General features: G+C 30.2%; 6 protein-coding genes, 3 long non-coding RNA genes and 9 pseudogenes across 16 annotated transcripts; 11 read left to right on the forward strand and 7 right to left on the reverse strand.

Moving 5' to 3' along the window:
* Nucleotides 1–8,468: 8,468 nt before the first annotated feature.
* LOC149880389 (uncharacterized) lies at nt 8,469–14,155 on the forward strand (annotated as a pseudogene).
* A 2,247-nt stretch (nt 14,156–16,402) lies between these two features.
* LOC145192556 (uncharacterized) lies at nt 16,403–17,740 on the forward strand (annotated as a pseudogene).
* A 10,912-nt stretch (nt 17,741–28,652) lies between these two features.
* LOC149880390 (uncharacterized) lies at nt 28,653–33,610 on the reverse strand. Its single transcript, XM_090070831.1, has 2 exons — nt 33,473–33,610; nt 28,653–31,021 (listed from the first exon to the last, which is right to left on the reverse strand). Exon 2 carries the CDS (start codon nt 31,012–31,014, stop codon nt 29,416–29,418), a length of 1,599 nt encoding a protein of 532 aa, XP_089926957.1. The 5' UTR covers nt 31,015–31,021; nt 33,473–33,610; the 3' UTR covers nt 28,653–29,415.
* A 16,705-nt stretch (nt 33,611–50,315) lies between these two features.
* On the forward strand, nt 50,316–51,389 carry LOC149880391 (uncharacterized; annotated as a pseudogene).
* A 907-nt stretch (nt 51,390–52,296) lies between these two features.
* On the reverse strand, nt 52,297–58,235 carry LOC149880392 (uncharacterized). 2 transcript variants are annotated; one of them, XM_090070555.1, is made up of 2 exons: nt 58,104–58,235; nt 52,297–54,362 (listed from the first exon to the last, which is right to left on the reverse strand). In XM_090070555.1, the coding sequence occupies exon 2, from the start codon at nt 54,323–54,325 to the stop codon at nt 52,622–52,624; it is 1,704 nt and encodes a 567-aa protein (XP_089926681.1). In that variant the 5' UTR covers nt 54,326–54,362; nt 58,104–58,235; the 3' UTR covers nt 52,297–52,621. The 2 variants fall into 2 exon arrangements, with proteins under 2 accessions (XP_089926681.1, XP_089926682.1); XM_090070556.1 differs by having other exon boundaries at nt 52,297–56,082; nt 58,104–58,216.
* LOC149880393 (uncharacterized) lies at nt 56,946–61,351 on the forward strand (annotated as a pseudogene).
* Nucleotides 61,352–64,770: 3,419 nt separating this feature from the next.
* On the forward strand, nt 64,771–65,762 carry LOC145187031 (uncharacterized; annotated as a pseudogene).
* Nucleotides 65,763–75,490: 9,728 nt separating this feature from the next.
* Nucleotides 75,491–77,627, reverse strand: LOC149880394 (uncharacterized). Of its 3 annotated transcripts, none has more exons than XR_016446480.1 (3): nt 77,483–77,627; nt 76,955–77,059; nt 75,491–75,581 (listed from the first exon to the last, which is right to left on the reverse strand). It is a non-coding gene; the product is annotated as an uncharacterized LOC149880394 (long non-coding RNA). The 3 variants fall into 3 exon arrangements; XR_016446479.1 differs by having other exon boundaries at nt 75,491–76,822; XR_016446478.1 differs by having other exon boundaries at nt 75,491–76,822; nt 76,955–77,108.
* Nucleotides 77,628–80,315: 2,688 nt separating this feature from the next.
* On the forward strand, nt 80,316–82,174 carry LOC149880395 (uncharacterized; annotated as a pseudogene).
* A 1,489-nt stretch (nt 82,175–83,663) lies between these two features.
* On the forward strand, nt 83,664–90,468 carry LOC145187131 (major facilitator superfamily domain-containing protein 8-like). Of its 3 annotated transcripts, XM_090070940.1 has the most exons (11): nt 83,664–83,735; nt 84,606–84,700; nt 86,939–86,982; nt 87,079–87,313; nt 87,406–87,519; nt 87,661–87,852; nt 88,115–88,202; nt 88,481–88,615; nt 88,831–88,934; nt 89,325–89,515; nt 89,920–90,468. In XM_090070940.1, exons 1-11 carry the CDS (start codon nt 83,689–83,691, stop codon nt 90,127–90,129), a joined length of 1,455 nt encoding a protein of 484 aa, XP_089927066.1. In that variant the 5' UTR covers nt 83,664–83,688; the 3' UTR covers nt 90,130–90,468. The 3 variants fall into 3 exon arrangements, with proteins under 3 accessions (XP_089927066.1, XP_089927067.1, XP_089927068.1); XM_090070941.1 differs by lacking the exon at nt 84,606–84,700; XM_090070942.1 differs by lacking the exons at nt 88,115–88,202; nt 88,481–88,615; nt 88,831–88,934; nt 89,325–89,515; nt 89,920–90,468 and having other exon boundaries at nt 87,614–87,754.
* A 407-nt stretch (nt 90,469–90,875) lies between these two features.
* Nucleotides 90,876–91,920, reverse strand: LOC149880396 (uncharacterized). Its single transcript, XM_090070046.1, has 2 exons — nt 91,481–91,920; nt 90,876–90,882 (listed from the first exon to the last, which is right to left on the reverse strand). Exons 1-2 carry the CDS (start codon nt 91,918–91,920, stop codon nt 90,876–90,878), a joined length of 447 nt encoding a protein of 148 aa, XP_089926172.1.
* A 3,116-nt stretch (nt 91,921–95,036) lies between these two features.
* Nucleotides 95,037–98,302, forward strand: LOC149880397 (uncharacterized). The gene is made up of 2 exons (XR_016446109.1): nt 95,037–95,807; nt 96,769–98,302. It is a non-coding gene; the product is annotated as an uncharacterized LOC149880397 (long non-coding RNA).
* Nucleotides 95,644–106,469, reverse strand: LOC145200691 (myosin light chain kinase, smooth muscle-like). 2 transcript variants are annotated; one of them, XM_090069937.1, is made up of 4 exons: nt 106,316–106,469; nt 101,004–101,143; nt 100,474–100,809; nt 95,644–100,237 (listed from the first exon to the last, which is right to left on the reverse strand). In XM_090069937.1, the coding sequence occupies exons 2-4, from the start codon at nt 101,122–101,124 to the stop codon at nt 99,912–99,914; spliced, it is 783 nt and encodes a 260-aa protein (XP_089926063.1). In that variant the 5' UTR covers nt 101,125–101,143; nt 106,316–106,469; the 3' UTR covers nt 95,644–99,911. The 2 variants fall into 2 exon arrangements, with proteins under 2 accessions (XP_089926063.1, XP_089926062.1); XM_090069936.1 differs by lacking the exon at nt 106,316–106,469 and adding an exon at nt 103,438–103,599.
* An 8,134-nt stretch (nt 106,470–114,603) lies between these two features.
* On the forward strand, nt 114,604–115,337 carry LOC149880398 (uncharacterized). Its single transcript, XR_016446110.1, has 2 exons — nt 114,604–114,839; nt 114,948–115,337. It is a non-coding gene; the product is annotated as an uncharacterized LOC149880398 (long non-coding RNA).
* A 6,259-nt stretch (nt 115,338–121,596) lies between these two features.
* LOC149880399 (uncharacterized) lies at nt 121,597–128,596 on the reverse strand. The gene is made up of 6 exons (XM_090069939.1): nt 128,195–128,596; nt 125,523–125,550; nt 122,916–122,941; nt 122,694–122,757; nt 122,491–122,597; nt 121,597–122,146 (listed from the first exon to the last, which is right to left on the reverse strand). Exons 1-6 carry the CDS (start codon nt 128,405–128,407, stop codon nt 121,913–121,915), a joined length of 672 nt encoding a protein of 223 aa, XP_089926065.1. The 5' UTR covers nt 128,408–128,596; the 3' UTR covers nt 121,597–121,912.
* A 1,372-nt stretch (nt 128,597–129,968) lies between these two features.
* LOC149880400 (uncharacterized) lies at nt 129,969–137,883 on the forward strand (annotated as a pseudogene). The gene is made up of 11 exons (XR_016446128.1): nt 129,969–130,004; nt 130,697–130,805; nt 130,901–131,029; nt 131,125–131,288; nt 131,532–131,642; nt 131,718–131,870; nt 131,977–132,197; nt 132,593–133,025; nt 133,107–133,354; nt 133,897–134,072; nt 135,909–137,883. The product of XR_016446128.1 is annotated as an uncharacterized LOC149880400 (transcript).
* On the reverse strand, nt 134,453–135,041 carry LOC149880401 (uncharacterized; annotated as a pseudogene).
* A 4,549-nt stretch (nt 137,884–142,432) lies between the features above and the next one.
* On the forward strand, nt 142,433–143,938 carry LOC149880402 (uncharacterized; annotated as a pseudogene).
* Nucleotides 143,939–144,179: the final 241 nt, after the last annotated feature.

Here is a 144,179-nt window from a genome sequence, read left to right on the forward strand (position 1 = left end):
AGTGAGTCAACGAAAGTTAGGCCAGAAATTTGAAAAAAGCCATCAAGATAATTCATAACTATTATCGAAAATAAAAACTTCTGAGCACAAATGAACAAAAACTCCAAAATACAGTGATGGTTAAACTTTGAGAGTAAAAAAATTGAGTCGAAAATTGGTAAACCATCTTTATGAGAAAAAAAGAAGATATAGTGATCGATGACACAAAATTTTCTTTACCTAATGGTATGGAACTGCCTGGAAACGCAGAATTTTACATAGATAATATTGCTATGTGTCCAGAAAACGTCAATTATGCAGGAAAAAGAAAAATTCCCTTCAAAAGTTCTCGAGTGGGTAGCAATCTCAAATGCAGGTGAATCGACTCCACTTATTCTTAAAACCAAGTGATACTCCATCAAATCTAAGCAATATATTGAGGAATGCTTAATGACAAGACTTCTCCTATTTCTTCATAAGCATTATCCCGAATTTTAGTACACATTTTGGCAGATTTAGCAAGTGCCCATAACTCAAATGCAGCTGTTGCATGGGCGGACGAAAACTTGAACAATGTTGCCAAGAAGATCAATTCGCCAAATGTTCCAAAAACAATACCAATCAAAAATTTTGGAGTTGTTTAGCACATAACGTTTACGAGAATAGCTAGGAAGCAAAACCAACTGAGTTGGTCAAAAGGATAAAAAAAAAAAAAAAAATGTCTAAGAGTATTTACAGTCCATAATGGAGTCAATCCAAAATTAAGAAATACAGCAAATCATGGTGTTTGTCATTAGTTAAAGAGTGAAAACTTACAAATAAATAAATATTTTACAAAACGCAAAAAACCGTTTGTTTTTTCTTTTCTTAGTTTTTGAGATTTTGTCTCTAAACTTTTTACCGGTCGTTTGCAAGCGTTGTTATTGTACGCATGCGCAAATTTTACGGAAAAATATCAACCCTTTCAAAATGGTTATGGCCGTTAGCAACGAAAATAGTTTTTCTCTGGAAACCAAGTAATTGCATATTCTCCAATATAAATAGGTTTCTTTTGTTGCTGTTTTAATTTAATTTAGTTTATCGATAACCCAGTTGTGTACTAAAATACTTAAAACAAGAGAAGGAACATCTAAACGTTCGTTAATATTTGTTGTTAAGAAAGATGGCTAGTTAACTACAAATGATTTGTGTACATTTTTGGACCCTACGTTTTAAGTTTTTAATCGCGGAAATCTAACCAAATTTCTTGAAAAAGACCTTCTTCTATTTATTTCTTACGGCTATTCTTAGCATTCAATTTTTTTAATGGACAAAAAAGGCGCTTTTCTGCATTATCTTATTGACCATTATAACTACATTTTATTTGCCTTTAGTAGAAACAAATTAAGGAAGAAAGGAAATATATATTATTAAGAAATGTAAAATGCTCTTGCCAAAGTGTTTTTAACTGTGACAATTTTCGTTTTTTCTCTTTTTTTTTCGTAATTCTGGAATTAACACCCTACTTTTACGATTAAATTACTGGTGGTGAAACTTTTGGACGCTTTTTAACCGCTTTTTTGGGCTAGGGATAGATTGATAAATACGCTTTAAATTGTTGAACTCAAGATAAATTGATTCTCCACCTTTTCGCCATACAATCCAAAGCCTGCGCCCCATTTTTTCAAAAATGGAAGAGCGTGATCTTCCAACATGTGTAACTTCGGAGGCACTAAAGCCTTCGGCCAAGTTGTGCGATAAAAATGCATCAGTTCAACAATATTTTTTTCTAAAGAAAAAAGGATAGCAACATGAATCATGTTGTACTTTTAATCCAGCTTTATTGGTTAAATGATCATAAATCATCAAAGTTATCTTGCCAGGCATTGTTGTAGTTTCAGTATTACTCTTCAACCTCATTAATTATAAACACAATAAAATTCCAAAGCGCTTTAAAAAACTCATTATAAACAGTAAGAAAAAGAAAAAAATCAAATAAAACTCATTAAGTTCATTTAATATTTCAGTTGTCATTGTATTTTTTGAGTAGAGTATGCTATAGCATGCAGAAAATTTATGAAAGTATAGTTTATGTTTTGTAATGATTTCGACTGCTTTCTTGTGCAGACTTGTCCCAGAGAATCCTTCATCCTAAACAAGCTTTGAAATAGAATTACATAACTTTAGCATAGAGTTTTTCTAAAAAAAAAACTCTATGCTAAAGTTATATAATTCTATTTTATTTTTAAATTAAGATTAGTTAAATTGTAGTTTCCACGAGGAAAAATTGGTCAAGAATAATCCAGATATAACATGTAAAATGGTTAAGGTGGTACTAGCCTATAAAATATCAAACTTTTCCAATTTTTTTACTTTGTAAATTTGAATAATATAATTATTGTAGATTTCAAAAATGTATGTTTATATGTTTTACAGTAAAAAAATGAGCTAAAATGTCAGTCATAAAAAAATGTTTTCGTAATGATAACTCACATGTGTCTTGAATGTTTCAGAGAGATTTTATTTTGTTTTCTTGTTTTCTGAGTTTTTCAACTTTGAACAAGGATATCTTTTTAACTACTTGGAGATTATACCTAAAATACTTGCACACTGGTTATCAGGTTACTTTCAAGGGGTTTGACCAAAATAAGGTTTTTACAGTTAGCTGTTCTTAAGATAATAATATTGACAGCACAGATTTTACCATAAAATTAAAAACCATTATTGAAAATGCCAGCATTTTGCATCTATAAATGCTATGATGGTGATTCCAATCAAATCCCTTTATCAACATGTTAACCTTTTTGCAAAAATTTAGACTCAAACTATGACTAATTAGGAAGAAATTATTGCTTAAAAATGCATTCAAAATTGCATATTGATTGCTGACTCTGGATGTTTATGGCACATTAATAGTTTTTTATCTATTTACGCTGACAGTTTTTTCATTGTACATGTATTTTGTCAAATATTACACTGAAAATCAAAGGGTTAGCAGTTTTAGTTTTTATAGCCCAGTACTACTTTAAAGCAGAACAATAATTCTGTAAAAAACAAAACTTAGCATTATCATGTTTTCAATACCACAATTTAAAAAATGTTTACCATTTCCTTTTTCCTTTTCTTTAGAGAATCAAGTTGAGGGAAGAAAATTGACTTAATATTTTCCATATTATCAGGATTATGTAATTAGCCATTTCTATAGCAACATTCATCAGCTGTACTTATTCATCAAGATTAAAAATAGAACTTTGAAGTTCTGACAGTTATTTTTGCTTTGACATAAATACATGATATTTTTCAGAACAGATGCTGCTATTACTTTTTAATACTTCTTCTAACACCATTAAAATATCCAATTTCATGGGCTTCTTCTACAAACATGTTGAAATATTTAAGATAAATCCAAATAGCAATATGCAGAGTTGGTAAAGAAACCTAGGTATAAATGTATTTGCAGGAGTTATGATTTATAAAAATTAAATTGACTTTTAGTGACATTGTATAATAACTCACCTGAAGCTCCTTATATACCATAAAGTGCACAAAGAAACTCATAATCACCAAAGATAAATATTGTAATGTTGATATCCCTAGATATATAAAAACTTCATATACGTTTTTTTTGAAATCAGTAAGGCTACTACACACACACACACACACACACACACACACACACACACACACACACACACACACACACACACACACACACACACACACACACACACACACACACACACACACACACATATATATATATTACTTGTTTCTCTTACTTATACTTCATTCTTTGCAGGTCTTCTGTTTGTTCTTGATATCATGTCATGGCTACTTTGATGCTGATAATCTGGTAGCTCAACTTAAAACTTCCTCCACCTTAATCTCCTACAATTTTAACTTCAATATCTTTTTCAGGAATGATCTTATGATGTAAGACGCCATTACAGCTGCATAAAAACAAAACTATAAATAATTTGGCAGCTTTCAAAGATGCACATATTATATAAATCTTATTTTAACGCTGTAAGCTACACTAGCAGTGTTAAAACTTGCTTTAATGTAAGAGTATAGCATATGTCATTTGCAAATTGACATATGGTACATTTGCTAAACTAATTTTTTTTCTAAACATTTTACTTTTTGCTTAGGTAACTTTAGACCTTTCTAGTGGGTCAAGATGTGTGAGAATATGTGTTGATAGATCTTTTACATAACCCTAAGGTGCTATATTTATTTCAAACTTTCCATTCTCTTCTTTGTAAAAGGTGAAAGGAGTTTTTTCAACCAGATTTTCATCTCCAGACCAAAACTTGCTTTGTTATGTTGTATATAGACTAAATTTTAGTATGAAAAAAAAAAATCTGAAAATTCTACGATCAGATTTTATTTTGACTTTAAAATTCTCAGTTTTTCCTTTATCGAGTGCTGCTTTTTCAGTTCTTAACATTCGCGCGCAATTAAATTTCAAGGTTTTTTTAAATTACATGTATAACTTGCTTATTATAGGAACTATCCCAATTTACATTTTTTTAAAGAAGATTTCTATTTGTAAAATTATTTGAGAAAACGTTAGGATTACCACTATTGATAAATCAAAATTTTTTTTCATGTTTACATCGCTTTCGATTTCTATTTCTGGAGCATGCGCATAACAACAGCGCTGTTTCGCTTTATGTAAACGTTTACAACGTTTTTGTTGTAAACGTTTTTGTAAACTTTATGTAAACGTTTAAACGACCCGTGTTCACAATAATATCATCATCAAGCTTTGTTGTGTGCTTGTAAATGCTTGTTCAGTTCTATACACAACTTTATCATTATCTCCAAAAAGTTGAAAGATGGCGTAAAGATACTTTCATACTAAATATACCCTTTGGAACAAGACCTTGGTTGATGCAAGCTTGCCTCACGGCAAAACCTGCGTTACCTGCAATATTAATGCTGATGATGTATCTTTATGCTACACCTTATTCGAAACAGGTGGCATTGAAAAGTATACTTTAGCAATTAAAACGTAATTGTACTCCAATCAGGATGGTTTATAGATTCAATCTCTTATGTCCTAGTAGATACTTGATATTGGTAAAAAGTTACATTAAACCATTATTAGTTAGCATTATCATTACTATAAACCATTATCAGTAAGCATTGTTTATTATTTTAGCTTTATCAGTACTAGCATAGTCTTAATCTAGTATGCCTAATTACTAATGTCTTAATGTCTTAATCTAGTTAGTCTAATTAATGTATGAGATAACTCTCACTTGGATGAGTATATACATATATCTTGTAACTCAGTATTTACACGTATATCATCAGGGCTATTAAATTTTGTACCATTTTTTGGGTCATTTGATCGATACTCATATAAGTCAATATTAATCATCGTAAACAAGGGGGGAAGGGGAGGTGTTGTCAATATCTTTGTCTTTTAGAGGCGTTTCAGTAAAACTTAAAATGTTCATTTTAATTTTATTATTGTGAGGAGGGAGAATTAAGTTAAAAAGAAACAACAATCAGAAAAGACGTACACAAGTTGATTCATCAACTTGTCATATAAGTAAATGATAAAGTGAAAAGAAGAAAAGTTAAAAACGACAACTAAGAAAAGTCCTACACACGGAGACTTATTCAATCTATCATATAAATAAATGATGAATAATTAACATAAACAACCGAAAACTATAAAAAGCTCAAAAAGAGACGATAGAAAAAGAGGAGAAGGAAAGAGAAGAGAGGAAGGAGGAGAAGGAGGAGAGAGAGAGAGTAGGAGATGGAGAGAATGAGAAAAGAGTTTTTAGAGATTTTAAAGAGGAATTTATGAAAAAAAGAATTTTAAGTAATTTTAAAAGAAAGAATTTTATGAGGAAAGACTTTTAGGAGATTTTAAAGAAGTTTTTATGAGAAGAATTTATAGAAATTTTAAAGAGAACCTTTTGAGGAGAGCTGGTAAGAAAAGATATTTGAGTGACTTTAAATATGCTTTATTATCTGTATTAATTTATTGTTATAAAGTTAACATTAACAGAATATATATTGATGAGAAATAATTGAAAATATTTGTTTAGAAAAATAAGTAAGAAAAGAAAAACCAGCTGTAAGTATTTTTAATTTTGTTAAGGCAATATTATTATTACTATTCCTTTATGCGTTAACAATTGTTATTGAAAAGTCTGATGCTCCTACCGCGCTTCTGCAATATCTACGTTACACACTGACAGCCTTCCTCACAGTATCACAATCTATATTTAGTATCTGCATTACTCCCATAATCACATAACAGTTGTCATTACACTATTCTGCGTCACGCTAACATTGCACTTCCATAGAACCAACGGCAGCCGAAAAAAAATTAGTTATAAACCCCGTCCATAAAATCACAGTATTCCCAACTCTAATACTTACACACTCTAAATCATTACAGTTACATCACATATATATATATCACCTAAGAGACAGAACATTAAAAATATTTATTATCAAAAAAAAAAAAAAAAATCCGTCCTCATATTATATAAAAAGTTTATTTGTATGAGATTCGAAATATTATTTTCTCCAATATTCTCAAAAAAAGTTTGAAATGCGTAATACGGATGGTACCTTTTTTGAACCTAATTAATTCAAATCTATGAAAATAATTTTTCTTCGTCATTGACGTAGGGTAAAGCGCCCAGTGTTCACCAATTTTTTCTACCTTTTCCCATGTAAAAACCATTTTCTCACTCGTTTTTCGATAAACTATCGATCTTAAAGTTTGATCGTATAGAGAAAAGGTTGCTCTTTTTACAACGCCTTTAGAACAAATGACCTCCGATAGTGATTAAGAGAGCTATAGCGGCCACTGGCGTGTTCCCTATGTTCACACCCTTATAGATTTTTATATCTTGTTTATAAATTTAAAAAAACTTTTTATTAAATTTATAAACAAGATATAAAAACCTATAAGTATATAAATATATATTTATAGATTTTTTGTTTGTAAATTCACAAAAATTTTGAAATAATTTTTTTTCCTGATCCTTTTCTTTTTAACTTACGAACTAAATTTTCAATAAAATATTCTTTTTTCATATTACTTCCATCAGCAATGAAGTTTTATAACAGCATCAGCAATGGCAGTCATACAAACAAATAAAGCCTTTTTACCAACTTTTTTAACAGTATCTTCACCAACATCCGAAGCTGCAAATGCATTTTGTTAAGTTCCAGGGCTTGTAAAAAATCTCATGAGCAACTTGGAAATTTTACAATAAAATCCAGCACCTCCATAAACATGTTTTCTTTTAAATCCGTGCTTTTTGCTAAAAAACATATTTTTATAACATTGACATAATTTTTTTGTGAGAATTTATTTAATTCTAGTTCATAAGGAATTAAGGTTTTTGGCACAAATATATTTAATATAAAACAAATATATAAAAAAGATTTCTAAGGTCTTTGACTCTTATGAACTTTAACAATATCTATTCCACTACTTTCACTCGAGTTTAAGACAAAAATACTAACCTCTACTTTTCTAGATATTTTAGGTAATGCACCTCGCAGATACCTACCTCTAATGTTTTTTTTATTCTTAAATCTTTTGCTGCTTTAAAAGATCAATGATAAGTAATAGTTTGTAATCCAACACAATTTCACGAACTTATATTCTCAGATAATGTAAATATTATAGCTTTTTGTATCTACATACAAAATGAATATTAAATAATATTCATGAACTGAGTTTCTAAACAACTTCAAAATAATCCAAAATACCCTAGAAACTGTAGAGGTCTTATTGTTGGTAAATCTGGATGTGGTAAGTAAACCCTACTTAATCTGCTCAGCGATAAAAGCATGGTAAGATTTTAAAAGACTCATAGATTTTAGGAAAGCTCTTCAGCCAGAGTATTGATTTATAAAAAAAGGATTTGAAAAAAAAATTACTAAAGGAAAAAAGCATCAAGATTTTTTAATGACAATAATGCATTATTATAAACAGGTGTATTCGTTTCTTTACTCATTGAGGTAACAGTAAAAGATTATAACCAATCATAAGATATTGAACGTAGTTTCGTCGAAACAGGATCAGATATTCCAGATCTTAGAAAATTATCATTAGAAAGAATGTTGTTATTTTTGATAATATGTTGTTAAAGAAACAGAATAAATGTGAGACTTACTACACTCGTTGAAGGCATCGTCGTGAGGATTGGATCTTCCTTGAACAAAATTAATTCAAACTTCCAAGATAACGATACGTGAGAATGCAAATTTTATTTGACTATTTCCACCGGATGTCAAAGAGTGTAAACCATATATATTATGAACATGTCAGTCAAAACATGCTAATCATTAAACTTGAAAGATTATGTAAAATGGCTTCAAAGAAACCACATGGTAGATTTCACAACCACAACATCCATTTTGTTAGTTTTAGGCTTTAACAGTATCAAATACACACAAGCTCACAAAGAATCTTAAAATCCTGTTAATATACACTTCCTATACAATCCTGTTAATTGAGCATGAATAATCATGAAATAACAAATATTACTAGTGCACAGGAATCAGCTACTAAAAATTTTGTCGATAGTATTACAATACTTTTGAAAAAGGCTGATGGTACAACGAATGGTCCTTTATTTATGGGAATTTACAGAACAGCATGTTTAACAACTCCTGTTGCTAATCAAGACGCTGCTAATAAGAATCATATTGATATGTTAGTTTTGAAAAAGATTAATGGCACATTTATGGAAATTAGCAGAATAAAAAAATTTAGCATACCCTGATTATGGTCAAAGTAGAGTTTGTGGGTGATTGTAAAAACTGGCGTTCAAATTTATCAATTTCATATAACTAAAAGATTAATAACACACTTATATTTCATTATATTGTTATTACATTTTGATTTTTCAACTATATTTAACCGTTAAAATTTAATCAACAGAAAAAACTCTGAGTGTAAAAACTAATTGCTCCTAAATTTTATCGAACCACTTTTATAATAAAAAAAGTTTTCTGCCCGCAACAGTTTTTGAGCAATTCTTCGAGTATTGGCACCCAGTCCTTCATAAGTTTTAGAATAGCTGTAAGCTTACTTATTGACGTTTATGATTTAGATAAACTTTTTGTCTTCATGCTAATTCCCCATCCCTCCGATGCATTTAATGGGATTTAGATCAGGGGAGGATGGCTACGGTAAAGTTCCTATACATTTTTTAGTTAAACCAGCCAATAGCAATTACATATATTAACTAGATGTCTAACTTCACAAAAAATCCGTAAGAAAAAGTGAAGCAAGTTTTTAAAGCTTTTAATACCGGTAGCCATTTTATTTAAACTGACAATACTTCATTTTTGTTTTAGCTTTTAATTATAATTGCGTCATTTCAGGCTGGCAAAAATTTCGTAAGGCATCCTTGTACCTAATAAATGAGAGTCTGGACCATACAAATTAAACTTATTTTTATACTAAGAAAAGATCTTCAAAGATATTTTTTGAAATTCAACTATGTTACCCGAAGAAAATTAATCCACATTTTGCTGAAATATTGGAAGATATATAAGCAGCATCTAGGGGAAAACCTTAATGAATGGGACGATTATTGAATGGGACAAACTCAGATTCTTATAGAAGCATCGATGTAAGGATATTCAAATTCCTGTAACAAAGAGTGATAGAAACAAGAATTCAACTGACCGACTCATCCATCCTATTGCGCTATGGCTGTAATGACATTGGATGTTATTGTGTTTTTGAATGTAAAAAGTAATTTTTAAAAATGTTTTTGTTTTTCTAATTTTGCAGCGATTTTTGAAGTTATGGAAAATAAAATTCCATGTTTAAATAGATAGCAGTCTCTAGTACTACAGTGTGTAAAACATTCAAGCTTAAATAATGGTGTTTTTGGTGTGACTTATCATTTTTGGATAAAGTGATGCGCATATTGAATGGGACAAAATACTACTTATTGAATGAATTTAATAAAGTATTATTTACAGCTCAGCAGAGGGATGCTGCAGTCCCTTACTTTTACCCCCATGGGTAATGGGCATTAATTACACACTTTTATACTGCAATATTTTACTTAAATAAAAATAACTAAATATAATATTCTAAAATGAGAAAGTTCTATTTTGATTGAAATTTAATTAGAGTTAAAATGTTTAAAGTTAAAAATATTTTTTGTGTGGCCTTTATGTATGTATCTATATATTCAACTACATTTATAATTAATAAACTAATTTGAAAAATGATTGAATTAAATACGTTTATTTTTAAATTTTTTATGTTTGTCCCATTCAATAAGACATACTTAATAAATGGGACAAATGTCATGCTCCAATAAAACTCTCTTTTTCCCAATAGCCAAATGCAAATCCAATTTTTTTGTTTTACTATATCATTGAGCAAGAGTCGGTGGTTATCAAACATATTTAAATATATCTATTAAACAATTTTATCTACGTTTAAAAAGCATTTTGCAAAAACTGTCCCATTCATTGAGGTTTTCCCCTATGTTTAAAAACAGATAACCTTTCATGATATGGTTGATGTATTTATACTTTTACCAACCCTAAGGAAAAGTTTTTATTTAGAATGTCTTTCACCCAGACCAAAGATTTAATACATATGAATAATAGACTTTTGTTCAATTTCACTTTTTAGGTAGCAAGCAGAGTAATTTTCCTTGATATTAAGGCCTACATTTAATGATCGTAGTATGTCACATGGTTTAATGACATTTATTGGAATAAATGGTTAAACATATCTCAATTGTTATCAGATTAACCTACTTTAAGAATACTTTTGTTAGTAGCACTTAAAGACAATTTAAAATTTAGCCTCTTTTTGCTCGGTGATTTTGGGTGTATCAAGCAGTAAATTTTTCTAGAAAACAGCAGCATACCTTTGTAATTTTTAAAACAAATATACTTTTGTTTTTAAGTATGCATATAATTTTGCATTTAACTTTAAAATAGAGCTCATTTTCTATATTAGGTAGAGAATCTAGATCCAAAATGCCTAATCAAGGTAGATATCATGGTAGTTAGAGGAAAGTTCTGTTTTGGAAGTGCATAAGAAAATGCTGAAAGCCACTGACAGAATTATCAATATCTTTAATGCTCGTGTACAACACAGGTATTGTTAAGTTTGTCGAATAATTACGAGGAAAAAAGATGATGGAAAATGGTGTTTGACAAGTAATCTATTACTGAATATTTAGAAATATCTCATGCTCAAAAACAATTTTTTACTATACGAGTAGCAAAAAAAACACAGGTGTCAAGCGTCAAAGAATAGTTGATAGTTTCAAGAGTATACCTGAGACTTTAGTAAATGTATGGTAAACCTTGTCCCTCGTAGAGACAAATTTTGTTTAAGCCAACCATTTCTCATCACTTGAAAACTGAAAACATTCTGTCTCTAGACACTCTGAAGCAACCATCCGTGCACATGATGCAAAATTGATTCTACTAAAATCTAAAAAGTTGTGAGGCCTTAAAAACATTAAGCTCTAGCCAGCTATAAGCATTCCTGAATTCATGAAGTAGGAATGCATATGATAATCATTACTGGATCTTGTTCCATAAAAATCCTTGTAATCCTTTTTCCAAAGGAATTACGCATTTTGTTTTGTATAACTTCTATTTATTAAACCATCCAGCATTTTATCATTTGTGTTATGACTTTCCGAAATGATAATGACTAATAGACTTTTAAAAATATTACGAGAACCACTTAATAGATTTTGATAATCTTTTTATTATTTTAACGCAAATTTATCTCCCTTTCAAATGATATAAAGGCAGTTTTAAAAAGAAGGTAGTAACTAGTGAGTAAGAAAGCTCATTTCGGACGAGTGACTTAAATATAGTAATTATCCGATAAATTTGCTCAGAAAAAAGTTTAAAGCAAAGCTCTGTAAGACGAATCATTAAATTAGGGAACAAATGACGAGGATATTGACAAACAAAGAAAAAGGTCGGTCTAGTAAAGGAGTTATTGAAAAAATTATCAGGGAGATTAATAATAAACTAGAGTAGTCCGCTCGGGATGCCGAAAATAAATAGCTGGTGTTTTTCAGGTTGATAATCCAAAAAGTCAAATGAGATAATGGCTAGGAGACATACAGAAAGCAGAAAGTCCTTAAAAGATCACAACAGCAACTCAGCGAAGACAAAAAACGTTGAGGAAAACTGATTCAATATAACTCAATAAATCATAAACGGATTATTGCTGGTGAAAAAACCGACTGCAAACTTCGACTATTCGACGATCTCAAGCTATCATTTTATACAACTCCGAAAGGATAGAAGTCTGAAATTTTCCTAAAAGCTTCTCAAACCGAAAAGTTTGGCATGAAAGTTATGGTTTGGAACTATCTGCTTAAGTAATTTCCATACTCAGTCATTTTTCACAAACGGAAATGTTAACTTCGAAGTGCTTATCAAAAAAAGTTTAAAAAAGCGACTTATTCCTATGATCTGATAGCATGATTATCAATGGATCCATTCGGAACTCCGTCTCGTCGGATTTTTCTCGGTTTTTCGGAGTTTCGGAGTTCGAGAGAAATCGAGAAACCTCGACGGAACTTCGACGAGGTTTTTAGAAAATATCAATTTTTACTCGTAAAATAGTTAAATTCTTATTTTATTTCTACGCTGCTTTTACAATAGTTCATGTTGTTTTCAAAATATAAGTGTTCTCTTTGTTCAATATCAACACAAATTTACATCGCAAAGCAATTAGTAATGCACAGTGGGACAGGTGGTGGAGGTGGAAAAAAGACCAGTTTTGACTAAGATATCATTAAACTATCTTCTTGCCAAGTTGACAGCTCTTGATGGATACTCGATTAGGTCCATAACTCAATCTGAAACACTAAGAATGCTTTTTGAAAATTATGGGCATAGTTTGCTCAAGTCAGCGTCCACAATTTCAGAAAAAATTAAGATGTTTCATGCTGAAGCCAAATGTTTAATGATCGTTGAATTGGCTGCATTGAAAGCAAAAGGAGAAAAATTTGGACTAACAGGTAACGAATGGTGTAGCAATAGAGGCAGAAGATACTACAATTTAAATGTTCATCACGACCGAACATATTGTTTAGGAATGGTGAAATTGCCGTCTCCTAGTTCTGCCGAAACATCAAACATTTTAATAATGCAAAAATTAAAAGAATTCCGTATAGATGATGAAGATGTTGCCGGTAAAACTACGGATGGCTTTAGCTGGATGGTGGAATAGGGTACCATGTTTAAGTTTCCACATCAAATCTGCCAGAATCATTCAATTCATTTGAGTGTTTGTGATTTGCTATACGCTAAAAAAGGTTGTCGCGAAATTGTGAACAAAGAAACTGAATCGGATGTTGAAACAGAAACAGAAGCTGATGGAGAGACTGAAGGAGAGTTTCTTATTGACTATTCGGAGAATGAGATTGAATATGAAGAAAATATCGAAAAAAGTCTACAGAAACTTCGAATAATAATTAAGTTTTTAAAATATTCATCGTTTCGATATGAAGTTCTTAAAAGAATAATACACAAAGTTTACGGATCTTCGCATGACAAAGGACTATTGCTCGACAACCGCACTAGATGGAACAGTGTTTTTCAGATGATCAAAAGATTCTTGGACTGCTTAGAAGCTGTAAAAAAAACACTCGAAGAACTAAACTGCTTAAACATGTTAGATGATATTGACTTGGATTTCTTAAAATCGCTGTCTGACTTATTGGAAGTCATTGCTGACGCTGCAGTTCGATTGGAAAAACCAAATACAACAGTTTTGGAGTGTGACATCATTATGGAAACATTAGTAAGGAAATTGAAGGTTGTAGAAACTTACATCAGTTCTAATTTTGCAGAGGCTTTAATCTCCAGATACAAAAATCGTAAAAACATTATGTTGGTATCATTAAGTCGTTATTTGCACAATCCCGATTTTTTTAAAAATAAAAACCACATATTTTTTTACGCTTCCAAAAAAGATGTTCAAGTTTATTCTGCAAAATTATTTGATCAACTATTTGCAACAAAAGAAAATAGTCTCCAAACAAAATCAGATGATCGCGCTAAAAGCAAACAAGCAGAACCATCACAATCGACATCTTTTTTTGTCGAAATTCAAGAAGTTTTATATCAAAATCAATCAACAGCTAAAAAGCCAAAGAAAAAGTCAAGACCTTCACCGATCAGTTAAAAGAATACAAAGTAACTGGTGTGAAATCAGAAGCAGTTTTTAAATTTGAACTAACCATCCACAGAATTCAAGCAACTTCCTCGGAAGCAGAAAGAGTTTTCTCCTCGTCTTCCAGATTTGTCACAAAGTTTCGTAGTTCGCTTTCTGATGAAACGATAAATGTTTTCATCTTTTTAAAATATTATTTTAAAAGATCTTCAGAAGAAATACTTTTTTAATATTCTTTTTTAGTTTTTACAATAGGTACCCCAAGAAGTCTTTATTGCTGAGCACCGCGGAAGGGCATTTAACTGAAAAATCACGCCTTCTTCCTAACCGATGCCGGTTAGAAAGCCATTTATTAGATAATACTTGTTCGTTAAAAGATTGCGATAAGAAAAATATTTAAGTACTAAGGAATATAAAAATATAATTTTTTTAAAAACTGATTATAAATTACAAATCGAAATATATATAGAAATGAAAAAATTAAATATAAGAACAATTTTTAATTATCAACTAGATAGTTTAATTTTTTAATCTACAACAAAGTTTTATCAAAGCTCCGATTTTTTCTCGACTCCGACGGAGTTTTTTTTTTGATTTTTCTCGACTCCGTTTTTTCTCGATTTTAGGATCCTCTGATGATTATCCGCCCGTCTTATGGCCTACAGCAAATTGAGCAAAAAAGAGCAAATTTGCTGCAGATATCAATCAATTTACTAGAACCTAAGGTGTTTAATCTCAAAACTTTGCAAAAACCGTCATTTTTGCAAAGACAGTTTTTAAATAAAATAAGAGTGTCTCTACATGAGATTTATCATTAAAATGTGGTCTGGCGAACTTGAAGATATGTTTTACCATTCATTTCAAATTAGTTAATCAGTTAACCGCTCATTTATTATATAACATACTACAGTTATTAAATATAGGCCCAATTACCGCGGAAAAGTTCTCTGATTGCTACTAATAGAGAGGGACTGAATAAAAACCAATTTCTCATACACATTAGTTTTTTTCGAGCCAATCTCAGCAGATTGATCTGACAATAAGGAATTGTAAATAATTTTCTTTTTAAGGGTTGATAAAACCCTTAGAAGGAAACCCTTAAAAAAAAAAAATTTTTCAGAAAAAAAACTACGATATTAGTGGAAAACGCTTTGGATAAACAATATTAAAATGAAATAAAAAACGGACGTCAAAGTAACAGCCATGGAAAATATTTGCAAGAAACTTTATCAACTTTCAAACATAAGTGCTTTTTACAATTCCACCAAAATTCACGTTGATGCTGCTTGAAGGTAAAATTTAATGAGCATTTTTCTAACTCACAATTTAATGCTCGAAGACAGTTAAACAACTTCAACAAGTTTAAAGTTCCTTTATTTCCCCGAGCGACATAGATCTTAAAATTTGAATTTCTGGACAGCAAAATGTGTTCACTTTCAAGTCATGTAGGTGATACTTTCTAATATAACCAAAAGTCATATCTTTTTGATAATATCAGAAGCCAGAACTGTTTTATGTTATTTTAATAATTTATTATTTATTACTTTAAAATATTGCTTTAGTCTAATTGATTTGCAAAGGATTTTTATTTCAGATACTTTGAAATTTCTTTTTTTTTTTTTGTTTCTAAAATGCAGATAATATTCTTACACCCTAGTGTGAATAATTGAAAAGAAAAAATGTCCCCCTAAAAAAAGCTATTGCTTTTCGAAACCACCATTCCATGTAAAACTATAAGCTAGATTTTGAAAGTATTCTGTCGACGTCCAAAGAAATAAAACTGATTTCAAAAACGGGCAGTAGTTTTGGTGTACAAAATGTCAACGCTCGGAGAACAACTTTCAGTTAAAAAAAAATACAATATTCCGACCCTCGGAACAATATTTATCTGAAAAGTTGGGTTCCTTATCCCAAATGCAGATAAAACAAAAAAAGTTTTTGAAGGATACCAAACTAGGTCATAGCTCATGAAAAATTGAAATCCAATCAAAAGCTTCTTCTCAATATATAAAATTTGTTTAAGAACTTCCTTACTAATATGAATCAAGCTAAAAGTGTAAATTTTACATCATCTTAATAAAAGTATGCAAAAAGTCCCGGGTTAAAATTGGACTTATACAATTTATAAAATAAGTTTTATAATATATATATATATGCATATACATATATATATATATATATATATATATATATATATATATATATATATATATATATATATATATATATATATATATATATAAACTGTTTTACACCTATATGAAAGAAAAAGACTGCAAAAAGGATTTGCTCACAAAAATAGCTGAATACGTGGAAAATATTGCACCTAACAAGTTTTGTAATATAAAAGCAGCATTGTCAACATTTATTCATCAGTATAAATGCAAAATGACAACTGCTCAAAGAGAGTATTCCAAATTTGAAGTTAAATATGCTACTTGGCTAAATGGCACTATTTCTTTTATACTATTTGAAAATGCCGTCCTCAAAAAAATGTTGCTGAAAAGCCAGAAGTTCCCTTTAATGAATTTCTGTTCAGTGCGATCACTGAACAGAAAAGTTTACAAAATTATGGATTTGTACTCTACTAATCAAGTAAAATATGCAGTTTAAAAATCATTAAAAATAGATAGCAGAAATATTCAAGCTAGAAGTGTCAAAAACATTTTATTTAGAGATACTAAAGCAAGCCTTTTATCTGACAAAGCAGTAGCTCTCTTTTTAGATGCAACTCTGTCAAAGTACCAACTTTTCCGTAACAATGCTTTAAAACTAAATTCACCTATTTGCCCAAAATATCATGTACTGAAGAGTAATAAAGACAGATGTTACCCAGATGATATTCTAGTCTCTGGTAACTCTGCAGAAGTACCATTGCAGTCTCTACTTCAGCACACAGCACAGGAGTTTTGTGAAGGTCAGTTAGAGGTTCCGACTGCTGATTTAGAGGTACTTAGGAATATGAAAAAACTCACTCTTAGATCAAAAATGGGATTTGATGGTACAACTGGTCGGTCTTTATATAAAAAAGGAAGTATAGATGAGGCATAGATGAGGAATTTAGTAACTGAAAAATCTATATTTCTAACAATCTTTGTGCCATTAGATTTAACGCTTTTAAAGATACAAAGCAGCAACTTGTGTGAAGAAATCACAAAACCTTATCACCTGTTTATTGCAGACTATATATGAAAGAAACAAAAGAAAAAGTCTTGGGAGAATTTGAGTTGATTGAAAATAACATAAAGTCACTCTTAGTTTCTAAAGTGACAAATACTGGGCAGAAGGTCGATGTATATCATAGATGTTACAATGATTGATGGCAAGGTGCAAACCATTATCTCTTCAGCTACAACTTCCACTCACTGCTGCAGTGCATGTGGTATCTCACCAAAATTCATAAATGATCTACCAGTAATTTTGAAACAAGCAGTATGAAATGAGAATCTGCGAAATAGCACCTCAACACTTTATACCTGGTGCAGACTAATTGAGTGTGTACTACATATTTCATACAAAATTCCAATTCAGAAATGGCAATCAAGAACTGAAGATAATAAGGCTATGGTTGCCACCACAAGTTGCATTCCAAAGTGAAATGGGTCTCATTGTAGACCAGCCACTTAGTGGAGGTGCTATAATCTCAAAAGATGGGAATATTAGACGCCGCGCATTTCAGCAAGCTAACGAATCTGCTAAAACAATGGGTGTGAGACCAGACCTCGTCAGAAGTCTGGACACAATTTTTGCAGTAATGTCATTTGGATTTGATATTGACACTAAAAAATTTAAAAAATATTTAAATGTCTGCAGATTCCTATTGAAAGAGCTTAGCATCATGGACTCTTTGTGTCTTTCTTTTTGTAACTAATTATATTGAAAAATAATATATTTGTCTAGCAATAAGTTTTTAATTAACTGTGTGCTTATTACATTATAGTTTTTTCTCAAACCGTTTTAAAAACTATTTATTTAAACTGTAAAATTTGTTTTGAATATATTATTATAGGTATTGACCATATTTTTTTTTCGATTAATTTAAAGGTTTTGGCTAAAATTTCTTTTTTAGATGCATTCATTAATATTTCAACGCTATTTTAAAGAAATATACCAACATTAAATGCTAAGAAAAATCTAAGAGAAATTTCTCCTAATTACAGAAAAGGACAGCCTGTACGAAGTGCAAAACAAGTGAAGAGCTAAGTGTAGGAAGCTTCTTGAGAAGTATAGAGGTATCAATTTTGTTCTTGATGAAAAATCCGACTTTATGTTATCTCATTCCGGTCAGTCTGGAAACAATCTGGATCTACTTCATGTTTTCTAATTCTAGTCAGTCTGGAAACAATCTGAATCTGCTTTGTGTTATCTTATTCTGGTCAGTCTGGAAACAATCGCTTTTACTCTGATGACAAAAACAGTACACTAAATGATGTTAATTCTCAACTCTGATAATAAGATGTTTGTGTTTTTAATGATCTTTTAATTATTTTTAAGCAAAATTCAAATAATAAATAGGTAATTTAGAAAAAGTTGATTGTAAATAAATAAAATGTATTTTCAAGTACAAGCAAGAAAGTTCATTTTGGAAGAGTGGCTTAAAAATCTTAATGTTTCAATAAATTCGCTTATAAAATAGCATAAAGTTCAAAGGAAATTTGTCAGTTTTATTATCAATCAGACATGAAAATTTAGCTCAAAGGTTGGTTTGCTGTATTGTAGAGTACAATAACAAGCATCTTTAGAAAAAAATTGAACACAAGACCACCAACTTTTTTATTGCGAAGAAATAAAATTGATTTAAATAAAAGAACAGTAGTTCTGGTATACAAGATAGGTAACTTCCAGAGAAAAACGTTAATTACGCAAACTCTAAGTTTTTTCAATGCTCATACTGGTGTCAATAAGGTTGTGCATATGCAAATCGCCCATGGATGTCTTGCGTTTCGTTTTTTGTTCCGAGTAGGTTAGCTGTAAATCAAAAGGTCACTTAGAATGTTGCATACAAATTATTTTGGAGCCTTTTGTTAAGAAGCACTATTCCAACGTTGACTGCATGTTTTAGCCAGACTTATCGCGTTCTCACTACGGATTTTTTTATGACTTGAAAATGCAGATAATTTCATTCTTATAGATTTTAATTACAAATTTCAGAATAAACTTGACTTTTTTATGTAACTTAATATAATGACAAATTTTATTTACCGTCAGTTTACTTACCGAGGTGAAACGAATGAATATGGGTTCTCACGACAGATGTTGCCTTCTTATTGTTAACAATTTCAGAGAGAACGTCAGCGAGGAGACAGCCGCGTAAGGATGCATTTTTTTTCTGTTAAAGATAGAAGAGGGATTTATTCGAGCATTACTTCTTTTTAGAAAAAAGAAGTAATGCTCGAAGTTTTTCTTATCAAAAAACTGAAATAGACGCTCTCGTAAAATACAAAAAAACAAACTCAGGCAGCACAGAAATTAGGATTTCAAAATATGAGAGCATGATTATTGTTGAAGCTTTTAACTTTAAATATGAATTTAAATTCAAAAAAGAATAATACTGACAATACTTAGGAACAACAAACATATAGGAGTGAAGCTAAACAAGCAACTGAAACTAATTTAACTAAAAAACTATTTTTTCCCTCAAACACGGTGTGATTTTTGTAAAAAAACAGATTTCACCATTGCCCTTTTGCTGCCAAAATTTTTTTAACAGAAATAAAAGTTGCTTAATATCGGATTTTGACTTGCTGCAAATAATATTTGGAACAATATTTCAGCCTGCACCAACAATTGAAAACAAGTCACTGCAAATAGCACAATTTATCGTAATTGCATTTACAAAAAATATGATCTCATGTCAACAGAAACATATACCATGCGGATTCGTTATAATTAGGTCCAACAAAAAAAAGGTTTATTCACACATAACTATTAACAGCACAAGCACTAACATGCAATCGTTATTCAATCCAAAGCAAGTGCTTGTGCAAAAGTATTCCGTTTTACATACTCCAATTCTTTAACAAGAGCATTATTAATCAATTTCTTCTAACAGTTTTCTGGGTGCCTGTTGTCTTCTATGTCAGCTTAATTTTTTTTCCATTCTCTGTAAATAAACTGCTGTTAGAACTTAAAAATATGCAAACTCTTTTTCATTTCATTTTTTTTTTTTTAAAGAAGCAGCTATTAAAATGTCATAAAAATTGTGAAAAACAAAACATTTTCTGAAAACCCGAGAAGCCAGTGACTTATGGGGTTTTCTGAAAAAAAGTGGTTGTAAAGCAAATAATAGCAACACAGTCTCTTAACAGGCTGACTCTTATAATGAGTCAATACAATACATTTATAACATTATATCAAGGGACAATATAAAGTGTATTACATTAAACCTACTCAGGCATAAGGTTGTTAAAAAATACCCCTGATGAGTGTTTATATCAGAAGCTCATTTTAAGTCGGACGAAATTTATAACATAAATAACCCAACTCTTTGTTTTGTGATTGTGAGGGGCTGGTTGTTTGTTCCTTATTGAGAGTAAATGGGGACTGGAAGCCAACGACAGTAATTGTTATTATCCCGAAAAACAGCGATTTGTGATATCCTGGAGACTATATACATGACGCAATTTCTTCCCACAAGATGAGATTGTAATCAAGTTTTAGTAAAAAGGTCTATGTAATGGAAAGCACCCAACTACATCGGAATGTTGAGCCCTTTAAAACGCTTTAATCCGTTATAAATAGAACAGCGTCAGTTAAAGGACAGTTTGTAAAAAACGAATAAAAGACTTGTGAAAGTAGACTTTTTCGCGGTTAAAGCATACTTTTATAAAATGCTTCACAGAATATTTTTTTGTTATTTTGTAAAACGTCTTGCTGTGTTTCTTTTCTTATTAAAATGGTGATGTTTTTTACTATAAAGTCTTGTGTTGTATTAATTTACTCCTTTACGACATTTATTAAGTAATGCTTAAATATCATTTATGTTTATTTAAAAAGATATGAGATTTCCATTCATCTTTTTTTATTCGTTATAAATTAAAACGATTTTAATGAAATCGCTTTTACAATACTGCCAACTGTCGTACTACTGAATTAATAGCTATTTATTTTCGGTTTAGAGCAGTGAATTGAAATTTGTATACATTTAAGAAAATTTAATGATTCCGTGAAAATTACGGAAAGGAGAGAAGAAAAAAAAAAATCTACTAATTGCGCTCTATGATTGTCTACAAAATCAGCATTTAACTGGTTACGTTCTTTGATAGCTTCATTTTATGCGCAGTTGTCCTCATTTGTAATACACCATAAGATTACTTTACAACAGGTTTATGTTCGTAACACGCATTATCTCAATTGGAATCCCGTTTTTGAGCTCAATTTTTCTTATTTTCCGTTGCGATACCTTTTCATTTACTTATATGGCAGGTTGATGAGTCTTCGTATTTACGTCTTTTCCCAGTTAATTTAACTTTTCTTCTTTCCATCTTATCGTTTACTTACGTGATAGATTGATTAATGATTGCGTCTTCTCGCGATCATTGTTTTTAACTTTTCTTCTTGTCGCATTATCGTTTACGAGTCTTCGCGCTTACCTCTTTTCCCAATTGTTTTTAAACCTTTCTTCTATCCGTTTTATCATTAAATGATATGACAGGTTGAATAAGTCTTCGTGTGTACGTCTTTTCTCAGTTGTTGTTTTTAAAATAATTCTTTTTGCTTTATCGCTTATTTATATGAAGAGTGGACGAGTCATCTTGTAAGCGTCTTTTCTGATCGTTGTATTTAATTTAATTCTCAGTGATGTTAACATTATGATATAGGAATTTGATTTTACACAAGCTCTTGCTGTTTTTGAATTGGCTTTTTTGAATAAGTAAACCAGCCAATAGCGCCAACACTGAAGTGAACAAATTTTTATTGGTCTTCTTTTTTGTACCTTACCTAAATAAATCTTCTTTTTAAAGCGTTTACGCTTTTACAGTAAAGACTGCTCACGTAAAAATCTCTTGGTACTAACCTTTGATGGAATACAGATATTCCATAAAAGAATATAAAAAGAAGTTACAGCTACGCAAATGTTTCATAGTTACGCAAATATTTTTGGTTGATTTTTTTAACAATTGATGCCCCTGAGCATCTTTTTTCTCCTTTTAAACTTTTGCAGCTTATAAAAGTTCCCCTATTTTGTACTTGCCTATAATACTATCTTTAAACGAAAGAAAAGGACTTCATCCTTAAAACTGTGTCTGTTGGTAAGTCTTGCTCAATCTCAAAGGACAGATAATTGTATTACGTTTTGCAATGCAGTTGCATATCTTATTGTTTCAACAACAGCTTGTAGTTTTAGCTCATTAATGATAAGTTCAGCCATTTAAACAACAATCAAATCGTTGGGCGCTGTTTCAAATATACTTAAATGCCGAGTTGTTTAAATTGACGACTTTGATAAACTATTTTAGATTTTTTTAAATACTAATGCTTCTGTGCATGCTTTTTTTCCTTTTAAGACTTCGCAGCATATAAAAGTTGTTCTAAAATGCACATACCCTTGATACCATCTTTAAATAATACTAAAGGGCTTCATCCGAAACGCAAACCATTTTAAAAAATTATAATCCCCGATAATACATTTTACACTATCGCAGTGCAATCCCTATAATTCGAATTTTATGGGGGAAAAATAAAAGTTCGAATTAGAGAGATTTCCGAATTATAGAAAGTTGACTTTTCTTAAACTTAAACTTTTTTTTAAACTTCTTTTTCTTAAGCTTTTCTTGAGGTCTTCGCAATGTCTTCGCAAATGGCGGACGTAATTTTTTAACAGCGAAGAAAAATAAAAAAGCTACATAGAAACTTATTAAGTTTTAATTGAAAAGTAAAAGATTGTTTGGAAAAAAAAGATTGTAAAAGAAGATCGTATAAAGAAAAAAAAAAACAACAAAAGTTAAAGAAAGTAAATAAGGTTTTTCAGAAAGAGTTTTTGGTTAAAAAAGCTTCCGTGAAAATCTTAGAGACCGGAAAAAATATTTGTATTGAAAATCAAAAGATAAAGTTGAATGTAAGTTTAAAAAATTAGAAGAGGAAAGAAAAGTTATTATCGATACCATTTTCATATTTTTAATCAGATAAAACAAGAAGCCAAGACAAGAAAACACACAAAAAACTGTTAATATATAGAAAAAATACAACTGCTGTAAATGAAAAAGAAGTATGAAATATATTTATCTAAAGATTATAAAGTAGTTAACATAAGATTTTCTTATATAAACCTAGATAATAATAAAGCAATAATTAGTAAAGTTAATATATTATTTTCCTTGTTAGATAATATACTTATAAATACATATTGTGAGGGCGGGGATTTTGTTAAATTTATTTTTATGATTATGTGATTAGGAAGAGTATTATAGAGTGATACAAAAGTGCGGAACGCGATAACGACAACAGCGATCTGAGTATGGGAGTGGGGATTTTATAACTATTTATTTTTATGCAAGTAGCCAATTATGATGACTGTGGCGGTTGGTTTTTATGTAAGTGTAATGGTAACGTAACGCAGATTAGTGTGAAGGCATCTGTGATGTGAGTGTAATGGTAGCGCAAATATAGAATGTGATAGAACGCGGTAGAATGCGAGGTGGGACTACCAGTGTATAACTCAGATATGGTAGAAACGCGATAGGAGCATCGGACTTTTAAATAACAATTATTAACGCATAAAGCAATAATAAAAATATTGATAATAATAATATTGCCTTACTCAAAATGCAAACAAAAATAAAAATACTTACGACTGGTTTTTCTTCTCTTATCTATTTTTCTTAATCAATATTCTCAATTATTTCTCATCAATATATTCTCTTCATATGAACTCATACAAACAACAATACATTAACATATTATATCGCATATGGAAAGTTATTCAAATGGTTTCTTACCAACTCTACTCATATGGTTCTCTTTAAAAACTCCATAAATTCTTTTTATTAAATTCTCTTTAAATCTTTAAAAACTCTTTCCTCATAAAATCCTCTTTTAAAATCTCTTAAAACTCTTTTCTCATAAAATCCTCTTTTAAAATCTCTTAAAACTCTTTTCACGTAAAATCCTCTTTAAGATCTTCAAAATTACTTTCTCATCAGATTCTTTCTTAAGGAGAATCTCTCAAAATCTCTTCTCTTTTAAAATCTTCTTTTACTCCCTCTCTTCTCCTCTTCGTCCTCTTCCAATGCTCAACGTCGTTTTTTGAGCTTTTTATGGTTTTTGGTTCTTTTTTGGTTTTTTTTGGTGTTTTGGTTGACTCCCTCTTCTCTTCGTTCGAATGTTGTATACTTGAGTGGGGTAAAACTTAAAGATAATGTTTACAATTTTCTCATCTTCTCTCCTCACAATATTATACATATACTTCTTTTCTTGATTTTCTTTTTTATGCAACTCACTTAGATTTTTACACTTCTGTGATTTTTTTTTTTTCCATCTTTTTTCTGTAACTTTTTAATGATGGTAGTGAAACAAACTTATGGTATATGGATTAAAGCGGTAGCTAAAAGTCACTCAGCTAACCAATTTGATCTATATGACAAGTGGATACGCGTAAAATGTAATCGAGTTGACAAACTGACATATGAAAAACTTTAAATAGCTAGTACTGCCTAATCTGTACAAAAACATTTCTTCCTTTCTCTAATATTTCTGATCTTGAGTTATCTGCCACACTTGCTGGAAAGTCACTGAAATTTAACCTCGTTAAAAATCTATCTGATAATCTAAATTTGAAAAACTTTTTTTGGGACCTAATTGATTTGTCTTACACCTCTATCAACTGAAAATATGCAGACGTTCCTAGCTACAATGAATTATCTCGAAATTCTGTAAGTTATCTCCATATAAATATATCTTCACTACCATATCATATTGACAATTTTATAACACTATTAGCATCTTTTAATAATATGCCTGATTTTATTGGGATATTTGAATCTAATCTGCATGATAAAGATGTGTCTATAACTAATGTTAATTTAGACGGATATGTATCTATTCACAAGCCCACTAGAGCTAAAAAGGGTACTGCTTTGATATATACTATGTCTCGTTTAAACTTTAAAATTAGAACTGACTTGATCCTAGTTAAAAGTAACTAATTCGAATCGATATTTATTGAAGCAATAAATGCTAAAAAAAGCAACTTAATAGCTGGTTGTTAATATCTTCATCCAACAATGTGTCCATCTGAAATTGTTGATCATTACCTAAACTCTCTTCTTGAGAAAATCAGCAGACAAAAAAATCATAGACAAAAAAAATTTAAGTCAATGGGAGATTTTAAATTTGGCTTGCTCAAATAGAATACATCCAATAAGGTTTCATATTTTTTAGAATCAATAGTTTCGAATTCTCCTTTTCCTTTTATTATACAGCCTACACGCACTGAACCACTCATTCTGAAACAGTAATTGATAACGTCTTTTAAAATTTTTATTCTTCTGATATAATCTCAGGCAATCTTACCGCTTCAATTTCTGATTATCTTGCTCAGTTTATAATAATCGCGCATTCCAAAACGCAAACTTCACCTTAAAAAAGCTGAACTTATCCAAAATATTTCAAATGATGAATTTATAAAAGAAGAAAATGATGCTTATTATTCTGTTGAAAAGTTAATCGAAGTTTTTGATTGTCTTTTGAACAAACATGCTTTTTACAGAAAAATCACAAAAGATCAAGTAACTAGTGTTAATAAATCTTAGTTAACGAAAGGAATTCTCAAGTCAATAACAATTAAAAATAAACTTCATAAAAAATATTTAAAATCAAAAGACTGTAGAAAGAAAAAGTTACATTTTATAAAGTTTAAACAATATCATAATAATATAAGCAATCTTATAAAGTTTAGCAAAAAGGGAACATTGCACAAATTTTTTAGTCACTATCTCAATGATATAAAAAAACACTTGGAAAGATATAAAAGAGTTGATAAATGTAAAGCCAAATTAAAGTTACTCCCCAACAAGCATACTGATCAACAACAAATATGAAACTATTCCTTACTATTTTAACAATTTCTTTACTACGATTGCTTCAAAATTATCCAATGGAATTCCAAGTTCTAAATTCAACTTTCAAAAGTATTGGACCAATCCTAATAGCAACTCTTTTTATGTGCAACCAATAATTGAAGAGGAAACCCTTGACTACATAAATTCCACTATCATAGAAGGTAAGAGGGTTGGACCAAACAGCTTTCCAACAAAACTTGTTAAAATGGTGTCAAAAAATCTATGCAAACCACTAAGTATCATCTTAATTCATTTTGCAAAATAAATGAATTTTTCATGCTGTCTTCAAGCTGGACCAAGTTGTTCCAGTTCACAAATAAGGATCTAGGGTTGACTGAACCAACTATTGTCCGGTTTCTCTTCTTTCTAGTTTAAGCAAAATTTTTGAAAATGTTATGCAAAATAAATTATGCGAATTCCTAAACCAAAATCAATGCTTATATAAACAGCAGTTTGGTTTTCGTAAAAAGCATTCTACAGCTCACGCTCTTATCGAAATTACAGAAAGTAAAAGAATTGCTCTTGATAATCGAAACTTTGCTTGTGGGGTTTTCATTAATTTACAAAAAACTTTTGACATCGTAGACCATGACATTCTACTATCAAAGCTTAACTATTATGGTGTACGCGGCATACCCTTGCAATGGTTTAAACCATACCTTTCCAATCGTCAACAGTTTGTTACTTTAAATGGCACCTTCTCAGACATTAAAAGTGTTTGCATTGGTATTCCTCAGGGATACATATTAGGTCCTCTTCTCTTTACTATTTACATCAATGATCTTAATCTTTTTATCAAATATTCAAATACGTATCATTTTGCTGATGATACAAATCTTCAGTTAACGACAAACTACCTCAAAAAACTAAATAAATATATTAATGAGGATATGCCCAGTCTTGTTCAATGGCTCGGAGCAAATAAAATCTCATTCAATACAAAAATATACGGAAGAAGTGATATTTAAGACGCAATATACTAACTTTTCTAAAAAAAACTAACAAGAATCTTCCAAAATACTTGAACTTTAGAATAAGTGGACAAAAGTTGCCTTTGTCTAGTAACATAACTTATGTTCGTGTTGTGATAGATGAGAAACTTTCATTTAAAATACATATAAACAACCTTACTCTCAAATTAAACCGTTCCAACGGCAAGTTAGCAAATATTCGACAATATGTTAATTTTGAAACATTGTTATCTATATATCACTCAGTTTTTGGTTCACATTTGCAATATGCATGCCAAGTTTGAGGACAATCTAAAACCATCTGTCTTTCCAAAATCGTTTGGCTTCAAAATAGAGCAATACAAATAATTAATTTCTGCCCAAGAAACTTCCCTAATGACATCCTGTATCTTACATCCAAAGTTCTTTGTATCTCTGATTTAATCCAGTTTCTAAACTGTTCGTTTGTCTGTGATTCACAACACGATCTCCCTCCTTCCATATTTTGCAACTACTTTAATAGCAGGACAAAGTGTGGGCAAAACCTAGAATCAATTACTTTTAACAACTTAGCCATCTTACAAAACCAGAGAATTAAACATGGAATAAATTCCATTACATATCATTGTATCCTTTCTTGGAACACCCGTCCGTTCACCCTAAAAACAGATTTTATCCTTAGATCCAAGAATCTGTTCTTAAAGTCACTCTATCATTTCTTCCTAAAAAGTTACGCTTAGCTTTATTCTTTACCTCTATAACTTTTTTCTTTATGTTTATGTACATTTTATAATTTCTTATTTGTGTATACGTGTATATATGTATGTAAATATGAATGCATTATAATAACTATTTGACCTATATTTTAACTCTTTTGAAAGTCTGTTTTATAAATGTTACTTATGAATTTTTGTAAAGTTCTACTTTTACTATGTGACTAGTTTATTTCTTATGTTTTTCTCTTATCTTTTCTTTATCTTATTTAGGTAATTGCGCTTTATTAGTGAATTACTATTTGCAATGACCTGTGCTTTTTGTAACATCCTTAATACGAAATATATTGATATTGGTTGATTGATATATATATATTGATATATTAAGCGCATTTCACGGTGACTTAACATTTAATCGAATTATGAAAGTTTTCGAATTAAGGAGATTCGAATTCGAGAGATTTTACTGTAATTCTAAAATAGAGTGAAAACGTCCTTTGCTTTTTTTTTTCGAATCAAAGCTCATTTTTCATCTATGTGTTCCATCTAATTTGTTTATCTTGGGTTTTTACCCAAAAAAAAAACTTTTTTAATATTTGATTTACGGTTACAAGATTTAAACTAAAGTTAGAAACATGATGACTTAAAAATATATAAACCTTTCAAGATCTCAAGAATCCTCAAAAATCTCAAGAATCCTCAATGAAGTTAAATACTTCTAGATAAAGGCGAAAAACCTCGAAACCAGGAATACCACAGGAAATGGGCCTGAACAAAAATTCCAATATTTAACAAAACAATATTTAACAATAGAAGTTTAATAAATTCAAATATCACGTTTTTGCATTCAAATTTCATTACAATAGTAGCCTCTCAAAAAATATACCACGAAAATTCAAATTTACTTTTTTTATGTTTTGGCTGATTAAAGAAAAATAATGCTGACGAACCTCTTCGCCATGTTGAGTAAACAGCAACAAAACATAAAGTAATTGTTTAAGTACATTTAAACTACTATTAATAAAATATCAATCACAATTCCATTTAGCATTAAAAAAGCTACTGCGAAAAGCGTTACAAAAAACTTCTAACTAATATCAAAAAAGAATCAAGAACTTCTCAACAAATATTCTTAAATTATGAAAAAAAACATCATACGTGCATCAAAAAAACATCAAAATCTATTTACAAAAGCATCCATAACGCCTATATTTAATGGATATAAAAGAACGGATAAAAGTTTCAATAAAATATCAAATAAAGCATCAAACAGCAATAACAATTAGCGCAAAAATGATCACGTGTGAAATGTAAGTTAATGGGAGAAGTTTGGTCATTAGCCATTGGTGCTTCCGACTAGATAAAAAAAATTTTCCAACCTTTTTCCGGTAGACAGTAAAGCTTGCACTTCCCCGTCACCATCGATACTGATTATGGAATTGGTTAGATCAACCAAACAAGATGTTGCAGCTGCGCCTTAAGTTTTGTTAAGTGCTTTCAAAAAAACCCGCGTTATTTTGTAAATAATTATTATACTTAACGTCAGTTAACTATTGCACAACGCAGGATTTCAGTGCTTGAGGCGATAAAGAAGTCTCTTCGCGCTTGTTGCAAGAATTTCGATTGCGGAAGGAAGCAACTAAGGATCTGACATTACCAAATACTTTATCAATGGCCATTCCCATGTGAGTGAATACTCCTAACTTATCTAAATCAAGTATGAGTTTGTTCTCGTTTTCTCTCTTTAAAGTGTCTATCCTTTCTTCATATTCGGAGATTTTTCCATTAAATTCAGTTTCAATTTCAGCTATGCGCAAAGCTGCTTCTCGGTCATTTATTTGTCCTTGTTTTTCAGATATTTTGATAAGAACACTTTCTAGATTTTTTACCACAATCGTGGCAATTTTTTCTATTTTCAAACGGAACTCGTCGCTTTCCTTTAACTTTAGTATATCATCAATATGTTGCATGATGATTGCTTTGTTCATTAAGTTATGCTCGGTTATTGATTTTCCAGCTCCTTCCTTGTCGAGAACTTGTAATTTTACCAACATTTGAACAAGCGTTTCGCCATTGTTTGCTGAAATTTTTTGAATTTCTGCAAGTTTTCTTTGTATTTCGCTTTTAAATCTTTCAAGTGTTTCTTTATCTGCACTGTCGATTTCATTTTTAAAATAGCGAGCTATGTTTCCGTATTTCATCTCTAAACCATTCAAAAGAATGTCTATTTCTGGCATGCGTGCCAAAAGAAGTTTCTGTTTCAGCAAAAACGTCTGTGACTTCTCTGAAACGCTTGGCGAAACGTGCAATAGAAACATATTGAGTAAAGGTGTGGCACTCTTGATTGCATCTTCAATACCAGCATTAAGTCTTTCAACGCTCACATTTACCGCTGCTTTTCTAAAAATGCCTATACGATTTGGACATTCGACTAAACTACGCACGATGGACCTGCAGTTCTTATCTATATCACTTTCAGATTTTAAAATTTTCTCTGTTAGTAGTTCGCATAAAAAATAGACGTCCACACATTCTCCATCACAGTCAAATGGAGTTTTATTAAAAATTAGTACAATACTCTGAAACGCTGACGATATATCATTGTTGAATATGCGTGTAACCGATTCAAGCAAACTTACGAACGAAGACACGTTGTCACCATATAAGTCTGAGAAGTCAGTGACTAAAACGATTTTTGCTGACTTAACTCCTCTTAACAAGTTTTTAATATAAAAAGAGTTTGTAATATCTTGGAGTTCTCCTCTAGAGTCACTGAAACCCGGTGCATCCCACAAAGTCACTCCGTTAATGGAACTTTGACTCTGAGCAAGCCACTTAGTTGGCTTTGTGGTGAGAGAAACTGGCTTAGTTCCAATCTCTGGGCCAACTGCACTATCATCCATTTTTACAAGAAAAGTTCTACCAAGTGTCTCTCTTTTAGTAACTAACACGTTACCAATTAACATGTTAATGATCGTACTCTTGCCAGACTTGGTTGTACCCAGGAGGACAATGATGTCTTCAAATTTTATTTTTGCTTTCAAAACAGCGTCAGCCTGCAAAATTGCATCTTCAATTTGTTCGACGACTTCGATTTCTGGTTTTATACCTAATTCCGTTAATTGTCGCTCTTGTTGCAGAGAAAACATTGTAAATCTAAAGGAGATATGTTGAATAAAGGAGATAAGTAAAGGAAATATGTTGAATAAAGGAGATAAGGAAAGGAAATTTAGTTAAGTAAAAGAAATATATCTAAATCATATTCTATAGTTGTAGTTAGAGGTGGTAGATTTATCAGTTTCTTAATTAATCAATTAACAATTAGTTTTTGCAAAATTAATCGATTTTTTAATTTTTAATTAACTTTTAAAAATGATTTTCAACGATTAACGAAAAATATATTGCTTCTTATAGAGGTTTTATTTCTCTTTTTTTATCAGATATAATCTTAAAAAGCATAAGCTGTTAATAGCATCAGCATTTAAACTAATTTGTAACTTAGTTACAAGCAAACCGGCGGCAATTAAGCTTCTTTCTGTTTCTATAGAAGATGGAGAAGACTTGGCATAGCATCGTAAATCTTTAGTTAAGAGCATGGTTTTTTTCCAGTGTATTCAAGTGCTGCCTTTTCATCTTTTATGCAATTCAAATTTTCTTTATGGGATCAATTACAAGTTAGTCCTTTAACTCTTCTTTTTAATGAAGGTTTAGGTGATATTTGCCGAAGCTGCAATACCAGATAAAAACATGAGTAATTCCTGTTTAATCTCAAAAAACACAAAATTATTTTGATTTTTAAAACGACAATTGAACTGATTAATGGTTTAGAAGTTAATATATTAACGATTAACTTTTTAGGGGGTAGCTGGACGGTACCTCAAATTTTCTAAGTTAATAACTGATAAAGTAACGCTAAACTCTGTCTATTCATTTATTGTTTTACAATAATCTACTTTCGCACTATGCACGTTGTTTCTATTGATAAAACTCTATTAATTTTAAATCCTGTAGAATTAACCAATCAATGTTACGAAACGCAGTTATCAAATTTACCTAATAATTCCGCGCCAAATCGCAAAAGTCATCAATTTATAATAACTTGATTAAATTCACAAGTTGAATTTGTTCAAGTTATTATAAATTGATCTTACAACATCATCTAACGGAACACTGAAAACCTTGTTGTCTGGCAGTTGTATGTTCCCATAAAAAGAGATGTTTGTATTAAGCTTTTTAACAATGCTTCTTGACAAGCATGACGTATACCTTTGGCTGCAAACCAAAGCAGGTTGGCGAAAAGGAGAAGTTAGGCTTCAGTATTTTTGATTTCCTAGATATTTCTCCGCAAATGGGGTTAGATATATTGTTTTGTAGGATGATATAAGTCAGCTTAAAGCTACGGCAAGCTTTGGTAACCAATGTGGAGAACCATTTAAAAATAGCACACCTAGCATCGATCGGTGCCTGTAATTCAACGGACAACTTCTTAAAGATTTTAGCTTGCGTCAACCAGAGGGGTCTGGGGCTTTTAGATATTAATGTATGTAACTGTATGAAAGAGGTAGACACTTTTTATGTCAAAAAATAAACTCGCGATATAATCGACGACAATTCTAATTCCATTTGAAACATAAACGAAACAGGTCTTTATCTTCAACTAAAAGCCGTTTGGTGTAATTACAAACGGTATAAAATGTCGACTGAATCTCTAAATTTACTCAGCTGGAATAATAATTCCATCTTACTTAATTACAAAAGGGAAAAGGTCAATCCATCTAATAGGAGTCAGTTATCTTTTCAACCTCCAAAGTATTGACTTAAAGATAATCACGATTATTCTTATCAAGGTACACCTAATTGCTATATTGACGAAGCGTCCCTACCATTTTGAAAGTAAGCGAAAGAGCTCTTTTCCATAAAAATACCTCATCAGAATGAGTCTAGCCTGACATTATTGAATGTAATTACTTTCATAGGTATTTTTATGGATTTTTATGGATTACCTTTAAGGATCCACATCTGAAACAACCTCAACGGTAGCTAAGTGAAGTTGGTTTAGTAAACTATTACATTAGAAATACAAGTCACAAAATGATGATCCAATATGCTGATGTGGAATCTAACGACCTAAAGTTCACCGAGGCTTCAACATCGTTAAAACCAAGAACAAAAAAAAAACCGTTAAATATATCGAGCATGTACAAAACTCGCCCTTTTATTCTAAAGCTGCACCAATCGAAGCATTCATGCCGGGTTTGTTTTATAATGTAGAACAAATAATGAATGTAGACGTCGCTACTTTCAAATGAAGCAAAAATCGAAAGTTTAGTGCAAACTGCTTTCGCAAACTTCAATACTAACAATCAAGGTACCAATTTAATACCAAAAGAAGGCTCATGCTAAGCTGCTAAAAAATCGACTAAATGCACAAAGAGCATGCCCATAGTTACACAGTTTTACAAGTTCCTACGTATCAACGATCAATTAGAGAAGAACAAATACCTTTTCTTTAACTGTTCTCGTTCAGACAAAATAGACACTCTTTTAGATAAAATGTGATAAATAGAGAAACAAAAAATGAAATAAATATTTGATAAAATAACTTACCAGTTATATATATGTTCTATTCGAGAACACGGTCTTAACATTATCTGCAAAAAAATTGCTTTTAAGTACATATAGAACTTTCACTTTGATTATATAGATTAATTTGAAATCCTTAATTGCTTTTTGTTCAAAATCAAATAAAAAACCATTTTCATTGGTTTTCAATACAAAAATACAACAAAACAATTGGTCAAAAAAAAAAAAACATATCGCAACAAGCAGATTGGTTCAATATACGCATAAATACTGTATATAAGTACTGTACTATAAAAAAATGAACCTTATAGGCATATTGCATTTAGCTGTGATTTACTACTTACGGCCGAAGCCGCCATGCAGAGTTATAACTTTCGGTCAACCAATTAGTTTTTATTTTTTTCATGGTATATGTTGTCTAAAAAATCAATGTCTCACTTATAAACAAATTTGAAAACTTTCTATATTTTGCAACAAGGGATCAGCGTTACACAATTAAGTTAAGGAAATTTTCTACAACCCTGCTATAAATTATTACCGTTGATTGCCTTCGATATTCCAAGCAAAATCTTACCATTTATAGCTTAATTATTTTAAAAACACGAATGGTATTTTTAAGAGATTGGCGTCTAGCTTTGTTTGGTAATTATATGTAATGAACGCAGCTTAATTCAAAGTTTATCTCAAAATTTAAAAATGCTAAACAAGGGTAATAAACAATTGTTATTCGTATTATAACTACCATCCATATAGATAAACATTGAAAACATCATTATATATAAGGGATTTTTTGGTTTTAATGACTATCCTGCTATTAAAACAAGAAACGTGAAAGTATTTTTAGTTGGCTAAATGTGTCTTAGTAAAGGCTCCTAAAAGAGGATTTTTAGAGTTCAGTTTCTACGCGAACAAAAATCAAAATATTATTAAATCAGCGAGTTTTTGATCTTTTTTAGAAGCATTTATATTAACATTTTCTATGCAAAAAAATTGAACCTTTATTGCACTTTAATTCTCAGACATTTAGCACCAAATTTTGAATTTGCTCACAAATCTGCTTGTAAAAACCCTAGATTCGATAACTCAAGGACGCCTTGACTGATTTTGACAAACACCCTCTTATTGGAAAGGTAATAACTAGTACTTTTCAAAAAAATAATGTTGGAAAGTTTGACCAATTTGGATATCAAACTTTAGGTCGGTAAAATTTGCATCGGAAGACCCAAGTCTGCCTATATGTATCTAAAAAATCTTTCTGGTTTATACTTCCATGTAGAATGAACAGTAACTTTTTGTTGGCCAAGTTCTAAATGTTTCTACTCATTTTAATTGCATCTAAGAAACTGTTCAACCTGGACAACCTAAAAAGGCTGCCATTTCTATAAAGGTGCTTAGCTAAAAACTTTTTTTTGACACTTTTGAAATAGCTTTAATCCCAGAGTTTAAAATAGAATCTAAAGATAATCTACACACTAAAAAATGTTTCTTTCTAAATTCAAACTTTTTATAAATACTTAGTTTCATAATACGTAATTTCATATTAGAAAACTCCATTTTAATTCCTTCATTCAAAATTGTTGTCATTTAAAGTTGCTCATCAATGCCTGCAAGATCCTTCTTTGTTTCTATTTTGATATTTACGGGAGCTTTTGCGGTAGCAGCTAGGATGTTTTCTTCTGATTCACAAAATACTACTAAAACCCTTTAACCGTCTCAGGAAATTCTAAAGAATTTTTCAGTTTTTTTTATAAAGCACTTCCAAGTGAACTGAACTGAGTTTATGATCAAATGATATCGTTTTCTATTAACCACTTCTTTTAAATTTGCTTCTCTGCTTATTTTTCTGCCAGAGATCTCCCTATACCACCAATATAATTTGTTTCTAGATTCTGAAGCTTCTTCCCGTAACATACCTAAAGGAATAGGATAATGGAGTATTATTTCATCGAAGTTTAGCTGATTATAAACTTATATAAAAATAGGTTGTAAATGTAATTTTTCAGGTACTTTGGAATTCTTAATGACTTGAAAGATAGCTTTATATACAGGATAGTAACTCTGATATAGGTTCTGTAATATAAAACTCAATATGGGAAAAAGGTGGACGAAGGGGGATGAGATTGTTTGAGATTTTGATTAGAGACATATTAATGATAAAAACTGCAAAAAAATGGGCAATTTAATATCTATGATATTTTTTTAAAACTTCATTGAAGTTAAAATTTAGTGACTCAGGACTAAGTGTTGAACTTTGAGTAAAATTTCTCAAGATTTTAAAAATAATTTTTAAAAAGTAGACTTAAAGTTCTTTCCAACAATTTGTATATGTTTTGGAAAAATACTTACATATAAAAATGCTACCTTAAAAACGGATAGTTTGTAAACCCTGATATACTATATTGACCAAAGGTTTTGATAATGACGCTTCATATCTTAACAATGTTATGTCCAAGAAACGTTATATTTTGTATTTTTCTGTTTTAAAATTTTCAAATGAAAAATTTCTAGTTAAAATTTTGAAAACATGGCTTTTCTGATTTTTGTTTGCGTAATTTCCCACTGTGCAGGGATGGTAGAATTCTATCATGTAACATAGTTAAAAATTTAGAAAAGCATTCAAACTGCATTTTTGGAAAAACCCTTCGGAGGAAGGAAATCACATGCATTCCTGATTCCTAAGATGAAAAAAACTAAAGCTAGCAAATATCGTTTGAAAGAAGCATTTACGTTTAATATTTAATACCATAAGCATATAATGACAACAAAAAACAGAAATGACAACAAACCCTTTATTTTGCACTTTTACAACGTAATTAAATAAAAATAATTACTCTAGATAGAATAAAGAAGCAAAGTTGACTTACTCTGTATTGTGAAGTAACTTATTTTAAAAACATAATAAAAAACAGCATGAGCTATGATCTCGATTTCCATTTTTAACGTGTTTGTTATTACTGTCCATAATCCTTATCTTCAAACTTCTACCATTGTCAGGATGGCTTGAGCCATCCTGACAATGGTAGAAGTTTGAAGATAAGGATTATGGACAGTAATAACAAAAAAAATTGAGCAAATTTTGAAGGGTATCCATAATACTAAAATATTGGAACGCACTGTCATTCTCTACCTGCTTTTGAAGGTGGTCGATATTCATCAAAGGTTTGTATAACTTATTTCCAGAAAATTGACCTACATGATAGGGTTAGGGTTGAATGCATAGGAATCTCGGCCAATCATCAGCCTTGGGAGAAATGTATATTAAGACCTGAAACAAGTTTTCGACTACCCCAAACAGCAGGAGAAGTTCCATAGGAGGTATGAGGCTAAAAACGAATGTTTGCTCATAAAGGTCAATAAAACTCAAAAAAATTATATTTTTGTAAAACCTTACTTTTTTTCAAAACTAATCCTTTGAGCTTAGTCTACAATAATTTTTCTGATAGAGCCAAAAGTCCTAAGGTAGCTAGGAGTTCAACTTCATACCAAGGATTAGGGTCGCTACTGGAGTATGATAGTATACCACAGGAAATGTTTGCAGCTTTTAAGTCACAAGAAATAAAGAAGTTTGTAGACTCAGCTTGAATCAATGAAAAAAGTTAAGACTGCTAAAATACATTTAAGAGCATTTACAATAATTCCCAAGAACAGCAATTTTTTGACATTTTGTTTGATGCTTTTTCAGTTAACACATCAATATCAGTTTGTGTAAAATGATCTGATGAAAGTCTTCCAAATGCATGCAACTTTGGATGAAAACTTTGCTATGCTGACTAGTTAGATATTAGATGCAAGGTTTGTTTTTCTTTCCATTTTGTTGGTGGTTAGTAACTTAAACCTATCCCATTGGGAGTTAATGCGATGTTGCATAGACTTTAAATGCTAACAGTATCAACACATTAGTTTTTTTGTTGAAGCAACAAAATCTTGCATGCTATGATGACATTACATGAATAGGAGTAACAATGAAAATATTCAGCTTAAGATATATTTTCTGAAAGTTAGAAATCTTTTCAGCATAGCTGTCATCAGAATGATTAGCAAAGCAAGCTGACACTGCGAACTCAATCATTCATTTTATGCAAATTCTTCGAAAGCACAGCTGTTCTCAACAAGCTTTTCCAAAGTGTCAGCGTTTTTAAAAAGCATGAAACACTTGTTTCCTGCAAGCTGACCACAACGGAATATTTGAAAGTGTGATTATATGCTTACATTTAAAATTGTGATTCCTCAGCTTTTGAAAATAATTCCTTCAGGGCTTTTAGTAGGAGGATCGAATCAACAAGAAGAAGATGGAGCCCAATTGAACAAATAACAACGAAAGCAACCAATTAATCAGGGATTGATAGCAGAGGCTAACTAAAAATATCTTGTGTAGTTCAGCGATTCCTGAATTCTTCGTCTGCATTCTTGAAATGTGCTTAGCACTTTTGTAGATCTCTAAATGTGAGAAAGTTTCCATTTTTGGATGAATATTTTGCATCGGTGTTGCGTCAAGTTCATAGATTAGCTCTCGCATGAGGCTGCAGACAATAAAAGATTTCAGCAAACTTTGTATCACAAAAGACAATAAATCTAACATCTTTTGAGTGGAAAAGTTTGCATTGTAGCTCAATTTATCTGTTCCTAGCTATTGCATTGTTTATCTGTTCCTAGCTATTGAATTTTTTGAAGGTTTTTTTGCTAGTTTCTATGGATTTTGACTTACTAAGCGGCTTTTCCCGCGTTTTTTAAGTTCAGAATTTCGAGATATTGGGAACACAAAAGTAAAGCATAAGAATTTTTACTTTACAACTGAAAAGCAGGTAGGATGATGATTCCGAAAAAGCAATAGATGTTTTTTTTGTATGTATGTATGTATATATGTATGTATGTATGTATGTATGTATGTATGTATGTATGTATGTATGTATGTATGTATGTATGTATGTATGTATGTATGTATGTATGTATGTATGTATGTATGTATGTATGTATGTATGTATGTATGTATGTATGTATGTATGTATGTATGTATGTATGTATGTATGTATGTATGTATGTATGTATGTATGTATGTATGTATGTATGTATGTATGTATGTATGTATGTATGTATGTATGTATGTATGTATGTATGTATGTATGTATGTATGTATGTATGTATGTATGTATGTATGTATGTATGTATGTATGTATGTATGTATGTATGTATGTATGTATGTATGTATGTATGTATGTATGTATGTATGTATGTATGTATGTAAGTCCATGTATATTAGGCCGGATCATAAAAATTAATTTTTTTTAGAATTTGTGAAAAGTGGCGTGATATAGTGTTGTTTAATATTTACAAAAAAAATATTTCTAAAGAATCGATTATACTTTGCATTTTTAAGTTTTAAGGTTTTATATGCTAAGTATATTTACTTTAGTACATGCATTAACTGAAACATGTATTTAACCCTAATACTAGATATAATCCCAAGGTTATGAAATTGAACCAAACCTATACCTACCTAACTAAATTAACCCTAATGATATGATTCACTCCAACGCTGTTATAACTTTATATTATTATATTATTATTATTATATTATTCTACTTTTATATGATTGTTTATTAATTTCTACTTTTATCAACTGATTGCAGAATTTATCCGTCTCATCTTGTATTTTTAGAAATTAACTGAAATTCTGATATGTTATAAAATTGTAAAACAATAATGATTTCAAGATCTAAAGCCTCAAAGAATCGTCATATACTTTTTGGAGAAGGTCGTGAATTACCCAATTTTTGCTTGCCAACCCACAAGCAAGTAGGCAAAGCATACTTGTCTGAGAAGAATTATGAAACTGAACCACTACGGTCTGTTTGTAAGAGACTAGCAGAGAAACTTTCTCAGATATGGATTAAAGCATCAGTTCCTACTATAAGTCTTCGAGGCATAGAATTACAGCTGGAGAAGTACATAGGCAATGTTCAGAAAGTGATTCGATCAAAGTCTGCAACAGTCAAACAAGATGAAATAGAAAAAGATCTTGACACATTGTTTGACATTTGTTCGTGTAAATGCAAAGAACTTTCGTCTTGTTGCTGTCCAATGGTTCTGAAGGTGCCAGCAATTGAGCATGACTTCCTAACTGATCAACGCACTATACGTGTTGGCAGAATAGCTGGAATCGACAAGAAGGAATCCGCACGTGCTGAGAGGCGTTTAAAACGAAAATCTGTTTCATTATCAAAGGAAGAGACTGCAGTTAAGTGTGCCAGAGTCGTTGAAGCATCTGATAATGAATCAGATAATGAAACAGACAACAATTCTGACACCGAAACTTATTCCCCTTCCGTATCAGATGTCGATACCGAAGTCACATCTACTCGTCTGAAAAACCGCTGTTTAAAAAATAATGCTCTACAAGCAGATGGTTTTGGCATATCAAATAGAGCAGTTGCCGCGATTGTATCAGCAACTCTGGTTGATTTTGGTATAGAACATATGGGGCCAGTGGATCGGAATAAAATTCGCAGAGAACGAAAACTACTGAGAACATCCTGTAAAAATGCTGATTGTAGAATTACTGGATTGTATTTTGATGGAAGGAAAGATCAGACTTTAAAACTTGAGGGGGATAGGCAGACTGTGATTTCTGAGGAACATATTTCCATTTTATCAGAGCCAAATTCAAAGTATGTTGATCATTGTACGCCAACAAGTGAATCAGCCAAGTCCATAGCAGATTCAATAGTTGATACTGTTGACTGCACGAACCTTGTTTGTATTGGTTCTGATTCAACTAAAGTTAATACTGGTTTAAACAATGGAGTTATACGCAGAATGGAAATTGAACTTGGTCGACCACTGCACTGGTCCATTTGTCTTTTACATCTGAACAAGCTTCCTTTGCGACATCTTTTTCACTCCTTAGATGGTGCAACAACTGGACCCCATTCATTTAATGGACCAATTGGCAAGTCTATTTCAATGTCTGTTAAGAAACCCATAGTCAGCTTTGCCATACTTGTTGGTGAACCTATTATATGCAATAAGCAGTTGTTAAGCAGTGATCAACTGTACTTTTTCGAAATTGTTAATGCGGTGAAGACAGGTGTTGTACCAGATAGATTTAATTCTAGAACACCTGGGCGACTAAACCATGCAAGGTGGTTGACACTAGCAAACCGTGTCCTACGCCTCTATATATCTACTGAAGATCCATCAAATGAACTAATACTTTTGGCTAAATTTATTGTGAATTCATATGCGGTTGTTTGGTTTGACATTAAGAAACATTCAAACTGCTGGAATGCTGCTCCACACTATTATAAAATGATAGAAACATCACGATTTCTTCCTGTGCGTTATCGAATAATTGTTCAGCAAGTTTTGAAGCGCAATAGCTACCCGGCTTATATCGAGAGCATTATTCTGGCTATGCTCAAAGACAACCGTCAAGTGATCCGTAAGCTTGCGTTGAAGAGAATTCTTCGTGCTCGTGAAGATGACATACCAAATCGAAAATTTCAACTCCCTGAGATACGATTTCAAGCAACTAGTTATGAAGAACTGATTGACTGGCAAACACAGCCCCGCTTGGAACCTGTTCTGACAAAACATACTCCAACTGTACAAATATTGGCATGGCTTTCGTCAGTTGAAGACATAGTTATTGACATTGAGCCATTTCCATGTCACAATCAAAGTGTTGAACGTGTGATTAAAATTGTGACTGAATCAGCATCTAAAGTTTATGGTCATGAAAATCGTGATGGCTATATTCGCGTTCAACTGGAGCGCCGCAAGTTGATGCCTCACTTTGACACAAAATCTGAATTTAAGAACATTTAAGTATAGTTTCTAATCAACGTTTGCTAATGATATATTGTTTTGACTGTTCAAATAATTTGAATTTTATTACAAATTCAATCAATAAATTATGTAACAAATTAGCGTTTTTAAGTTAATTTATTTGAAAACTTCAAAGGTAAAAATACAAAGTATAGCAAAGTAGTAGCGAAAAACGGTTTGCAGCATTGCATTCAGCGTATTTGAGAGCCAATTACTGGAAATTCCCGAAGAAATTTTCCAAATTTTTTTAAGTTATGATCCGGCCTAATGTATATATATATATATATATATATATATATATATATATATATATATATATATATATATATATATATATATATATATATATATATATATATATATATATATATATATATATATATATATATATATATATATATATATATATATATATATATATATAATTGAACTAAAAGTTCTACTTTCACCTTTTAAAAGGATGAAAAGATCAATTAATATTAGAATACGAAAAAGATTATTATCAAAACACTGGTGAAAACTCGCAAGAGGTCGAACTTTTCATAGATTTGATGTAGAGCTTGTATGGGTGGGTTTGTCTGCTGGTTTGTTTAAGTGTTTACGTTTGTATACTGATAATATTTGAATACTTAAGTTGGCCTTTGCATTATTTCATATTCTTATATTTTAGTTTGAAACCCCAAAAGTTTTTTATTAAACGATGCTCTATATCCATTTTATGCAAAGTATTTTAAAGTTTTTCTTCAAAGAATTTTAATTCTTTCGTTACTTTTTCTGTTAGCGATGGTTGTCAAAAACTTAATTTACTTTAACTAACATAAAAAAATAGTTTAAAATATAAAGAATATATTTTAAAATCAAAAAGATATGTTGATTAATTAAAATATCAAAATATTTTTGTTTTTTGTTCACATTTTCTCTGACAATTTTGAATTTATCAATCTTAATCAAACTTAACTATTTAAAAATGCTTTTTTGCATAAATTACACCTCATTATCTCTGTCGTAAGTGTTAGAGTTTTAAAAAAACCATATTTTACGAAAATAGTTTGAAATCTTTATAAAACTAGATTTTCCTCTCGACTGTAAACTATTGCTTTTTACTTTTCATAGTTATCAATCTCTTGATTTTTATTATGAAGCTAGATAAAAAAAAAAAAAGGAATTAATTCTTATACATTTAATCCTTAGTCAGGCTAGGGATTAAATGCATAAGAATGATAGACTTTTGTAAAACATTTCTCCATGGTTTTCAGACAGATTAAACTAGTTTAGGAATTTATTTTAGTTGCACTAAAAGCATTGAACAGGGTGTCCCAAAATTAACGCGAGATTTGAATTTGTTACCATTTGTGCAGTAAAGTGTTAGCAACCCTAAAATAAAACACTTCGACAGCTGACAGTTTAGGTTGAGTAAAAATGGAGCTTTACACGATAGAACAACGTGTCTTCATTATTGAACAATATTTCAAAAATAATGAAAACTTGGCTGCTGCAGTTCGAAAATTTCAAACAAAATATTAAAATATCATCATCATCAAAATCATCATCATCATCATCATCATCATCATCATCATCATCATCATCATCATCATCATCATCATCATCATCATCATCATCATTATCATCAGCATCATCATCATCAAAATCATCATCATCATCATCATCATCATCAGTATCATCATCATCATCATCATCATCATCATCATCATCATCATCATCATCATCATCATCATCATCAGTATCATCATCATCATCATCATCATCATCATCATCATCATCATCATCATCATCATCAGTATCATCATCATCATCATCATCATCATCATCATCATCATCATCATCATCATCATCATCATCATCATCATCAGCATCATCATCAGCAGCATCATCATCATCAGCATTATCATCATCATCGAAAATTTCATACAATATATGGTCGGAATAGTGTTTTAACTTCATCAACTGTGAAAAGATTAATTGGAAAATTCAGGGCGACTGGATCCTTTGAGACGCCGAACACACTGGTCGTCCAAAAACAAGCCGTTCAAATGTCAATATTGAAGCAGTGCGTGAGAGTGTCGGTCACAATCCAGGAGCCTCATTTCGGCGTCGCGGGCAAGAATTGCAATTTCCAAGAAGTTCTCTACAGCGTATACTCACTTAAGATCTGTGTCTCAATGCTTGTAAAATTCAATTAGCACAACAACTGGAGCCTAATGATCATGCACAGCGAAGAGAGTTTGTTGAATTGATTATTAAACATCAACTAATGGTTGCTGATTTTTCAAGCAAAATCATTCTAAGCGATGAAGCACATTTTCACCATGAAGGCTTTGTTAATCGCCAAAATTGCCGCTTTCGGGGTTCCGAGTACCCGCATGTGATTGTCGAAAACAAATGCATCCACAACGTGTAACTGTTTGATGTGGATTTTGGGCTGAAGGCATAATTGGACCATACCTTTTTGAAAATGTGGAGACTGGTAAAGCAGTGACTGTTACTGGTGCTCAATATCGCGACATTTTTTTGAAATCATAGGTCTATGTCAACAAACCTACAACCACCCTTGCATTAAAGGAGGAGATGCGCAACGCAGCATCATCGAAATTCAGCCACATTTATGCAAAATGGTCAAAATGCCCGATGTGTTATTCCATAAATAACCCTATCGTATCTACTTTATGATTCAATAAAGAAATAACAATCAGAAGAATAAAAACTGTGTTTTCTATTCATTTCAAATCTTGCGTTAAGTGGAACTAAAAGAAATTCCTAGACTTCTTTAACATTTTCACGCCGGGGTGACCCACCGGTGAGTCAAAAAAAAAATGTCCCGTCGGGCGGCGTGACCTACCGGTGGTGCACAAAGTAAAAAATATACAAGACGCAGCAAAATTCAAAAGAAACAAAATTAAACATATTAAATAAATTCGTGCATGCTTAGCGCGTCCCGCCCGATTAAGCGCAATATAAATATATAGACACCATTCCACAGCGCCAATCTTAAAAGTTGGCGCCCCAGTGAACGTGATAAAGATGTCTATTTTATCTCTTTTTACTCGATCATGTTTATGAGTAAATTCTAACATACATAAATTATTTATTTATTTATAAATGATAATGCTTATATAGTGTGCTAATGTATATTTTGGTATGTATCAAATATTACATTACTGACTCAAGATAATACTTATTTTTAGCATTTGTTATATTTTTTGCACAATTTTCACTTTACAAACAACAAAATAACTTTTTTTCAGATTTTATTTTATAATGAGTTGACAAAATAAAGAACGCTGCTTGAAGCTAATAATATACTTTTTGGTTTAAATGAAATATCTTCAAATAATGACTCAAGTAATGGCTCAGATGAAGAAGATTATATTATTTCTAATACAATGATAAAGATAAGTTGCAAGAAACTGATCATGATTTCAAAGAATGGTGATGAAGTATGGAGTGCATTTTTAGTGATAGGTGGTGCTTATCCGCGTACCCAAAATATTAGTCGAGAACCTATATGCCATATCAATTTATTGATTTGCGACGATGTATTTGATTTTATGAGAGAAACAAGAAATTAAAGGGGTTTTGACGACAAGCTTGCACCTCATCGAAATATAATGAAAATGTTTAGTACTAAATGTAGAAGCAACTATAATCGAAGTACATGATCTTGCTACAGATGAGCAGCAGCTATTTCATTTAGGGGATGATGCCCTTTTAAGATGTTTATACCGTTGTAAATTATTGATTTTTGGGTTCTCAAAATGATTGCTGTTTAATTATTATCAACCCTGGATAGTAATAACGAAATTGTTATTGATCAAAATGAAAAACCACGCATCATTCTAGACTACAACAAATTTAAAGGTAATATTGATTAGGCATGGTTGTCAGACACTATTCAATTCGTCGAAAGAGCAATCAATCGATACTTTCAATTTTTTGTAATATTTTGGATATTGCAGCATACTACACCTAACTTGGTTCTTGTCAATTTACTCAAGTTATAAAAACGGAGCTTCACATTGAAAAGAATTTTTATAAGATTTCGCTAACAGTCTTCTTCCGAAAATAGTTGCAAATAATAATCATTTACACCTACAGTAAACAGCGCGATTAATGCACGAACAGCAGATTAAAAGATGTTATATGTGTACTCGTGTAATAGATATAAAAGCTCTCCTGCAATTTATTTTATGCAATCATTCATCTTGCAAGGCTCATAGCAAGATTTTGTGTAACAGTTATCTTGTTTAGGAACAAAATGTTTTGATGCTTATTTTTTTTTACTTTTTTACATTTTTATTTTTTCAAACTTATAGAAAAATAATTATTGATGTTAGACAATTAACTTTCATAAAAATGTGAAGTTATTTAACAAAAAGTTAGTTTTTCAGTTGGGGTAGTGTAACACCCCAGCTGTTTTTAATGTAATGCTTTTTAATAAAAAATTAGTTTTTCAGTTGGGGTACCTTTAAGGGTTAAAGGTGTTCCAAAATCTCCTAAAAACCCTCCGAAGTTTGATTTCTATTTTTTTGTCGATTTACTCTTACTTTTAAATATGCCTTGCATATGACTTTGAACTAAAGCTCTCTTCCTATATAAGATGAAAAATCTAGAAACAAAATAATCAACTAGTCCAAAGAGCATGGGAATGTTCTGCTCTTGTTATGCATAAAAAAATCCTGAAGACTCCTTAGAGAATTATCAATATTTCTAATGCTCATGTACCACACGGCTATTGTTGAGTTTGCTGAATAACTACGAGGAGAAAAGATGAAGGCAATATATATTTAACATGTACTTTGTTACTAAAGATTTAGAAAAATCACGTCCTAAGAAGAGATATTTGACTCAACGAATATAAAAAAACAAGCATTAAAAGCCAAAGAATGGTGCAAAGAATACTCCTGAGAATTACGTAACCGCATAGCAAATCTGGTCTCTCGTAGACATAAATAATGTCAAATCCCCCATTTCATTGACTTGAAAACCGAAGACATTCTTCTAAGTAACAGGCACTCTAAAGCACCCATCTTTGCACATGATGCAACATTAATTCAACGAAAATCTGAAAATATATGGGATCTTTAGAATATTGGGCTTTAGCTGGTTATGAATATTGCTAAACTCATAAAGTAAAAAAGCATACAAAAATATTAACTGGATCTGGTTCCTCCTAAATCCTGCATTTCATTCCTTCAAAGAAATCACACATTTTGTTGGGTGTTGTTAGCCTTTGCTCCAGATTCTTAAAAAGTGTTTTCCCATTTCCTTTTCAGAATCTGGAATAAATATTTGTTTCAAATTCTGAAAAGTATTTGAAAAAGTAATTAGAATGATCAATTTTTATCAGCATCTTAAAATATGCAACAGAGTTCCTACCATGGTGGACAGTCGAAGGGCAGAAAGTGCTCATCAAAAAATAAGTGCAGTCTTTTAAGTGCTTAGAGCAATTGAAACACTGAAAAAGTTCAACAAATGGTAAGTTTATGTTTTAGTTATAACCTTTAAGATGATGTCTCGAAGAATATTGACCAATCAAAACATCTTACAATTGTGAATCAAAGGCATTGCAATCTTTTCATCATCTAAAGGACTTTGTTTTTCTCCGTCTCACTGATAGTGCATTTGAGCTGTCGTATGGACAATATTACAATTGGGCAAATACTTGCGCAAGCAAGTAATTTTATAATTGAGGAACGAAACAATGGGACGTTGGAAAAATTTGCTGTAGCTGCAATTAAAAGTAGTGATCCGAGGAGAAGATGACATTATTTGTAAAAAATCTGCGAGAAAAATAACAAAGAAAGAAGTCATCGTGGTAACTCTAAAAGGGACGTGGCAACTGCTTGCTATGGATGTAACTCATTATGTGGGGAAAAAATATCTTAACCTGATTGTCAGTGGGTCTTCACGATATGCAATATGGCACCATCTTAAAGACCAAACTAGTGCATTTGTCAACCAGCATTTCGTAGTACATTGTTTTCAAAGTTTATGAACATATCAAACATTAAACTTCTCTTTAAGTGCGCTTACGTAACTTCAGAAAATGGTATTGCAGAACAATCCCATCAAACAGTAAAAAGAACAGCGAAGAGGTTTCCGTGCAGCATACCCGAGGCAGTTTATTGGTATAATGTCAGTCCAAAAGATTGTTGTAAGCCTTCTAAAGCACCCGGAAATAACTTATACCAATACGATATTAGAGTTAGAGGAATTGACAACAATAAAAACGCACGTGATCCTTACAAAAAGATCACTAACAAGTTTAAACTTGACGATAAAGTATGGGTAAAGCCCCCGGATAACCGATGCAACTCTCAATATAAGTTTTGAAGAACTACAGGACCATTTCGGAGCAAACGGTAGAAGTGGACAAACTGTGCCGACACATAGGCGACCTAAGAAACTTAAGAGTTGGCTAGAAATGGAATGAGGATCCAGAAGATTATGAAGAACTGTACGTTGTGTTGCCTGAAAACGAGACAAACCAGACGCACATGTTGCGAAGAAGCACCCGAAAAAGGATGGCACCTGAAAGATATCGTCAATGAGGTGAAATGGTCGTTATGACCAAGTTGGAGTGTAATTAGAGCGTTGCTTGTTAATAATTGTGTGCGTAAAAGATATGTCATTATAGCGTTACTTGTAAATAGTTGTAGGCGTGAAAAGAAATGTGTAAATGTAAAGGGGAATTAATTTGTATATAAATTGTGTTGAATTTTACATAGATACATCGGCGTTTACGCATAAACGATCTTTTTGTTAACTATAAACGATCTTTTTTTTAGAGAAATTATATTTATCATTGCTGATTTAGGTACGTAATGTCAATCAGGCATTAAAAGTCAGGCCAAAGTTTTATTAGCTTATTGTAAACTACTATCACAAACATCTTTAGAGAAATTTGGAAAACAAGACTACCAACCTTTTTTTTTTTTATTGTAATTAAAAATTAAGGAAATAAAAACTCCGGAAACTCGTAATTAATCCGTTCGTACAACTTTTACATATCAAACCATCCAGCATTTTATCATTTGTATTTAAGACTTTCGAGATTGATAAAAAACAAAAGGATCGATTATGATGAACATTTAACCACTTTAAATGAAATTTATCTCCCTTTCAAATAAGATAAAGGCAGTTTTTAAAAAGCTGATTTTAAAACAAAGAAAGTTAATTTACAGAGTTTAATCGAGATGGGTAATTTCAAACTTTTCAGAGTTTTTTTTTCAAGTAAAAAAAAATCAGGAAAATGAATATAATTAATTGTTTTTATTTTAAAAAGAACAATTAATTATATAATTAAAATTCATAAGATAAGATAATTAAAAAAAAATAATTTGAAAAAGTTAAATAATCAACTATGTAATCATAATATGAATTGCATAAAAGTTTAATCGACTTAAGGTTAAGAACATAAAAAATTAAAAAAATAAAATACAAATTTAATATTTAAACTGTTCTCCTTAAGCTCAAAAGCAAACAAGAACTCGTTTTAGCATTGATTCAATCAATTTCATGCACATCTCATGTGGCACTTTTAACCAATACTCGTTCAGAAGTTGCTTTTAATGCTCAGCTGATAGAATTTGATGATTTACCAATTGAGTGTCGCTCTATGACCAAATATTTTCTATTGGGTTGATATCTTTTGATCTAAGGCAATAAGGCAACAAATTGATCTTCTTTGTTTTAAACCAGTGTGTTAAACTACTTGTTGTGTGTGCTGGAGACCCATCTCGCTGGAAGATGTATAGCTTGTTTCTGTCATACAATTGCCTTATCGATGGAATTAAACGTGCTTCAAGTGTGTTTTTTGAAGAAATATTGGTTGATACGGCCATTATACAGCTCACAAATACCCAGGCCTTTGTGGGAAAAACACCTCATATCCCACTGAGCCTCCACCACCTTGTCGTCTTGCTTGTAAATAGGGCTCGCAATATTTCTCAGTTTCAAATCTTTTAACATATGTTCTTCCTTTTCGGTACGCAACCTGAAAATTTGACTTGTTGCCCCAAATCACTTTTGCTTAATCTTGAACTGCCCAATCCAAACGCTCTTTGCACCATTATCGTCTTTTGCGTCAATACATGATTGACTGCAGAGGTTTTCTTATTGCAATGAAAGATCCAATAACTTTTTTTGCTAATGTTCTTCTACCGAGTTTTACGCTAACACTTCGATTAGAAAAATATTGGTTTAATACTTGAGCTAGCTTTTTGTTGCTGGGCCTAGGATTTTCTCTACTGTTTCTGAATGCGCTACTTTTGTCGCGGTCACAAAGTTTCGGTGATCTTCCAGAACAAGGTGTATAAATATTGTAAATGTAAATGGCTGACATTATTATTAGAATTTTATATCTTTATTGTTTATCTCTTATAAATTCATTTTTATAATGAGGAGTTCAACTTTTTTCTTTTCAAAAGCTAATTTAGTTAATTATTGAAACCACCAATACTTTGATTTTCAATGTAATATTCGTTAAATTACATATCAACAACGTTACCTGTCAGCTCGCAGGTTTTCACGGTTTTTCGCACGCAAAATCCAGAAACACCCATAAATTTATTATTTTCAACGTAGCTACGATTCTTTGATTTGACCTGTCAATAGTCTGCCATTTGATGCTTTCTGGCACTGCTTTTCTACCCATTTGCATGCGAATTGAAATTTAAAATATTGCAGTTAATCTGTAGATAATTTTTAGCAACTAAATTATTTTTTTGTAATTTTAAAATATATTTTTTTCTTCTGCTTTCATATATACCTAAACTAAAAAATTATGACTAAAAATTTTTATATTTTATGATTTTTACATATCATAACTAAAAGTTTTAACTACAATAAGTTGCACTTCCATCTTATATACGTCCATGCTTTCGTTCCTTCCTTAATTCCGTCTTTAACTACTTTAATTTCAATTTTGGAAGATGAATACTTACCAATTTCTTTTCTTTTTAGAAACTTTTATTTTTTAATAAAGTTATAATTTTCGTTTAAAAGGTAAAAATGTTATAAATTTTTTGCATCAAGAGAAGATTATTTAAGGAGTTGTAGAAAATTTAATAAATCAGTTTTAGAAGATGCTCGAGACGAAAGTGCGGTTGAACGTCAATAAAACTGTGCACAACCTCAAGAAGAAGCAGTTAGAGATTATTTTCATATTAGCAGTAAGAGCTGTTGTCGTTTACATGTGGAAAAAAATATGGAAAGATTTGAACAACTCCCCTGAGTATTGGTCTAACAGTTCCGGCGGTAGCAAATCTTTTGATTCATCCACCAGTGAAGAAACTCCCTCGGAAGAGCTAGTATCCTTGTGTCTAAAGTTCAACTATTCCTAAGCAATCATGAATAGTTTACTTGATATACTTCGAAGACATGGTAACATACAACCCAAAGGTGCAAAAATACTATTAAGAAGTTCAGTGTGTTCGAAAATATGGTGGTACATATTACTATTTTGGATTAGAATCAGATATTAAAAACAACTTTACAAGGTCTGAAAGAGGAATATCAATAAGTTTCAGTATTGATGGGTACCCTTATTTAAGTCATCTAAAACTCAAATGAGGCCAATTCTTTGTGAACTTAGTGCTGGAAAGATTTTTATTGTGACATTACACAGTGGTAAATAAACCATCAAGTTTGGATCTTTTTTTTTTAATGATTTTTTATAAGAATTGCGTGGTTTAAAGTTATCCGGTCTTACAATAAAATCTGTTGTGCACACATTTAAAGTTAAAGCTTTTCTCTGAGATGCCTTATCAAGATCATTTTTGAAAGGGACTGTTGCTCATACTGGATATTATTCTTGTGAAATGTGCAGTATCAAAGGTTCTTGGGAAGGAAGAGTAGCGTTTAATGAAGAACAAGAAATTTGTAAGCGGACAAATTGAAACGTAAGTCTCCTCTTATAACTGCTGGTCTTAAATGTGTTTCCGGATTCTGCCTAGACGAAATGCATTTGATATGTCTTGGAGTTGTTAAAAGAATCTTGAATTGTTTCCATAAAGGTCCTATAGCAAGGTTATCACAAGTACATATTTTACCGGTTTCTGAGAAACTAATCGAATTTAGAAATTATATTGTTCGCTAATGATAAATTTCAACATGGATGAACAAAGAGGCGGAAAGAGAAGTTTTAATAAAACCCACCTTTATAAATGTGTAATTGGTGAGTGTCTTCTAACGCTGCTTCCCAAAAAACAATGATTTTCTAGACCTATTTTAGTTTTACTAATTTTCTCTTTTTAGCGGCTATCCGAGAGATATATCCAAATGAATCGGAGAAGACAGTCATGCACTCTTTTTTGTGGATGCTGTAAAATTTATTTCTAAAGTAAAGTCATGTCTCTTTTTTTCAGTCATTGGATATGGATATTTTATATTCTCAAACCTTTCTAGACTCTGTCACCACCTTCCAGTCTCATTCCAATACAATAAAAATATATATTTTTATGTTGTATTGGAAGGAGTCTGGAAGGTAATATTTATGTATATGTATATATACACACACGTCTTTTTAAACCGTTAATAATACGTCTAATACAAGACAACTTTAAGACGTTTTAAGCTAAGACGGTTTAGAGTGTTTCATTTTAGACCAACTTAAGACGACTTTAAGACGTTTTACATAAGACGACTTACAGTGTTTTATTTGAGACCAGATTAAGATATCTTTAAGACCAATTTCAAGACGTCTGAAATTCTTTTTTAAGAAGATTTGTCGTTGGGTGGGTTGATGTTTCAATCAGCTTATCTTATATACCTTTGTTCCATTTGATTTGTGCAATTTTTTATGGTTTTAACAAAACAAAGAAACTTTTGAACAGTCCATTTAGGGAAAGAAGTGTTAAACAAGAGTTTGAAAATTGTAGATTAAAAATTTATAAACATTTATCTCAAAAATTTTCTACGAAGCTAATAATTTCTTGATTAAGGCAAAAGGTTTGAAAGCTAGATTAAAGCAAGAAAAAAGCCTAGCTAAATAACCCAACAAAACATAAAGCAATTGTTCAACTGTATTCAAACAACTATTAATGATATATCAATCAAATTTCCATCAAGCATTAAAAAACCTGCTGCGAAAAGCGTTAAAAAAATCACAAACAGTATCAAAAAAGAATCAAGAACTTCTCAACAAATATTCTTAAATTATGAAAAAAACATCATAGATGCATAAAAAAAACATCAAAGTCCATTTACAAAACCATCCATAACGCCTATAAGTAATGGATATAGAAGAACGGATAAAAAGTCTCAATAAAATATTAAATAAAGCATCAAGCAACAATAATTTGTAAAATGTTGATGCAAGCAATATGGCCATTAACTATCAGTGCTTCTGACCAAATCAAAACACATTTCCAGCTTTTTTGCTGAGGACAGTAAAGCTTGCACTTTACCGTCACCATCGATACTGATTATGGAGTTAGTTAGATCAACCAAACGAGACGTTGCTGCTGCGCCATAAGTTTTAACAAACGATTGCAAAAAAGCCACGTCATTAAGCAGAGGATTTTCATACCTAACATCAGTTACGCATTGTACAACGCAGGATCCTAATTTTTTGACGGTTTCATCAATAGCCATTCCCACATGTCCAAATATTCCTAATCTTTTTGAATCATTCTCAATTTTCTCCTTGTTCTCTCTCTCTAAATTCTCAATCCTTTCTTTATAAGTAGAGATGGCTACATTAAACTCAGCTTCCTTTTCAGCTATTCGCAAAGCTGCTTCTTGCTCACTTATTTGTCCTTGCTTTTCAGAAATGCTGATTAGCACGCTTTCTAGATTTTTTATCAAAATCACTGCTATTTTTTCTATTTTCAATCGGAACTCTTCGCTTTCCTTTAACTTTAGTATGTCATCAATATGCTGAATGATGACTGCTTTGTTTATTAAGTTATGCTCAGTTATTGCTTTTCCTGCTCCTTCCTTGTCGATAACTTGTAATTTTGCCAACATTTGAACAAGTGTTTCTCCTTCGTTTGCCACAATTTTTTCAATTTCTGAAAGATTCTTCTGTATTTCACTTTTAATTTCCTCAAGTTTGTCTTTATCTGCACTGGTAGCTTCATTTTTAAATTGGCAAGAAATGTCTTCGTATTTCTTCTCTAAACCACTTAAAAGAATGTCAATATCTGGCATGCCGGCTAAAAGAAGTTTCTGTTTCAGCAAAAAAGTCTGTGACTTCTCTGAAACGCTGGGCGAAACTTTGCATAAAAACTCATTAAGCAAAGGTGTGGCACTCTTGATTGCATCTTCAATCCCGGAATTAAGCTTTTCAACGCAAAGTTCTACCGTTGCTCTTCTAAAAATGCCAATACGATTTGGACACTCGACTAAGCTATGCACGATGGACCTACAGTTCTTGTCAATATTACTTGCAGATTTTAATATTTTTGCTGTTAGAAGCTCGCATAAAAATTCGATGTTAACAGCATCGCCATCGCAGTCAGTCGGAGTTTTGTTAAAAATAAGTATGAGACTTTGAAATGCTGACGATATATCCTCGTTGAATATGCGCGTGATGGATTCAAGCAAACTTACGAACGAAGACACGTTGTCATTATATAATTCTGAGAAGTCAGTGACTAAAACGAGCTTTGCTGTTTTAACTCCTCTCAACAAGTTTTTGATGTAAAATGAGTTTGTAATGTCCTGGAGTTCTCCTCTTGAATCACTAAAACCTGGTGCATCCCACAATGTCAAGCCATTAATACAGCTTTTGTTTTCTACAACCCACTTAGTCGGCATTGTTGTCACAGAAACTGCTTCAATTCCGATCTCCGGACCAACTGTTTTATCATCCGTTTTTACTAAAAAGGTTTTTCCAAACTTATGCTTTACAGCTTTTAGCGCGTTACCAATTAAAAAGTTAATGATTGTGCTCTTGCCAGACTTGGTGGTACCAAGCAGGACAATGATGTCTTCGTATTTTACTTTTGCTTTTAATATTGCGTCAGCTTCCAAAATTGCTTCTTCAATTTGTTGAGCCATATCGATTTCTGGTTTAATACTTGTGTCCATTATTTGTTGGTGTTATTGCATAGAGTTGATTGCAAATCTAAAGAAATTATGAATATCTTTACAATGCTTGTAAAAGTGTTAAAGTAAACGTTTCTTAAACGTTGTCTTTTGTTATAATTATTGAATACTTATTTTTCTTTACGGATTGTGAAAAAAATAAGTGTTGGTACAACTTTGAAATTATTCGACTTTCTACTAAATTGATTAATGCATTTTTCAAAGTCGACCAAAACCAACCAAAACCGACCAAAATAGACCATAATAGACAAATATATTTTTAAAATCGACAAGTCAAATAAAGGTTGGTCAAATAAAACTTAACAAATAAAAAAACTGTAGCAAAGATAGGTGGAGGCAGATGGGGCGTCTAAACTTTTTTGCAGAATTACAAAACATTATCGCATGCTTAACTGAGTACCATAACACTTTACTTAACATTTTTTTGTTTTGTTTTGTTTTAAAAAGCATCGATTGGTTACTATAATGAGAAAAAGGAAAAATTAATGAAATTTTGCGACATGCAGTGAGCTAAAAGTTAATTTTATGTGATACAACAAATTGGTTCAATGTTCAGATGTTTTGGTTAATTTAAAAAAACCACTGTGAATGATATTCTTACGCATTGCTCAGTCTTTATAATTAATTTATCTTTAGAAGATATACTATTAATAAAGATATCTCTTTACTCATTGGTCAGCATCATAACAATACTAAAGATTGATAAAATTAAATCAAGAGAAAAAAATCGAAATAAGAATATTAGGATGATTACCCGACTAAATCGACTTTTAGTCGATTAGTAGGAGTTCCATAATCGATTATATCGACTATTCGATTTTTCAAAATCGACTGATTTCGACTAGTCGACTTTTGGTTGATTTAGTCGAAATCGATAACAAATCTAGAAAAAACGTAATCATACCAGACTGATATCAGTGCAATTATTTGTGCCTTATTTGTCTAAACAACGTCGGCACGATGCTTTACGCAACATCGCATAGTCGGAATGGTTATAATTTTTCAGTCAAAAAAATATTTTTACAATTTGCAAAAGCATTGACGCGTATTATCTTTTGCAATTAGCCCATCGAAAAAATTAGTTTTTCTCTACTTTTAAGACGCTCATACTGTATATAGTGGATGAATTAAAAAACTTTATAAACCATAGCAAAATGCTAAGGTTAAAGTAAATAATATAGTGGAAAATCTTTTATTTTTGCTCAGCAAAAAAAAAAATTAAACTTGCAATGCCAAAATAGGTGATCACTAACAATATTTTGGCTTTTAAAACAGCTCTTTTTCTTATAGTTGCATGAGCAACTAAAAGAAAAAAGAGACCATTCTGTCCTGAATATCTTTTGGCACTTCCACTAGATGTTTGCATACATAAATACGGTTATGAAAAATCTCACGAGGATTCTAATCTTATGAAAAAACCTGCAAATTTTAAGACCTTCTGTTTCTTTTTTGCTAAAAATTTCGGCTTAAAATGCCTTATCTTTCAACGTCCGAGTCTTAGTTGATATTTGTTTGCTGTAACTCGTCAATTACAATAACGTAACGCCCACCCGAATAACCACAGATTCTTTTGTTTCTTTTTGAGATTTGTATAAGATATTGTTATCTAAAGTCAACGCTATCAGATTTTGTGATATCAATACGCTATCAGATTTTGTGGCATCAAACAGACCGAAACTGCTATATTACAACTTGATTGAGAATACTGATATTCAATAAGACTCTGCTAAATGATGAACCTAAATTAATAGAAAATTTATAACCTAAATTTATTAGAAAAAAAAATCTTGGTTCACTAATTTAGAAATTTAGATGGCATTCTGATAACAAGATCAACAACTTACATAAAAAAATATCGTAAGATTAACGGAGAAAAACTTTTCTGACAAATAGATAGTTAGCTTATAGATATATAGACAAATAGGTAGACAAAATATACACAAAAAGTGTTTAATTCTTAAATCGTTTACGTTATGCAATTAACTTACAAAATCTTAGTCGATTGTTGTAATTGGCTTCTTGAACTGTTACAACTTTGTAACAAATTGTAACTACTTAAAAAGACTACTCCAATTACAAAATAAAACAATTGGGAATATTTAGTGCAAAGTTAACTTGTGAAAGAACGATATCTTTTTAGCTTCAGAACCCTCACATTTGCGAAAATTATTACGCCCAGGTTGGAATTCCCAACCTTTACAACCAGAGTACAACTTGAATCATTTTTTACAATGCATAAAACCATGAGGATTCTCTACTGATATTTCAACAACATGCTCAAAATCATCTTGCTCGGAGTCTTCTTGAATTAACTGCTGAATTCAATATTCGTCAGAAGATAATTCGACTTAAATGTTTCTTTCATTAGAGTTACCCAACTAAATGCTGCCGTGAGTCTAAAGTTGCTATTCGATTTAGTTGATTCGCATACGTTAGATTAGGCATTCCAAATGTATTTAAAGCGGTTTGCGTTACGAATGCTGTCTTGAAGTTTATCTTATTTTGCCGCGCTAAATCACCAAAGTTGCTAGTAAATCAGATTCACGAATATATTTTCGAGAACCCCTAATCCACAATTGTAAAAATTATCACTCAAAGTAACATGGCTTGTGAATTTTACAAACGTAAAAGAAGAGGAAAAATTGTAAGTGGAAAAAAAAACAACAGAATTATAAACATTAACTGTATTGCTCAATAAAGCACTTTTTAAATAAGTTTTTTTCAATCGGTTGCTTTTTTTCGTAGCCCATTTGTTTTCGGAATTTCTTATAACATGATTAACTTAACAACTTGCCTATCTTTCGAAACTTGTTTTATAACTCTCAAAACCTGGTCGGCTTAAAGCATGGATTTGTTTTATTTGGTTCGATAAGAGGGAAGCTAATTCGAGAACTATGGTCATTAAATATGCCAATATAAAGATATGTCTGTATTAAACCTTTTTAGCATTGCTTCATGGCAAACCTGACGTTTACCTTCGATAACAAATATAAGCAGGTTACCAAAAATTTGAAGCTAGGCTTCATATGTTTCATTTTCTTCGATTACCCTCAGGAACTGGGGTGAGGTAAATGGTTTTGTTAAGTGATATGAGTAAGTTTAAAATCGCTGCAAGCCTTGACAAACAACGAAGAAAGATAATTAAAAACAGCTTTTAACTTAACAGCGGCTCATAATTACTTTTCTCACATAAATTGGCCAAAACTAATAACACTGGATGAGCACAGTTCACAAAAAAGCTTTACAGCTGTTAATGATCTAAATGCTAATACAAATAACTAATTTCTTACAAACTTCAGGCAGATTACTATTTAAGCTTGTAAACTGTTGCAATAGGATTATAAACATGAAATGATGATCGAATAATCTGGTGAGGAAAGTAATAACCGAAAGTTTATTGAGCTAATAACTTCGATTAAAACCAAGACCAAAAAAACTCTCGTTAAGTATCTCGTTAAATATGCGCGATGTTTGTTTTATAATCTGGAACATCGCTGATTACAAGAAAAAAAGAAAGAAAAAAATTAAAGTAAACTACAGCCGCATGTTTTTATGGTAACAATTTAGCTACTAAAGGCTAATTGCTAAACTATTGGCTGGGAAAACTCAATCAAATGTATTTAAAACATATACACTTTACACGTTCCTATGCACAAGCGAACAGTTAATGAACTAATAATTCCCTTTCTTTAACTGTTCTTGCTCATATAAAATAGCAAAAAAGAAGTAAAGTAAATTAATAATTGATAAAATATCCTACCAGTAATGTCTATTTACTATTCGAGTACTCGGTCAAAATAATTATCTACAAAATGTTTTTGAAAACTTTGCTTTCAAATTCAACTTTCACTTTCGCTTTGATTTTTATCAAAGCGATCGATTAAATACCTTTATTTGCTTTTTGTTAATCGTTTTAATGTATTTAAAAAACCATTAAATGGTATTAATTAAAACGATTGGTCAAAAAAAAAACGTCTCAACAAGCAGATTAGTTCATAATAGGCATAAACACAACATGCCCTATAAGCGTATTGTATTTATCTTTGTTTTACAACTTACAACCAATACCACGCTGCAGAATTATAACTTTCGGTCAATCAAATAGTTTTTAGTTTGTTCATAGTATATGTTGTCTGTCTAAAAAGTCAATATCTTATTTACTAACAAACATGAAAGCAATCAATTATTTAATAAGAGTTTAACTTGCAACAATTAAGTTAAGGGATGCGTGGACATCCCTGCTTTAATGTCTTTACGTTTGATTGCCTTCAATATTTTTAGCAAACTCTTATCAATAGTGAGTGATCCCCATAATGTTTCATTATTTTAAAGATTGAGTGATTGCTGTTTTGATTTGTCAGGTAATTATATATAATAAACAAATCTTAATACCAAGTCTATTAGAGAATTTAAGGAAGCTTAACAAGAAATTGTTATTGACATTCAAGACTTCCCTGCTTGTAAAACAATATAAAACTGTAAAGCTAGAAACTTAGGAGTGGATTTAGTTGGCGAAATACGTTTTAATAAAGGCGCCTAGAAAGGGAGTTTTAGATTTGAATTTCTGCATCACTTAAATAACTTTAAAAAATTATTTACAAAAAGTTTTTATCTAAGAGATAAAAACATTCTTTCGTTTATTCATCGTCACAATGGTTGATATATTTTTTTTATCCGATTTTTTTTATCCGAATATTTATGTATATATATCCTTATCATGCATTGATGGGAAAAACTCAATGAAATATCCAAAGAATGTATCCAAAGAAGAAAGTAATAGTATATTCCAAAGAATGGAAAATTCTTCTCTACTTCATAAAAACTAAAAACTCAAATTCAAAGTATACCTTTTTAAGAAAAATTAAACAAAGCTATCTTGACAGATACTCATAAAATATCATAAATACCATGGTGTCATTGGCCACCTTCAGGGGAAATTAAAAATTTTACATCGTTATTATGTAATGGTATTATCAAAAAGGGATGACTACAAAAAAAAATCGATCTACCGATTACTGAATCTAAATTTGGATTGTTTTCAATACCATGTCAATATTATTAGAATATTGATACAAAATTATTAAACAGATGTTTGATAATTTTTTCCTTTACTCAATAATATTATGTTCTTCTTTTACTTCTTTCTATCTTACTATTTTATTATTTCTATTTTATAATCATTGCATTTTAATATCTTATTGTTACTATTATTGTTGCAATATTTAATATTAATGTTATTATATATTAATTTTATAAAATCATAAGCATTCCTTTTCTTCAATTTTAATTTCTTTAATTTTTATTACTTGGTTGTTATTTGACTGTTATTTATTTATTTTTTTTAAGTTATCTGCTTTGAATTAATTTTATACTATTTTCATTTCCCTTCACAAAAAGAGATAATAATTTTTATGATATTGTAAATGGTATTTTTTCTTTTTTTGTGTGAAAAAAGAAAAAATACCATTACGTATTACTTTATGATATTTATTATATTATATTATGTATTAATAGTTGATTGATAATGTGGACAGCCAGTAATAAGCAGAGTTACAAAAATTGTAGGAATATAAGGGCGATAGTGTCTTAGTCTGTAATTGTGTTTTGTGACTGGGTTATTTGTATTCTTTAATTAGTTGATTTGGGTCAACAGTAGGTTTAAGGCTAGTTATATCATTTTAGTTTCTTTTCTATTTAGAGAGCACGCAGAGCAGTTGTTTTTGTCTGAAGTAACTCAAAATCTTATATTTTTTTATTTGGATCTCAGTTACATTAAGAATAATAACATTCGAAAAGCAAGTAATGAACATGCTTCATCAGATGAAGTTAATAGTGTTAATATTCAGGATGCAAATGCTGAATATAAAACATCAGATGGAATTGCCAGTGATAATGGTAATTTTGAAAATTTGCTTGAGTTTGGAATTAATAGTTTATATGATGAACTTTTCTGTTCTAAATTATGGGATTGGGCTCTAAAAAACAGTTGCTCGCAAACTTGTATAAATGAATACTTAAAATTTTTTTTTAGAATATCTGCCTAATATGTCCAGAGACTCTTGAACTTTGTTAAAAACAAAAAGAAACATTCCTTCCATTAACATAGCCGGGCATGGAGAATATACTTATTTTGCTTTAAGAAAAGAAATTAAAAATAAAGTTATTTTTCATTCTATTACAGAAACTACAATAAACTTATATCTTAACATAGATGGCCTTCCATTATTTAAATCCAGTTCCACTCAATGGTGGCTGATTGCAGTATCTGCTTTTGAATTCAAACTCTTTCTTATTGGAATGTATTGTGAAAATACTAAACCAACCTGCAATATTTACTTGAAAGAATTTGTCAACAAAATAATAGAATTACAAGACAGTTTTATTGCTATAAATGATGGTAGTTACAAAGTTAATATTTATTCATTTATTTGTGATGCTCCTGCCCGAGCTTTAAAGAAAAGGTATTGTTTGTCATTTAGGCTTCCATTCCTGTGAGAGATGTATCATAGTAAGTAAAAGTATAAGCAATCTAATTGTTTTCACAGTTAGAGAAGAATGTGTTGTTTTAAGGACAAGCCAAAAATTTAATAATGATGAGTATTTTGAAAAAGATATTAATAGATGATCACATCAACTCAGTAAATCAGTTTTAAGAGAAGTTACATCTGTCAACTTTATTATATTTCCACTTGACTACATGCATTTAGCGTCTCGTCTTGGATGCATGGGTAGGCTGCTGTATTTTCTCAAAGGAACTATCAAAGGAACAAGTAAAAAGTTATTGTCTGCTAAAATGTTAAGTCAAATTTTTGAAAAGCTTGTTGCTTTAAATGGCAAACTACTAATCAAATTTTCAGACAGCTAAGAACACTTACTGAACTTGATCAATGGAAAGCTACTGAGTTCAGATCTTTTTTTCTTTATGCTGGTATGGTTGCATAAAAGGGTGTTGTTGATAGCTCTGTTTACAGTCATTTTTTAAGTCTGTCTATTGCTATAAGGTTTTAAGTGATAATGTCATGAAAAATTCTAATCTGGAGAATGCTTGACGACTTATTCAGTTCTTTGTAGTTAATTCTGGTGATATTTATGATGATTTCTTTTGTGTATACAATGTACACGGACTTTTACAAATTTTTTATGATGCAGAGTTATATGGTGTCTTGCTTGATAAGTCATCTGCCTTTAAGTTTTAAAACTATCTTCAGAAGTTAAAAAGATCGATAAGAAGCAAACATAATTCATTGGCTTAAGTATGTAAAAGATTGGATAAATTGAGTGATTACAACCAATTGAAAAAAGTTACAAGTAAAATGACCATCACCAAAAAAGATTCCTGTTTTTGAACTGAGGATATTGTTGTGTTTCTTCAAAAGTTAGTTTATGAAGATCACTCTGAGTGTTTGTGTTATAGCAAACAGTTTTTAGATGACTATTTTACAGCTTTTGTTTCTTCAAAGGATGTTGGTATCTACTTTATCAGGAATACCATAAATCCTATTGTATGCATTAAACGAAGAAGCAGCTTTTTACAGAAATGTATTTTTATGGCAGTTAAAAATTGATTTGTTGTTTCTGCTTTGGCATATTTGGTTAAACAGAGTGGAGAATGTTGATATTGTTTGATGTCATTTACTTTTATTTCTTTCATTTACTTTACTTAAAACTTTTTAATATCAATTTTTGCCTAGTTGAATGATGGGGCAAAAAATGTCTAATAAGGCAAATAAAAAGTGCAATGAAAAATATTTTCATAGCAAAAAAAAGTTTAAAAATGAATTTTCCTGAATGTAAAGTTTTTTTGTTTGTTAAAAAAAGTTGTTTTTTTTGAAATGGTTTTAGATTTTGATTAGCTCTTAATGTTGCTCTGGTGCTCAACATTTTTGACAGGTCTCTATGTAACTTTATTTTTTTTCTCAGATTGAGAAAGAAAGAATGTTAAACAGGGTCCAAATAAATTGGAATAATATCCTGATTTTGAAAACAATATTAAAAATTATGATTTTTAAAAGTATAATGATCAGTATACAATAATGCAAGAAAACTTTTTAAGTATTTTTTTGTAACTGAAAATAAAAAATATTTACTCAATAAAATCTTATTTTCAAATTAAGAATTCATTTTCATCTTTTGTGAGCCAGGTTGACTAAAATTTGAGAAAACGTTTTTTGCGTATATTAGGAACCTATAAAAAAGGATATATCTTTTAAATTTTTAATTCACTTGACTATATATTTAGCCCAATGAATAGGCTTTACTCTGTAGTTACGCCAAATGAAAATAAGGTAGAGAAGAAATGTATAGTGGCCTTGCATTGGGTAGATAAAGTTAAAAAGTTGTTGATTGGCCACAAAGATAAAAAAAACCTACCACTACATAAGCAAGTGTTTATCACCAGACATGCCAAGTCAATAGTTTAGATTAATTAAAATCTCATTAGAGAAAGGCACTAAAGACATGTGTAATGACTTTTTGCAACTTGAATCAGAATAGTTTCATAAATTTGCAGAACAAGGCATTTATTATTATATTTTGTCCTTATATTTAGAACTATGGAGTCAGTAAGCCGCTGTTCCAACTCCTTAAATTTATCATGGATCGACTCTGATTCCCGACTCAGACTCCTTCATAAGTAACCAATTTAAAACAACAAGTGTACTGTAGTAAAATGTTAACATTATATATTTGATCACCATGATGCAAATTATCCAACCACTTAGTCCTTGAAACAAAATTTCTCAGAAAACAATTTCTGAACAACCAAATTTTCTGAAATCTTGTTATGCAGTTAACTCTTATGCAGTCACTAATAAAAATATGAATTTGTCACAATCATGTTTTTGAAACATTGTCAGTTGGACTGAAAGAAACTGTTCTTCTTTAAGTTCATATTCTTGAAGAATCTTTTGTACCAAGACCTGAAGAAGTTAGCTGGTGTGATTAGCTTTGGTAACTGGGTAAAATGAAGGTAACTTCTTCATTTTTTCCAAAAACAACTCGGACGTTGGTTACAAAATAGTTCACTCTATTAAGACACACAAAGCGTCCCTTGAGAGATTTTTTAAGTTCTTTTTTTTGTTTAACAGCTTCTTCAATCACAAATTTTCTCATTCTCTCTTTCTCTCTCTCTCTCTCTCTCTCTCTCTCTCTCTCTCTCTCTCTCTCTCCAGAGAAAAAAGTTAATTGAATACTTACAGCCTTTCTGTTTTGTGATGCAGCTCTCTTGTGCTTGGAGGTGGCACGCCTAGCTTTCTACTAAGAATATCAGCACAGTGTCAGACAGTTTAAGTTGGGGGTTGGGATATCTGAAGATATCTAGTTTAAGCAATGGTAGAGGAGAGCACAGCGGAGGTGATTTATGATTCTCAGTGATAAGCAGCAAAATACCAAATTGCTTATCACTGTTTCAAAGGCCTTAAACTAACATGTCAAACTCCTTGCCCTCTAGTCTTTGCAAACTGCAATTCGCATTATGTCTGGATAACCTTGAGCTATCAGAACATCCTGGGACTTGTAGTTTTGTAATAACGGTAGGGCAAAAGTTATAATATAAAATATCTTAATGAGTAATATCTATAAAATCCATATAAAAATTATGAAGCTATAAAAGATTTTTTTTAAGCTGGAATTGAAGTCAGTACAATTTATCCGACTTTACGACTCCGAATCTGACTCTACAACCCTGCTTATAATAAACGTTTTATTTCTTGGGCGACGTACAGCCACTCAGTCTAAATCGAGAAAAAAGTCCAATTATAACAGTCAAAAATAATTTTTCTCAAAGTACTTCAAACACTTTTTCCTCTAAAGCTTATTTAAAAGTACTAAGTTGTGATAGACGCTCCCCAAGACAGATCGACGTGACTTATTCTCAGTAATATTATTCAGTATAACAGAAAAAAGGAAAAAATAGAAAACTTTAAGGGAGCTTGCAATTAAGCTTACTTTCAAGTCCAATATCACCACAGTGCTCCTCTAGTTTTTTATTGTTAAACCGTTTTTCCCAAGAGTCAACTAAACAGGCTTAAAACAGAAACAGTCTACTTAGGAACTACAGAGAACCACTTCCTTCGTTTTAGTGCAAGGATCAAAGACGCAAGTTTAACTATCTTTTAAGTATAATTATAATATGTTATATATATGTTATAATATGTTATATATATGTTATAATAGTCTTACAATTCTCAACAAAAATCAACAACCTGCCATGAGTATTGTGTTCTAATCAAAAGTTTCACCATTAAAACTACATCTTTTTTTTTAGCACCTTACTAAGTTCATATCTACATTTTGTGGTTAAGAGTTGTAATTTTAAATGGATTATCGTCCATTTACCATTTGGAATGTCAATAAAAATTTGATTAACAAAAAGTAGACCGGCATCACGATTTTCATTGTTACTTTTAGGTTGGCGATATGAATTTTTTATGGAGATGGCAGAAGTTAAGTCAACCCAAGGAGAAATTCCTGCTGCGCTAGAAAGGCGAGGACGGAGGACTGACCCAGAAAGTTCTTCACTTTTTATTAGTAAGTGTCATTCCCTTGAAATGTTCGATGCTTTGCAAAAGAAGTTGGCGACTGAAGTAAAATTTAATAATTTGGTAAGTTTTATTAATGTTGTGGCTTATAAAACTTGTTGCTTCAATATAGTTAAATTGTAATCCAGGTTAAATACATAAGGGAATCATAAATATGAAAAGGCTTGGTTTCACTTTGTTTGTATTCTAATTGGGAAAATCAAGTTGCTATGGTATTAGTATAGCTACTTTACTAAATGAGACACGTTTATTCTGTAAAGTATTAACTTAGTTTATAAGTATAAAAATACGTCGTAGGTTTATAACTTAAAAGTTGTATATGCATTTTTTTTTTCAAAAATCAGGTTAAGGATTGTAAACTGTTATCTTGGGGTAACCTTTGTTCAGGAGAGTTGTTAGGATCGATAATAAAGTTGACAAATAGATCAATTGATTGCATGGTACGACATGCTTAAGTTTTAACACTTCTTGATTTAGGAAAAAATATTAACACAGCTAAGTGGATCAACACCTTTCACCTCGTCAGCAAATGCATTAACGAGACTCTTGGTAAAAGTGTGCAAGACCAGTTTAACAAGACTAGAAGTAAGGGCAAATGTTCTTTTAATAATACCCTACTCAGTAAAGCAATTTTGGGTAAATATTTACTTAACTGAAAAGTTTTTAAAGATGTTAAAACAAGTTTTGTTTATGAGAAAATGTTAAAGGAGATATTAGATTGATTTACTTGTTTCATTAAGTGTTTTGTTCTACTATCATTTTCATTTTTAGCTGCATTAGCATCGGATGTAAGTTCAGCAAAAGTGATCGATTTGTTTATTGGTGAACAATTAAAACGTGCAACTTGAGCCGTTGAAAAAGAGAAATATAGTTTCTTGTAATATTTATTTACAAATAAAGGATAAATTCTGTATTATTTATTTAATAAATAAAAAAATTTCTTATTTAACTTTTTTATATATAAACGCAGCTTTTTCGCTCCTAGAAATTAAAGGAACAATTGTTGCTAAATCATTAGAAAACGAGCTATTTTTCATTATTAATAAAAATCACAAATTTGTTTAGCGAAACGCGTCATACATATTTTACAAACGTTACATGGTACATTGGAACACGCTCTAAGACCTTGCAACACATCCCTAGAAACTTTTATTTTTTTGATTGTCAATAGAAAACAATTCCTCATTCAAAAAATGTAAACGACAACTTTTTTTAGTGGGAGCCTGGGGAGATATCACATAATTTAGGGGAGTAACCAGGAAATTTGTTGTTCAAGATAGGTAACTAAGAGGCATTGGGCATACTAAAGTTTCTAATATGTTGATACTGGTGTCGAATGAGATGACGAGCAAAAAATTAGGGTAACTGGAGCTAAACCAACCTTCCCCCGACCCCTAACTACCTCCTTCCTAGAACTACGTCTCCTTTAATTGTAAAAATTTTTTTTGTTCTATTATAAACTAGATCAAAATGTAATGACAGATTTCAAATTTCATCAAAAAATCTCTTTTCGTTTAAGATTTATAGCCAGGCAAAGCTGAAACTTACCTCCAAGTTACCCCCTGAAATAACTTTAAATAGTCTTAACTTTTATTCAAAAAAATTTTTTTTGGTGTAATTTGAAATCTGTCGATGATTTTTGATCTAGTATAATGTGTGTCGGGAAAATTTGTTTATCAAGGCGCTGAATATGTTTCAAAAAAACGTGCAGAAAGACAAATTTGTTAAGATTGCTATGCCCAAGCGGAACAAGGAATTCCACATCCCTGTACAAAATTAGAAACATAAAAGAATTTGACTGCTATGGTAAAATCAGCATCCCCAACAACGCAAGAAAAAGTTCTGTCTAGTTCTACTTCAGCACAAATGACTCAGGGAACACCTTACCTTTGAAAACTTTTGGTTTGAAGCACTGTCACTTTTGGAATGAATGAGGTTAAGAAACATTTTTTTTCTTTAGATAAATTGAACAAACTTCAATTAAAACTACATCCCAGGTAATTTTTTATTGATTGAAAATACTTTTAAAAACAAATTTGTTATTAGTTTAAAGCCAATTTTTGTAATAACTTCATTATGATTTCTGAGTAATTACAACATGACTGGAGTTGCACAATATCTGAGAAGTGAGACAGGATGGAAAAGTGTGGAATCTGGTTTCAATATTAAACTGATTGAGAACAACAAAATGATTGGAAAATTATTCAATTGTGATAAACTTCCATTGCAATTAGAATTAAATGAAAGCGAAGAGGTATTTAAACTATTACCAAAAAAAATATTTTTTGATAGTTAGATAACAACTTTTATCATTCATTTGAATTTTTCATGGATGTTTAGTTGGTAAAAAAAGATAATCATATTGTGTATTGCAATGACATTGAAGAGCAAGGATACTTCATCACAGAAGTTATATAACAAATGATATTGATATCAAATTAGGTGTAGATGGAGGGCAGGGATTTCTTAAAGTTACACTATCAATAACCCTAAAACCAGAGTTAAAAAATCATAAAATTCCAGAGAAACTGAGCACGTGTGACGAATATACATGCAAAGATTTTAAAGATTAAAGCGTCCATAAAACTATTATTTTGGCCATTTTGCCTTCATTGAAAGAAAAATATCATAATTTTCTGTTTTTTTTTTTAATAAGTTAGACATTTCTTCCTTTAATTACACAGTATCTAAAGAATTTAAGATTTTGCTTCAAATTGTTGGGAAAAAAACTGCAACATCAAGGCACTCTTGTCCGTATTGCATAACCTCAACTCCTGACTTTCAAAATGCTGACCAATATGCTCTAGAATGTTTGTGTAGATTGTAAGACCAATAAAAGTCTAATGATGCAAATTTAAAAAAAGCAAAAAAGTACACAAATGTTGTTAATCCCCGTTTATTTAGAAGCGAGAAAAACAAAAAAATACTAGAACTTGTAAATATTCCTGGTCCTAGAGATTAAGGTGCTTAGAGATTCCTGATCTACATATGTAATGGAAGTGGTGGATGAAATTAATGTGCAGATACTTGTTGTATTGCAAACTTTTAAGAAGCAACAGTGCAAAGTGACAAAAAATCATTTTAAAACAATAGTAACATTTCTAAACCTTGACTGTTTCATTCCAGTGAGGGACATTTGTATGATATAAAACAAATGAGTGATACTCTGAAACTGGTTCACTATCGCTACCAATGTACATGCAATCCTAACCCAAGAATTACATTTATTGAAACTTTTATTTAAGCATAACTATAATTTTAAATAATTTTACAGTAAATTATTTTGCATACATTGAAGACTTGTCCTTTGTCAGAAACGTGCTAGGTGTTGTAAGATTAAAAAAAAGAAGATTAAAAAAATTTATTTGAAAACAAGGAGTGTGGGTTACAGTTTGTTGACCGATATCTGTTTTTGATAAACATCTACAGAGTGTCCTACTAAGGGGACCATCATTTGGAAGGCAATGCTTGCAATAAATTGCTTAAAAACATAGACAGCTTTAAACTGTTTTTTCAGGAGTCTATTCTTGAAGTTTCCGCTGCCAAATACATTAAGGTACTTAGAGTTTTTGAAAAAATAGTCCATGGTTGTTTTGGAAAATCATTAACCACCACATAAATTAAAGATTTCGAGGAGTTCTCTACGAGCTACAGAAATCTAAGTACACATTGTTGAGCAACATATTATCGAATTAATTGTCTTCGGTATGACAAATAAGTCTTCGGTATGATAAATAAGTCTTCGGTATGATAAATAACTTTTAAATTTGTTAAAAAGTAATTTTTAATATTAGTAATTAAATTCTCTATTTCAACAGCTGAATCTTAAAATTTGCATAAATGATGACGAATATTATTAAATAAAATTGCATTTCTTTTGTACTTCTTTTATTCTATAGGCTTAGGTTACTGGACCGAACAAGCTCTCGAATCCATTCATTAGGATTTTATTTAGTTTTGGCGAATAAGAAACGTTGCAGAGCACAGCCAAAACTATATAGAGGCCCTAAAAAACTTTTAAAGTAGCTTTCTATTTGCAGGAACTTAGTTTGTAAAAAGTAAAATCTTAAACCTCCTATGAAAAAACGTTTAGTATGATTTTGAAATGTAAAATATCAATCATAATCTTACCATAATGACCATAAATTTTTTTTTTACTGTAATAAATAATTGTAGCAAACCTTTCTCGACCCCTAAAAGCCCACCCCTAGGGTATGGTTCCTGAAAATCCTTTTCAATTTTTTGCTTGTTTCACATTAAACTGGATCAAAATTCATCAACAGATTTCGAATTACATCAAAAAAAATTTTTCGATTAAAAGTTAAGACTATTTAAAGTTATTTCAGGGGGTAGTTGGAGGTAAGTTTCAGCTTTGCATGGGTATAAATCTTAAGCGAAAAGAGATTTTTTGATGAAATTTGAAATCTGTCAATATATTTTGATCTAGTTTATGATAGAGCAAAAAAAGGTAGTTAGGGGTCGGGGCAAGGTTGGTTTGGCTCCAATTACCCTAATTTTTTGCTAGCCATCCGGATGGGGCATACTCAAGTTTCTAATATGTTGATACTGGTGTCGAATGAGGATATACTCATTCGACACCAGTATGAACATATTAGAAACATGAGTATACCCTATGCCTCTTAGTTACCTATCTTGAACAATAAATTTCTTGAAAAAAGTTGTCGTTTACATTTTTTAAATGAGGAAATATTTCTAATGATAATCAAAAAATATCTGGGGATGTGTTGCAAAGTCTTAAAGCATGTTCCTATGCACAATGGTTAAAAAGCCGTTTAAAAAAGGTTTCTTTAAAACATGTAGAACACATCCAAAAAGCACGAGAATAACTAATTTCATGCGGACGTCTTTTCCACCCTCAAAACACTTGTCGTAAAAACGAGAGTAATACGATTACTATACGTATCGCTGCTTACTGAGTTGGTTAGAGTGTATCTGCTGGGCACATTCAAAGTAAATTTGAGTATTATTCTTTTTAATAAGGCAAGGATAGTAGAATAAAATGTACCACCGTTAAAAAGTTTAGAAAAACATTCAGCCCGCATTTCCCGAAAAAAAACCCTTCGGAACAATGAAAACATATATTACTCATTATAAAAATGTGAAAACTCTTGCTAGCAAACGTCGTCTTAGAAAAAAACTTAACAAGTTCGAAACTTTATGAACACATGTAACAGAAACAGCAGCAAACACTTCTTTTTTTTTTCATTTTAACAATGCACTTAAAAACGCTTCATATGAATGACTTCTTTGAAGTGAAAGAAGACTGAATGTACCTTTTACAAAAGTTAGTCAAAGCCAGAAGAATGACAGTCTTGTAAACAATTGTTTTTTTTGAAAGCTATCCTGAGAATTCAAAGTTTCTAAAACTCATTCTGATAAATCCAATTGACAGCTAGGAGTTGAATGATGTTGAGAATCAACTTCATACCAAGTGTACCAGTAAACCACAATTACTTTACGATTTGTGGGTACTAGAGTGTGCCAGTATACCACAGGCAATGTTTGCAACTTTTAAGTCACAAGAAATGAAAAAGTTTGAAGACTTGGCTTGAATCAATGAGAATAGCCGTCGAATGTTTTGATAAGCTTCTGACGAGTCTTCTTCAAACGCAACAAGATGTTTTTGTTTTTGTTTGTTATCCTTATAATGTGTTTCAATGAGAAATTGTTTTTTTGGAGGAGAGCCATTTACGTCACCAATGTCAATTGTTTCCAGACTGACATTCCAGCACCACCACCAACTATTCCAAGCTTGACGATGTTTTGATAGAGTTAAAATTGAAATGAAATGGCTGAGAGAAATTCTCTCAGTTATGCTTTTTTTGAAGCGAACTTTGTTATGCTCAAATGCTCCAACTAGCACTCTTGGATCAATAAAGTTGATTTGTGAAGAAAGCAATTGTTTGGCAACATATCTGGTATGAGACAACATGATCAAAATTGAAGGGAGCTATATAAAGCACTTAAGTAGGCAGAGAAACCTCTGCAGCTATTGTGAGTTATGGCAGAACTAGGAATTTATTACAAATAATCAAGAGAGTAAATGTGAATTATGTAAACTTAAAAGACAATCATCTGTTCCCGGGAAATGTCAATATTTTTTTTTTTTTGCTCTAACTTGTGCAATAAAGAATCCTTTCTTAAATTGAAGGAGGGTTCCTTCGGAAATTAATGTTGAGGTTTTTGTTTACTTCGGCGTAATGTGTCATGTGCTTACAGAAAAATTTTTTTAAACGATTTTTTTTTTTTCTTGAACGTTATTCATTGATGTAAATTTTATTTCGGAAATCAGGAATTTTTATACTTTCATTCCTCTAACGGGTGTAAAAGGGTTTCATTCCTCCATCGTAAAAAGCATGTTGAGCTTTTTATAAAGTTTTTTACTGTGGTATGGCTAACAGTGAGTCATAAAAGTGAAAAAGCTGAAAAGCGTAAATGTTAATAACTGCGAATCGTTATCGAAATATCGAAACTAATTAATATTTGTTTTGATAATGACTTTCGATATGATTAGATACGATAAAATATCGTTTTTTGTAAACTATAAATCGTTTTAATTATCGATAAAAACGTATAAAGATTTGTCCATACTTTATGATGTTTTACAATATTTTGTTCTTTTGATATAACTAAATGTTAAGTTAAAAGCATTTTCTTTTTACTTATTTCGCAAAATATTTTTTAAATCTATTGATTAAAATATTGATAAAAAATAAAAAAAATCGCCAAATTTTTTAATGTCATTTTTAAGCCAGTTAAGCCGGTTTATTTTTTTTTATATGAAAATAAAAAAACCATCAAATACATTATTCATTTTTTAAAAAGGAAATACGCTTTTTTTAAAAGATAATTACAACAAGTGTTGTTAAATCGACTAAAAATCGGGTAAGACCATTTTCTTAAGTTAAAATAAATAGGTGTTATGTAGTTAAAATGTCTTCGAGTTGAAATATTGCTGCTAATTGTGTTTAAAACGTTTTTAAAAACTTTCTGCAATTGAGCGAGTTTTAGGATTCTCTTTAAAGTACAAAGACGTTCACAATTAAGATAAATACGTGCATAAATTAATATAACTAATTTTACAATAATTTAGCTCTTAAAAAATTTACTATTTTTTTGAAGTCAGATGTTGTCACTGAATGGAAAATGTTTCAAATAGCCAAAACTACTCCGGACCAAAAACTAGGTCCGGATCTAAAGATGGCTTCTATCGAGTTGGATGAAAAGGAAAAAAAAACAAACTTGTTTGAAGAAGCTTCTAACAAGGACAAACATAATTAAGCTCTTGAAGATTTTTTTTTTTTTTGGAAGAAAAAAAAAATTTAATTTGATTTAGTATTAAAATTGTAATTGAACAACATTTTGAAGGATGATAAGGCCGAAGACCGAAACTCGGAAGAAGATTTGGAGTTTGAAGAAGAAGCCAGTACTACACCTGATGGAAAGCGAGTTTTTATTGCAAAATGCAAGTATTGGTCTTTAATTTGAACGTTGGCAGACAGCAACGTATCTGACATAAGACTACATAATCCTTTCTATACTTTTGGAATGGAAGAAGGTGCTGCACCTATGACTAACTATTCTGGTCCGGCAACACCTCCAAAGTCGGACATGTCACTAAATGGAAGATGTTTCAAAAATTCCCAGGGGTCGTAGGTGTGGGTATGTTGGATTTTTAAAGAACAAATAAATACAACTTTCCTCTCCTTGGGGCTGCTGCAAAATAGTTATAAGTGCCTGTTTCCTCGTCATCTTCAGAAAGAGCCTTCAGTGCCGATGGTGCAGTTGTCTCGTATAGAAGAACAGAATTTCTGTTTCAGCATATTGAAAAATTGTTGCACATTCAGCAAAACTACTTTAAGGACTATATCAAATGATGGCTTCACGTCAGGGACTTCCTACCTTGATTTTTACACCAGTGGTTGAAATTGATGACTAACAAATATTTGCTTATTGCGTCATTTGAGTACTTCACTGTTTAAAGTTTATAAAGTTTGCCATTCGGTTATTTAGTGATTTCAGTAGACCTAGTCTTTGAGATTAAGCTTTAATGTTTTTCTAAAATTAAATCACAAGAACAAACTTCAACATGTTTAAACATGTCCAGTCAACAATTTATTATGTAAAAGCTTATTGATTTTATTTTTTGCTGTTTTTTGCTGTTTTTTTGCTATGTTATTTCCTTCAGCTTAAGTCTTATTTTTTTGAATAAATTAAAAATTAGAAATATGAATAAGATTTTCTTTCTTTCTTTTTTTTTTTTAATTAAGTAGTGTTTGTTAATAATTTTATTACAGGTAGTTAGGTTTTGAAGAAAATAAATTTTTTAGTCGGAAAATGTAAAAAAAAGTTGTTTAATATATTAATGCATCGATTCGTATCGTTATTTGTTGCATCAAAAAAGTTCGCAGATGCTTGCATAAATAGTTATAAAAATATGATAATGTGATGCATCAATACTTATGTCTTTTTGCCCGAAAGTTTAATTTTATTATTAGAAATAAACTTTACTCTTACCTATTACACGTATTACGCGCTCGCACATATTTCAATGTCATTTGCGCGCGCAAATAAAGATTTAAATAAAAAGTTTAATTTTATTATCAGAAATAAACTTTACTCTTACCTATTACACGTATTACGCGCTCGCACATATTTCAATGTCATTTGCGCGCGCAAATAAAGATTTAAATAAAAAGTTTAATTTTATTATCAGAAATAAACTTTACTCTTACCTATTACACGTATTTCGCGCTCGCACATGTTTCAATGTCATTTGCGCGCGCAAATAAAGATTTAAATGAAAAGTTTAATTTTATTATCAGAAATAAACTTTACTCTTACCTATTACACGTATTACGCGCTCGCACATATTTCAATGTCATTTGCGCGCGCAAATAAAGATTTAAATGAAAAGTTTGGATTTTTCTATCCCAGATACATTATAATAGAATATCGCGTCTCTTTTAAAAATTTTTACGTCTATCCGAAGCTCAAACTATAAACGCGTATGCGTGTCAGTCTTTTTTCGCGCACAAAGATCAATTTATATAAAAAATTTTGATTCCTCAAACCAAAATGCGCACGTATACTAAAACCAAAGTATTGGATAAACCACTATAAAGCTTACATCCTCCCTTAACATCTGTTGAATACTCTTCTCTCAATCTTTTACTGAATTTCTTTCAGAAGAGGATTTGGCAAAGTATGTTTTAATGTTAATCTTGTATCCCAAAGGTAAAGTATACTCAAAAGATCTGAGCCACCAATTCAGAGTAGAAAGTCCTAATGACAAAGGTATTTTACCTAAAAGCTGACCATTCTATTTATTTCAGCTTTAAGATGTTCATCTTCATTTCTGAGCAAATCTTGTGTTTCCTTTTGATATTGGAAATGTACGGGTCTACAATAATGTGTACTCGAGGACTTCTCATTTAACCATACTCTTTTTTTATGATAGTTGATTTAAATGGAACTATAGCTGTCTGAAAAAGATTTCGCTCATTAACTTGGGCCTCGCAAATAATTCTATCAGTGTACTTTATTTACACACACTTTGACCGGAGGCACCAACAAAACCCGCTTTAAAGTGAAATACATATTTAAACTTTCCTCCACTCTTAGCAAGAGTCTTGTCATTCAGTAAAAGTTAGTTGTAATTAAATATATTCTTTACAAACCATAAAGTGAAGGATAATTATCTTGACTAGCAATAAGCAACCCGTAAAACGGGTTATGGTCGGTCTGTTAATTTATAGTGGCTGTATTCCACAATTTAAAGTTGCGAAACCATAACTAATACCCTTTTAGAAAAACGCCTTCAAATTTAAAAAATTAAACCATCTGTAAAGTTAAAATAAAAAGTATGCGGAGGTAAAATAATTTACCAATTATTTAATATTGAGTAATTTACCATTGACATAGGTCATATCAGTGTTAGGCAGAACCATTTTCCTCGATATTACCAAGTTCAACGCAATACGTTTTTAGTTACTGACTCAAAATAATAACACTTCATAATGCTTTAAATTGACGAAAAAGTGAAGCTAAATTCTTGTGATATTTTTTATAACATGAACTTTAATTTATAAGATTAATATAAAGCGAACGTTAATTATACATAAATTATTAACTTTTTGGTATCCCCTTGACACATGTTTCTTTAAAAAAGGAAACTGTTTTTAAAACGTTAAGTTCTCTTCAATATTTTGACACTAATAAAGGACCTCCCTTCCCCGTTTTTGCCGTTTTACCTTAATGGTGGTCAGGAGAATATTTTTATTAAGAGTAGTCAAGTTTTTGATGAAGACCTTTTACCAGAATACCGAAATGTAAAACAATGATTTACGTGTATAAGAATTTTTTCTTTTTAACATTTATAAGAATTTAACATATATAAGAATTTTTTCTTTCCTCAAAAGTGATGCAAATGCAAACTAAGCTAATTAATTAGTTAAAGACCTTATAAAATTTAAGTAACTCGATATTTGAAAAATGCGCTAAACTACAATATTAACCACCAAATTATGTACAGCAAATTATTAGGCTTAAAATAGAGAAAACTTTAAAAAAAATTGAACTAATTGCATACATTTATATCATTTTAACTGACCAAAATTTACAATAAAAGGTAATCAGGTTTCTTTTTATAAATCGTATAAATGCGTCAATCGTAAATCCTAAAGAAAAAAAAAATGGAATTATGATACTATAATTACAACAACAACAACAAAAAAAAACAAAAATAAAACACCGCATAAAAACTGAAAATCGATGTACCTATTTATAGTAACCCATTTTGATATGGCAGTTAATATAAACATTTATCGAAAATGTAACAATAAAATCTGTTTCGAAGTACAAAAGGATTAACAATACTATATATGTATATAAAAAAAAAACCAATTTAAGATATAAATTGCATTTTTACCATGTTGTCTTGGCTTTCAGTAAATAAATAAAAGCAGTAAGTTCCAATAATGAAACAACCTATTATTCATTTTTTACAATAGTCACCAACATGAAGGTGTCTATTGTTAAAAATGAATACCAACACAAAACATCACAACAATAACACATAACAATAGAATATTTACATCCTTGATCCTAAAATCCAGTGAAGATAACAAACCAAATTAAAATATGAAAGGCAAAATTAGAAAACCAATTTAAAGTTAACTATATTTATCTTTTTACTAAACATATAAATACATAAAAGTATATTTGTTTTTATGTTCAATATTAGTTATTCAATTACTTCAAATTTAGGACATGAAAACACCATGGATTTAAAGATCAAGGTTGCATACTCTCATACACATTACGCTAAACATTAACAGACATTATTATGTGTTTTGAGAATAATTAAAAAAGGCTACACAACACAACCTAGCTCCAAAGCAGTAACTCCGCCTGGCACTAAATGCTGCCAAGTCACAACTCTGCTATAAGTACATCGCTTGGGTGGCAAGGTTATCAATCTTGCTCAACATAATGCCAAATCACACCACTTTGAAAACATGGAAACAACATAATTTAAACATATATACAACTATAAACAAATATGGTTTTATATAACACATTTGATTAATAATCTTTTCAATTTGATGAAGAGTAGCTTGTTCAGCTATTAGAAGTGGGACTGAGTGGTGAATGAAATCTTCCATCATAAAAAATTTCTATGTATTCCAGAGATGTAAAGGATTGTCAGGTTCACAAAAGGTCAAAATAATTGAAAACAACTGTCTAATTTTCTTTGGCATGTCTTAAAACCGCCTCAGAAAGTGTATTCTGCCATTCAGTGTCATCTTGCAACAGACCTTTCAAATCACATGCTACACAAAACGTTTCAAGGACAATACCATTAACAGTATGCACATCCTCCCAAGATGTTGCTCCTTTTGCTTGCAAAAGTAACAGTCTAAGAAAAAACTATTCTCCAGTTGGATTAACTTTATACATTCTTACTATCACCTTATTACCACCCCTTTATCTAACCTTCCATTTACAATGTTTATCATCAAATATAAAGTGATAAGGAATGTCTACATACGAATAGCAATATGCTCTTTCATTTTCAGTATTTAACTTAAACCATGCCATTAGGTGCATATCACGCTGAGCTGCACGATCTAAAGCCATATGTTCTGCTCCTTCTCTAAAATACATTAATTGATTTTCAGGTAGATGTTTACCAAGTCACAGCACTTTAAAAACACAGAAAGAACATAATATAAACATATGTACAAACTATAAGCACAATAAATGTGTTTAAATATGTATATAAGGTTAAACATATACTAATACTAAAATAAATAAATACCTTATATACATATTTAAACACATTTTTAAAACAATTATGTAACACATATTAACACATACACAAACAGTAAAAAAACACTTTACATTATTATAAAAACACATTGATAAAACAACTATAAAGCACTTATTACCATACACACACATACATATCAAAAAAGCATATATGCAAACAATAAACGTGTGCAAACAAAAATTCTAAAAATGACGCAAGAAAATTTAAAAAGATACAAAATATATATTTACAAACAATAATCTTTACCTTCTTTTTTTTCTTCATAAGAACTGTAATCCTCATAACAAAATTTAACCTTTACATACAATAACATGTGACATGCGTTGTTAGTGTTGGCACAAAATTTTAATTTATTTTTCTAAATTTTTTAAAAAAGAACAAAAATAGTTAATAGCATCACAGAAATTTCAAAGTATTAATATAACCCTTTTATGGAAATAGCATTAGTATAACTTTAAGTAACATCCATATCCCTATTTTCTTTCTAAAAAATAAAAAAATAAAAATAAAACTGCTAAAAGAAAAACTAAAACAAAATCTAAACGATTTAAAAAATTAAAATCCTTTCTACTTTAAATCCTTTCTACTTTATCTAATAAAAATTTTAATCCTTTCTACTTTATCTGATAAAAATGTATAACTATTTCACATACTTACTTCAATTATAATACGATATATAATTGATTAAGATGATTCTTTATGTAATATATCTAAACTAATAATTAAATTCCAAAAGGAAAAAAGTTTTAACTCGCTCAAAAGATCTTTCTCCAATGGCCGCGTGCATTTGAAGAACGCGCTTTACCAAAGCCTAGTAACTAATTCAAAGCCTAGGAACTAATGACGAAACGACGTTGAACATTAAACGTTGAACGTTGAACGTTAAACATTAAGCATTTCTGTAGGAATTATATTATGATTCTGTGTTATGGATGATTTTTTGATAGTTTGATACATTACATCAGAAAGTTCACACTGAATTTTTAAAATTAAGGCATCTTCAATCTTCATTTTTATTGGAAAGCTAAACTCCATGCTTTTAAGTTTGCTAAGATTTGTTGCATTTCGACAACAATGACAACAAAATCTTTCTTGGTAGGATCTCCGGAGGCTTTTCTTATTGAAGCTAATGTCAATGCTGTAGCTGGATATTCAGCCAACTTGGTAACTTTTAATAAGAAATTTTTTTAATATCTAAGTGATTAACCTACTTTTTTGAGTTATAACAAATTACCTCAGTTGTGTAAATGTAGTGAAAAAGGTGTGAAAATAATTAATTTTTACATTTATCTATTTTTAAAAGGTTGCATCTTGCATCAATTGGAAGTTCTGACGGCTATTTTTTTTTTTTTTTTCTGATTTCATATATACCTATCAAGGAAGATGTGAAAATTACCGAGGAATCTAGGAGAAACTCAATTTTTTAGTTCTGTGCAACTTTTTTTTTTCTTTTTTTTTTTTTTTTGGGGGGGGGGGGGGGAGAGTGTATATTTTGCCAGTTTATTTGGATTTTGACACACTGTGCGTTAGGGTGTCCCACTTTTAACCTGACCAAAAAAAATTCAAATGCACCCTATCTCAATCATCCTTATTTGGTCCCAGGACACACCAAAAATTTTTTTAGGTCTCCAAGTCAACGGGTTCCAGTACAAGGTATTTTCTAAAGCGAGGTTCCATGGAATTATTCGCCGCCCCCCTCCCTTTCGGTGCCCCTAACTTATGAATTGAATAGTAGAAAATTGTCCATTTTACATTTATTTTTGTTCTGAAAAAAAATCTTTCATTTAAGAGTTAATACTTCTGCAAACTTGTCATTTACAACAACTAAAGACAAATAAAGTCAAAAATCACATTAAAATTACATAAAATCACTTTTTTTCATGTCTTTTCCAACCTCTTTTCGGTTTTTTTGCACAACTTGCATGGTATCCTGTAGAAGACTTTCTTCATAACTTTCAGCCACAAATTAAGATGTCTTATTTTAGACATAAAATGAGATTTTTTATACAAAAATTGAAATATTATATCTTGAATGAATAAAGTCAAATTCAAATATGTTGTTTTTGCAATATTTTGTCATTGATTTAGCGATATTAATGCTCTAATCAAATAATAGTTTTTATGTAAAATATTATAAAACCCTTTCATTTTATACTTTTCAGATTATAACAATTTTCTTAAAATATATAATGGCCGATGATGATGGATTTCCTCGTAAATCTCCAAGGACTAGAAATGCTCAGAGTACTGTTAGAGAGAAAAATGAGAAGAGCTCCATGGTAACTACACCTCTCCTAGGACTAACAGGGATTGTCAACCAGGAACCTCAGGTTGATGATGACATAAGATTAGCTTCACAGAGAACTAATAGGTGTAAAAGAACAATCTACATACTTCAGCATCCATTACATATGTTTGCACCAAACAGGTAATATTTTAAGATTTAAGTAAAATAATAAATTGGAGAAACTTTTTTTAGGTGAAAAACTTTTGAAACAAATATGTAAAGACTTTTATATATGTTTAGACTACCCACACTGGAAGAAGTTTGTCGCCGAATATATTGGCTCAGGTCAAGTAAGAATAATCAAAACGCAAAACTATCCTGTGCACAAAAGACAATATCAAGATCTATGCTTTGCATTGGAGGGGAGTGTACAAAAAGTAACAGGGGAGAATTTACTGGAGTATGCATTCTGAGAGAACTGTTAAGTATTTGGGACAAGGTGGTTTTGATTCAAGATTTCGGGTTACAGAACAAGTAGTGAAAGAGAAGCTTGAGAAATCTTATGAACGCTACGAGAAACTATGTACTCTTAGAACCCTTATGGAAATAAACAAGATAAAAGAAGAGCAATATAAAAAATAAACAGAGAGTTTTATAAAAGAAGCAAACTGTGTTTTTCCTGTTTATAAAACAGACGTCTTAAAACTTATAAGAGATGACGAAAATAGAGACAAGCAAGCAAAGACAGAAGATATTGAGTTCCTGAAAAGAGCATTCAAAGGTGAAATGGTTAAGTTTGACACTGGGAAAGATAAATCTTATCAAGAAAAAATGGTAGACGGGGAAAAACGAATGTTAGATATGATAGAAAGTATGCGTAGAGAAGAACAACATAAAAAAGAAAAACAAGAAATGTCAAACTAAAAGCTGTAGAGGACATAGAAAGGATGAAAGGTTTTGAGATAGAATTATCTTCAAGTGGTACGAGTACTACTGATACTGACAGTGAATTTGAACCTTGCCAAAAAAAAAAGAAGATCAGTGAAGATAGAGTTTACATGGAGCTTTCAATGAATGATGTTCTTGACAAGTGGGTTCCTTTCTTGACTAGGTACAATGTCAGTGCTCGAGCTGAAACTTCACTTCTGTCCTCACTTTTCAAGATTGGTGGTGTTGATTTAAATACAGTTCCTGTATCAAAGAGTAGTCTACATAGAAACAAAAAGATTGTGATTGAAAACGAAGCTAGATTAGTGAGAGAAGAAAATCTGGACAAAGTTCGGGGTTTAAAGGTTGTCATTCATTTTGATACGAAACTGGTCAAACACTATCGAACTGACCAAAAAATGTCTAAAACTGTAGAAAGAGTTGCTCTCAGTATATCATCCCCCCAGGTCAATGAACCCTTAGATTTCTTGCTAGGAGTTCTAGAAATTGAGTCATCTAAAGGGCAGGATCAAGCTATAGCTATTCAGAACATATTAGAGTATTATGAGCTCACTGACCAGATCATTGGTTGTAGTGCAGATACAACAGCCTCTAATACTAGAAAATACAAGTGGAGAATTAAGTTCTTGGTGGATCATGTGCTTAAAAGACCTGTGCTTTGGCTGCTCTGTAGGAAAATATTTTGAAAACATATTTTAAAAGTTTGTTGCACTAAACTGTTGCAAAATTATTATATTTTGCAACTTTTAAAAATTGATATTTAAAGGCACCATATATCTGAAAGACATATTTCCCATGCAATGGATTATATTCAAGGTTCAACCAAAATCTCCATCACGTGCAATATATAAAGATTTTCAAAAAATCTGGCCAGAAATAAGAGAAAGGGCAAATTATGTTGATCAGTTGCTGTTTTTCAATTATGAAAGAGAGGAGTATATGGTAGGTACTGATTTTCATAGAAGTGTATTAGATACTAAGAACTTCTGCATAACAGCCCTAAAACAAGATTGCTTTCAAAGGGGAGATTATAAAGTTCTTTGTGAGCTAATAGTCATTTACCTTGGTGGCCATGTACCTGGTTTCCAGTTCAAACAACCAGGTGCCCACCATCAAGCAACGTTCATGGCTGATTGTCTATACTTGCTTACAATGCAGCTTACTTCAAAATTTAATTTAAAGTTGAATAATAGTGAGGAAGATATGCTTGAACTGTCAACTGACTTTATTGTCACATTTTATGGAGCATACTTTTTAAAGTCTCCTCTGGCTGCCCAGGTTCCATCACATGATTTGGATGCTTTTAAGCTAGCTTATGAAATGATGAGCAATAAGCTATATATATCCAAGTATGGTCCCCTGGGAAAGCTGCTTCATGCAAGCCTGGTCCGTCATAGATGGTACCTGACCCCACAGCTAGTTATTCTTTCAATAGCAAATAGACATTTAGAACTGAAGGAAAGAGCTGGGCTAGCTCAGAAGCTGCTAGGTTTCAATTGTCCGCAACCTGACAATTTTGAACAGGAACAACCTCAACCTCCAACTCATGTGGTTCCTATGTCAGTTTTGTCCGACTTTATCACTAAGGACTCCTGGCTGCTCTTCACATACCTAGGTATAATTACGGGAGTAATCAACTCATGGATAAAGGATAACTTTGAAAATGATTCCTACAGACATTTTCAACATCAGATGGAGAATCTAGCAGTAGTAAATGACAGGGCTGAGCGCCATATAAAACTTGTGCAAGATTTTGTGGCTGAAAGTCATGAAGAAAGTCTTCTACAGGATACCATGCAAGTTGTGCAAAAAAACCGAAAAGAGGTTGGAAAAGACATGAAAAAAAGTGATTTTATGTAATTTTAATGTGATTTTTGACTTTATTTGTCTTTAGTTGTTGTAAATGACAAGTTTGCAGAAGTATTAACTCTTAAATGAAAGATTTTTTTTCAGAACAAAAATAAATGTAAAATGGACAATTTTCTACTATTCAATTCATAAGTTAGGGGCACCGAAAGGGAGGGGGGCGGCGAATAATTCCATGGAACCTCGCTTTAGAAAATACCTTGTACTGGAACCCGTTGACTTGGAGACCTAAAAAAATTTTTGGTGTGTCCTGGGACCAAATAAGGATGATTGAGATAGGGTGCATTTGAATTTTTTTTGGTCAGGTTAAAAGTGGGACACCCTACTGTGCGTTATATCACAGCGTGAAACGCTTGTAATGCACAAATCCAACTTATTTGCTTAAAGTTTGCCAATGTAAATATTTGTGATAAACGTTGTTTCCTATACTTAGGATGTGATAGTTTTACATGTTTTCTCATTCTTAAAAATTTAAATTATAAACATTAGTGTATACTTAAAATAATGTATAATTGTAAGAACTTTCTTTTAAACTTATTTTTTAAATCTGAGAAATGGGGCGGGTTAAAATGTCCTTTGTTCATAACGAAGAATTGTGGCGTAGGGCTAGGGAGTTTTTGTTCTGAGGATGTAACTTTTCAATCCTTCCTATGTTCTCAGAAATGTAGATTCTTGGTAACTAACACTCTAAAGGGGATTCCTTTTACAACCTCCAGAACTCTCTCTTTTTTTGCATTCATAAGCAGAACACCTGGCCTTGTAGATCTTAATATGAATTTGTCATGACTTTATTTTTGATTGAGTTCTTTGTTGAAATATGTAAATGGCATTTTGAAAAAGACAAGCTGTAATCTATTAAATTTAGATTTATTGGTAACTTTTTTTTTAAACTTGCTGCTTTTTTTGTTTGTTTTAATGTTTTGTTTTTTTTCATAAGGAAGCTAATACTAATATTTTACTTAAAATTAATATCCAACTCATTTCAGACCTTCCTAAAATGTATATGTTTGATATAAACGCTTTTTTTTTACTATGTGTAGGCTATGAAAGGTGATGGTAAATATCTATATCTTTACAAATTACTTTGTGGATATACAAAGATTTTTTATTTGTTTATATGTGTATTTGTGAATTACATAAAGTCTGTTTCCTACATTTTATCTCTTAAAAGTCTTTTGTAAAGTTCTAGTTCTATAATGTGACTAGTTTATTTCTGATGTTTAGCTTTTATCTTTTCTTTATCTTATTTAATATATATATATATATATATATATATATATATATATATATATATATATATATATATATATATATATATATATATATATATATATATATATATATACTCAACATTTGTGATAAGTTTTGCATATTTGCTTTAATTTTAAAAGGATTTAAATAAAAATTAAGAATGGAGTTTGAAAGCGATCATGAAGCTCTGGTGATAAATAGCAAGAGGTAGGATCTGTCATATATTTGATGTATAGTTTGTGTGGATGTTGGTGCAGGTTTGTGTGAGTGTATATGTATCTATACTGATATCCTTAGATATGGGTATGCATAAGATGACGTTAGCCTTCTTTTACATTCCTTTATTTTTCTTATGAAACCACAAAGTTTTCTTATGAAACTATACACTGCGTCTATTTTATACAGGGTAGCAAAAGTTTCCCTTTAAAGAAAATAATGATAGTTTTAATTAATGTTATTTTCCAAAATTAATTAACTTCATAAACATTAAAAAATCCTTATGAAATACTTATGACTTTTATAGAAAAGGATTTTTTTTTGAAAAATAAAATTTTTGCTTAGTTGTTTGTTATTTCAATGGTTTTTATTTTCTGTAACTCTTTCTGAAATTTTTCTATGTATCAATTTTTAACCAAACTTAACTATTTAAAAATTGCTATTTTATATAACTAACAGCTTATCATATCTTTCATAAGTGCTACAGCTTAAAATGAAACTCTGTTTTACAAAGACGGTTTAATATCTCAATATAATGAGATCTATTTGTATTTATTTAATGGCAATGGTAGTAGTAAATGTAGGCTAAGAGAGTTGCATAATATGTTAAGATCATGTGCTAGGTCTCAGGCAAATTAATTTTAGAGAGTATAAATGCGCAATATGTTTGGTTTCAGATTTTAGTTTGATTTTTTATTCCAGGATTTTGTTCTTTTCAATAAAAACACAATTTGCAAAAATAATTACATAATTTACATAACTTAAAAAATAAACAAAAAGTGATTTTCTTCTTGTGCTCTTTTTTAGCTTTTGAAGTTTTCTTTACTCCAGGTGTAAATTATTGTTTTTTGTTTTGCATAGCCATCAGTATCTTAATGATGATGACGATATTAAACAAAAAGAAAAGAAACAAATTATATTTACTTTGTACTGCATCATGTTCTCTGGATCAGTTGGTGAGCTATGTAACACTCATAACAATAAATTCAATATTTTATTTTACAATTTTTTTATGTTTATATTTATTTATATAGATGTTTTGTTTATACACATGCTATTGTGTGTGTGTGTGTGTGTGTGTGTGTGTGTGTGTGTGTGTGTGTGTGTGTGTGTGTGTGTGTGTGTGTGTGTGTGTGTTTATTGCAAAAATGCTAATCCTTTTAACTTATTATTTATATATAATAAATTTCAAATTTAGTTCACTTTTCAGTACAGTTACTTAGTAGCTGTTCATTCCTATTTAATTGAATTTCAGTTTTCTTTAAATTTTAAAATATAAGTTTTTCTAGAACCTTTGTAAATTTAACTGGTAATAAAAATGCATATTATGACAAGCATTGTAAGAATTAATAATATTAAATATAGTAAGAATTGATAATGTAAATAATAATTTAATAATAAAGTGTTGATTTTAGTAAATTGAACCATTATTTGAGAAATTTGGTAAACTCTAAATCTTGCTTGCCTTCAATCTGAAGAATTTCTGAAGAGATTCTTCAGATTGACAGCAAGTTGTGTTTTTTAACATTTTTAAAAAAAAAAACCATTTGTAAGTGAAATGAAAAACTCATTTAATCAATTCAAAGATCAAAACAGGTTCCTCCAATTATTAGACATTTTTTAATATTTTAAAAGTTACAGAAGCAGATGCTGAGATAACAAGTTGCTGGTTACCAACAAATGAACAAGTTTTGTGATGCTATATGTTCCATGAACAAGCAGGCTTATCTATAAACTAATCAAAACATGACAGTGCAAAAATGGTGTTGAATCAGATTGTTTTTTTCTTTCAGATAGTAAACATTCATATCATAACAGAAATGAAAACCTGTGAAAAAGTTACTGCAGTGTCAAAAGAATCCAAAGTTTTATAAATTTCCTTTAGATTGTCATTGATTGTTGTTAGTGCTTGCCAAATTGAAAAAGACATCTAAAGAACTCAGTTTGGGATTTCTACTGTGCGTCAAAGATGCTGAGAAAGTCTTGAAGAATGACGAAGTGGTAAACTTGAAACCAGATTGTACAGTATCATTTGGTTGTCATAACAAAAACTTAGCATTGCAGTTAGATCACAAAAAAAATGATGAAAGATGGCAAAGGATAGAAGAAGCAGCATTGCTACAGCATATGCTATTTTCACAGTTCATCTCTTTAGCATGTTGTGATGAAAGTGAGTGTTATATTGATTGACCTATTAAGATTTCTGAAAGGATACTTATAAAACATGACCATAAAATCACTCAAAGTGGGAATTCTCAAATGTCCAAGAATTGTGTCTTGGGCAACAAGAATGAAAACTTATCCTGTTCGATGAATGTATGGCCCTAAAGCAAAAAGTTGGCACTGTAATGCTCTAGTCTGCATGCTATAATCTTATTGGAGAAGATATTTAACACAATTTTTCAACAATATATATTAACTGTTCATTTGTGGTACTTGTTCAGCTTTTTTTAAATGGATATGAATTTAACTTGACAACTATATTGAAATCTCGTTAGGTCACCTTTGTTTTGGTCATCAAAGATGAAGAATTTCTGTTAATGTTGTCCATGATAGTGCAGAACATGTCATGAAATTGAGTGCAGATTTTCTGGTTGCAGCTAAAACCAAGGAGAATTATCAGAACATCTGCAGGTTGACAGAAAGAAAATTTTAAGTCTATCAGACATAAGAGGAAATGAACAGTAGATCACAAAAAGTCACAAAAGTAGTCACAAAAACTCAGGTTAACTGTGCGCTGTGTGATAGTAATGGTGCTTTAAGTTTTGTTGAACTGTATTTTACAGTCTTTGTAGTAACTTGTTACACTATAAAACATTTTAAGTGTTTCAATTATGAAAAGAAAATATATTCATGTGCATTTTGAACCCATCAATCTGCCACAAAAAGTTTTCAACATTTTACAGGTGTCATAATTTATAAATTGGAACACACAAGTCATATATATATATATATATATATATATATATATATATATATATATATATATATATATATATATATATATATATATATATTTGAAGCATGTTGATTAGATTTTCCAAAAAGTCTTTAAAAAATGTTGACAATTAATGTCCTAATTTTTAAATTTGTTTTAAAAGAATTTATTCAAAATTCAGTTTATTCAAAAAATTCAGTTTTTTTTCTAGAAGTTAAGTCCTATTTTTCAATAACAATTTGATTTTTTAAAAAAGGTTTTTCAGTCATGATGTCATCCATGTGGCCATTCATGAGGGAGGTTTGTCTTTAAACCTAGTTGTTTAAGTTTTCCTTTTAAAAAGAAAATACACTGAAAATATGGATGACTTAAGAGTTTTTGCCTTCCAATATTTAGATCGACAAAACAGTTAGTGAAACATTTTATGGCTGGGTCAATGCTGCATTTAGTTTGGCACAGATGATGTTTTCTTTTGTATTTGGCTATTGGTGTGACAGAAGACCTGCAATGGAGCCCTTGTTGTTATCTTTCATTTTGATGATAGGAGGATATATTTTATATGCATTTGCCCAAACCTATGGAGGGCTTTGGTTTTTGTTAGCCGGCCGTGTACTTGTTGGTTGCAGTTCAGGTATTTTTTTATCAGCTTAATTGTTTATTATCTTTAGCAATTGTGATCATGAAAAAATTTCAATCATACTAGAGTAACACGATCTTCTTTAGGAAATGTTGCAGTAACAAGAACAGTTGGTGCTCATTTGACAAACAATCAAGATCGAGTGAAGGTTTTGTCTTACTTAACTATGTTCCAAACAATTGGTTTTCTTGTTGGTCCTCGTAAGTGGATTATTTTATTAGGCTATTCTTATTTAAAAGTTTTTTTAATTTCTTTTTAAATGTTTTTTTTTTTTTTTTTTTCAATTTATGGTAGCTTATGAAATGTCAATTTGTCTGGAATACATGATTACTCAAATTTAGTCTTTCAAGCTGCAACACAACCTATAGGACCAACAGGTTATTATATCTCACTCTTAAAGTTGAAGTTGAACATATATACAACGCCTTGTTTGATAATGATTCTATTGGGTTTGCTGAATATTGTTCTTGTTTTGGTGAGCTTTAGGAAACTCCCTAATGAAAAGGGTTTAAAACAAAAGCATCAACAAAGTTGTAAGTTCAGAAAAAGTTTAGTTTTTGAAAAAGTTTAGTTTTTGAAAAAGTTTATTTGTATATTTTTATTTTTAGCATTTTTTTTTTTTTTTCTGATCTTAGTTACAAAAAAAATTCTCTTTAACAATTAAATTAGTTTTTTGAAAAAATGGATCAACTCTGTATTTGTGCCTTATGTTGAGTTGAGCTTGTCAACTCAACATAAGGCACAAATGATGTCATAATGAATTTAGAATTGTAAAGTTCTTTTCTTTTCTTGTAGCTGACTTTAGTCCACTAGACAAGTATGCTGTTTGTGCTTGTGTTGGCTTATGGTTTGTAACAATGTCTGTTTTTGCACTCAATGAATCGTAAGTTTTTTAGTCTAAAACATTGTTTTACATTCCATCCTATACAAATATCATCTGTAGCACAATGTTCACTCTTTTCAAATCTACCACAAGCACTTCATATTTGTGTATCTATTTTGCATCCATATTTTAAATGATGATTGCTTCTCTTTTCAGTTTTTATATTTTTTGTACTTAACATTTTAAGTACTTATTTGACAATCCTTTAAAGCAATGTTGTCCAAGTAGAAAAAAAAAAGTAGTTTTAAACTTTAGATTTATTTCTCCAATTTCTTTAGACTTATTTCTCCAATTCTCATGAATGAGTATGCTTGGTCACGTCGCCAAACAGCATTTTATGGTGCATTATTGATGTCAGGCTCTGGGGTCCAATGTATCTTTTTATATATTGCCGCTGTTCCTCTATGTAAAAGGTTTTATCCTTTTCTTTAAAATTTTTAAAAAAGTTTATCAAAAACATTTATTAGCTGCAAACCTTAAATATGTTTTTAGTTGAGTACTTTTAAGAAAATTAATTTAAGTTTTATATCTATTAATGATTTATAAATTAATAATTTATGATTATTCATTTTAAAGATCACATCAGTTTCTTTTTCTGTATTATGTCATGATTTTTTTTTTTTCATAGATTCATGGAACGAAAAGTCATGTTATTTGCATTTATTTTATTACTTCTTGGATATTGTTTCTATCTACCCTGGGGTCCAGGGAAATTAAAGCTTCTTGAAATCGGTAATAGTAAAGCTTTTTAATTTAAAATTTTTATGTTTCGTTTTGACATTGTGTATATACCCCTATTTCTTTTTTTTTTTTTTCATTATAAAAAGGATTTTAAATTTGGACTGAATTTCGAAAATAGCTGATTCAGTTTTTTTTTATGTAAAGAGATGTGTTTTGTAAGAATGTTGAGAAAGTTCAGTGGGATAGACAAAAATAAAGGTTGAAGTAAAAAACATTACCCTTAAAACTATCAAGTATTAAAAAGTATTGTAATAAGTATAAATAAAAGTGATAAATGAATGTAATATTATGTACGTTAGAATTGCAAAAGAAAAAGTACATATACAATAAAAGTAAATAGTATGTTGTCTTAATCTGTGATGATTAACATCTTTTTCACAGTACGTGTTAACGGTACAATTTTGGACAATGGTGGTGGTGGTTGCCCTTCTAACTATTATTGGTGTCATACCTCTCCTAAGTTACCCTTTCCTCAACTCCTTACAGGAATAATACTCATTAACACTGGCTACCCTCTTACAGTTGTAATGATTAATGTGTTGTACTCTAAAGTTATTGGGCCCTTCCCACAAGTGAGTTTTACTTAAATCATTATTAATTTTGTATATTTATCAGATATATATATATATATATATATATATATATATATATATATATATATATATATATATATATATATATATATATATATATATATATATATATCTTTTGAAATATATTTTTGTAAGTATCACGAAGCTATTGTTGTATTTTTTTCAGGTTTGCAATTTAAATATAAAATTTTTCAAACGGGAATTTTGCAAGTTTTTTTTTATTTATTTGGCAAAAAAAAAAAGTAACAAATATTGAAAAAGTAATTGTATTTGTGATGATACCAGAATTTACAGCTAATAGTAAAACTTATATTTGATCTTTTTGTTTTAAAACATTTTGATGAATATCTCTTCAATGTTATTGCTAACAATGTCTTCTTTAGGGTCGTTACATGGCTTGGTTAACTGGAATCGGATCTCTAGCAAGAGTCGTTGGTCCATTGTATATAACGGTTTTATACCAACATTACGGCTTGCGATGGTCTGCAACCTCTACAATCATCATGTTATTTGTAACTATAGTATTTATTAAGGGTACGTGGAAACGACTGTTACCTTACTCTCCTGGAGATAAAAACACTTTAAATTGTTGATATTTATGTTTTTTTATGCTCAGTGTGTTTGTTACAGAGGAATACAAAGCGCAATGCAAAAGTTATTTATAAATTCGCTTTGTATTGTGCTCTCCTGCGATTTAATTCTGAACATTTTATCGTTTTATATTATTTCAAATTTCTATCTAAGTTTAAACTCTCCAAATGAATTATTGTAAATAACGTTTCTTATTGACTTTGTGATTCTAATTGATTTTGTAAATTATATGATTTTAAGGAATTTTTTTTTAAAAGATGTTTTTGCTTTCTAAACTTTTAGCTACAAAGTATGAGTTTAGAAGAAAATTAAAAGATGAAAGCTTATAAAATTTTGATAAATTGATGTTTTTTTTTTTTTTGTTTTTGATTTATTTTCTGAACATAGATTGAATAAGGTTTTGAGTCGAAAATAATTGATAATTTTACGCTATTTAAAATCTGGAACAAGAAATTTTTGAGTTAACAAAATGGAAAATCTGTGTATCACAACCATGCAATGGATGTTGTTGGACCCTTTAGAGCTTTAGAGCTTTCTTTAAAAAGCTTTCTAACAAAGAGAGGTTGTCCCAACAAACGACTATCAAAGATTTCTAAGAGCGTTGCTAAAAGTAAAAATTCATTTAGATGATATTTAAATTAAGTTATGTTGACAACCTCTTTTAAAATTAATTTTTCATTAACTAATCGAAGTGTGCACTGAGGATGGAAAGAGAAGCGTTGTTGCATGTGTATCGTATCAAGGGACGTTAAAACCTTTAAAATAATGATGTAATATAATAATATAATAAATATTATTTTAATGAATTTATTTAACATAATAAATCAAATGCTGTTTTCTTGTTTTACCAAGAAAAATGAGTTTAACGACAGTAGATGTTAGACTATAACAGCCGTTTTTCATTAAAGAGTTTTAGTTTGTTTTTAAAAATCATTTTACAAAAGTTGCGTTAACAACATCTTGATCTAGGATATTCCATGCTTCTACAACACAGTTGGTGAAGAAATTATCCCTAGAAAGTGAGTGTCTCACATATTCTCTTCTTAATTTCTGATCATGCCCTCTCGTAGTATTTGCTATGAATTACCTCGCAACCTTCTATCGACCAAAAGTTCCATATTTTGTAACTTTTGTTCATATTTAATTTTGGGAAACAAAGTTTTAAAGGTAAAATTTAATTTTGGGAAACAAAGTTTAGTTGCTCGTTTTTGGACTCTTTCTCTAAGATTAATATCTTTAGCATAGTATGGGTTCCATATTTGAAATGCATGCTCTGAGTGAGGTTTCACGAGTGATATGTATAATAGTTTCATAGTACTTTTGTAGATATAGTTGAACGCGTGTTTTACTAACCCCAACTTACTATTAGCTTTGTTAACAATATACTCAATATGATGTTCCCATTTTAAATCATTTGAAATAAATACACCTAAGTCTCGTTCTAACGATGTCTCTTTAAGAATTTTTCTAGAGGTTCCTAATTCTTCAATATTGCTTTTTAATGTGTATTTATTTTTTTGGTTGTCATAACCTATGTGCATTATCTTGCATTTATCACTATTAAAGCTTATTAGCCATTTAGTCGACCACTCGAAGAGATAATCCAAATCATCTTGAAGGGAATTATTATGCGAATTTTTATCATTTTTATCTATTTTTTCTTCCACTTTTGTGTCATATGCATATAATTTAGCTTTGTTGTTTAAACCCTGTGTTAAGTCATTGATGAAAATTACAAAAAGTAAAGACCAAGAACTGATCCTTGCGGCACTCCACTTCTTACAGTTTCCCATTCTGATACATATTTCCCTAGAACTACTATTTGTTTTCTGTTATTCAAAAACGACACACACCAATTAAGTAAAAACCCCTTTATACCGATTGACTCCAATTTTAGAATTAATCTTCAATGTGAAACCGATTCAAAAGCTTTTGCGAAATCTAAAATGGCGTTATCAGCACAAATACCTTTTTCTTTAAGATCAGTAAGCATATCTAAAGTTTCTAGCAGGTTTGTAATGCAGCTTTTTGATTTTATAAAACCATGTTGGTCTTTGGTTATTCAATTGTTATCAACCAGGTGTTTTATTATTGAATCTCTGACAAAAACTTTCAATTAGTTTGCATACTATAGAGGTTAAAATACTGTAGCGTTTTTATTAACTGTTTCAAATTTATTTTTTTCAAAAGTATTAAAAACACACGCCTTACTTAGCCCGAAAATTTAGATCAAGAGGAAATGGGCTAATTACCACTATTACAATGTCATTATCACCTTTTGAAAATCTTGCATTTTCTGTTCATAAACTCATCAGGCAGAGTTTGTAGACATGCAGTCTGCATTCTCTGCTATTTTTACTTAGACTACACTTTTGGCATGATCAACACAAAGTAGCTAGGAAAGTATTTAAAGCATGTTGTGAAGAACTTCCCTCAACCGAGTTGATCTCACTGACTAAGAGGTTGTTAAATAATTTCATCACACACTTTAAAAATACTTGAACAATATAAGGTCCGTTGTCTATGCGAAAAGTAATAAATGATTCTCCTAAGATTTTGCAAACAAAAGGACTTTTACTGATCACTGTATTTCAACATTGAACTTAAGTGGACACTGGTGGTGCGTATGCGTAACTATGGATTTTTTTTTTTTTTTTAATTTTAATGCCGATTTCTAATAATTTTGAACTCTTAAAAGTAGGAACTTATTTTAAAGTAAAAATCTCTTCTTCCTAACTTCATATTAGCTCATTAAAAGTTTTTAAGGAGATTTATATGATCTATTTTATACTTAATATTTAGTTATATTTTTTTAAATATCCAGTATTGAGTTAAAAAAGTTTAATACCACACCTTGAAATAAATGGTAGCAAATTGTTACTACTACTAACCACGTGCCGTTTCTTATCAAACTATGTGACCATTAAACTTTATGATTTATGAAGACTATAGGGAGATTTTATCGGCAATGACTCATTTATTATTACAAGTGTAACGCCTAGAATTAACCAGGCAATCTTCTTTGAGGTAGAAGAAATAACGGCAGACACCTGCACACCAAAGATTTACATGAAATGCTGTATAATTATGAGGCATTTATGGAATTACGGACATTTTTTTCGAGCTGTCGTGCATGCGCTTTGAGTCTGTTGACATAGCTGTTAACCCACACAAAGATTTATATGTTTGAAAGATTTTTAAAAGAGTAATACACAAACCTATGCTACTTAGAAACTGTCAACTTTTATTTAGAACTGCATTTATTTTTCCATATTTAATTGGAAAGTTTTAAATGCAAAATGCACAATTTATTACTATAATGTATCTCTAGATAGTATTTGGAAAGCAACAAAAACTCAAAATATCCCTAAGAACCTTTAAAGTGCTCTATAATATACATACAAACAAAGACTAAAAGCAAAAAGTATAAGCACTAAGGAGGAACATGAATAAGCATTAAAAGGAAATCGAAACAAAGCCTACTGTAGTTCTGCGTCATCCAACTCATCAATCACGTGGCTACCGCAGTTATAAAATTTATAAAAATAGTGACATTCTCAAAGAATTAGAAAATGGATTTTTTCATTTTGCAAAAAAAAAAAAAATGTATGATAACAAATAAAAAGTTTGGAATATTCTCCACATTTATATCGACCACCAGATGCAACTTAGACCTTAAAAAACCCAAACTTTGACTCCTATGGTTTTTCCGATATATATATATATATATATATATGCTGATGCTGCACTTTCAAGTTCAAAAAATGTATTGCAAAGCCTTGCTGAAGTTTGAAAAATACATCAGCTAATTTTATACCCAAAGTACAAAAGTTATGTAAATCACGTCGCTTTAAAACAGTGAGAATTTTCTCAAGATTCAAAAAAGATTTTACCATATTTTTCAGTCAATTTTTTCACCCAATAATAAACAATAAACAACCTCTTTACGCTTCTGTTTTCGTGTCTTTAATTACCTCATTTCTTCCTCATTGCAAAATATTTTTTTTTTTTGACTTTACATTCATTCTTTTTTTTTTTTTCTGTAATATTTAAATAAACTTTCAAAAATCCGCCTCAAAATGTCAATCGCCACTTTTAGAGCCCTTTGATAGTTTTTTAACCTTTTTTACTGTCTTCACAAAGTTCACATGTGTTTTTTAAACTTATTTTTTTCCGAATCAGGGCGATGCTGATCCAACTAAAAACCTGCAGCTTTAACATTCTTTCATCAATTCAGGTGAATGGTAGATTTCAGATGAATGGTAGATTTCAGGCGATTGGTAGATTTCAGGCGATTGGTAGATTTAAACTTTCAAGCTTGATTGTTTCTCGGTTTTTTTTTTATTTTGATTTTTGAAGTGTAAAAAAAAGAAATCATAAGTTTTACCCAGAAAAATTTTTTTATCTCTTTTTTTTAATTTTTTATCTTTAATTTATCCCAGTTTTAGCACAAGGATTTAAAAAGCAACTGATATATTCTGTCATCCTGATCATGTCATCCTGATCATGTCATCCTGATCATGTCATCCTGATCATGTCATCCTGATCATGTCATCCTGATCATGTCATCCTGATCATGTCATCCTGATCATGTTATCCTGATCATGTCATCCTGATCATGTTATCCTGATCAAAACTAATCAAGATTGATGTCATCCTGATCAAAGCTAAGTAGATTAAGACCCTAACATCGTTGAGAGACTTTTTTCAGTTTTGCATTTTAAATCGATTTGAGCAATTATGAGCTATTTGTGGTATGGTTTTTTAACTACTGCAGTAAATAAAAGAAAACATTCATAGTATGTGTTAGCAGAGGGATCTACGTTAAGTTTTAAAAAACCTTTAACATAAACGTTATTTAACGTGGTTAACTTTTTTTAAAACACTTACTCTAAATTAACTCTTTATGTGTGTGAGGGGGAGGTGCGGAGAAACGAGTAAAACAGTCTCAAGACAATGGAGAAGTTTAAAAAAGTTCTCCATTGTCTTGAGACTGTAAATATCGATCAAAGATGTCTGTCGGTAAATGAGCCCTCCAAGAGTTCTTCGTGTATTTGCGATAATTCAAATCCTTGTCATTAAGTCACTCAGGTTGAGGTCGATTGAATTAGCACAGTTCAGTTATATTAAAGGGATAAAACTTAAAAGTTTTTTAATCATGAAGTCCATTTAAAACTAACGACTCAGGTTTTGGTGTTTATTTTAACTATACTTTAATATTTTCCCTCGTTTTTTAAATGTAAAGATAAGATGGAATTAGCGAGATAAGGCATCTTATTGATTTTATCTTAAGAAGGTTTTTTATGCAGTTTTTTTTTTGTTCCCTCTTAGATATGAATGTTTTGTAAATAATCTCTATTTTTCACTGTAACCTGTATTAATACTACTGATAATAGTAGTAATAATAGTAGTTGAAATAATAAGATATATTTAAAAATGTAATAATTTATGCCATTTTCTCAATCATCAATTTCCTTATTAGACACTCTAAAATATGTTTTAGACTGTTTATGAAATGTGTTTTAGAGTGTTTTAATGATACATTAATCTTAAAAGAAACTGGAAAACAAACTATATATGGTGTATGTAAAAAGAATAATAATAATAAAAAAAAGATAATATACAGCCAAAAGAAGAACACTTAAAGAAAAGAAGCATTCGTAAGAGTTTGAGAACTGGAGTAAGTAGAGTTTATTCTTTGTTTTCATATATATTTATAAAAAAGTATTTTATTGACTACAAATTGAAAAATTATTGATGTACTGAGTTTTTTCAGTTTTTTAACTTTTTATTAAATTTTGGTAAGTAATTTAGTCCATTTATTCATTACTATTGATAATGTCACTTAATAAAATGATTTTTCTTCTTTCTTTTTTTATTGAATTTTACATTTAATTCAGTTAATACTTTCTTAACAATAGTGTTACTACAGTGATACTATGAAAAATGAAAAAGATGCGAATATTTAATTTAATTATGTGGCAAAATTTGAAGGTTTTATCTGAAGGTTATACTCATAAAAAAATTGCCAGAAGATTGAAAATTCAAAAAATCAAATGTTATGTACACATTGGCTCACTTGAAAAATACAGGATCAAGTGCATTAAAAAAACATTGCAGAAGGCTGAAATGTTGTTCAGAGAGTGAAGATGAATACAGTCGTAAGCAAAAGAAATAGAAGACTACCAGCACCAATGATAAAAAAAAAAAAAATTAAATCAAACAAGACAAACTCAGGTATCAATTTGTTTAAGAGGCGATTGCGAAGTGCAGATCTAAATGGTCAAATAGCTTAATGGAAATCTTTGTTGTGGCACATAAAGGAAGTAAAATGTTTTCAGTGTGCTGCTATTAGATATATTGGTAAAAGGTTTATTTTCCAACAAAACAAGAACCCTCTAACACAATAAACTGTGTCTGAATTATGGCAGAAAAGATAGAAAAGTTCACATGATGACTCCAACAAATGTACAAAGTCTCTGGAAGTGTTTGGAAGATGCCATGAATTGCTCAAACCCACATTTTTCATATTCTATGATTTATCTTTTCTATTTTAATAATTGTGTTGAGAATGTTATCAATATTTTATTATTTGTTAATCTAATGAGTCATTATGCATAATGCACGTTTTTTTTTTTTAGAAAATTGATAAATTAAAAGTAAAGTAAAGTTAGCTGGCATTCAGAACACCCACTGTAATATTTCATCATCCAGTTAAGTTATTGTATCAGTATTGCACAACTGCTAAAATTATTACATCATCCTGTAAATACAAATGAGTTCATTGTTGTGAATGAATATTAAAGAAATATTTTCAAACTTGATTTATAGTAAATGGACTAGAAGTCAAAATAAGCTATGGTGTATTGGTCAAGCTACATTTGTGCCATCTATTCTTATATTTTCTTTAAAAATAGAAACAATGTAAACAAAAATGCAGACCTTGTGACAGATCAGGTTCTATAGTTTTGGCAAATAGCTAGAATTCCAACAAACCAATGTTATGATGTTGTAATACATGTTGAAAAACTTGTTGATAAATACAGAAAGCTGAAAAAGAGTAAAGGCAGAAAAATAGAAACTCAGCAAAGAAATGTGGAAACTTTTTCTCTAGATATTAAAGAACTATTTGATTTGCTCATGAAGATCCTTTAAAATTTATCACCATGTAAGAAGGCAAGACTATGGAAAGTCTTTATTATACACAGCCTGTGGACACCATATTCATGGAATGATTTTATCCCATGTTTATAAAACTTGTTTTGGAGCATCTTCCGGTTCAGAGTTTGAGTTGTTTTGACAATTTTGTGATCAGTGGAGTAAACTTAATTCTGAATCACAGCTCTTAACTGATGCAGATCTCAAAGTATATGGTTCACTTGTACCACCAGCAGTATAATTTGCTGTAAATATGATGCAAGGATCAAAGCAACCTTGCAATGATTACAAAGAATTTTTGCAACTGTTGAAATTTTTTTACGAAAAACTCTTCCAGGTCAAAGGGGAATAACTTTTCATTCTCCTGGTGCTATGTACCAAGCACGATGAATGCTTGTTTTGACATCAATTTTATTCTTAAAAAAATGAAGCCATTGTATTTAACTGAAGACCTTGTGAGTCTCTCTTTTTTAGCAACGACGTTGGTAAACAAACTAAAGAAAAGTTGTTGATTTCACTTAAAGCCAGCGAAAAAAACCCAGGTGAAAAGCCTTGAAGGTAAAGGATTAACTTTTAAGCATGAATTTAGATGACTTTGTAACAAAGAGATCAAAATATATATTTGAATTGCTTGGAATAAATTGGACATTTATGAAGGAATATTGTCCATACAAGTGGAGTACAATAACCGAATGCCAGGATGCACATAAAATTGCTAATTCTATGAAAGTTGTGAATGACGCAGCTGAACAAGCGGTGAAACTCGTTTCAGATTACACAAAAATCTTGACAAAGGATGAAACTCAATTGCAATATATTTTACAAACTGTGGAACAACATCGACGTCAAATTCCAGATATGCGAAAGTCCGCAATTGTAAACCCATTAATAAAAACAAGTGAACAATAAACAAGTGAAAACAAGCGAACAACCTGAATCAAACATTGATTAAAATCATATAAATAACACTAAACTTGAATTAAATAATTAAAAGTTTGTAATAATAAAAAAAAAAAAGTACATACGTTTTTTTTTTACGTTGACCCTTAAATCTGATATCAAGCTCATTGAGCAACCCCAAGATATGAAAATATTCTAATAAAATTTTGTACAGTTTATTTTTTTAGTCAAAAGAATTACAATAAAGGTTTGAGAGTCCAATATCGAGCACTTTGATTTTTTTTGTCACCCTAATATACATAGATACATACATACATAGATACATACATACATAGATACATACATACATAGATACATACATACATACATACATACATACATACATACATACATACATACATACATACATACATACATACATACATACATACATACATACATACATACATACATACATACATACATACATACATACATACACTCATACATACATAAAAATTGGTCTATTTGAATTATTTTTAAAGATAACACTCGGAATGAAAGGATAACTTTCACTTTTCAAATTAAATATCCAACGTTGAAAAAAAATTAAATTTTGAACGTGAATCGTGTTTTAACTGGTGTTCACAATTTTGACAGAATTTTGAACACCATTTTAACCCTTTCGTACCGGAATTTATTTAGGCGATTTAAAAAGCGCAATAATATGCGACGTAAACACTTAAATAGATGGGTTTCCTTACAAAATAAGTAAAACAAAGTATATATCATTGGAAAGCAGGCAAAATTTAGAATCCAAAAATATAATTAAGAAAGTAAAAAACTTTATATATGTATTGTTATTTATGTATATATAAATAACAAAAATATAAATATAAAATATCCGAGGCGCACATATGTGCGCCTTCGACACGAAAGGGTTGAACACGACACCAGCAAGAAGTCTACTTGTGTTGAAATGAAAGTCGTAGCATTTTATGATTATCTATTAGAACGCATTATTTATTCGCCATAGTTAAAGTAATCCACACCATGGTTATAGAGATTATGCAAATGATTGCAGCAATCTCTATTAATGAGGAAAAATCGAGGATAAGCTTAATTTGTCTAAATTAAAGTATTGTTTGAATAAATAATTTGTCCCTATTGACGCTATTTTTAGCTTTAAAGACATGATGTAGAATATTATAATAGAATTAGTGTAAAATATTTTTAAATCTGTATGTTTAGTTCACACAGTTATGATTTGTTGTGATCCTTATTGCACATTTGAAATAAGTAACATTCTATATCATAGGAATTTTAACTTAGATTCTAATTTTTGGCAATCTAGAAACCTCTTGATTGGTAAATAATAGACAATTTCCTATTGAAAAAAGATTTAGCGCATATTTTTAGTTGATAATTCCAAAAACCAGTTAAATAAATTGTGGAAATCTCAAAGTAGATGCGGTAGAAGTTTTTCCTCGACCAAGTATTACTTACAATCTTGCTTTAAAAAATGTTCTACCAATAATCTATAAATATTCTATTATAAATAATGTTAATTATAAAAAATTTTAAAAAATTGCTGCGAGCAATATATGCCTGCCATTGTACAGTGTTTATAAACTCATTATTTTAAAGGCAAATGTATCGCCCACAACCATGTGCCGAGAATCGGTTGAATATCGCCTTTTGCATTTTTTTGAATTCAACAAGATTTTAATTATAGCATGGAGATTCATTACTCCTCTACTAAAACAACTGTTTCTGTAGATATCGTTTCCGTTTCGCTTTGAACGACGCATTTATAATTTCCTTCGTCATCTAGTAAAGACTCTTTTATAAAAAGTTGATGAACATTGCCTTTGGATAGCAACTGAATATCGTCTGTGGAAATGAGCTTATTTCCCATGTAATACCACGATACTTTTACCGAGCCACTGTTGTTTGTTTGGACTTCCAGATTTAGCGAATCGCCTTGGTATACTATGTATTCTGGTTTCAGTTCTTTTTTGAAAGATAGCTTTTCCTGAGCCGGTTCTTCTTCGTCATCTTCAATCTCTGAAGCTAATCATAACAAATTGAGCTCAAAAATTTAACTCTGATAATTAAAAAGTTATCTCTCGTTTTGAATTTAATCTTTATAAATTATTTCATAAATCAATTTAAAAACTTCAGTTCATATTGAGAATTTATAGATAATCAAATTTAAGCACACTGATCTCAATGAGAAAAAAGATAAATTGTTAATTATAAAAAGTAAAGCACGAGAAGTAATCGCAAAAGAAGAAATATAAACCTACTATACACAGCAAGGGATGCGTCGCACATTGTCTCCCCAGCGTTATTTCTAATTCGACATTCGTACATCCCCTCGTCGTTTTCTTCTACTTGTCTAATTCTCAAGTAAAAAGTGTTCCCCTCGTCCCATACTTTTAAGCGACCCAACGTCAATAGAAGTACACCGCTTTTCATCCAAGTAACTACTGTATCGTTGTCGCGGTTTTTCAAGGTGACATGAAACTCTGCTGTGTCTCCAACAACTACATCTAAATCTGCTGGCTTAAATAAAATTTCTGGATACGCATGACTGAGTGGCGAAGCGCATGGTGTCGCTGGCATTAAAATGACGTTTATTCCTAAATTTAGGAAGACGTCTTTTAAATTTTATATAGTAATATGTTAAACATGTAATGATAATTAAAAATACTAATATAAGCATTATAAACATTTATGTGTGTGTGTGTGTGTGTGTGTGTGTGTGTGTGTGTGTGTGTGTGTGTGTGTGTGTGTGTGTGTGTGTGTGTGTGTGCAAAGATAAGACTTAACTTACCCGCAGTCATAAAGAGCTGTTTACTGGGTCTCCTACCAGGGGATAGAAAAATCTCTTCGGATGGCTTCTGCATACCTCCATTCAACTCTATTGCTGCAACTTCGTCATCCTCAACTCCCATTCTAATTTGCTTACTTTTTCTATATTAAAAAAAAAAAAAACAATTTTTCTTTTTCAAAAATTTATGTTACGAAATCTTTATGCAGCTTTAAAGGGTATTCTCTCGAGGTCCACTTAAAAACCTACTTGAATGACAATTTAAAATATACGAAATAATTGAGTGCTTTCCGCAAAGAAGAGTCTTTTAAATAAATTATTATAAACAAAATGTAAGCGATTTGCATTATTTAAAAGCAAACAAAGTCGTGCGTATTTAGGTTCTTTCCAGGTCAAAATAATTTTCAAATATTTGTTCAAGCAAACTCATCCTTACGCCAGTATCAAATTTTTAAGCCAAACAATAGATCTTTCTTAATCACGTACATTGGATCAGTAAAAAAATTCAGAAAATTTAGGGTAATTATGAACAAATGGTGTGCGTGCACAATCGTTATGACTAAATCGAGTTCCAATACTCGACAAAAACTTTATGTCCCATCGCTGAATTTCCTGTCCATCTTACTATTGTAGCATTAGATACCTTTTTTGCAACAAAATTAAAGCACATAAAAATAGGTAGTTGTTATAGATCAAGTCTAAAGTTCGAGAATTTTGTTAGGATTTCAATCGATCTCCAAATTATAAGAAATATTTCTGATTATAAGAAATAACCGAACATTATAATAAAGTTGTTATGATTTGATTTTACAAAAATAGTTTAAGAATTCCCATCTTGTTCTAAATTATAGAATATACTAATTCATGCTTTTAATATCGACACAAAAGCATGCAAATGCATTCATCCACGTAATCGGTGCATCCCACTTATATACAAGCATAAAAATGCCAATTTAATAAGTTTTTTTCTGTTTTCTAACTGAAAGAAAATACCTATTTCTATGAAAATACCTATTTTCAAAGGTTCTCTTTTATTCGCGATGAGATTAGAGCAATGAAATGTTTTTTTTCCTCGCGCATTTTTCTTGGTTCTTTTTTATCTTTTTCCCGCCTTCGTTTCCTAACGACATAGCAAGCATAGTTCTCTGTTCATTTTTTAACAAAAAAAGATTCCTTATTTTAATTGGTGATTGAATGAATACATAGATCGTGCTGAGAAGCATATAAAAAATCTCCATTTTCAGATGCATATCACGTTAGCCTTCAAAACAAGGCAACAAAACATTCTTCGCAAACTTCACCTAATTTAATGATGAAGTTTATTATAAAATTAGCGAAGAGTCTCTAAATTATTAACGGTTTAAACTCTCATTAAAATATTTTTGCTATTAGCAATTATAAAAGCGGGAAACAAATAAGAACGCAATAATTCAATAAAATTTGCAAATAAATAAACGTTAATCTGATAATCAACCAATCAGCGCTAAAAGTTTTTGTTGAACTTTCATAACAAAAATGTTAGAATTGAAACAATTGGTTTCGTATGGCACGGTTTTGTTATCCAAAAGTAAAGTGAAAGCTCTTCTTTCGGATAATAAAACCGTTTTGTATTATTTTCCAAAAGATTGAAATCTTAAACCCTTAACAACACCCCCCCCCCCAACCCTCCTAAAAAGATTCATAAATCCTATATTAAAGTAGCTAGTACCCCTAAACGCAACGATTAACATTTATTTTTTTCAAAGGGACTCAACATAATATATAAACAAACTCTCAGCAAGTAGCAACTATAATCTTCGGTAATTTAATAGTTCGGCATACGTTTTTGTAGTTCGATCACAGCGCTTCGGACATTTTGAAGTATTAATTTCATGTACCTAGCACCAATAACACACCTTAATTATAACGGTTTTATTGCAGCAATAAAATGTAAAGAAGCTTTGTTAAATATTTCTACCAAAAGTTGCATCTGGCGGAAAAAAAATTATATTCGCTGTGTGAAAGCGTAAAATGTATTAAAGTTCAAAAAAGACTAAAAAACTTTTTTCTTCGTAGTCTTTATAAGAGACGAACTTTTTTTTAGCTCGAGGAAAACGTTGGAATATTAATAAATTGGAATATTAATAAATTTGAATATTAATAAATTTGAATATTAATAAAATAAAATTGGAATATTAATAAATTTGTAGGAATATTAAAATTACATTTGTTGTTTATATGTTGTAAATAAATTGAAAAAATTAAGATAAAAACAAAAATGTGTTTTTATCTTTATTTTTTCAATTTATTTCGTTAAACATGTTATTTTACTTTTGTTCTTGCTTTATTTACTGTTATTTTTCAAAAACTAAATGTAAAGGAAAATAGATTTATTTGGTAAAAAACAAAAATATAAAATGTTTTTTTATCCATTCATGCTTGTAAAATTATAACTAACCTTACTTCACCCCCCGCCTTTATGCCAGCTCTCTAAAAGGAAACTTTAATATGTAAATTTAAAAATTTCTTCTTTTTTTCTTTTCAAATACTTTTGTTAAGTGCATACACCTGTAATCAAAAAGCTCCTGTTACAGTTAAAACGCTGGAATCTGTTTATACAAGTGAACAAACAGCACTTTTTTGCGTTTTATTTTCAGTAACATTGTGCCATATGACGTAACATTTGTTTGTTTTTTTTTTGTTCATCAGTCAAACAAACAGTTTTATCGAACAACTTTTTTGTTTGAGTTCTTTTGAAGTACATTATTCTAAAGTACATTATTCTAAAGTACATTTTATCGAACAACTTTTTTTGTTTGAGTTCTTTTGAAGTAACAATAAATTTTAAAATCCTTAGCAGAGTAGGCGAAAAAAAAATTGTTGGTGTAGCTCATCAGCTCCCCCCTGTGACGCGGCCTTAGCATGATGTCTTTTTAGCGTTTGAAATTTCTGTTATAATTTTTAAAAGAAACGGGTCTTTACGTTTTTTTTTGCTTGAAGAACTCAGTTGACATTTTAACATCCACCATGAGACCAGAGAAATTGAACACATCGATAAGACAAGTGTTTTCTTTTTTTCTTTTTCCGTCGCAAGTTTTTAATTTTTTCTGTTATTAATTTGGAAATAAATTTATATATTTATTTTAATTAAGTTTTATTATTTTATTTTTTTTTTGATTGTTAAAAGTTTCTTTAGGTATACTTTAGGTAAACTTAAAGTTTATTTATGTATTTTGTTTAGTTAGGAAGTTTTTGAAGAAACTATACTATATGGAAACAAATATTTACCACTCATTTATTGCTTTGATAACTTTCAGAAATTTTTAAAGAAAATTTCAGTAAATCAATTTCTTTTTACTGTTTGCTTGATTTTCAAAAATGAATAAAAGAGTAAAAATTAAAAAGTAATTTTTAACTAATTTACGTCGTTATTTTTCATTATTATTTATCATTGATTCTTCAGAAAAATTGACAGTGTTAAAAAAAGCAGATGATGGTTAAGAACGTCTAAAAACTCTTGTAGAACTTTTGACGTTTATTCAATGGATATTTCATTTACTTAAATAATTACTGTAAAAAGTTTATATTTTTGGGGATAATATTTTTTTATTTCTATCATAGATATTATAAAAACCTTTTCAATGATGCTATGCATTCGCCCTGCTTTAACATCCTCTGTTGCAATAATTTTTGCTTTGTTTAAATTATGTGATAAATTGTTACTATCGAATAATAATCCTAAAACGAGACCAGATTACAAAGTTATTTTAGGATTTTGCTGTCTTGAAAATTAATCAGTGAAAATTACAATAGTTGTTAATCTAATATAAAGAGGGATTTTTTGGGAAAATTTTGTTTGCGGCGAAAGCAGCAAGATTCAGAAAAAAAAACAAAACCTTATTTAAGATTGCGTTTTTTTTTTTCTATGCATAGAACGATACATTTTCCATGGCCCCAGTATTTTATTCTTTTGCCAATCGCATTTATTTTATTTAAAACCTATTTTGTTATAAAATTATCTTTTGATGTAACGAGCATCTAATATAACGAATATCTTGGTTTAAACAACTCGATTTTTTTAAACTTTCCGATTAAAAAAGCTTTCCATATAGCTTTTTTTTCTCCTTTTTTTAATTTTTCTTCAAAGTTCGTTATATAGAAATTCTACAGTATACTGGTTGTCCCTCAATCAAGAAGTGATTTTTCCGTAACTCAAAATTTTTTTGTCGTTTAAAACTAGTTTTTTTAATTGATTTTATAAAGAAGTTGTCCGACATAAATTATGCTTCAAATAAAATCGGTTTTCCGAAAATTTTCATATTTTTCGAAAGGAAATCCATTATCCATCAAACATAAAAAATACAACTAAGAACAAAAGCAACAAAAAAAGAAACTTAGTTTACTGCTTTCGGTAGAAGAACGAGAAAGAGTTGAAAAGAAGAGAGGAAGATGCCAAAGAGATTGGAGACAGAAATTACTTAAAATTAAAATGAACCCCTGTTGAAATTCTTCCCAAGCAGTAGATGCTTGATTTTAAACCATTTAATCCTAGCCGCTCAAACAATGTTTTTTAATCCTGTTGGTTTTCTAAAAATCCATTTAACTTTTCTTTTATCTGTTTATCTATTGCTAATTAGAATCCAAATAACTGTTTTTTCGATATGTTGATTGAAAAATGAACCGCAAAATAATCGGTTACTATGAAGTACTTTTCGGATAAATAATCAATGCTTGGCGGTAGATTAATTAGCAAGCATTTGTCGGCAGAACGTTTGAAACTAAACTAGTTTCAAACGTCTGTTGTGCGTGTTTTTTTTCTGGAATGTGCTGTTCTAGCAAACTTTAAAAAACTGCTGTTCTATTTAAAATAAAAAAGATCCAAGTTTCAGAATGGGCCAAGCTTAGTAATAAAGTAAATACAAGTTTTGTTGATATGTTAAAATAAGATAATAAAATAAACCAAGCACCAACTTCAAAATTTTTATAAAAATAAACGATAAAAAATTTTCATTTCATCAAATATTTTTACTTTAAAAGATTTTCATTTGTTAACAAAATTTTTTTTTTATAACTTTAGTGATTTACATAACTTTTTAAGTTTGACGTACAACTTAATTAATTTGACGTACGACTTAATGAATTTTACGTATGACTCAAAAAGTATGAAATAGCATTGTTAAAGTGAAATTTGAAGATATTTTCTATAATAAAAAATGTAAATATTCAAACCTAGCTAGATTTATTCTCTAATAAAAAATAACTAGATGTTAATTAACAAATCTCGCTTCCATACTAACAACGACGAGCAAAAAGTCATAAAAAAGGTCAGTCATTACCGTAGTAGAATTCCGGTTGTCCTGTCACTCTTCACATAAGTCAATCATATTTGTTCAACTTAAATCTTTCAACATACTCACTAACCCAATATTATTTTGTAAAGTCTACTACGCATTGTAAATAAACAATGCATTCGCATGTAAATTAATAATCCAAGCGCTAATTATCGGTCCGGATATTAAATATCTTTCCTGATAAAAATTATCATTCCGGATTTACTATAAGTTAATGTCATCAGTTTTATCGTCAATCTTTTAAAGATGAACGTAAAAATGAACGAAAAGACTTTTAGTCAATAAAGCAAGGATTTTTCAGAAAAGAAACAAATTCAAAACAAAAAGTCACAACGCTTTTAACTTAATTTTTTTACTTAATCTGGAACAAAAATTGCCGACACAACCATTATTTACAAGATATCGAAACTGTTTAAACAGCAACATTTCCCTGGGGATATTTGGTAACCATCGATATTTTGTGTGTTTTTGCTCAAATATTGTCTCGTGTTTTAAAACTTGGAGTTAGTTTTGCTGTTGATCAGTTTTCAAAACAAAAATACATTTTATTTTTTAATGGAAATTACTTTTTTACTCGTATTGTGAGGAAGCTAAACCTAACTAACCAAGATGCTATTCACAACAATCAAAACACCCGAAATCAACCATTAATATTTTACACGCTACCTAACGAAAATGAAAAGACGCCAACGCCCAAAAACAAAACAACAAATATAAAAACGAGAAACTCGAAGAGAAAAGGGGGAGTTAAAGAAGGAGTTAAAGGGGGAGTTAAAGAAGGAGTTAAAGAGGGAGTTAAAGAAGGAGTTAAACGGGGGAGTTAAAGAGAAAAGGGGAGTTGGAGGAGCAGCGAAAGGGAAGAAGTGGAGAGCAGAGGAGAAAGAACCTAAGAGATAGGTTACGAGAAGGCTTTGAGAAAGTTACGAAAATTGTTTAAATAAAGGAAGACAAATTATAGACATAAGGGATATACGGGTGGGCATTTAGGGTAGGGAAATTTATAGTTGGTTACATGATAAACGATAAAAGAAGGAACAGAAGAATTAGTAAGAAACAGTTTTTTTTATATAGTTTAAAGTGGAGAATATATTATTTGTTAATAACGGAAAAGATTTGTTAATCATAAAGAAATATATCACGCGCCAAGAAAAGTAAGTACGCATTATAGCACAAGTCAGAGTGCTACCATTACACAGAACCAAAAGAGGCATCCCAACACCCATACCCCTATCCTCCGTAAATACAAACCATTAAACCCCATTCCTCGTAAAGAAACCCTTATACACAAATATAAACAACAGAGAAATACACAAAAAAGACCCGCCTCACATTGGAGCTCCTACCGAGATTAAATTCGTCTCTCTTCTTCTGCATAATTAGAGAGAACTTTGCTGCATTCAGGTGTGCACAAAAAAAAATATTTTTAAGAAGAAGTTTATAGAAGAAAGTTATAAGAAGGAATTTAAACGATAAAATTTATAAGAAGAAATTTAAACGAGGAAGTTTATAGAAGAAATTTAAACGAGGAAATTTTTATGAATAAAATTTTAATGAGAAATTTTACAAGAAATAATTAAGGTGAAATTGAAACAAGAAAATTTATAAGAAGGAAATTACAAAAAATAAGAGAAAATATTTATTAAAAATTTAAAAGAAAAAAATTTAAAAGAAGAAATTTATAAGAAGAGATTTAAATACAATTAAAATGAATCACCACAATCCCAGCTCCGTGCCAATATTTTTCTCCACCACACCTGCCTCTATAAATGTTAATACCCCCGAAGTACAAATACCCCCACAAGACAACTACGATAGAGACTCTATAGGAAGTGACGATTTAAACAACAGACGGTTAGAAAGAATTTTAGAAAGGCTTACGGAAACAATTGACAGACAAGTAATAAATAATACTCCAGAGAAACGCAATGATGATACTCTTTTGACAGCTCTGCTTGAAAAGTTGACACTCTCCGTGAGACCCTCAATAGATAGATCCAACCTCCCGAAATTTAATGGAACCCCCGAAGAAGACGTCAAAGAATTCCTTCTTCAGTTTAAAAGAGTAGCCACCTTTAATAACTGGAATAGCCACGATCAACTTTGCGCGTTTCCCCTGTGCCTGAACCAGTCCGCTTCCACCTACTACGAGTCCCTACCAGAAAAAAACAAACAGCACATTGACTCACTCGCGCAGGCTTTTCAAAGTGAGTATGAACCCCCAGAGCGTGTGTGGATAAAGAAGACGCAGCTTTACAGCCTTAAAGAAGGACATAGCGGTCTAGAGAAGTTTATAGCCAATCTCGAGAAATTATGCCAAGAATTAAACGTTAGTGAAGAGACTAAATTAGACCTATTTATACAAGGCGTGAACCCTAACCTTAAACAGAGACTCCTCTTAAGTCAACCCGCAACCTACACGAAAGCAGTTAGGATAGCACGAGTCAACAATTCCGTTATCAACGACGATGATGAGAGAATAGTTGAAACTATAGTGAAAGCGATGAACAAACTACAAAATAAACCCTCGAAAACAAACACGGTAACTTTTGCGGAAAATGATACACCCCCACTAAACGCATACAATACGACACCCGCCAACTTAGCCACCCCTGAAGGTGCAACCAGAGAAGTCGCTAGATTAAGACAAGAACTAAAACAATTAAAGTTACGGCTCTCAAAACAACAAACTGAAAACCAGGCAATGCCACAAAACCACTACTCACAACCACAAAACCAACCCACCTGCTACAAATGTCACAATGTAGGTCATATAGCCAGATACTGCGACCAAGTTCTCCGTGATCCCCGGATTCCTCTATCCAATAACCCACCGCGTGAATTTTCAAACCATGGGCCTTCTTGGAGAAACAGCGAAAATAACTATAATTCCAAATGGTCCACACCGCAACAAAACTACGGTAGAAACCCACGGAACCACCAAGCGGAAAATAATTGGCAATATGATGAAAGACGATATAATGATAGAAGATATGACCAGAACCCAAATAACAACATTGACAGATCCCAAACACAACCCCAGCAGTTTAACGAAAATCCCAGACACCACCCACCTTTAAACGTCTTAGAGTTAAAGCGCAACCAAAACGCTTCATGTGATGAAAGTTTAAATGGTCAAAACACCATAAGTCCCAACAAACCTATGAATTTCAGCTGCCCCAATAGCACATATACCTTGAGAGAAAAGAATGCTAACTCAATACCAAACTCACAAGTCGTTTCTATAACAGTCCACGATAATGATTGCAAGTTAACTAACGATATTCCTATAAAAACCTCAAACCCAATCCAAGGACTTCTAGAGAATAAAACTAACCCAATTAGCCTCCCTGGAAATGATCAAAAAGATTCACAAATGGTTACAAATAGACACCCATTAGGTCCTGAAAAGAATAATGTCTTAAATTGCAATATTGATGAGCCTTCACCAATTACTATACAAATAGAAGGAAATGTTCAAATAAACCAAACTTATGAATCCCCATCTATTCCTATTCCAGTCAAGAGTATGATAGATAAACCCCTCATTCCCATAGAATTGCCTCAATCTCCATCATCGAAGCAAATTATCAATCAGATACAAGACAGCCAAGACATATCACAGCCATCTAATTTAAGTATATGGGGAAAAGTAGACGATCAGTGGAAGAAGTTACTAGTGGACACTGGCGCTGCAATAACGGCCACAAGCTACAACTTTTATTCCACACTACTCACTTCAAACAAGAAGAAACGTCGCACGTTACACCCAAGTGACCTACAACAAGTCACATCTGCCAACGGAGATGCACTACTAATACGAGGAATGCTAACGCTTAATTTTGAGATACGACAGATAGTTTACCCATTTAAAACATATGTTATAGACAATTTAAACTATGATGTAATTTTAGGAAAAGATTTTCTCACCGAATATAACGGGGTGATTGATTTCAAAAACAAAAATCTAACACTGGAACAAAACATAAGCTCGAATAAAACAGATCAGATCCGTAATGAGGAAGAATTAGACAATAATGACACATTCTTGTTTCCACTAAACCATCATAATTCGGCGAAGAAAGAGCTGGATGTCAATCCCATATCTCAAGATAAGCTCCCTAATGGCGTCAGACAAAAGGAATCTATAATTAAAGAAGACTTAATCGGAGGAACAAAACATTTTATAATAGAAAATGAAATAACACCAGAAAAAGAGGAAGTTAAACGCCAACAAAGATTAGACCTAGAATTACTGCACAAGATAAATTACTTAAAACAAAAGATTATCCCTGATAACAAAAAAGAAGCAGCGCGACTATTAGTTGATATCAACCAATATTTACTCGACGAACATGATATACTCTATCACATATATGAACCAAGCAAGAAATCCACGGAAGGGATTTATAAACAGTTAGTAATACCACCGAAATTCAGAAACGACATTCTATTCTGGGCTCATGATCACGCAATATCAGGACATTTTGGTTTAGTCAAAACAATTGACAAACTTAGGAAAAGATATTTTTGGCCACTAATGTATTCAGAAACAGAAAAATGGATTCAAAGCTGTACAGAATGCTCTAAAAGGAAAGGAAGAACTCCTCAATATAAAGCCCCTCTGCAACCCATACCAGCAGGAGAACCTTGGGATCAAGTCGCTTGTGACGTTATAGGACCATTTCCAGTTACTATTTCCGGAAATAAGTATATAGTTGTTTTCCAAGATAGATTGACAGCCTGGCCAGAAGCGTTCGCAACAGCTACTACTGACGCTGTTATTATAGCGCAATTATTACTAGATAATATAGTCCTGAGATATGGAGCTCCACGAACATTCTTGACGGATAGAGGTACCAACTTCCTCTCAAAATTGATTAGTGAACTATGTGGTATGATAAACACTAAGAAAATAAACACAACTCCGTACCACCCCGAATGTGACGGAATGATAGAAAGATTCAATGGAACATTAGTAAAAACACTTTCCATGTACGTTAGCGACCACCAAAAAGACTGGGACCTACACATCAATGCGGCTTTATTCGCATATAGAACTTCTATTAACAGCTCGCGTGGAGAATCGCCCTACTTTCTACAATTCGGGAGAGAACCGAGACTACCACCCGATATTACGTTATATACTCAAAAAGACCTTCCCCGCACGATCACAGAATTCAGAAAACTTTTAACAACCAGAATTCAATTAGCCCACGAAATTGCACGAAGAAACCTACAAAAAGCACAATTACAAAATAAGTTTTATTATGATAGAGCGACAAAAGAAACCACATTCCAAAAAGGTGATAAAGTATTGGTTCACAGTAAAGAAAGAAAAAAAGGACTATCTCCTAAACTACAGAAACAGTGGCGAGGACCGTATATAATCCTAGAAAAGCTTTCAGCAGTTAACTTTAAAATCCAAAAAATCGATGGAAGTAAGGGACCAACAGTCATTCACGCAAACAGACTAAAGAAATTCCACGAACCCATTAACAATATTACAGCAGATCAGAACCTCTCAAAACAAGAAAGTGTTCAAAATCCACAAATGAATTCCCAAACATTAAAAGAATCTAACAACGCGGAAAGAGTTGAAAACCAAAACCAAAATAAAGACGAGGAAACAACGAGATCCCTAGTTCCCCCTACAAATACAGAAAAGAAGAATTGGCATAAACCAAATGAAGATAACATATTTCAAGTGGACGGAATACGAAACCACAGAACACGAAGAGGGAAGAGAGAGTTCCTCATAAAATGGAAAGATTATGACGAAATAAATAATACTTGGGAGCCAGAAAACAACCTCAGTCCGGAATTAGTACGAATCTATTTTGAACAGCTCCAAGTACCTCATAAAAACATTGGAACCTCAGCAGACAGTTTACCCCAAAATTGTTTATTAACAACTTTCAACCGAAGCTCTCATAGACGAAGAAAATACAGTGTTAATTATTTACTAACGCAAATATTCGTGTTTTTCACATTAATAGCTCCACATATTCTAAGTATTGACATTGGGCCGGTATATGACTGCGCTAAAACCACGCCTATGGGAATTTACGAATACCCCACAATAAAAAACTGCGAACATCAAATGAACAAAGAAGATTACGAATTAAAAACTTATACCGCGGAGGTGTTTCGTCACTCCCCAACCGTTTCTAAGTTTCCTATCTACCTTTGTACCCATTATAAAGTAACTTTAACATGTAATCACGAAAATATATTCGTTTCTAGTATTAGATCTCGTAAAGATGATGAAATACGAGTCCCACATGAGCTTTGCCTTGCCATGGTGTATAACCAAATTCTTAAAACTTCATTAATAAAGATAAGAGAACATTCGCCGATCGAAAGTGTAAGACACATTTTTCACGCATTGTACAATAACAACAACAAAATAAAAGACGATCTACCCACTCCAACCGAAATCGTAAATATTGAACAACCGTTAATTTTTGAAATTGAAGAAGGTCAATGGAAAAATAAAATTTCTGAGGAATACAAATGCCAAATATTCAGGACAAATATACTAACCCAAGATCTGTTTGAAATTCGCCGATTTCCCGCCCAATTAGTAGGTAATTCAAGCCACATTGAACAACATGTCACTGACACAGAATGCCCCTCCACCATAGATCAAACTTTCAAAGCAGGAATTTGCTACATCAAGAACTCCTTAAAAGTTATTGTGTGGGAAGACCCTCACCATGACTACGAAGAAATGCATTCCCTCGGAATGCATACAATACAACAAGCAGGCGAATACGTTTTAATTTCAAGTTTACAAGCTGGTGGGGCGATCCAACAATCACTTGATAGCCAAGATGGAACTATCCAACTAGATAATGGCCTTATCCTCCACAACAAAAAAACAAAAAAAAAAAAAAAAAAAAAAAAAAAAAAAGGAGTACTTTTATCATGGCACATTTTTCGTATGAGCCCGAGCTATTGATTTAGTGCCTACGTTTTACTTTGATTTTACATTTTTTAAGCGATTTGTTTTGATGTGACATTTTAAAATTTTTTTTCATTTTTTTATGTTTATGTGAATGCTTTATTAGTTTTATAAAGACTGATGCGGCAAGTCTATAATTGTATATAATTTATACTTGGGTTTTTAATATTTAAACGTAACCTACAATGGCTAAAGAAGGTTTACAAAAGAAAGAGGAAGTCAGTTAAACTATTGCGAGCCTGAATGAAAACTTCAACTTCGTGAACAACGTTTTTCGTTACAAACAGCCGTCTCGTAACACTTTCAAATCGCATACCTACCAAGTGAACCAAAAGAAAGTATCCTTAATAAATTCCTTTCCCAAACCGAGAAAACATTATGTAAACAAAGACAATCGATAATTACTTTTCACCGTACTCCCATTTTCCAAACAACCCACTACCTACCCACTGTCCTACACTAACGTCAACTCACCACTAATGTGTCGTTAAGAAAGAACACACAATACTATTACCCCACCCTTCCCCTTCTTCCACCGAGCTAAAAGAAAAATCAAGGGACGATTTTTATCGAATAATGAAGCTATGTGAGGAAGCTAAACCTAACTAACCAAGATGCTATTCACAACAATCAAAACACCCGAAATCAACCATTAATATTTTACACGCTACCTAACGAAAATGAAAAGACGCCAACGCCCAAAAACAAAACAACAAATATAAAAACGAGAAACTCGAAGAGAAAAGCGGGGAGTTAAAGAAGGAGTTAAAAGGAGGGAGTTGGAGGAGCAGCGAAAGGGAAGAAGTGGAGAGCAGAGGAGAAAGAACCTAAGAGATAGGTTACGAGAAGGTTTTGAGAAAGTTACGAAAATTGTTTAAATAAAGGAAGACAAATTATAGACATAAGGGATATATGGGTGGGCATTTAGGGTAGGGAAATTTATAGTTGGTTACGTGATAAACGATAAAAGAAGGAACAGAAGAATTAGTAAGAAACAGTTTTTTTATATAGTTTAAAGTGGAGAATATATTATTTGTTAATAACGGAAAAGATTTGTTAATCATAAAGAAATATATCACGCGCCGAGAAAAGTAAGTACGCATTATAGCACAAGTCAGAGTGCTACCATTACACAGAACCAAAAGAGGCATCCCAACATCCATACCCCTATCCTTCCGTATATACAAACCATTAAACCCCATTCCTCGTAAAGAAACCCCGACTCACAATAAGTAAACGATAAACATATAAATATACTCAAAAAGACCCGCCTCACAGTATTTTCAAAAAAAAAACCTGACAAAGCTGTTCAACAAAAAGTTTATTAAAAGTTTTAAACTTTGAACGTCATTTGATTGCTTGAAAAAATCATGATCATTTTTTTGTTTTTTTAAGTGTAAGTCATATGGTCCATAACTCTGCCGAATTCCTCTATCAAAAGATAGCTAAGTTCCTGCACAAAACAGATTGTGGGGTTTATCTAAACAAATTGATTCAGCATGTTTTTTTGGCAGCAGAATTTGAGTTAAAACCAATAGAAAATGGGTAAAATGTTTCCCTTTTCTATTTGTTTTCTTCTTGGTTTTTTTTTTTTGCTTTAGTATTTGGTTTTAAAAATATTTAAAAATTTTTAATAAAAAACCATTTTTAAAGGTTGCAGCGTTTAAAAAGTGTTTTCAGAAGATCGTGGAATTTTATATTGCGATATAATTAATGCGCAATATTTTGTGCATGGCTATGATACAATCGACTAAATTGATCGAATTACGTGAACTTGTAGCTTCGGGATTAACCATTAGTAGGTTTGTCACGTTTTTTAGAAATAGAATTTAATCTTGATGTCACGACCTAAATAGAATTTTGATTGGATCATTAACCATGAGCGCACAGGTCATTCTGATATAAGAGCCAAAATCTGGTTAAAGCCTCCGAGGAAGAAAGCGCAATTTAAATTTTAGCGTAAAAGTTATTTTGAATTTTTTTTTATTTATATTGTGAGCAAAAATTTTTTCAAAGTAAAGAACTTTTGAGTTTCTGTTTAAATCATATTTTCTTAAATAACTTATAATATATTATTATTATTACTATCATTATTATTATTATTATTACTACTATTACTATTTAATATTTTTGTAAAACTTCATACCGTGCGTACAAGAATGTACACAAAGGAATTTCGAAGGTGGAGAACATGAGGCAATTACAATGATTCCGAGACTAACTTTTATGAGACCTCCTCGACCATCATATACCAGTTTCACTGTATAGCTCTCATGGATGTATCTGATTTCAAGAAGTTGTTTATAAATGCCCTGAAAGTTTTTGCAACGGCTAAAATGTAAAACTTGGCTCTTTCTTTAAAGCCTTTTTATGCTCGAATTTGATAAACCAAAAACTGTTCTGCATATTACTACAAATTAGATTGTAAAACTTCAACCTGAGTGATTAAAATTTTAAAAATCGCTTTTTTTGGAATCCTTAAAAATATATTACGATGCCTTAAAACAAATCTTACCTTGAAAAGTCGGAAAATGAGTGCCTTCTATTCCAAATTGCTGAGTAAACCGAGTTGTTCACTCCAGGATTTTTTACTTACAATCACAAATGTTACATCTCTCTCGAACGTTTTCTAAAACGTTTTGGCGAATGCGAAAATTGTGTGTGAAAATTCTGTTTTCGAAAATTTGCACCTTTTAAATGATTGTCTTACCACAACCCATTAAAGTTTTCATTGCTTAGATTATGTATGTATGTATGTATGTATGTATGTATGTATGTATGTATGTATGTATGTATGTATGTATGTATGTATGTATGTATGTATGTATGTATGTATGTATGTATGTATGTATGTATGTATGTATGTATGTATGTATGTATGTATGTATGTATGTATGTATGTATGTATGTATGTATGTATGTATGTATGTATGTATGTATGTATGTATGTATGTATGTATGTATGTATGTATGTATGTATGTATGTATGTATGTATGTATGTATGTATGTATGTATGTATGTATGTATGTATGTATGTATGTATGTATGTATGTATGTATGTATGTATGTATGTATGTATGTATGTATGTATGTATGTATGTATGTATGTATGTATGTATGTATGTATGTATGTATGTATGTATGTATGTATGTATGTATGTATGTATGTATGTATGTATGTATGTATGTATGTATGTATGTATGTATGTATGTATGTATGTATGTATGTATGTATGTATGTATGTATGTATGTATGTATGTATGTATGTATGTATGTATGTATGTATGTATGTATGTATGTATGTATGTATGTATGTATGTATGTATGTATGTATGCATGTATGTATGTATGTATGTATGTATGTCTTACCACAGCCCATTAAAGTTTTGATTGCTTAGATCAAATGATTTTTGATCAGTTTTAAATTTTTTTCAATTAAAAAATAGAAAAGAAAATAGCCTGCTCAATTTAATTCAATTAATTATAATTTCATGATGAATGATAAAGTCCTATAATTAGAAATAAAAAAAAAGACTTCTTTTATTATTTAGGCGACCTTTTACTTTTAAAGATTTATCCAAGTATAATTTTAGTTTTGAACGAATCCTGTGATAGGTTTTCCCAGATTCTTTGGTTCCTCATGAATGTTTTCCTATTGTGGCAAGAATTTTTCATATCGTTGGCAGAACAAGTAAAACTACTAAAACTCGTTTTTAAAGATAAAAATTGCTCACAATCGGTCACAATTACATCATAGAACATTTGCAGCATTGCAGATTTGTTTTAAGCTCATTTTGATGACAGGCCATTCTGAATTTAAGACGTGTAAGATTAAATCGTTCCTAATTTAAAGGTTTTGATATTCATAATTAGTTTGAAGTATGAAAGTAACCCGAACAGATGGATATGGCTGGCTTTATATTCCTGTCAATTAGCAATACATTCAATGCCATAACCATAGTTTATTTATTTATTTCTTTTAAATAAATGAACGTTAGCTGTGATGGTTTCACCATCAGCCTCTTATTTATCTTTATTTGTTTTTCACGAGAAAAAATTTTAAACAAAGTTATGCATTTATTTTTTCTTTTTGAATATACTCTGCTCTGAGAAAGCAAACGGCATTAATGGGCTCATCACTTAAACGAGTACGGAGCTTTGTAATGCATAATCCAGCAGCAGAAAAAGCTCGTTCAGCCTAGACAGAAGTTGGTAGAATGGTCAGCAGGGTATCGTAGAGTAACTCTTAGTTTGCAGTTCTAACCTCTTTTGCTGAAGAAATATTGATGTCTTTGTCAATGAACGATGAAATATTTGACGATTTCCTGCTGGTTACACAAGTTGACTCTTGAATGAAGTTTTCCAATTTTTCTGAAATCGTTTTTTCTCATACAACCTTTGTATCACTAACTACTTGACACATTTCATTTTCATCACTTTTGTTTGGAAACAGTTGGTAAAGAAGTTCTTTAGCCTTTTTTTGAATTACTTTTATAGAAGGGGTTGGAAACAAATCATCTTGATCTTTTAAGTATTTGAGATGATGGAGAAAACGTAGCAAGCTGACTAGACCCCCTTGTCGCCTTAACTGCTGTTGTTGATTGTATTGAAATTTTGGACAGACAAGTTTCTAACAAAGCAAATATGAAACGAAAAATGGCATCAGTATAAATCAGTGTTGAATTTTGCATAATTTCAGTGGTTCTAACGCAAATTCTAGTTTGACATATTTCTGCAGGACTTGCTGGGATGTATGTTACGTTTGAACTTACTTAAATTGAATAATAAAGATAAGTTGAATAATAAAAGTAAGTTGAATAATAAAGGCATATTTTCTAGAACATACTCAAGGTCACAGATTTTGCTTAATATAGCTTAGCATTTTGACATCAACCTGATTAATATCAAAGTCATCATTGTAGATGTTTTCATCACCATCATCATTAAAATCTGTGTTTTCTTCTTCCATTTCAGGATCAGTTAAGGGAGAGTTTAGTACATCACACACTGCAAGATGAAGGACATGAACATAGCAAAGCTGATATTCCGCTGCAGACAATCGGCCCTTTTTTTCATTACTGAAGTAATGAAAGAAAAGGGCCGATTCTGTTACTGCGCAAAGTATGTGGTCAATTTCTTTTTTTTTTTACTTTTCATTTAGTTCTACTTTCAAAGTAAATATGAACCAAACAGAGTTTTGGATATTGCGAAAAATGTTTTATATTTTATTGAGTTTTTTTTTTTCCTTATTGTAAAATTACAACAAACGTGATTGGCCGATTTGCCGATCAGACATCGCTATACTGTTTGAAGTGTTAAAAATCCTATTTTTCATTTAAATATTTTAGTTCATATTTTCTTTAAATAGTAAATAAATTTCTTTTGCTTAAGACAAACAGAACAAAAACAGAAAAAACAAACCGAAGAAAAATAAAATGAGCAAAAAAAAAAAAAATAAACATTCAAATACTGAAAATTTTAAATGAGTTTTCTGACGCGTCCGCAGGAGAAAAAAACCTCGTGAAAATGTAAAACAATTAAAGTTTTAATTAAAGTTTCGGAAGAAACATAAACAATTAAAGAGTAAAATAGAAAAGCAAAGAGTTTTCCAGTTTCACAATTTTTCGCATTTGCAAACTTTTCATCATGCACTTATTGCTTGCATGCTTTTAATGACAAGATCTTTTGAAATGTTAAATATTGCAACTAAATATTCAATTCTTCAAACTAATATCGAAGTCTGCAACACAAGTTTCTTTTTTTTTTTTTCAATAGTGGAAAAAGCTGACAACTTTAATTTTTAATGTATATGATATTTGTATATGATACGTGCATATGACATTTGTATATGATATTTTTGTATGATATTTTTATATGATATTTTATATGACATTTATACATTATACTTTTATACATGATACATTTATATGGGTTCAAAATATTATTTTTCATAGAATTAACTATAGAGTCTTCTGTAATCTTCAATTGTTTTCTTATTAAAAACAAAAAAAAACTTTGCTAAAAAAAGAATTTAAGCTTTAAAAGCAGAGTGCCTTTAGTCCTTCATCGCCTTTTTAACCCTTTAATTTACAAATATGGCCCATGGCTGTACCAAGCAAAAATTCAGTTATATGCATGGATTGTTTTGAAGCAACGTATTTAAAATATGGAAAACGAGTTACTTTAAAACAAAAGTTAAAACCTGTTCCATTCGTTTGTTCTGAAGAAACTTGCATTCCATCTTCTGTAATGCCAAAAGTTTCTATCTTAAACCACCAACTAAGCGATATTTTACTTGTTCCATTCTTATCGTTTTTCCTGTTTTTTTTAGAATGAGAGATCCTACCCCACATGCCGTATTTTCTAGATATCGCTCCAGGGAACTATTGCTTTTTTCCGTAACCTGAAATTTCACCTGTCAGAGAAGAGCTTCAATAATTCGAATGAATTAAAGTAATTCATAAAAGTGCGAAGGAACTTTCTTTCAAAACTAAAAACTAAAAACTGCTTCAGAAGTTTGAAAACTTCGCGAATCTTCTGATAAAAAGGACTTCAAACAGAATATAAGGTAAAGTCTTTAAAAGCAATCCTGGAATAAATCTTTGTTTCCTTAAATCTATTAGCAAAGCATCAGCTACGGTTTCAGCCAGCAGGTACAAATTTTCAAAAATTTTTACATTTTTTAAAAAAGAATGGTTTCCTTCATGTCCGCGACTTTTCCCAGATGCTTTCTGAAATGTTAATGAGACAAATATTGAATTGAACCCGAGCATGAAGAATGTTCTTTTAAGGGACGGTGTAACTACAATTTATGCAGTTAGTTCATTTAGATCTAAAGAAAACATCACTGCTATTTCTTTGGAGCAAATGGTTTAATGATAAAAACTCGGGTCATTTTGAAAGAAATATTTACTCGAGGAGGAGCGTGAGAGATCAGCTTATAACCAATAATATGTAATTTGTGTTTTTAGCGAATTTTTGAGTATTTTGAGAATTTAAAATAGAGTTTTTTTCATTATTATAAATGCGATGAAACCAATATAACCTTAAATGTTTCTTAAATTAATCGCATTTTTCCTTATTTCCTTAAAAAAAACAGAAGTTCCTTTCAATTTTTTTATCATGTTCATATTTTAAAATCCTCAGAAATAAAAAACATTTTTTAATTGCAAAAAATAGATACATTAGTTTACTTCATTTCCCTGAAATCCGGCCCAAACCTGGTATTTTCCAATGGGATTCATCAACGGGATTCCCCTGCTATGTCTTGCTGAGATGCAAAGTATGCATTTCGAGAAATTACTGGGTCAATTACTTTGCCGTGTTCCATCTTTAATTGAATGATGGATTTTGATGCGGAACAAAGATGGTACATACACCCTATTTTATTTAATAGCTCTGTGGTGGAAACATAAAATCTTAATATCCTGTTGGCTGTTCTCAACCAGCGGGACATGTTTATGGGGCCTGCATCGTGCTTAGCAAAACTAGTGAACATGCACCTGAGCTAATGGCGAGAGAAATATCCCTCAGATGCCTCGGGTCCTTACTGCAACTCGTTGAAATGCAGTTGACAAAGTGCCCATTGCACCAATCTCTCGATCTTCAGTTCAAGACAATGCAGTGGGTCCGATTTTGAACTCTAGTATTTACAAACGTTCCATCACACTCTAGAATAAAGCATGTTTTAAACCTTCGGGCACGTATGCTGTGGTATAGTTGTAAATACCTTCAGCAAGTGTAAACGCTTGCATCATTTACCTGAAGTCTATCCAACAATCAAACTAGGATACTTTATGTTTTCTTCAATGGTTTAAAAGTAATTAATAATGCTTTTGTGTCAAAAGAGGCTTTATAAAGATAACATAAAGCGCCTTTGAAACTGCCCCATATACGAAAGTATTATCTCTATGCCATACATTCAGTCAGTACAGATCCTGAAACATCAGGATTAGCCAAAATGTTGATATTTGTGCGTTTCTAATTCGAACAAGGGGAATGACCTGGAATGCGAGTTGCGAAATCAACTTTGGAATATCAAGAAGAGGAGGCTATTAAGAATAGTTTTTAGTTGACGTCTCAAATGGTTAAAAAAGTGCGATGTCGACAGTTCATCCGATTCTTTACATCACCAAACAACTCTTTTCCTCTTCCAGACGTATGTAAATAAAAATCAAAACGAAAGCTTGGATTTTAACTTTTTTATAACCCAATGCAGCAATAAGACAATGAAAAAAAAAAGATTAATTTAAACAAAAAGTAAAGTTTAAGCAACTGGAAGCAGCATAAAAAACAACAAGTTGTAATATCTTTCTTTATTGAATTCAAGTTATTTAAAAACTAGTGTTGAATTTTATAAAGCGCTAAAATGATTACAGCTAACACTATAAATATTTAAAAATATTCAATTTTTATAAATAGTACACAATCTATTTAATGTAGGTAATCTATGCACATTAAACAACTGAAAGTCTTGAGGGAAACAAGTTCTCAAGTTGAGCAGTTGAGTTCAGAAAGTAATATTTCCTTATATCCATATTGAAAGAAGAATAAAAAAATTTTCAGCATTATAAAACAAAACTAAATATATTTTGAAGATCAACAAGAATTAAATTGTTACGATCCGACGTAATATGCAGAGAAACTAGTGACTTTGTTTGAAACAATCCATCGAATTCCTTTCCAGGGATTGTAAAGAGAAAAACGATCGCCTTTATTTGCATACGTCACGATGCTAAGAGAACTTGTGCTTCGATTAGAACTCCATATTCTTGATGCAATAACTTCGTTATTTTTTTTTAGATGATAGCTGATAAATTCAGGAATAGTTGAGTTAATTGCTAAGCGCAGCTACGTGAAAAGAAATCTCCGTTAATAAAAGCTTAATCTTTACTTTCAATGCAAATATTAAAATGTAGTAATAGAGCATTAAAAAATAAGAGAGACATAAACAGGAAGAATTGATCCTCTGAATACATTTACTTATGTCCCAGAACTAAAAGACAAACTTTACTAAAATGCTATAATAAGGAAAGAAAAAAACTAAATTTCAGGTAACCAGTAAAAAACGTTGAGTACGTGAGCATTTACTTTTGAAATCTGATTTGTTAAGAACAGCTTTAGTGAATGTTTAATGTTGAGCCTACGTAGTTATTTATTCTTTTTCAAACACATAGCAATGTAAAATCAAATACCATAGCGTTCACTTGATAAAATCCTTCAACATACACTTCTATATAAGAACTGTCATTCAACGAGATTGAGCCAGTTTTCTTTACAACTTTCCACACCGAGACTGCTTCTAAAAGGGAACGGCTCTATTTTAGATAATTACTAAACTTTTTAACTTCATTTGATATTAATGACTCGCATGCCATTTATCTAAGATGTCGTTTACCGTCAAAGGCGATTATTTTCATGTTCAGTTCGTCTTTCGGACCAAGCACAATCACTTCTTTGATCTAAAAAGCGATGATTTATATAACAGTAGCCTTTTAAAGTTGGTACTGAAATGAAATGTTTGTGTGAACTTTAAAGTTAACAGGTAAATAACAGCAAAGGCTAAAAGGTTTTTTATGAACAGAGAAGGAAAATGAACAGGTTTTAAAATTTAACTCACCCATTTTTCATCTATATTTTGTAAATCTAAAGTTAAAAAACAAAGGTATAAGAAGAATAAAATTTTTTAAAAAGTTATTTCTCTAAGTTTTTACGTCCTTAAGTTTCTTTTTCATAAAATTGCTTCCAACCTTTATTTTCTTTTAGCATATAAAACAAAAATCTGGACTGACCAACAAAGATGGTTTGCTCAAATCTTAGTTACTTTCATGCAATTTTTTTTTTTTTTTGTATTTTTATATATAAAGAAAATTAAATTTAACTAAACATCTTATGCAGCATGAATATAAATGTTAAATCTCTCCGTATTTTCTCAGAAACTATTTAAATTGCTAATATCTTTATTAAAATTCGAAACTTATTAAGCGTAAATATTCATTACTTACCCATCCTATCAATATGATTATATTTTATCTCTTACCTGCAATGTAAATGTAATTGTTTTCATTTTATGATTGAAACGGCATTTCAATACAGCTTGCTTGAAAGCACTTACAGATATATATTTGCTGTCATAGGTGCTTCAAAATTACTATTTTGAGTCAATAAATGGGACATTAACCAACAGAGTGGTGTTCATTAACAAATAGGGTTGCTCGAATGATCCTTTAAGAACATAAACTGTACTTACAACCTTTTCATAAAATACAAATTTTTTTTTGTATCACTCCAATTAAACAGCGCATAAAAAGAAATCACTGATGCTAACAAATCAGTTCCATTTTGTTTTACTTTTTTTTTATCAAGTCAAACAGCTTGATTATTTTAAACTTCTTTTGTATTGATAGAAACTTCTTTGTAGCTTTGATTTTCACAGTTTTTACAATTTTAATCCATTTTTTTTTTCTTCTACTTTTTCCAATGCAAACGTTTTACTGCAAGTTATTTTTTTATAGTCATATATTGATACTTGCAGACTATTTTTTTCTTGTCCGTTTTTAAACAACCCATGCTTTTTGCACCTCGCGAAAGTTTAAAAAAACTTCAGACAAAAACAGCTCATTTGGAAAACCAAATTTAAAAAAATCTTAATTTTTTTGAAATAGATTTCGAAGCAGAAATAAAAAAAAAAAAAAAAGGTTTTTAGTCTGATTTTTTCTTTGCTCATTTGCAGAAGAAAAAAACACCAGTTTTGTTGTTCTTAACTGAAAAATATTTCACAGTTGATCTGTACTGGTTATAATTTTCAGACTATTTGCCTTTTAAGGAAAAAAAATACTGTCTTTTTTTTTAAGGTAGGTTTGAGAATGGGCGCTAAGAGTATCTGTACCAAAATCCATGTCTTTCCTCTGATTTTTTCCACCTTCCCTGAACCAAAACAGGCCCTCTTTGTTCAAGATAGCATTCCATGTCACATGGCAAATTCTGTTTAATACTAGCAAACCGAAATCGTGAATATTTGGCCACAATATATCAAACACTTGCTTGCTTCATTTGAATCACCTCGATATTTTCATGTGGGTGTACATTTAGGCTTGTACATTGGTAGTCCTGGAAATCCTAATATGAGCCTGAGTAATAAATGCCTGAGTAATAAATTATGGCTCAAAAGTTGGCTTAGAATCTAAACTTCGATTGCAGCTGATGGTGGCTGCAACGATTTAATAATATCAAATACTTTTATCTTTTGCTTTATTCTTGAAAATACCCATTTGGTGGGCGGATTTGAAAAAAAAAAGCTGTAAAAAAAGTAAAGTTTTCTTTTTTAGTGACGCAATCAGTATGGTAAAGCAAATAAGGAAACTTTGCAATTTTTGTACCGCAAAACCGTCTTCAAAACTCTGTCTCTCAAGTCATGAGTTATTAACTATTTACATGATAATTAACTTTTCAGCAGTTTACGATTTCAGCATGAAAGTTATCAACAAAATTAGTTTCATTAATCCACTGATGTAAAAACAAAATAGCTTTTATTCAAACTGTTATCATTCAAAAAATGCCGACAACTTTCACTTGACTTTTGAAGAATGTAATAAAATGCATAAAAGTTTTGAAATTTGCTACATTGGGCTTTATTTCAAATTTCTGATTATCATGTTATGTGAAAAACCTCAACCTTAAATACACCGTATTTTCAGCTAAAAGCTGTTTGCGAAACTATTCTCTTTTTAAAATGCCGTAAACATTTCGGTTAGAGGGTTACAGGCTCCTTTAGACAAATATTTTATTTACCGGATTTTCGGAATCGGTATGCATTAGATATAAGACTTTAAATATGTACTTTTGATTAATTTTGTCAAGGTCACCAAACAAAACAATTTTTGAGATGTAAAAAAAAATTTTTGGCATAGAGTGACATGGTAAATATATTTTTTTGAAATGCTTGTGCTTTAATTTGAAACAATTTATTCAAATTGCAAAAAATATTTAAAATTAATATAAAATTGTAATAAAATTTGTAAAGTATTTGTAAAATTACAAAAAATATTTGTAAAATTTTTTACCATTTAAACGTTATTCAAATAATTAACATTACGATATCATTTACATTTAGAGGTTAATTTCAAACTGTTAGGTGTAAATATTGAAATATTTTAACAGCAACACTTAGCAGATTAAGGGTGAATAATAATCTCTGAAGAAAGAAACTCTTTGCTTTGAGCCTTACCTTGCACTTGCTTCTGTGCATTTTGATTCTAAAACAAAAAATTAATGAAATTAAAAACGGAATACTTGTTTATTTAGGAAAGTATCACAAACAATGTTCGTGATCTTTTTAAAGGAATAATTTGCAGAACGTTACACAGAGCTGATTAAAAATTTAGCACGTTTAAAATTTCAATCATTTTCTTTAAAAGTGAAAAAAATAAGTAAAAAATAAGAACTTTTGCTTATTTTAAGATCGAGTTTTATTCTTTTAATCTATTCGGAGAAGCGAAAATATACAATTTATGATATATGCTTTAGTTGTTTAGTTTTCTAAGTTTATGTTACGAAGCTGAAAAAAATAATTTCAAAAAAGAAAGCTCATCAGTTTAACACGCTTCAAATCAAATTTTATTTTACAGCAGAGTTTTAAAACGTTCAGCTCTTTTTCTAATAGTTTTGACACTTTATCATAAATAATACATTTAAAAACAGATGGCAAGTTTATTCGACGTTGTTTTCCATACTTAGTTACAATGGCCAATACAGTCGACATACTGCTGTGTAGTCACAGACAATAAAATTATGGGACGGCATCGTTCCATCTTTCCCTCACAGTTCCTTTATTAGTTTATGACTCTAGATTTTTGTCTCATCTGAGATTAGTTCAAACTGTAGGGGCGGTTTACAGCATTTTAAGGGCATTTTTTAAACTAGTAAATTGATTTACTGCTAATTCGACAAAGTTGATAAATCTTGATCATCTGTACTAATAGAATATTGCGATAGCAGCGAACAGGATACCGTGATAATTATCACAGTATCCAATAAGCTGTTACGCCCCAATGTTGCAATACGTAATTTTTCAACCAATAAGATTTTTTTTTTGCGTTCAGTTTTTAATTCTCTTTTAAAAAAACGATTATTTTTAGTGTTTTTAAACTTTTGATATTTAAAAGGTTTTTTCAAGGTTTAAAAAAACTCATGTTTTTGTTGAAATCCTTTCAAAGTAAATGATAAGTGTTAAATTTCTTTGTTATTTTTATGCGAAATTGAATTGATCTTATATTTAATTGATTGTAAAATTAGAAATAGAAAAAAAAGGTTTTTGCATAGCATTTTTTTGTTGCTTTTTTCATTTCTTAAGCATTGATTGATTTGAGCATGCTGTCACAGATATCGCCTCGTTTTTTTTAAATAAAATATAGCTACTGTGAATTGACTATACAAAAGTGTAAAGACGACTTCTTAGACCACGTGCTTTAAAATCATTTTTACTACTGCAAGTTTTATCAGAAAACCGACTAAATTCTGTGTAATAATAATAATAATTATATATGTTGGTATATAACTTTGCTTCCGCCATTTTTCGATAGATGGCGTTAGAGATATGTGGTGAATAGAACTGTCGGGTCTAAAGTGTAACTTGGCAACTTTATGCATCTGTCAAAAGCACCACTTATGTTAGGAAGTGGTGCTTTCGACAGATGCATAAAGTTGTAAATTTAAATGAAATTGCTTCTACAAAATCCCAGTAATAAAAAAAAAAGTTCAGTTTCGGTTTCAGTTTCGAAAAAGTTAAAAAAAACTCAATTAAGCTCATAATAAAAGAAGAAAATAAGAGAAGAGAATAAATAAAAGAAAGTTGCGTTAAAAATCCTTTTTTTTTTAAATAATTGAAATTTAATTTTCTTAAAGTCTGTGTGATTTGACCAAAACTCTTGGTTTCGCCTAACCAGTCACATCAACTTCTTTTCATTTATTGAAAATAACAGCAATATAACCATGTTATAAGCTTAATTTTATATAGATAAACAATCTTAATATTTTAAGAAATAACGCGGATGGTAAAAAGAAATTGAGATCATTTACTAAAAGACTTTAGTACACGTTTAACTTGATATATAATAAATAATACAAAATGTCAACTAGTTTTTTTTCAACCTGGAGCATAATGGTTTCTTGTTTAGTGAACTACTCCATCTACTATACTGTTGCAGTCTTCCAGTTTTATGAATATTATAGAATTTTCTATTTGGGCATAAAATTTCTAGATTTTTAGGGTTCTTTAGTATTCTTTTAGAGCTTCTTTAAGAATCACATAGAACACAAATACTTTTGAAATATATAACTTTTTTCGTTCTGGCAAGTCAGATAAAAAGTTGTAGTCATAGAGATTTATTTGAGATGTATCTACACTCCTTTTTTATAAGTCAACATTTAACATCACTTTATTTTTTCTATCACTATATTATTAATTACTATAATAATATCTAATTACAATAATAATATTACTTACTATAACAATATTATTACTATAATAATATTATTACTTTAATAATATAATTACTATAATAATATTAATTACTATAATAATATTAATTACTATAATAACATTAATTACTATAATAATATATAATTAATATAAAAATATATAATAATGTAATATAAAAATATCTCTATATTATTAATTACTTTAATATCAAGTAACGTGAAACCTATAAAATAAATTCTTTTTCTAGAAGAACAGCAGTAGAGAAAAGATTTGCGATAAACCTTGATTGATGGTTAATTAGAAAAAATAGACAGTATATAAATTTAACTTTGCATTATAAAGTTTGCTTATAGATTAGTGCGATTACTGTTTGAACAAAAAAATGTTACTAACCAACCGGGAATAATTCCGATACTTACTTTTAATTGTCCTGCATAAACATCTCTTTCCAAGCGGTATTGATTTTGCAGATCTCGCAAACTTAGCATTACTTTATTGGATTTTAGCTGCAATTGGCCGACCCACACGCAAATACCGATTTGTAATAACATAATTACTAAAAGCATGTAAAGATTGGTGTTGCAAAGAGTCATTTTTTTGGTTTTCGTGGTAGTTTTGAGCAAAGTTTCCATCGCGTGCTGTATCGCTTGGTGTTCTTAACAATATTTTCTTTTAACATATTCCCAGTTGAAACAAACAAGAAATAAGTATTGCTGAAAGCGAAAGTAAATTATTCCAATAATGGGTTAGTTTTTATAATAGGATCGAAACTTAGTTTGTTTTTTTATTAACCAAAACTTTATAATTAAAAATTAGAAAACAGCAGAAATGCGCTGAAAGAATAATTAAAGGATTTTATAAATCTTTTCTCAGAAATTTTAATTAATAAGACGTAATAAGAAGAAATTCTTAGAAACTTTATACTTAAGTTTAATTTTTTTAATTAATCTTTTAGCTTTTATTGGATTTTTTAAATTATGTTGACAAAAAATTAATTTATTTTGTAATAAAACTTCCAGATTTAAAAAAAAGAAAACTAAGTATTCAAATGTCTTTTAAGAAAGGACATGCATGATATTTAAGATTTTCAAACCCACCTGGTAAATCTAAATAACTTTTAGGTTTCATAGCTTTTGCATCCTGCATAAGAAAACAAAATAAAAAAAACAATATCAGATAGAACAAAACATTTATTATGTAATTAAAGTACAAACAATAGAAATAATAAGATTGGAAAACTGTTATGAATGGTTTATGAATTTTTATATCATTAAGTTATTAATTAAATTATAATTAAAATTATCCAATCTAAGATATGTTGATGATAGTCATGCTAGATTTTCAAAAGTTCATTAATGAAACTTTATTTTCTACAGATTATTTATTTACATATTTTATAAGTATTTATATTTAAGTTTGCGTCATTCTTTGAGCAATTAACTTCCAAGAAGTAACGAGTGTCTTACAGAAAAAGAATATCAAGATACAGAAACTAAACTGTTAAAAGGATTTTCAAATACAATGCTCCGACAATCTCCTCGAAGGTCAACGTTAACAAGCACTTGTTTGCAAAATGACCATAACCAGCGAAGAAGTAGTTAGTTATACATTATTTGTTTTTAAATATATAACTTTTTAAATACTATTTTAAATAAAATTTCGATATTGACAAACATTATTATTTATTTTCATTTTTAAAAGAAAAACCCAAGTAGCAACGTTCATACGATTTTAAATCAAGAAAAGGGTTTAGTGTTTGTGCGAATGATTGTGAAAATGGTTGTAAAATTATCAACAAAATCATTAAGTTATTAATTAAATTATAATTAAAATTATCCTATCTAAGATATGTTGATGATAGTCATGCTAGATTTTCAAAAGTTCAGGAAGCAGAACAATTCTAACTTATTTTGAATAAACAACATCCTGCAAAACAATACACAATCGAAATTGAAAGCGAAAATAAAGCATTAACTTTCTCATGTAAAGGTAGTAAATAAAACAATAAGGTAATTACGAGTTTTAAGTTTACAGGAAAGAAAACATTACGAATATTTAAACCTTACGAAAATTAAACCTCACTCAGTTCACAACCTCAAAATTTTAAGCGCAATACCTAAAGGTTACGTTCACAGAGCTCACTCCATATGCAGTGCTTTACATTTACAAAACGAGATAACATTTCTAATTCAAATGTTCAACGAAAATGGTTACGACAAACGCCAACTGGTAAGTATTGCAAACCAAATTAGTAAAAAACGGTCCTTAAATGAAAATAAAAATCAATCCGAGTGTGACACCTTCCATACAGTTTCATTACCGTGAATACCAAAATCACTGTCCCCAAAATTGAGAAAAATATTTAGAAAATTTGGATATAGAGTAGTTTTTAAACCTAATCTTAGTTTAAGATCACTGCTAACGTGTAAAAACAAACCTAAATTACGACGCAATAGCCATCCTGGAACTTACTTAATTGAATGTAACTGTTTAAAAAAATAGGTTGGCAGACGATCCCATGGCTCAGAATCAGGTCAAGTTTTTCGTTTGCCGTCGAATTGTTAGGGAAAAAATTAAATAAAACTAGACACGAGGTAGATTAAGGTAAATATCACGAGGTGGATTAAAGTAAATATTAACATGGATCTATTTTTAAATAATTGTGATAATAATTTAAATTTGAACAGTTCTGAGGAAAGCTCTGACGAAAGCTCCGAGGGAAGTGTATTTTTAAAAGGTTATTTATTTTAGACAGATTAATTTAGTGAAGATCTAGATTATAGTTTTGATCGTAATACCTCAATTTTTTATGTTGCATCAAGTTTAATCAATAAAGCTTTTAAGCTAAAAAAGAAATTAGACAAATTTTACTTTGCATTTCTTTTAGATTTTTTATTTTTGAAACTATTTTAATATTTTAGAAATTGTTAAATACAATGCAAATGTCCAAGAAATTAATTTTATGCCAGTCTACTGGCAAAAAATCAATTTCTGGGACATTTGCAAATCATTATCAATGCAATCTACTAAGTAAATCACATTGACAATGGTTTGTTTTTATGTTAACACTTAAGCATAGACAAAAAATAATTTCATTAAATTTTGGAATTTATCATTTGTTTTAGGAGAAAAAAATTAACTCATTTATCATTTTAAGTCACACGAAGAGGCATTGAAATGTATTGAAAAATACGAACTAGCAACAACAACGCAATTTGTAGTGTATTATGCTAATAAGAATTTTGGTCAAACAGGTAAGATAGAACTCAGGTGTTCTTACTTTCAAGTTATTTTCAGGATTTTAAATTCTTTAATTTGCACTCAGTTACTGAATGTTTTTATTTTTTAGATACAATTACAGAGAGTCATAATGTATTATGGGAAGATCTTTCTGTTTCTTATTCAGGAACTCCTTATATAGTTGTTTCTTCTAAAGTGTTAGAGTGTCACCATGGGTTTGACAGAAATATTTCAAAAAAGAATAATTAGAAAAAAAATATAAAAATTTGTGATGTAAGTTGATCTTTTTTTTTAACTGTTTTCTATAAATTTATTTATTTATATAAATAAAAAAATATTATGTTCTTGTAATATTATAAGATTATATAAATATAATCTTATAATATTACAAGAACATAATATTTTTTTATTTATATAAATTATTTATTCATAAAATATGTAAAAGATAATTTTATAGGTTTTTAAAATGTTTTTAGATAATTTCATTTGTTAACTTGTTAACTTAACTAATTTTAGAAGGGTGATCATTGCTTTCAAAAAAAATATATCATTCTACAAGATAGTAAAAAGTTTAAGTTCCGTGCTAAAATAACTATGAAAGAAATAATTCACTTTCCTGAATTTAAGGTATATAAATAAATTAACTATTTTAACCCTAGAAAGTAAAGCAAAAAGTTTCAAGTCTTTTATTGTTACATTTAGATATCACAAAAAACTGTATTGCGAAAAAATAATGCCTCAAAACTTTTAAAACAAAAATTAAAAACTTCAACCTTAAATGAATTACAATATAGTCGAACCATTGTAGTTGTCATTGACGATTAGTCCTCTCATGATAAACATCCAGTTGGGCAGGTATGTATTGAATCTAAACTGAAAAATATTAACAGAAAAAAAAAAAAATCAAAATAATAGTTGTATATGTTGTATATCCTTTTTATTTTTTGCTAAACATTTTTAGGCTGAGTTGATTTCTCAAACAATTGATCCGCGAATTTCTCAAAAAATAGAAGAGTATGTGAAGGAAGGAATATATAACATAAGAGAAATGAAACGCCTTCTTCGACTTGCTGTCAAAGATATTTTTGATAGTGAAAACCTTCCTCCTCCAAATAATAGGAGATTTTATCCATATGCTAGTACTATAAGATCGCATATTGTTAAAATGAGACAAAAGTTAAGGTAAAATTTTTTTTCAGATGTCTCTACGCAACCATAATGACTCATTATACCTCGTTATAAAGGTATAATGAGTATAACTCATTATAGCTTTACTCTTTACTTGTTTTTGTATTTGAGCAACAAACTTATAAACTTCCAAACCAATAATCTTCTTTTCTCTTTTCTCATGTATATTTTCTTTCATTACATGCTTGTATTCCACTTGCATACTGATATAACTGTCATAATCTATGCTTCACTGTTATAATTCATCACAAATTTTACCAGTGTCTTCTTGATACAGTATATTTTGGTAACTGATAAATACTAATACCTCCAAGTTTTAACTCAATTTCTTATTTTTTTTTCTCAATGTTTATAATATAGTGCTAGTTTTGCGTATGGTAATTTTATAGGTATTTCATGATTGATCAAGAATGTCTCTTGAAAAAGTGTGATGAATGGAAAAAAAGTGATCCATTCATTAAAGTCTTACTTCGAAAAAAATGTGAAGTCACAGTAAATCAAAATTTTGAAAAAAATTCTACATTTCTGTTTGTATCTCAGTCACAGTGGCAACAAGACCTTCTTTTGTGGTATGGAAATGAAATAATACTTCTTAATGCTACTTACAGAACTACAAGATATTCCCTACCCTTATTTTTTTAACTGTAAAGACTAACATAGATTACCAAGTTGGAGCCACTTTTGTCACAGAAAATGAAACGAAAAATGCTGTCACTGAAGCATTAACTATCATAAAAGATTGGAATTCATCCTTTCACCCTTCTTTTTGTATGACAGACTATTGCAATGAAGAGATTGAGTAATTAGAAACTGTTTTTCCAGGTAAATATGCTTAGTGTCTGTAACTTTGATTACTGTCCTTTTGAATTAATTTGGAGTTACACAATTTATCTTTTTTTTAAGGTTGTCATGTCATCATATGTGATTTCCACAGAGAGCAGGCATGGGATCGATGGCTTTCCAAAAAAACAAACAATTTTTCAGATTTTAAAGGAAGCATAATTTCAATACTGCGACGCATTGCAAGAGCGCAAAATAAAAATGAAATACAGGCAGCAATTGAGAAGCTAAATACTTCAAATTTTTGGTTGGATGGTAAATTTCATAAATTTAAGAAGTATATAACTAATTATTGGTTATGCAACAAAGAAGTAAGTTTATTTTTAATTTAGTCACCATAATTACCAGATTTTATGCCAGATGATTTTATGTAAAATAATATATTGCATGTGTGCTCAATTTCTATTTCATATTTAAAGCTTGGTTCATAACATGGTTAATAAAAACTACGTCATAATTATTGTAATCATCTGTTGTGTCATTAATTGTGTTATCATGCTTGCCTACTTTATCATGCTTCTGAATATTTAAAACTTGCTCAAAGGATTTTGCTGCCTAACATTTATAAACTGCAAAATGTTTAATACATTTTTTTGACATTCAATAGTAAACAATATTAATAACAATAACTTAGTTTCAAATTTTGTGAAGTTAAATGACTAACTGTTTTTTTTTTAAATATATATAAGATGCTTACATGCTTGATCATAAATTCCTGTCACAATGACTTTCGTCATTATAGTCACAGACTATAACATATAGTTTAGAACATAGCATAGCTTTAGGCTGAGTTTAATATTAAACCTTGTTAATTTTTTTAAAAATGTCAAACTTTTTTTTGCATTTAATTAAGAGATGGATATGGGCCTATCGCCAGGATCGTCTATTAGTCAATCTAAATACCAACAATGGTCTTGAAAGACAAAATGAAACTTTTAAGTACACCTATCTTCAGCGCCACAAAAACTCATCTATTACTGGAATGTTAACCTTATTAATTGAAGAGTTTTTTGCTGATAAATTTGAACAGTTAGTATATACTTTCATATTATATATTTATTATTATCTTTAGTAAATGTTTTTAAATTTTTAAATAAATTTCTCTGTAAATGATTCTATTGCTCAATAGCATAAAATATATAAAAATTGTAATAAAAAAAATTCTAATCAAAAAATTATAATAACAAAAAAATTTTAATAAGAAAGATAAAAACTTTTAAAAGTTTGTTAAAACCATTTAATTATTAAAATACATGTTTAGACCATAGCATAAGGGTTTGTCAGTTTTTTCCTCTTTTTTTGAAATTGTAAAAAGAGTGTTTTCTTATTTGTGGGATATTTAAAACATAGGAATAGTAACTTTTTATTTTGATTCACTTCCAACAAGGTTGCAAGCAACCACTATTAAGTTAGGAGTTACAAGAAAAAAAGAATAGAGTTATAGAGCAAGGAAAGCAGTTGACAGAAGACTTGAAAAGTTGAAGGTTGTATGAGTCAGGAAAACATGAAAATGGCAGAGAATTCCAAAGAGTTGGGGGAAACAAAGTGTGGGGGAAAAAACTAGATGAAAAACGTTTTAATAGCATGCAGTGACAGATACATTAAACGAAAGAGACTTTACTAAGTGACGAGTCAAGCGAGATTGAGTTAGTTGACAGAAATAGAGATGATAGTTCTTTTGAGCATAAAGAGATGCAACTTTACGACAATGGGAAAGAGGCTCAAGCTTAACAGATTGAACAGATTTAACTATGTTTACAATGCGTTTTTGGACCTTGTTTAGAAGAGAAAAGCATCATTAGAAATAAGTGGTTTGTAGAGGTAGAGAATGAAATCAGGAATAAGAAAATACTAAGCACGATAAAAAGAAGCAAGCTTAGCAAATGCTAATTTAGCAATGGATTGTATATATGGTTTCCATGAAAGATCAGTAGCAAACGATAATCCAAGGAGGCGTAAAGAAGAAGACTCAGTGAGAGGGTTGCGAATCATTAACATAAGAGTCACAACAGTATTGCGATAGTTGTTTGCAGTAAATAGCTGAGTTTCGTTGGGGTTAAAGTTTACAAGCAACTACAAGCCCCAATCTGTTGCAGAAGTGAAATCAGATTCAAGATCGGCTGCCTGTTCTAAGCAATCAAAAAGAGAAGACAGTAGTATAAAGCTCTGCCATCATCAAAAAGCTCTGCCATCATCAAAAAGAGCTACTTTAAATGTAAGGTTGTCAAAGATCATTAACGTGGACAAGAACAAAATTTAAAAGGAAAATTTTTTTAGCTTGGTTATTTTGTCTTGCTGTTATCAAAAGGGACCTTAAAATTAAGGAAAGTATGTACATTAAGTGGAAAAAGCTAAACATGAAAAAACAAGTTAATTATGTCAGTGTGCTGCTGACTCACAAGCGAAAAATTTGTGGTTCAAAGCTACCTCTGGACAAATCTTGTGCCATTGATTAAAAAGGAAATGTGAACTTCCTTTTAAATGCTCTTCTGTTGTGCTCTGTGTTAAGACTATAGGAAATTTTTTGGGTACCTAAAATAAAGTTAATGAGTTAATAAAAAATCAATGATTAATTTTAAAAAGCCGTCATTAAACTATTAGCCTTTCTTTTCTCAACATTAATTGCTTTTCATATTGTTTAAACTGTAAGTTTGTTAAACTCTAATGGTTTTTTTGTTTGTTTTTGTAAGAATAGTATTATAAAATTTTTATAATTGATTTTATATTTTAATAGTAATAATGCAGGAAAATTTTTAATTTGAAACTGACTATGCCTAGTATATAGTCAAAACATGTATTTTATTATTACTGTAATTTACTTATATTGTTACTGTGTTAGCTTAAAGATTTTTATTTACTTTTAAGTTATTCAGATTCCAATTACAAAATGAGTCATGGATATAAACGCTACAGTGTAGATGTACCTGAATACTTGTTTAACCGACCACATCATTTTGTTAAACAGTGTTTAAAGAAACAAGCTTTGGCTAATAGTTTTGATATAAATGGGGTAAAAATGGAAGGTCATAGAATATTTTCAATAAATAGTTTTTCAAATAAACAGAAAAGCTACACTGTTTATTTTGGAGATGAAAATACCATGCCGAGTTGTACTTGTAAAGACTGGCTACGATCATGTTACTTATGTAAACTCTTTTTTTTAGTATTTAGAAAATTTCCAGAAACATGGTCATGGGATTCTTTATCGTTGTTATACAGCCAATCTCCGTTTTTAAATTTACATATAATTAATAATGATATGGTTTTAAATGGTTCAAATATATATGTCAATCCAAGCATGATAATAAGAATAGTCATGATTACGTTAATAATGTTTATACTAAATTACCATCAAATCAATTGGGCATAATTAAAAGAGAAAAAAAATCATCTAAATCCTCTGAAGTGCGTGAAATGCTTAGCACTGTTAAAAATTTAACATTTGATTTTGATGAAACATCAGAAGAAATTAATTATCTTTATGGAATGCTTTCAAATGTTTTAGGAAATCTATATCAAGCAAGGAATAAGGAAAAAGGCTTACCAGTGAGAACAACGCATTCACATGATTATGTAGCCAAAAATCATACAAAAACAGTCGATCTGCCTATTGTTAAAAAAAAAGTATCCGCACATCGAGTAGGTAAGAAAAATGAATTGTTTAACTTAGCATCTAGCATTAAAAGTGATTAGATTGCATCTGAAGCACCAATACAAGAGTGTATCATTACAGGTGATCAAATAACAGGGGATATTACATTTACAACCAACAAAACCATTGGAAATGTAGCTTCTGAAAGTAACACCGAAAATGCAATTTCAACTTTTCCACAATTTTTAGCTAATGATTTAGAAGATCTTTTAAATAACCGAATGTTATCTGATAGTGTAATACATTGTTTCCAAAACTTGATTAAAAAAAGTCATTTAACATCAAATGGACTTCAAGATCCAATATTAGGACAAAAATTATTTTTTAAGGTTCTAGGTTCACAACCATTTGTTCAAGTTATTCATAATGGGAACAACCATTGGCTTGCTCTTAGCACATATGGTTGTGAATATGGAGAAATAAATGTACTAGACAGTAACTTTCAGGGTCATCTATCCTTAGCTACACAGAAGCAAATATGTCATCTATTAAATTACAATAAACCCATGATCAAAGTAAATGTTTTACCAGTGCAGCAGAAAGAAAGGTGTGTAGGTTGCGGTTTGTTTTCACTGGCTTTCATTGAATTTATTTTATCAAACAAAAACCCTGTTGAAAATATTTGGTTCAATCAAAAACAATTTAGAAGTCATGTTCTTTTGTGCTTGAAAAAAAAATGTAATGCAATCTTTTCCACTTTTACATCTTGCAGGTCGTCGATGCCAGTTAAAAAAATTCATGCTAAAAATCTTCTGACATTTTATTATGGTTTGGACTGTTTCTAGGATTAAGCTACATTTGCAAAGTATGCAAAGTCTTTTCTGCAGTGTTAAATCATTGACGCTAGTGCCTAATTTGGACAGCTTATTTCTAAATTAAGTTAACTCTTTTGAGCTTTGTTTAAAACAACATACAAACTCGCATAAAATTAGGAAATAGAACCCTAATTAACTGAGTACTTTGCAAGTACTTGCATTGCAGACCTTAGCGATATCTTGACTATAGCAAGTCTACTGATTAGACACTCTCCTTCACCGATAAAAACGGGTTCTATTGGCGAAGGAGAAAAACCCGTTTAAAAATATAATCGGTTCTAAGTATTTTCAGTTTGAAAATATATAGATCAGACTATTATTAAACTATGAAGTTCATTTCTTTAAAAAAAACCATAATCTAATCTGGACAAGCGATCGTGATTTTAGATAAAATAAAAATAGTCTAGGTCTATATTTTTTCATGTAAAATATTCTGCACAAACTATTTGGCATTAAAACTGAAAATAATATTTAAATTCAACTTATGTGATGATTTAGAGACCAGATCGTTTCACGGAATTGTCTTGGTCAGCAAAATATTTTTAAAGACTCGATAATAATTAAGTCGACAACAATCTCAACCTCCACCGGACAAATTATTAAAATTTATTTATACTATTAAAAATTTCAAATTTTTGAAAATAAACCAATGCATTAAGGTGGTAGAGCACAAAAAAGACACTTTTCATGAAAGATTTAAAAAATAGTTTTAAAAATATGCAGAAATGCTTCACTAAGAGAAATGAAATGTTTTTGCAAAAAAAAAAATTTGAAAAACTTTACCAAAAACCCATAATGGCGCAAAAACAGTGTAAATAAAGATCTAATTCTTATGTTTTCAAAACACGTTAACTTGAGTTAGACTTAAGAACCATTAATTAAACTTTGCAGATCTGTTAATGAACTTATTTTATTCCATTTAACAGATAGAATTTTAATTAGTCCTTTTATATGTAAAGATATGACCTATTTTTTAAGATAAGTTAAATTTAGTACGATTTACAAGCAGTTTAAAGAAGTTAAAACTAAAAATATAGAGTTTTAAAAACAATTAAATAAAATCTATCTGTCAAATGAATTCTAATGTTGTTAGGAATATGTCCTGAAAATTTCAGAACAAAAGCTTTATTCAATCAGAAAAAATCATGTTTTGAAATCTTGATAAAATATGAAAAACTCAACTTGCAGAAAAAACAAAAATAAGTACAAAATAAAGAAAAACAAAATTCTCAAAATTCAAATTTCTTTAAAAGCAAAGTTGATAAATAAACAATAAAAAGCATGATAGACACAACAAAAAGACAAATTAGCTTGCAATTTTGCTCAACGTATATAATAAACGAGGGTATGTTTGTGGTTGCTATGGCGTTGCTAAGGTAAATAATTTTGCAAATGTAGATTTTTAACACATTTCCAAAAATAGTTTCAGTTTCATACTAACATCAAAAGAAAGAGGATAAAATTTTAAATAAGATGAATGAAAAATTTTTTTTTTCATATTTTGATCAAATATTTGTATTTTAATTGTGCTCTACCACCTTAAGTTAAAACTGTCAAATTGCAACAAAAAAAATAAGAAAAAAATTATTGTTGTATATAAAAAATAACTTAACCAAATTGAATAGTTCGCTATCCTTCTTCTAACAATCTTTAAATAAAGTCACAGACAAATCGCACAATTGCATATATTAAAGCCCTTTTCATAATCATCAATCTACCGCATAACCGAGTAGAAGCTGATCTAACTCGTGTAATCCAAACAGTTTAAATATGCTTTCTATAACTTCTAGCATACTTGTAAGCTATACACTTTATAGTATTTCGGCACTTGTAGTATTTGCCAAAAATTTGAATTCAAATTAAACTTTCATTTTACCTTTGAGATATCGAAAAATCATATTTTTTCCTTATGTTAATTAACTTCAACGAATTATAGTGGTACAATTTATTTTTAATTTAACCTTCAACGTTTTCAAAATTTTCAATTACTTAATTCATGTGCTATATATGAATATTGTAGCATTGATCACTAAGTATTTTAATTCCAGCACATCTACTGTCCATTTCACCAAAATTCTTTCTCACATCACATTTAGACTTTACGAAGCTAATTGAAGATGAAGATAAAACAAGTAGTATTTTATTATCTTCTTTTGAGATGTACGCTGATGTAGGTTGATGATTAATTTCTGTTTTATTTTAAGCTAAAAATGATATACATAACATTGTCTAAAGAAGTCTTTAAGCTAATAAATAAAATACTAAAATACTAAAATATAATAAAATACTAATAAATTACACTTTTTTCTTTAAAATAAAGAAATTCAAATCACATGCAAGTATTGTAATTTTAATGCTTCACTTTGTTAAACATAAATTGAATATACTTTGTTAAAAACAATAAATTATTAAACTTTTTAATCCTCAACCCTTCACCACCTCAGGGTGGTGAAGAGTTCTAATGGCCTTCTTATCTTTGACTTTTAGGTTAACAAAAATAAGTTAATTTCAACTTTAAAAAAATAACAAGAGTACATATGGGGTAAGTAAAGAAATCAATTCAGAAGTGAAATTTTTTTTAATGTTTACGTTTCTAAAATTTAGAAATGTAAACCTCAAAATGGCCTTGCGTGGCCAGTTTTTGCATTACAGCGCGCTTCTTGCTTTCTGGGATAAAACACCTCTGCTTTCTTGACGAGTCTTGATGAGTTGTTCTAAAGATGTGCTTTGGTTTTTAAGTATAATATTGAACTTGTCACTTAAAAACATGAAGTACATATATTTTTGTCCGTTTTTATACAATTAACATTTAACAAAAAATACAGACAAATTATTATTAATTAATGCAATAATTAATACATTAAATAATGGTAATAATTCAATATCATAAAATACCAAGCAAACTGTAAGATATTTCTTATAATTGGTCATTATCAATTGTGGTAATAAGAAATACGTAAGAGCTCAGTAATTACATAAGGTTTATTAATTCTCCCTCTCATCTAAGAGAGAGAGGGAGAGGAAGAAAGCGTTTCCAAAGCAGAATGTTAAAAAAAGTAAAAAAACACGCAATAGATAATAGTAACTGGTTTTACTATGCTACCAGTAAACAAAATTATTTTTAACTTGATTAAAAGATAAATTCCCAGCATTTCCAAATTAAGTTCCGGCTTCTCTCTAACTGTTGACTAATGATTAATAGAGTAAACTTAACATCATATTAAATTTACAAAATTAAAACCATGTTTCAACAGAAAGCAAACTAATCAAATGATGACAAAGAAAACTAAAAAAAGAACATAATTATGTTTGAAGTTGTAAAAAAATTTAAAACCATTTATGCTATTGTTTGTTTATAAATTGTGGTTATAAACTGTTATTATTCTAAATATTACTATAAATATATATACAATAAAATTGAAATTAATGAAACTAATGAAATTACGTAATTACAAACATTACAAACATAATAAACTCTTATAATAAACACTGTAAAGTAAAATCTAATTATACTTAGTAATTATACGCAGTAAAGTAAATAAAATTATAGGTAATATTGGGACAATAGTTTAATTTATTGTGTATAAACTATAATATAGTTTATAATATAGTCTATATACATACATATAGTCTATACATATATACTTTGTGTATATATACACATAGTTTATATATAAACTATAACATAGTTTATAATATAGTCTGTATACACAATAAATTAAACTATTGTCCTAATAATACCCACATCTGTTACAAATAGGAGCCATGGCTCAAACGAGTGGCTATTATTAAGACCTATTCGAAATCTTAGATTTTAGGTTATATTTATGCTTCTGTCTATTGTATATTGACTAACAAAACAGTTTACACTATAATATTAAAGTAACATAACAAATCAAAATATACCAAAAACCTGTAACTGAGAGAATATTGTTTAAAATGCGTCTCAAAGTTGCTTGAAAAAACCAAATATTACTACTGATGGTATAAAATATTTACTTAAATTAACTTTAACAAAAATAAGATTTTATAAAAGTCAGTTAGTACTACTTCGTCCAACATTAAGTATATATTTACTGGTGATAGGTATCTACCTTGTTTTCCTAATTTATATAAACAAAGAAAAGTCTATTTTACACTACTTTGAAATGTTTACACAAATAATATAGTTATATAATTATAAAAATAATCTAAATATTTGTATAAAATTTTGCAAAACATAACATTTTGGTAATATTAGTCAGCAAAATAATCTTTTTATTTTAATCAAATTTATTTAAAAAATTCAATAAAAACTTAATTATGAACTTACATGGGTGCTTGAACGGCTTCGTTCAAAAAATTAGTCAAATTACTTTTAAAAAAAGTCAAAGCTAGCGGAATGCTACCAAAATAAGACACTTTGTAAACTATCCTAAAACACTTTGTTAACTATGAAAAATAAGTTAAATATTTATAAATATATTTATTTAAATCTATACAACTTTTATTTATAATTGTAAGATTGATTAAGGTAAATAAACAAATTATTACTTGTTCTTGTTTACAACTTTGGTTATTGTAAGTGTAATAAGCATAAACGGACGGCCTTTTTTATTCAATTGCGTTAAATTGTGTGTTGATACTCAAATTACAGCAAACGAAAAACTTGACCTGATTCTGAGCCATGGGATCGTCTGCCAACCAAAAAAATACGCTGGCGAATCAAAATTACAAATTAAAACTCGAACCCAATAACATCAAAAAGCTTACACAAGGGCAAACATCATTAGTATTGTATTGTTATTATCAATACAATGTTAATGTACATATAGTGATGGCAGAGTTAATAGAAGGAGACTCAACAACAATAATAAAAACGCTTTTCTTTTCTAAGACCAATATTATTCTTACACTCGCAAGCACACGAACACGGTGTCACGTTAAATAAGTAGCCCGTTAAAAAAGTAGACAGCTCTGCGCAGATATGATGTTAAGTTTCCATTAGGTAGGTGAAATCTATCGTTAAATAAGTAGCCTTGTTCCGTTAGGTAAATCTTCAAAGTTACTTAAATTTCATATTTATAAGTCAAGAATTTAATTTGAAAAATGCCTGTTCATAACTATTCTGTTGAAGATGTTAAACAATATCTCTCTGATGTAAGGATGAAATATTACAAATCAGAGCTTAAATCTTTTTTAAAGTATGCAAAAAATTCAAACTATGTGGTATGTAAACATTACATTTATACTTTGTTGAATAAATAATTATTATAATTGAATTAAATCTAAATTTTTACATACTTTAGATGGTAAATTGTATTATGTACAAAGCCTTATTTATCAGAAAAAAAGCATTGTCCACCCAATTGATTTTAAAAGAACATGATTATTGTCTTAAAATGACTAAACAATTAATTGAAAAAGATGATTTAAAAATAATTTTAAAGAAATCCAGCAAGAGAAAGCATCCAACTCCTCTAACTGGCACAAGTGTATCTAAATCCAAAAGATTGGTTTGTCCTGCAATTTCTGTAGATAATAATTTTTATTCAACATTATCAGCGCAGTCAGTCAAGCTGTGCATAGATGTTTTAAAACATCTATCTTGTTGGCTTGATAATACTTTAATTGATATTGCACAAAGCTTTCTTTCACATCAGTTTCCTGAAGTAGGTGGATTTCAAAGTTCTTGGATTTTTAATTCAAAAAACTTTGGTGGTTAAACTATTTCTGGAAAGTTTGTTCAGATACTTAATGTTAGAAATTCGCATTGGGTTCTAATAAGTAATTTAACATCTGAAAATGTTTCTAAGTTTGTTCAGTATTATGATTCACTGTTTACTAGATTTAATAAAAGCACTGTTCCATTACTGGTACACAGAGTTGCACAATCGTTGTTAATAAATGAATATATTTCTTCTTTGAATGTGGAGGTCATAAAATGTCAAAAGCAAGACAATGGAAATGATTGTGGGCTTCATGCTATTGCAAATGCTACTGCTTTATGAAATGTTTTGATTATCTAGTTTAATTATCTGGGATAAAATTAGTATGAGGTCTCATTTCCTGCAGTGTATTGAGAGAAAAAAAACGGAGATATTTCCTTACATTTCTTTATCATATTGTAAAAAAGTATGTTCATTATCATTTCAATGTGATAATTTCTGTCACTGCAATAGTAATTTTTTTAAAAACCTTAGTAAACGTTAGATATTTGATTTATTAATTTTTGTTTTGTGAGCATAATGGCTTGAAATCTTTTTGTTAAATATATAAAAATATTTTCTTAACAAGAACTTATTTTAAACAAAAACTAATTTTAAGTGTCTTTGATTGATTCGGTTTTAGATAAGAGTTATTAGTAGAGATACAACAAGTAGAGTTACAAGTAGTAGTTATAAGTTAGAGTTAGAACTAGAGTTATAAGTAGTAAAGATGGAACTAGACTAGAGTTTACTCAATTTATATTAGAGTTTATTGTAGAGTTTTTTAAATTAGATTTATTATGATAATTTAATTATTTTAAAAAAAGTTGTTACTGTATTTTAAATTCTAGTTGTATCATCACTCTAACTATTAAGTAAAAGTTGTAATTAATAAATATAAATTATAAATATAAAAAACTTAAAAATAGTTTTCTAATATTATTTTTCTTATATTTCACTTTAGATTGCCTGGTTACATTTC

This window comes from Hydra viridissima, unplaced genomic scaffold, assembly GCF_058129835.1.
Source record: "Hydra viridissima isolate aposymbiotic clone 2 unplaced genomic scaffold, HvirCarnegie_v1 scaffold_13, whole genome shotgun sequence".
Taxonomy (NCBI): domain Eukaryota; kingdom Metazoa; phylum Cnidaria; class Hydrozoa; order Anthoathecata; family Hydridae; genus Hydra; species Hydra viridissima.

Coding starts and splice junctions, on each gene's coding strand:
- LOC149880390 (XM_090070831.1), bottom strand. CDS start 31,014: ATGTTTTCTCTGCAACAAGAGCGACAATTAACGGAATTAGGTATAAAA.
- LOC149880392 (XM_090070555.1), bottom strand. CDS start 54,325: ATGGACACAAGTATTAAACCAGAAATCGATATGGCTCAACAAATTGAA.
- LOC145187131 (XM_090070940.1), top strand. CDS start 83,689: ATGGAGTTTGAAAGCGATCATGAAGCTCTGGTGATAAATAGCAAGAG. Junction 86,983..87,078: donor TGTGGCCATTCATGAGGGAG/GTTTGTCTTTAA, acceptor TCCAATATTTAG/ATCGACAAAACAGTTAGTGA. Junction 88,203..88,480: donor GTTTTTGCACTCAATGAATC/GTAAGTTTTTTA, acceptor CAATTTCTTTAG/ACTTATTTCTCCAATTCTCA.
- LOC149880396 (XM_090070046.1), bottom strand. CDS start 91,920: ATGGGAAACTGTAAGAAGTGGAGTGCCGCAAGGATCAGTTCTTGGTCT.
- LOC145200691 (XM_090069937.1), bottom strand. CDS start 101,124: ATGGGAGTTGAGGATGACGAAGTTGCAGCAATAGAGTTGAATGGAGGT. Junction 100,810..101,003: donor ACAGCTCTTTATGACTGCGG/GTAAGTTAAGTC, acceptor TCCTAAATTTAG/GAATAAACGTCATTTTAATG. Junction 100,238..100,473: donor CGCATCCCTTGCTGTGTATA/GTAGGTTTATAT, acceptor TGTTATGATTAG/CTTCAGAGATTGAAGATGAC.
- LOC149880399 (XM_090069939.1), bottom strand. CDS start 128,407: ATGGAAACTTTGCTCAAAACTACCACGAAAACCAAAAAAATGACTCTT. Junction 122,942..125,522: donor TGCACAGAAGCAAGTGCAAG/GTAAGGCTCAAA, acceptor TTTTAACTTTAG/ATTTACAAAATATAGATGAA. Junction 122,147..122,490: donor TTTATCAAGTGAACGCTATG/GTATTTGATTTT, acceptor CTTTTCACGTAG/CTGCGCTTAGCAATTAACTC.